The 133642-nt window shown below is 39.4% G+C and overlaps 1 protein-coding gene across 1 annotated transcript; it reads right to left on the bottom strand.

Moving 5' to 3' along the window:
* Positions 1 to 51349: 51349 nt before the first annotated feature.
* Positions 51350 to 106557, bottom strand: CLVS2 (clavesin 2). Its single transcript, XM_074896234.1, has 5 exons — positions 105493 to 106557; positions 95127 to 95301; positions 63070 to 63180; positions 59866 to 60086; positions 51350 to 55358 (listed from the first exon to the last, which is right to left on the bottom strand). Exons 1-5 carry the CDS (start codon positions 105879 to 105881, stop codon positions 55271 to 55273), a joined length of 984 nt encoding a protein of 327 aa, XP_074752335.1. The 5' UTR covers positions 105882 to 106557; the 3' UTR covers positions 51350 to 55270.
* Positions 106558 to 133642: the final 27085 nt, after the last annotated feature.

Here is a 133642-nt window from a genome sequence, read left to right as displayed (position 1 = left end):
ACATACGTCAGGAGTAGCACCATTATAGCTGATATTGTCTAGGAGCGAGAATGATCAACTTGCAGTGTCCATTCTAGCCCTATGTGTTATGTTTGAGTTAGTGTATATCCTTAACATTTTCCTTGGTGTAACAGTAAATTCTGAAATGCCAAGAAAGTATATGTTCCTCCAAAGTTAACTAGCTTCCAAAGCAGCATCTGAGGTGTTTTCATGGAAATGGTTGCATTCTGACATTCAATACTATGGCATATTTTCAAATATCTTTTAAAACTGTGGGCTACGTTAAATGTATTTCTGTCGATTTGACCTCACTTCAGTAATAAAACCTTTGTGAATCCCAGTAATGCAATGGCTCTTCCAGGAACATTGAGTAGCACCAACATTTAGAAATTAAATCCTGTTATTTAGGATTCCTGTATCTGGACTAACTTCTGCATCCGCAGCTGTCCTAATTTGTAAAGCCATAGAGGAATGAGAAAAAAAAAAAAAATCTAGCCATGTTATATATTTCTATTACTTTAGACTTTGTGATAATAAGTCTATAAAACAAACTATGAACAAGCTCTGAGGCTATATTTCTGATTTCCCAATAGGTCACAGTGAAGATGAGTTGCTATACAAAAAGAGAGCAGCTAAAGCTCAGAGTGAATACAGAACCGTATCATTCAAAGGACACTTTGAATGTGATTTGTCTCACTTACTTAATTTTATCTCTGGTTTGTCAGGTGTCCAGTCTAAGATAGTTGCTCAGTCACTGTTAAGTCTGTAGTCAATGAAGAGAGACTGGTAATTCCTGATAACAGTTCACCTATTCTGCAATTAATATCTGAGAGGTAGGATGAATCACCCACGAGAGAAACACATCTTTCTTCATTTGTTGTATTCTTAACTAGCTAAGATCAGATGTTTCTAGCTTTGATAAGGCTAAAGTTATATGAGATTCATCTGTGATACTATGATGCCTAGATGCCTCTGTTGGCTAATACTAGAGCTAGAAATGGACATGCTTTCAGTATAGGACCATAACCTTGATGTACGGAAAAAGTGAAATGCAGCATTTTCCATATTTATGTCAGGTTTTAGTTGCCAAAAGTAAAAGTATTCATATTAGATTTGGTTCATTAGCGTCATTTCTCTCTTCTCACTCCCTCTTCTCTTTTAATTCCATGTCATCTACATGTCACAGGAGTAAGTTTCCACTAGACTTTCTAATTGGATTTTTTTTCTCATCAAGAGAAGAGGTAACTTTTCTCAGAGGACACCATTATTCACACAACTATATCTAGTGAATGAAAATGGAACAAGCTTAACTTGGATTTGTAGACATTGTCTTTTTGTGGTAAACAAGGTGGGGGAGTTACAGTACAGGGGCTTACTGATGTTGAAAATAAGTACTTTCATAACAGTTACTGCAACTGTTAAATTCCTAATCCTATAAACAACAGGCTGTTTTCCATTTCCCTCTGGTTTTCTCTTCAGGAATGAAAGTCTAAAAGAAAAAACATAGCCATTAGCCAGGTGGGATTCAAACAACATGAGCATAAACCAGCTCAAACTCTGAACAATATTTTTACCGTATCCCTTGACTGCCTCTACCCCCATAGAATATGTAGAACATAAAAGTTGTTTGAATTGTTTGGGTCATCATAAAAGCTTAGGAAGATTTCTCTTTTTTGTTGATGCCATTTGTTGGTACCACTTGTCACTCAGTACACACCAAAAACTGGGCAAAGAAAGCACAGTCTCTTCAAGGTCAATGAAACAGCACACCACTTAACCAGACTAGACAATTTTTCCACTGGAACAGGAAAATGGACATATTTTTGCTTTGTTTAGACCAATGTCTCTTGCTGGCAGATGCCTAGGAAATAATACTAGAATAGGGTAGATGTATAATGATATTTTTCTTGGATATTCAATAATATGCAGAAATAAGTTTCCTGAACTAGAGTTCTCTTTCTAGTTAATAACCTTAAACAAATTCTTCTTTCATGAGTTTAACCATTTATTAAACTCTATAAAATATTAACATCCAAAATATTTTGGAGTGAATGGGCTCCACTATTAATAGTATGTTTTGTGAAGAGTCATAGCCTTTAGTCTTTTTTCAACTGCCACTTACTAGTTTCATTTGATTGGCCTCCATTTGTGCACTAGAAGAAAGTGTACAGTCATTTCCTATTTTTGTCCTTTATGATACTCCTGATTTCATGGTCTTCTTTTATATCCCCAGCCATACCTTTTTTCCAGCCTGAAGAACTCAAGTCTGTGTTGTCATTCATTAGTGAAGGAATGTCAAAAAGGGTATACCTTTATTCTTACTGTCTTATTGAGGTAAGAAGTGCTACTAAAATGCACACTTTTTGCTGATATAATTTTCTTTATCTGCAAACATTTTCCAAGAAATCCATGTTTTGCTTTCCACTAATACAAATGATCAAAACCATGGATTTCCTGTGAGGGTGCTCTTGTTCAGGTGGTGATGTCTTGAGAACTGGTGTCTGAGTTCTGAATATCTGCAGTTCTGAAGAAAAAGGAGGATCACTTTGGTAGCGGCTTTTCAAAAAACCTCTGGGACACTATACATTAGGGGTTTAGCTTGCATGGTTAATTTACTGAGGACTGTATAAATTCCAGTATAGTGAGCAATGCTAGATGTGCAATGGTGCTTGTCCATTAAAAAGCATGTATTTTGTTACTGTTGCTTACCTAAGAATAGGTTGGTTGTTGGAATAATTCAGAATGAACCATATGGTTCCCTTATAGTAGTTCTTGCCATAGAGACAGAATCTTCTTCGCAAAAATCTGGCTGTGCCTGAGAGGCTTAATTTTATTAAGGCCATTAATCTGGAATACAGCAGCCTTGCTGCCTATGTCAGGCCTGGAAATGTCAGAGAAGGCATGAATACTGCCAACATACAGATTGCCAACACACAACTAGATTACAGTGGAGCTGCACAACCCTCTACCAAAATGGAGGACCCTAGGAGCTGTTGCATCTATCTAGCAGATTAGGTAAAATCAGTCACAAGAAGTATTCATGAGTAAAATGATGGACTACAGTTGACACCTGTATTTCAACTTATCAATTTTATGTCTGTGAAAATAAACAGTAGTCAGAGTGATGAGATATGAGGCCTAAGAGCGCAGCAGAACAGAACCACCCAATGAAAACAGTTTATCTCCTGAAAAAATAACCTGTCATCAGACAACTGTTGAAAACTTAACTATTCATTTTCCACACCATGGTGCTCAGTTGTTGGTAGCTTACTAAATCTTATATTCAAACAGTTGTAGACGTCAGGGGAATAGCAATAGAATACCAAGACTCTGTTCTGAAAGCTGGTTTCAAGCCAGACCCGACTGCTACTGCCTGAGCATTATTTCCACATGACAGCACAGCCAGCTGTGAAAACAATATTTTTCCTCATTCACTTCCTGAAGAAAAGAGGTCCACGTTAGAAAATCCAGTACCACTACTGGCCATTCTTTGTCCCTTCATCAGCAGTTTCTACAGTTTCAAGCTCCTTGTGCATTAAGGCCATCTCTACTCTTTCAGTGAATGAAATAATGAATTACTGGCCCTAATGAGCAAATGGGAGAACTTTTCTACATCAACCAACTCCTGTTTTGCAGTAGCTTGGTGGCATATGCAGACACATTTGGCTTCCACCCACCACTGACAACAGAAGCTTCGTAACCTGGCTGTACATCTAAGATTGAATTTCCCAGAGGAAATAATTAATACTATTGACTTAATACTACTGTTTGAAAACCAAACATTTCAATCATAATAAAGACAATGAAATGTGACTTCAAGAATACAGCTACACCATACATGGAGACACTGCTTATTGAAAAAAATAGTTGTGTGAACAGAATAGCAACAGTAATGGCTTACATTTAATTTATCAAGAGAATTCACAGGTTGCAATATTCACCAAGGGGGAAATAGCACCAGCATATTCTTTATACTTTCCTCTATGAAACTAAGTATAATTATATTTTTGAGACAAAACTCTAAACAAAACGAAAGCACAGTGAGACTTTTCATCACCCTCACAAATATGTGTCCTGTTCCATCATTCTTCCAGAAACAAAAAATGGAAGAATGCATCTTCCAGCAGAAGATGGAAATCTTTCAGTCTATGGCTTCCTTTTTTATCTCTTGGTGATGGATATGATCTCTAAAATGGAACGGAGGGGATTTCTGGTTTTCACCTGTGCTTCAGCACATGGTATTTTCCCGGTGCTCAGCACCACATTACCTCAGTCCTTCACTGTTTTTAAGCATTCTGGAAATGCTCTACTTTCACTGTTCTCTTTTCCCTTCTCTTTCTACCCCTCAGGAGGGGAAGCATTTCTTTTTTAAAGGAGTTGATAGGATGGATGACATTTTTGTCTTCCCCTCCATCCAAAGTTAGAAACTTTCGTTGAAAATTTCAAGGAAAATCAAATAAAGTACAATTTATTTATGATAACCTCTACCAAGCATGTATATATTTGAGGTTTTTTTCCTTTGTTTCCTATGGCAACTACTCCTTCACTGTGAGCTTAAGCATCATTTTTTGCACAGGGTACCTATCTCAGAATAAGCTAAAAGACAAGTTTTAAAAAAGCACTGAATGATTATTCACAGAATCACAGAATGGTTAAGGCTGGAAGAGCCCTCTGGAGGTCATTTGGTCCAAAACACCTGCTAAATCAGGGGCACCTAGAGCTGGTTGCCCAGGACCGTGTCCCATTATTCCCCTCTCTTTTCCTGTCTTCACAACCCTTTTCTTAGTGTAGTCTTTCTTATTTGGTATAAACTCATGTTTCTCAGAAAAAGATTAAGTCTAAATCAAAACCAACCAGTTAAACTGAAACAATTAAGTCCTCACGGCATATAACTATGCTATAACTATGTTGATTATCACTAGTAAGACTTTCACATGTACTAATATCATTAACAAATCTTTTATGTATAGCCAAATTCCTAGCTTCTAGCAGTAAGTCTACATGTAATTATACCCGCTCCACTGTGGAACACACTTGTTTTAGAGTTCAGTACCTGCTATGGTTTATGGGACAGTCACTGTGTTAGACCGCCCTGTTTGGCACTGGAAAGTGTACTGCCAGATAAGAGGCTGATTTAAATTGAAAACTACATATCTGGATTGGGATTGATCTGTAATATTAGGTGGTTAATTTATACTACTAAGAGAGGTATACTATAATATTAAGATAAGGTTCTTCTGTGCATGCCGGCTCTGCATACAGGTTCACCTTTCCCTAACATTTAAAGTCAATTGCATCTTAGAGCTTGGCCGGAGCAACTTCTGAATCATCAGTGTGTATCCTCATTTCTCCCAGGTGATTTATCAGCAAAATATTTCCAGCTAGAGAGGACATTTAGACAATTATAGATGCATTCCTCATTGCCCATTCTGTGTGCTGACCTTTCCTGAGATTTTGTTGTATGTCTTCCATTATATCACAAGCAATCATGAAATAGAGCAAATGTGGCCACCTTTGGCACCGTTTATTTATCTTCATTAGGTACTTGCAACAGAAGTGACACTTCCAGTGACTACACAAATACCAAAACAATGTTACCAATATTTTTTCTTGCTGGTACTAAAACATGTCAGAAAGAAACTAAAACCAAAATCCAGCATTCTCTGTAAGACAGATAACATTGTCATGCTACCACGAACAAACATAATTTTTATGAGGAAAGCGCCTCTTTAGCAGACTCCAAGGTGAAATGATTTTGGCTTCTGATTCATCTTGATGTTCTCAGATAGCGTGAAGTGTCTTCAGATTTAGTCCCCTGGAACAACTCCTGTTTGCATTTGACCCTTCTTTGGGAAATTTTGTTTCAAAGCTCCCAAATGTTTAACAGCTCAGCTGAGTGATCATTTTTTTCTCATATGGCTCTGGCACAGGAACACTGTTTCTTTTTTTAACCAGAATACAACAGGGTCACCTTCTCTTTATAAGGAATCAGATATATTAACAAGTGGCGTGACAGCTGTATCACTTTTTCCCTTGATATATTCTAGTGCACCAGCAAGATACAACAGTAGAGTTGTTGCCTCCCACCAAATATATCCAGACTGGGAGTTTTCTACTTCATTCATTTATAAACATTTAATGTAGCCAGTTAAGATAGCAGCTGATTTTGATTTCTCTGAATCACTTTCTGACGGGTTTACCACTCTCCATGGACTAGAGAGGTAGCCTAGACAGACTACTTAGCTCACTTAACTGCCTACATTAGGTTCCTGACTTGTCCTCAGAGAATAATCAACACAAGCTCTGCAAATAAGTGGCTGAAACACACATGATTCCTTTTTAAGATGTATAACCTGTGTTTTGATTTACAAGTTAGAAGTAGATGAACAAAGGATCACAGTCAAAAAGTTCTAGGCAAACCTAAGCCAGTCCTTTCAAAAAGTAATACTAATGATTCATCAGTGTGATTATTTGCATGGGTTTTGGAACTTTCTAAGTTTCACATTGATATTTGATGTGTGATATATCCCACACAATTTATTCACTCATTCCAATACTGATCATACTCTTCCTCATTCTTAAACCTACCAGACTGCCAATTATTTCTTCCAAGTATGAAAGGTTTACCATTCTCCACCATTGCAAAGATTCCATTCAGAAAGTCATCAGACTTTCTTTTTCACTCATCCAGCAACACATTAACTGAATTAGTTCTCTCCTATAAAATTTTCAAAACATATCTTTGCCAAAATTGTCCTTTCACACTGTCTTATTATTTTAATTAGACATACCTGGACTGATATTTCCCAGAAGATTAATAACAAAATCATTTTTTAAAAATGGTCTGTGCACCTCCAAGATATGGAAAGTTAGCATCATTGCACATATAAGAAAATAAAGAAGATGTAGGTGAATATATTTGTTTGAGATCATAAAGGAGAGAAGCATTATAAATGTCATAATGAACAAATAGATAAAAGACACAAAAATAAATGTTGTTCTGCAGCAGGTGAATTAATGAATCCCCCCATGTCCCTCCTCAATAGCAGTCGTCTTCCACACTCCTGTAGTTTTCCCTATCTCAGGATGTCCTGTCAAATTCTATGACCTACACCCGTAATCTCATGAGCTCTCCCCTTGTCACACAAGCAATAGCAATATGGCACACTTTTCTTTTTTCATCAAACTAAGAGGCAGGTCAAGAGACTGCCTGTTGAAGATCTACTACTGTGGACTACCACTTTGAGGTCTTATTGCTGTTCTCATCTCCACATGCTTTTTCCACCAAGAGAAGCACCTACACGGGCACCTATCCTCTACCTAGGCACCACTTCATGTGACATTTGCTGGAAGTCTATTTAAGACCTAACTCCTCTGTCAAACTTGGCTGAAATCTACTTAACAATTCACAACTGCATAAAGAAAACAGACATGAACAGACACCGTCTGATCAGCTCATTTCTTTAAGAACCTGGTCTCAAAACAGTGCTCACAGAACTCTGTTTCATGGAAGGCTTTCTAGTAGCTATGCTCTATCTATCAAAATTGCAGACCTATGGTACAGTAATGATTCTGCACCAAACTGGAAAGTTTTACTGACATAATATATTACTGTTACTATTACCTCATTGCTTTCACATTGTCTATCTTCTGTGTATAGCTCCCTTTGAATTAGAATATTTTGTCAAAAACTAATGTAATACTAGGTAAAGTTCAGATATGACTTGGCTTGAGCTATGACATGGCACATGTTTCCCATCAGAATGGCTTAAAATTTTATATCTTTGAGGAAGTTGACCTCTACTTTCCTGTACATTATTGAAGTGTAAATGTTTTATGCTTTGACATGCTGCCATATATTTGGGACATTGGGTAAGTTTCCAATTTCCAATTGCATTAATTCATATCACCTTTACATTCTCTTGTTTTAGTAAATTAATGACAAATAAATTGCATCCCTCCTTTAATTTAGGACAAGGAAGCCAACTAAGCTATTTGACAAAAGCATCTTTCACCTCAGAAATATTCTTGAGACAATTGTTGTTGATGGGTGCTTTTTAACAATATCTCGTTTCCCTTCTTTCCTCCCACAATTCCCCTGCACCTTATTTAGCAGAAAGTGGCAAACTGACAGTTTGTAGAGACATGCAGCCATTAGCTATATTGCTATAGTTGTTGATCTGACCTAAGAAAGCAGATTGAGACAATTTTTAATTGAGGTCACCTTCATTTTCAGAATTTTCATGAATCATGCTGAAAGAGCTGAATAACAAACTCTCATCCTGTTTGGACATGAGATAGTCTTTGTGTCTGTTACAGTATATCTTCTCAAACAGAGCATGGAGCCTAGCAGATATTTTTCTTTAATGAGTTATTAGTTTTTGAAAAGTCTGACAGTCTAAGACTGGAACAGACAAAGCCAGCAATGGAGAAAGACATAATCTATCTATAGAGACACTGATGGCCCAAAATTGGTTATATGTTCTTCACTGATAAGCACAGCAGTTCCTTCTTGGTTAGAATACAAATGTGTCCCAGGCTTACTAAGAAACAACCCTGATGGTCTTTCCTAATTTACTGTAATGTTCTGAATGCTGGCAAGAACTGCTTCTATGGAGGAGATTTGTTTTCACCTTTTCTTCAATAAACATTGTTTAAGAAAATACTCCAAAATCAAATTTAAATCCAGATCAAAAAATGTTTATGGAGTCAGTCAACAAAATAAAAAAGTTAAACTGAAAACTTACAAGGAGCTGTTAAGCTATTTAAGAAAATTATTCTGAAATAACAAAATTTCACATTACACCACAGGAAGCTCTGGACCCATAAAAATATGTAACACTATCATTCTGAACTCAGTTATCATATTAAAGATCAATTAATAGACAATACACAAAAGTAATATTATTTGATTGTTAACAAAATAGATGTCCTTGTATAGGAACACATGGACACTAGATTCAAAAGTCTGTATCAAATTGATCTATTATTCTAATAAAGACAAATCCTATATGACCCTCTAATTATTCTAATTAAGAATTAAGAAAGACAAATGACCTATATGACCATCAAGATATGACCCTTGCAGGCAGGCTCAGTGGAGTTTTACTAGCATGGAAGTGGCATAACCCCACTGAAATAACTAGAGAAACACAGTTTCTATATCTCATAATTCAAGGACCACTGTTTTCAAACTAAAAACATTTTTAGTCATTTTAGGAAAACTCCACTGACTTTAGTTGAGTTACTAATTACTTTTGCCACTCCATATAAGGACGAAATCAGATCCAACATCTACAAATGCTGAAATGTATTGGCACTGTGTAATCAGCATCAGAGGCATGGTATTTGCCTGAACAAGCAATTCTTTTCTATCTATGGAATGTCAGAGAAACAATGTCAATGGAAGTGATATTATTTGCAAGGTATAATTTAGTATCTGGAGAACAGAAATCTGTCCTCTTCTTAAGAATGAAGAAATTTGTATCAGAATAATTATTTTGTTGCTATGTTTTGTCATAGGTAATTGGTGAAAATCAACAAATCTGGCTAATCAGCCATCGTCTGATGTTTAAAAGATTGTTTTTATTCCATTCTTAATGAAAACATTTGAACACATTCACCAAAGAGATTTATCCCACAATGATTTTTCTGACTGAAAATGTCAGCATTTGGGAGAGTAATAGTTCTCTTTGGTTCCTCTTCTTTCTAGCTTTTCCCTCTCCCTCCTTCTGCTTTCCATTTTTCTACAGCCTCTGGAAATAACAAGATAACCTCCCTTGGATTAAAAAAAAAAACCAAACCTTCCTCATCAAGAACTTTACCAAATTCAATAACTCTCATGAAATTTTGGAGCAAAATAATTCATTTAAAGGACAGTTATTGTAACTAACATTAAAATAATAAATAATGTCTCTGGATAGATTCTTCTAACATATTAGAAGAGCATGATTCTCCTTTTTTATATCTTTATAGTTTTGTCCCTACTAGTCAAATTCAGGTAAATATTCACAATTTCTTCTTTAATTAATTTTCCAGCTATTTCACTTGGAATGGAAATAAGTCGAATTCTTGGAAACAAACAAAGTTTTTTGCAGTCCAAAAGGGATCCAATAACATTGTACAATTGTCCCCAGGATAAATCTCAGAAAGTAGGACTAAAGCACAAAATCTGTGCACTCATAAGCCTACTTTTCTTAAATTCTTATATGGTGAAATGACTCCCAGCTGTGCCATATCACTGCTACTTTTTCAGAAGGTCCTATATATTATATAATATTTCATATGTAATAGAGAAATGTTTATGCACCATGCTGTCTTCTAAGATTTCTCAAATATTGTGCTGCCTGTAACTGTACCATATTGGTACAGATTGGTTTCTTGACTGATATCTCTGCTTATGGAACATTAGAATAAATCACACTGTGAATTTCAATTTCAAGTTCTAGATCACGTGTTTGTTTGAACATGTGGTGTATTTAAATTGGTGGTCAATTTATCCAAACAGACAAAAGACTTACTTGATTTTATCCCTGATCTCTTCAGTGTTAAGGAGATTTGAGGTTTTTTCTTATAAATTTTCCTGCACTAGTAGAAAGGACTTTGGTGGAACCTAAACAGAAACTATAATTTCCTTTCATGTGGGAAAAAGATCCCTTTTGTAACCCATTGGAAATCAGCATCCCAGGCTGGGGAATACATTTAGAGAAATGACAGTTCAGGAAAAAGTTCTTCAGCAAAATCAATTGGCAAAGAACATCATCAAGGACAAAATAACTAGGACTGTAATAATGAAACTTTCATAAGACCTAATAAAGAATAACATTATCAATTCAGGGAGGATAGGAAAGGACTAAATGGTCTTCAAGACTGGAATAACAGGGAGGGTTGAAACTGAGGACTACAGAGTAGAAGGTTGTTCACAGAGGGACTATGATCTGATAGTTAATAATTCGGAAATGCAAAAGTATGACAGTGAGGATCAGGGACTGATGATCCATATGATGCAGCTATGAGAACATACACAAAAAAATGCATCAAGGCAAAAACACAGAAGCAGCTCCCTGTAGACAAAACAACAAGTTATAAAGAAAAAGATTCAGCTTCTGGATTCATATTTTAATGCCATTGTTTCTCCTAACACAAGCATCTGCTGTTTATCTGAAATATTAAGTGACCTAACTGGAAAACATCTTTACTTCAGATTGAAAATTATCACAGTAAATAAGACTTGTCCCAGAATACGTCACCTACTCTATTAAAACCTATCTGTTGTTTGCTGAAAAGTCACACAAATTTGTTTGTGTGATTAAGATTTCAGCTCATAGGGGAAGGGCAATTTGATCATTGAGACAAATCTCTAGAAAAACATTTCTTTCACCCTGGTCACATCCTTCAAGTCAGTTTCCCCTTAGTGGATTTTCGAAACATCTTTCCTAACATGTATTATTCAGTTATTAGCTATAATGAAATCCAAATCCAATCTGAGTTCTCTAAGATATAAACCTGCCCTTTTCTGCTTTCTGAAACTAGAGAAAATATTTTTAAAATGAGTGAAAACAGCACCTTATTCAGAGCAAAAAGAGACACTACATTTGTCACAGTCTCCCTTAAAAGTGCCCATTAAAATTGCTAAGCCTGCTGAGAAAAGAGGATGAAAGTTAACTTAAATAATTAAACACACCTAGGGCATCTCACCTATGTGCTGCACTGGCTTTCAAAGTAGTTACTTGTGAAGAGCCTTTCACAAGTGAAAATTGGGGTCACTGTGTCTTCATGTCCTGCGTTGAAAAATAAAAAATTCAGCAAGTAAATGCCCTGGCTACATTGTAAAAAACATCCATTCAAACAGTGGAGAAATAGGGAGACATCAGCTGTGAACAGAGTATTTTTTCTTTTCTGACAAGAGAAGAAAAATACCAAGCAAATTTAATTCAGTGAGACACTCTCAGGATTTTACTAAGGATCTTCCTCCGGTTTATTCTCTCCTGAAATATGTTATACATATGACATTACCTGAAAAAAACTCTCCACTTGCCTCATGAAAACTCATAAAATCTCTATAAATCATTCAACATTCAGACAATTCATTGTTGCTTCCTGGCATCGAACTATCAACTCTTAACCTCCAGCTCCTTTTTTGCAACCTTATTCACAGCAAGAGCAAAAGCAGGTGAAAAGACCCATTGCCTCTAGTGTCAAGGCTCAGGATAGCAGATTATTCTGTGCCTTCTAGCTACTTAGTATTTAGGCGGGGAATGAAATATTTTTAGCTGGAGAGAAGTATAGGTGTATGTCAATAGCAGTATTCTGGAAGGAAAATGAAGGCAAGGGGTAGGCAAGAGTGCAAAAGAGCATGATATTTAATTCCTGTCAAGTGACTGGTTCATTCTCTTCATGCATCAGTGATTCCTTCTCCAGCCCATAACATGAAAGAGGATGGAGAGTGAAATGTTAGCATTGGCATCTAGGCTACATGTGATGTACAAAGCTCTTAACTAGAACCTCCAGTTCATGGTTCTGATGGGTGAAAATTATATGGCGAGCATATTACTAAGGTACTTTTGGGCAAAGTGTCTGGTAAAATCCCCATACTACAGGAAATTCTGCTTCCTCGCATTTATCTCAAACTCCACATTTTCACCCCCTAATGCATCAGGGCCAGGGCAAGAAACCACCAGAGAGGCAGAGATCTCTCTATTGTTGTCCCTACATCAAAGCACTTCCGTGCAGAGCAGCAAGACAGTAGAGGAAAGGATGTTTAGTATATGTCTTTATATGCATTTGTGGTTACATCTGATTTTGTTTCATAATTAGTCACAGGGATAAATAAATATTTTTTTTACAGTTTAAGATCAAATCTTGCTCCATGTTACTAACGAAAGGAAGAGATCACACAAGTCCTTACAATTTCCTTCAGGCTTATCTGTGATTTGGCAATAGGAAACTGTATTATCTGAAACTGTGCTATTAGTAACGTTTCAGACATTTTAATTACATTGTTACTCTCTTGTTTCTTCTGAGCTGAAATTCTGCACAAAATTTGAGGGAAAGGGGTTGTAAATCTTAAACTTGGCCTCTAATGGTGGCTTACATTCTGTATTCTCTGAAGACTCTGCAGTTAGTCCAGCACTGGATCTTCAGTGTAAAATATTTTCTAGAGTGTGACATTTTCAGGTGATATATTGTCATCAGAAAAGCTGCAGAGTGGAAAAATATTAGCATATTTCATTAAATTTGCTCAGTGTTATGCCTAAATCTGTGAGGTAACAAAGGAGGCATGAACCTCTAGATGTTTTATAATCTTTTGGATCCAAAATTATAAATTCTCATGGAAATCCCATCCCAGACAAGACAAGTGGGAATCTTTTAGCTAAGCAAAATACACCATCTTAATTCAGACCATTTTATGTGGTGAAACGAGCGTTTTCTCAGTGAAGAGGATGGGACTGTAAAAGATATAAAGAAATAGCAATGTACAAAATTTCTTTCAGTGTTAAATACTCTAACTTCTGAAGACATTGAAATCTTGAGGAGAACAACTGCTTAGCAACCATCCATAGGTAAGTGAAATTGAAAGAAGGCACTAGCAGTAACCTTAAACATCATTCGAATAAGGATCTGAAACAGCCCTTCCAGAGGTCATCTTGTGAGAGGGTAAAAAAGTCCTATCTAGTTTTAAGATGGAGATTGATATGTTTATGAAAATGATTTTATGCTGTAGTTTTCCCCATGATATCAGGACAATAATTACAACGACAATTTCTGTCCCAGTTTCATATAAATTCTGACAGTCTCAATGCTTGGACAACATATTTGGGCAAACTCTTTGTCCTGACACTTTTTCAGAGTTCCTGAGCTGTAACTATCCTCCAGGAGGATGGAGAGACGTGTAAAAGTGCACCAGGTAGAGATTCAGCATGGAAGAGAGGCTGTGCTTCATTTAACCTGTCCATCACACCACTCGTCTCTGGAAGGCAGTACCCTGCCAGGCAGGCTCCTGACTGCAGTGTCCTCTGTGAGCAATTAGGCTGTTCAGAGGCAAGAGGTGGAATGTGTTTCCTTCCAACCACAGCAATAACAGATTGGCCTGAGGAGAGACGAGATGCTTTAGCAAAGTTGGTCCCAGGCTAACAAATTAAACAAAATCCTATTTAGCTCCTACTGTGTAGATGATACAAATACAGAAACATTAGTGTGTGCACTCCAGAAAGATATGCTCTTAATGAGCAGAGACTTGAATTCTGTTTCACTTTCAATCTCCAGATGGTTGTAAAGTACAGCCCTTAGTAAAATTCATTGCAAAGTCTGAACTGAAAGTAATAGCTACTAAATGCATGACTTAAAGAAATGAGCCCAACTATCGTAAATAACTAAATGAGAGTGAAGGATGAGGAGGGAAACTAGATCCTTTCCTTTATAGTAGCTCTCTGATTTTTTTAATATCAGCAGTGAACTAATTTCATTCCTACATGCCTCTTCTGAGTCAAAAATAGCAATATTATCTTTGCCATCTGTTCCCGCTGTTTCCCATAGCCAGTGCTTTGGTCCCTTTCAAATCAAACATCAGCCAGCTAGCCCTTGGCCACAAATCCATCCTCATCCTAATAATAGATGCTGTTGCTATGGGTGGGTTGGGTGTTTTGGATGGATACAGCTGAAGGTCACGGGCTGGACCACTCTCTGGACCCAGACTGTCTATTCAGAGCAGACAAAGGAAACTATAATACACCTTGTCCACAGAAATGGGAAATGCACTCTGTCCTTGCTGAAGTTCTCCTCAAGCAAAATATGCAGAGATTAGATAAATTAAGATGGAGGCTCTAAGAAAAATAAGCACTTCCTACAGCTGCTAAAATAACATGTTTGCTATAGAATTTTTCAATTACATATTTGTATAATAGGCTAATAGAAAAAAATATCTGGACTTTTAACTTTCAAAATTCTCAAACTGTTTTGAACTTTTCTAACAAAAGCTTTACATTTTTCTGCTTTTAAATAACTTTTTTTTCCAATTAGGCTAAATATAGTCAATTTAAGCATAATCAATGTTTTTTGGATCTCAGAGAAACATTGAAAAAAATAACAGAAAATATATTTTATTTGAATCAAAGATATTCTGGACTTCCATTTTGCAAAGCCTTAGATTTTGATGCCTTATTCTAATTTAAAATAGATATTTTTTCTTCACTAAATCTATTTTCAAGTAAAATGAGACTCTTTCTTCCTTTTTTCCTCCCCAGGTTGTCCTTGCAGCTGCAATTCAGAAATAAGTTGTATGTAAGACTGTATCTCCATTCGTGTATTATTCAGGTTATGGCTACTGGGACAAACTTGTTCCAGATTCCAAGTTACTGAAAGATGTATTCTTTTATTATCCAGTCAGGGACCTTTACTGAGATGCATGCTTCAATTTCTTTTTCAGTCTTTGAGAAAGGCTTCTACATTGTGTGCAAACCTGAAAGGAAACAAACAGCATGTTATCAAAATAAATCTCACTCAGCTGAAAAAGGCTGAATAGAGGTTAATCCAATTACTTAATGGTTGCCTCCTTTTGCCTCTTCCTTCAGGCAGAGGTGTTTTTATATGTTCTGCTTCCCTCTCCTAAGATGGTTCTTTAGAGTTCTTTCCTGCACAAAAGAAAAAATACTTCATTGTGCTCTCTAAACAAAATCTTTCTCCATTATGGAGGAATAGAAATATGCTCAAAAAATTGTACACATAGTGTTGAAATTACTCATTTATAGCAAATACTTAGTTTTACTTTAGAGTGAACAGGCCATTGCTCTTAGATTTGTTTGATATATTCCTGAGGTCAGAACTCTTACTGAATTAAATATATAGTAGGAATAGCACTGAAAAATTGATCAATAACATTAATTGATTTGATCGATACATTAATACTTGACTCCAGCAAATACATGAATATATCCAGAGAAAACAGGATAAATAACAGTAGGAGTCAAATAAATATACTTAATAGAACCCTAAAGAGAACAAAATTCAATGAACTGCATGTATATGTTTTCAGCATTCCTGCTTCAGGGAAATTGAATATACTAACTCCTGTTAGCATCATCCCTCTGGGAGTTTATTGCACAACCAGTAAGCTGCACAAAATGATAACCGACCTACAAGGAGGGAGGGCAGCAAGTGAACAGTGAATGAGATGTCTGGGTCAATTAATCTTTGGCATCCACTTGTATCTTATGGAATAATTATTCTTCTGCATTTAGGACATGCCAAAATGTTCATACCTACAGTCCCCAAAACTAGACCTCCTGTGCAGATGCTCAACACTCCTCTGTCATCCTCTCAGTCACAGCCATCATAGTCCAGCCTTAGTAGTGCCCCCTGGCACTAACTGAGGTGGGCACTATTTATTTCCTAGTCAGCCTGACCCAGTATTCCTCTCTCCCTACGATAAAATTGCTAAATTCATGCTATGGACATTGTCCAGAACAACTTCTGCTTGATAGCATATTCAAACACTAAAATCAATCCTCTTTATTGCTAAATGAAAAGGGAAAACTTGTTCCACCTGTGTGTTTTTATTACCATTCACTCAGTGAGCAAAGTTATAACAATGGGACTCGGAATACAGAAAACTGGGGGAGATGGACTGGATGACTAAATTACAAAGTGGGTGAATCTCTTGCTGGACTGGCTCAAAGTTGTGGTCAATGATTCAAACTTCACTAAAGAATTTTAGTGCCTCAGGGCAGGAAAAAAACGTGCAACAGTATAGGCTAGTAACTGGCTGTCTGGGTAATTTTCCGCTTCTGCAGAAAAAACATGAGGATCATGGTAGGAAACAAGTTAAACATGAGGCAGCAGTGCATCCTTGCAGTGACGAAGGCTAACAGCATGCTGTGATGCATTAACAGGAGTACAGTAAGTGGGCTGGGGTAAATTATTATTCTGCTCTGCACGGCATGTGTGAGGAGGTATGTGATGATGCTCTGTCTCCAGTTTTGTCACCCCAGTACAAGACACATGACCTGCAGACAGCCTAGAGGAGGGTCAGTGGCATCATCAGGGGCTTGCAGTCCATGGGGAAAGGCTGAGGGAGCAGGTTTTCCTCAGTCTGGAAAAGGGAAGGCTAAGAGGGAAGACTAACAGCAATCTTCCACAACCTTGTGTGATTACCAGCGAAGACATCTTGAAGGTGCAATGGTCACAAGTTCCAACAAGAGAAAAAGATTTCACCGTGAGAGTGGTAAGCACCAGAACAGGTGCCCAGAGAAGCTGTGGAAGCTTTATCCTCAGAGATTTTCAAAATTTCATTAGCTCAGGCAGTTCCTGATCAAAATGATATAACTTTGACAACTGTTCAGCTCTGTGCACAAAGTAGGATCGGATCAGCTGCAGATCCTCCTTCCAACCAGAACTGCCCTGTAACTCCCACAGCCTAAATTCCAGCTCTGCTCCTGCTCTGTGTAGCGTTAAGTAGTGCAGGATTAGTTCCTACCATAGTAATTCAGCAATAGGGTCATACAAACCTGGGCTATATGGCTTCCTTCTTGTTGCACAGAGGTTGTGAACTGCATAAAATGACAGATGTTCCTTCAAGGATTTAGCAAGGGTGATTTACCCAAGGTCATGCAGTCTATGAGAGATCTGGAAACTGAACTAAACACAGGTTTCCAGCCAGCTCACTGATTAATCAGCTATCCATTCGCAGTATGGTAGCTGCAGCTTCTACAGAAACAGGCCTGTTGAAGTGATGCCTTCCATCTGCACACCAAATTTTTTTACATGAGCCAATAGTAATTAAAAGTGTAAATCTTCAGTAAACTGAAAACTTTACAAAAGAAACCCTGATGTTAAGCCCACTTCTTCTTTGTCTTTGAGTATATATTTTTGTTCTTGACAAAAGGTCAGAAGCATAACAATAATGCGTTCATATCCCCTTCAGCAGATATCTGTTAGATTCAGAAAAACAGTATGATCTTAGCTGTAGACAAAAGACCCTGACCAAGTAACAAAGAGCCAGAAATAGAAATGTGTTGTTTTTGAAAGAAAGGAGTCATATAATAATATTTTTTATTTCTGTCTTTGTATGCAAAAGCATCATGATTCCTAGTCTGCCCCATTAGTGCTTAATTAAAACTCCTGCAGATTCACATTGATTTGTAGACTTTTTTTAAGCCCCTTACATTGCCTCAAATATTATATTTTAAGAAAAGAGTCAATTGTATTACTATGTCAGTGATGCATCTGAAGCAACAGATAATCAAATCTTCAATATAAAAGAAATATAGAAATATAGAAATATAGAAATCCTGTCTATACCCAGTTCAGATCCAGAGTACTGCCCAATAGTCTAGGTCCATTACAAGATTTTTTCCCTTTTTTTTCTTCAAACCATCAGATATTAGCTATGGCAAGAGGCAGACTATAAGATATGATGAGCCAGTGGTTTGATCTGATATAACAATCCTATGTCACCGTGATGAAAAAAATAAAACACACATGCAAGGATCCTCTTCTGTAACAAACCGTGTTCCTCAAAATATTCACATTTGTACAGTTCCGATATGATATGTTGATATGGTGAAGAAAATCAGAAGGGCCATGTCAAAAATTATTACGTGTTCATCATTTTATAGCTGCAGAGGAAATAAGGTAGGAGAAGAGAGCAGCCTTGCCATTAACAATTCTGCATTGAGACCAGGTTAGCCATGCCTGTTATTTGACTTCTCCCTATGTCAGTTCAAATGGAAAGTTCTGCACACACAAATAGCAATATGAGCAAGCTGACCCTAAAAACCTGACTCTCTTTCAAATATATGAGTTTTATTTGACCCATTTTCTTCCAAAGGGATGAATAAAATGCCAGAAATCTTCTGCAAGCATTTTGTAAGAGAAAATTCCTAATCTGCACAGACTTCTCTGCAGTGGAGAAAATCATTGCTGGCAGGGCAAAGAACACCTCCATGACCTGAAGTAAGAAGGTTTAAAGATAACTTGTGGTCTGTGCAGGTGAATTTGAGTTTGTAGAGACACCCACAAACCTCCTAGAGCAGGAGGCTGGAAGAGGGTTATCTTTGCTGCAAGTCACTGCAGGATCCCTTTCTCATCAATGGAGAACTTGGCTGCATTATCAAAGAGAACAGGTATAATTTATAAAACAAGCATCTGAAAGAGAATAGGTGGACTGTAGTTTTCTCCATTGTCTGCTGAGCAAGTCTGTATTGACTAACTCAGGCACATGTCTTACCTCTGCCTCTGTCCATGACACCACTTCCACTATCAATAACGCTGGTGCAACCATGATTATAGTAAATACTGTAACTGAAGTTTTTCTCTATGAATAGGGGTTTTTTTCTGAGTATCATATATCCTTAAACTGCAGTTCAATGTCTGAGGAAATTGATGTTAGTGGTATATTTCCGATAGCTCACATATAGTTGCTCAAACCTAGATGAGGTAGAGTTAAGCAATTGCTACCTACCTAATGCCCTTTTTTTGCTGGTATTGCCCACTAATCGCTATCTCTGGTGCAACTGAACTTTTTTTGTTTGTTTGTTTGTTTGTTTTCAGAGGAGAAGGGCCAACTTTCTTGAAACGTAAGGCAAAGACATTGTTGGGCAAGACTTATCAGGTGGTTGCATGAGTAGTAGCCCTAAGTGAAAAGGAGAAGTCATGGAAAGGCCTAATGTTTCGAGGCAAGAAGGCATCCCAACACACAAAGGCCTCCATGACCTTTTCAGAATCAGCTTCTTTACAGTCCACTGAAAATGTTTATGTGGTGCCATCTACATAGACATCCTCATACATGTGTGTCCACCTGAGTGAAATACTTGTCATTTTATTACCAGATAAATATTTTGAGTTTTGTAATTTCTCAGATCTCAAATTAAAAAGACTGAGCGAATATTTCCTCATATCAGTGACTATCTCTTTTGATGCAGAGAAACAGATTCCGTCTGTCCTTTGATAACAAAACCTTCACTGACCATTCCAGATGGGACAGGTATTTTACTGTTCACATGGAGAGGACCATAAAGGAAGTTTCAATTACAGAACTATTGGATTTGTTGGGTCTACATGTTTCAGATCAATTTTTCCTTCCTAATATAGACCATTCTGTAAGAACCAAATGTGGTCTTGTCCACATTTATCTTTACCCAGAGGTGTATGGTCAGAAGTGAAAGAAAAGAGCACTAACATACTATAGGATCACAGACAGCTCAGGCTGGATGGGGGCTCAGGAGGTCTCTGGCCCAGCCCTGCCGCAGCAGGCTCAGTGCCGAGGTCAGGGTGGTCTGCTCAGGGCTGTGCCCCCTTGGGGCTGGAAACACCTCAGATGGAGCCAGCAGAGCCTCCATGAGCAGCCTGTGCCTCTGGACCCCAGGGAAACATGCTTTCAACTGCTGTAGAACTGAAACAATGCAAAGAAAGAGATGACCTTGTCTTTCCACATCACCAAACTTCCTAGAAGATCTGCTGAGGTACATGTACAACAGTATTTATTATTCCACCACAAAATGTGACTGTGTTGATAAAATACTTACTGTGAAGAAAAGATAAAAAATATTAAGGATAATGCTTGTTTGAATAAGCAGGCTATACAATATATATCCACATGCTTCTGTAGAAGAGAAATTTTTAGTCTAAATGTAATGTCCAAATATAAAAAATAAGGTCATCATTTCCAGGGGAAAGAGGCATTTCTTTCTTACCACTGGTTCTGAGACACATGAAGCAATGTCATACCACACTTCTACTTCCCATACAATACTCTGTGAAATCTAAAGCTTCAGTATTATATACTTCATGTCAGAACTCACGCTACTTCTCCAGTCCAAAAGGAGATGACAGAGAATGTAATGACAGTAAGTCCCAAATTCACTGTGAATGAGAATGTAAGCTTTTTTCTGGCCTGAGGACAACTGAATCCTACTGAGAATATAAAGTCAACATAAGATTAGGGGTAAGTGTACAGAAGTCAAAGACACTGGTTTAACTATAGAAAAATAGAAAGATTTTTGATGTTTGAAGAACATTGAAGAGATATTTTCAGTACATTCAGTCTTCAAATGTGATTTGCAGGTTGGCCTTTGATGATAGGTCTGTTTCATGTCCATTTCTTACTTTACACCTGCAACAAGAAAATAATAGATCATCAGCAAATGTGTAAAAATCCTCCAATTTTAAGTCTTAGAACTATGATTTCCAGACCTGGCCTTCTAACTGGATTGAGTTAGATGAACACAGCAAAGTCACAAACCCCTTCTGCTGTAAAGTCTTTGAGTTTTCTTTCCTGTCGTATTAAATTATGGCAGAGAAATTTAAAAGCTATTTGAATGAGTGTCCTTCAGCAATAATACCTTTGAGTAATGTTCTGAGTATTATTTCTGAGTCTTTAAAGTTATCATTTCATAATATTTATTTAGCTCATGCTGGAAGTGACTATTTCATGTATGTTCTTCAGGTTAATACAGTATTTTGTCTGTTTAGTTATCAAAACCAAAACTCTACACACAAAATATTTTAAGAATTACTCCACTTAATAAACTACAGTCAGGTTATTAGATTCCAAAGATGATCTTTGGTTTATAATCACTATGTCTAATGGAAAAATAATCTAAACATATTTTTTAAGAAAATCCATATCTACTGACAAAACAAAGGAATTCTAACAAGAACCATTATCAGGTTTTGTCCTTCCCTGAGAGCAGGTGGTGTAAACACATACAAGTGTATTTCCAAATCATATCCTGATATCAGAACATGCAGCTCTCCAGTGATTAAATTAAATTCTTAATCACTGGAGATAAAAGATTCAGGACATCTTTTATCAGCTCTGAAATAATTTATTTTATGTGACTTGGAACCAGCTGTAGTTTTCTCAATTCCAGAGAAAAATATATTAGTTTACCAGAACAATTCTACATCACTAAAGTTAAAATGAAAGAGTGGAGTTACATTCCTGGCAAAGACAGACACTTATTTAAATCAGCCAGTGACAGTGTTTGCAAGATACTAGATTGTAAAGTTATTTATTATAAAGCGCATTTTGTTCAGACCTGAAAATTCCAGCAGTTCAAAAACCACGAGCCAGGTTTCCAAAAACTTTATTATCTTTAAAATTGTAAGATTTATTTTATATAGTTTAATTGAGACTTCAGTGATCATGCTATCTGTCCGCTAGTCTCCACGAGTCACTTCTGGGCACTAACAAATACTAATCAAATTTTTACCGAGGTATTGGGTCTCACAAAGTTTCGGCAAGTGTAACGAAAACCTCTAATTAGGTGGAGTGCTGGTGGTGCACCTGGTGCTGGAAGGGCAGGGGCAGGTCAGTGCTTCTCTCTCTTGCCCAACAGCAGCAGCAGCCAGCGGTCACCATCTCCACCACTTTGAATCAATTGGTGCTTGCCAGAGCAGCATTATAGATAGTTAAAGCAAACGAGGTTTTGGGGGGAGTTTAGTATCTTTTGCTGTGTGAGAAAAATCCACAGGAAAACAGGTTTCCTCAGTTCTGTTGTTCACAGAACAATTTTGTTTTAAAAATCAGGTTTTACTGTTTAATACTTCTTGTGCTGTGTCCTCAGGCTACCTCATAGTCAATTAGTTCAGCCTTTCTCTGCAGGTAGGAACTTACTTTAATTTTTTTTATTGACAGCTTCCATTCTCACAGTACTGGAGGATGTAGCTTAAAAATAAAAGCCCAGAACCAAAACAAACAATCAAACAAAACAAAATAAAAACCAACCAAGCAAATGAAAAAAACAAAACAAAACAAAACAAAAAAAACCCCACCACAGTCTGAGATATGTGAAAAAAAAAACAATAAATAACAAAAATGGGGAGGGATCTTGAGTAGGCAAGATAAACTGTGACTAAAGCATTGTCAACAGATTGTTACCTGTATTATTTTTTAAAGTCCTCCAATAATAGAGATGCAAAAACTTTCCTGGGTGCCCTTGTCATGGTTTGAGCCCAGAGAGCAACTGAGCACCACACAGCTGCTCACTCACCCTTTCTTCCTCAGGAAGGGGAAGGAGAATATACAACAAGTGTCTCGGGAATCGAGATAAGGATAAGAAGGGATGATTCATTCATTATAATTATGGGCAAAAGACAGACTCGATTGGAGAAGAGAACATCTATTTAATTCAAACACCACCATTTAACAGACTAGGACAGTGAGAAATATAACCACATCTTAAAAACACCTTCCCTCCACCCCTCCCTTCTTCCTGGGCTCAATTTTACTCCAGATTTCTCTATTTTCCCCCCCTGAGAGATGCAGGGGCCAGGGAATGGGGGCGTGCAGTCCTGCTGTTCCTTCCTCCTCAGGGGGAGGACTCCTTGCACTCTTCCTCTGCTCCAGTGTGGGGTCCCTCTCACAAGAGACAGTCCCTCACAAACTTTCTCTGACATGAGTCCTTCCCAAACTGCTCCAGTGTGGGTCCCTTCCGCATGTTGTGGTCCTCCCTGCACAAAACTACAACAGCGGGGGCTTCTCACAGAGTCGCGGCCTTCCTCAGGCACAGCCACCTGCTCCAGCGTGGCATCCTCCACAAGCTGCAAGTGGGCACCTGCTCCACTGGTGACCTCCATGGGCTGCAGGGGCACAGCCTGCCCTCTCACCACAGGCTGCAGGGGACTCTGCTCTGGAGCAGCTCCCCGCTTCCTCCTCCTTTCTTCAGCTGGCCTCGGTGTTTGCAGAGGTGTCTCCCTTGCAACTCCTCCTCACAACTCCAACTCCTTCTCCCAGATTCCCCTTCTTAAATATGTTATTGCAGAGGTGCAGCCACCATCACTAATTGGCTCAGACTTGGTGCAGAGGCAGACCCGACTTCTAGCCGGGAGAGCTTCAAGAAACTTCTCACAGGGACCACAGCTGTAGCCTCCCTCCCCCCTGTTACCAAAACCCCACCATACACACAAACCTAACACACCCTGTTCCAGTGTTCCAACCTTACCAACACTTCCAGCACCAGTAGCTGGCACTGTCGTTGCTAATGCACTACTTGAGAATAGCAGGAAACCTCTTACTAACAAGGACAAGATGATCCTCGTAGGTCCTTTCCAACTGAAATTTTCTAACAGCTTGGAGAAGGAGAGGACCTGTGCTCCTTAGCCATAATGTGAAGGACAATGATGTTTTCCATTTACCCTAACTTTTGATTACACTGGGAAGAAAGGACCTCACAAAGCCATCCTGTCAATGAAAATTTTTACAGAAACAAGTCCAGCAAAATTAAGGCAGAAGAGAAACAGTCATGATTCAAGTTCTTACCATCACATCTAAAGCTACACAAATAATATAAATGTGATACACAAAAATTTTTATCACTTACTGTTAAGTAAAATATTTCCTTAAGGATGAGAACTGCTTTGTTGCACTTTAACCTTGGAAGAATCCTCACTGAAAAAGCTTTAAAATTTAAGTCCATCATATTATTTTCCACGTATTCTGGACAAACGCTAGCTGACACCTTTCTGTAGAAAACAATGTAAAGGCTCATTCAGAGACACCTTCAAGATGCCACCTACTTACAGCTTCCCAGACTACTTCTTTTCAAGCCTAGAATTAAGAAATTTTAGAGGTCTCATACTATGCCATTTCCTCTTTGACTGACAACAAGTATGACCCAGGATTTGACCATGGGCATATATATATATACATATGAGAGATTGAGACACAAGAGCAAAAATTTAATTCATACCAATAACATCTGAATAAATTCCTTGTTAAAATATTAGAAGAAAAGCAGGACCTGTATGTGTTTTCATATGATACAGAACAATTTTGTTCTGTAGATATTCCTTAAAAAATCAAGATTGGCGCAAGTGGAACTGATATGCATCTACCATGACATTATTTCACTGTGAATGATCTAAGGTCTGAATATTTGTCCCTCTGCAGCATTCTGAAAGCAAAACCATCATTTAAATCTAATTACTTTAGCCTAGGGAAGATATGCATTTATAAGGAAAAATTCTGATAGCTGTAAACGAGTCTTACAGCAACATTCACATGCCAAATAAAATTATTTTTCTCTCATAGAAATTATGCAACTCTGTTTTCAGCATCATATGCTTCATATTTTGAAAAGAGCACTTGTGTGAATGTATGCCTGATTATTTAATAGTGCAGAGATCCTTAGAGTTTTAAAAAGCAGCTAGAATAATATGGCTATGACTTTGAGTCTGAATTTGCAAAGAACAGTGATCTTTTTTATCATCAATATAAATGGCAAATGTGTTTGTTCTCCCTTCTCCTCTCACAAAGGAGGTTGTAGCCCCAGCTGTGCTGCAGGTACAGGAACCTGGCTTTTGCCATGTTTTGCTGTACAGCAGTCCCTGGGAGACCAGGAGTCTCACTAACACCTGATTGATCTGAGTGTACAACCGTCTTTGGCAAGGCAAACCTCTGCATAGCACCACTAGTTTTGAATGACTCACATCCTTCTTGAAGGCTGCTCCTCACAGGATGTTTCACGCAGCGTGGTGGTCAGCGGGCTGTGGCTCAGGGAGTACGGGTGAGATCCCAGGCTGACAGGTATCTACTGTTGCATGATTCCTGCAGACAGAGATCCTCTTCGCCACCTCTAGAGGAACCGCTTGCTGCAGACTCAGAGGCTGTTAACATAACCTTCCTTGCCACTCCCTGCCATGTCTGACAGTCTGGTCTTTGGGTGCTGCTTCCTGAGCAAGTCTCTAGGAAGCGGACACCTCTGAGCTGCCAGCACACCCTAACCCATGCCTCCTCAATGCCTCTGTTGCAGCGGGTCCCCTCCCTTTGTTGTTTTCACTCAGATTCATTTCTCTCCCCAATACCATACAGGTTTTGCTGCAAGACAAAGCAGAGGCTTATTTATAAGAGTTGAAGGTAATAAATTCAGAATTATACCTGCAGGACTGCTAGCACGGGTGACATAAAACGTAATTCTGAACAGTAGAAGCTTCCTGGAGTTTTCCGGTGTTTCACACAAGGCCCTTGTGGCATATGTTGACTTGAGAAGCTCATGTTCCTCTTTCATGAAATAGTGACAGTCAAGTAATCCCAACAAGCTCTAGAGGATTTCTCTCTTTTCTCCAGATACACCAAGCTTGGTTTCTAGCTTCAATTCAGGGTCATGCCAGTGGCTCACATTTTGTGCTACTATTATGGTTTAGATTTTCCCCACTCTGCCATCCCCATCTGCACTACCCAGATGCACTCACATTAGGGATCCAGGCAGTGCAAAAGCAGAGCCCGCTTAGCCCAGTCTTTTCTGGTGTGGGAAGGGTGGGGAAAGACTGAGGAAGATGGACTTCCCACTAATTCCCACTGTTAAATTACGCTAGTTGTGCGTATTGCTAGTTATTTTAAGGTCCATAAAATTTGCCCATGAATCTTCATTACTGTCATTATTAAATCTTCATTAATCAGAATTATTAAAAATAATTAAACCAAGTAACCTTCATTCAAAATATGTCATATCTATTTTATTAAAATTTTGGCTTTTGGTGTTCTTCCAGCTTTTTGCTTCAGACTGCACAGACAGCTTTTATGAATAAAATTTTCCAGAAAGATGGAAGACTCTGCCTGTACAGCTATCCACTTGTGTCCCCTCCCCAGGTACCTGTTCTCAGCTTTTGGGTCTCTGGAGCAGAGTCAAAAGGAGCTCCCCTCAGAAGTGCAGCATATGAGTCTGGGGATTTTGTACCAGTTACATCTAAGAAATACTCAGAGCCTGAAGTCAGGATAAGAAATGACAAAAAATAAACTGAAAGTCAGAGTAACTTTGTTCTTGAGAGACCTTGCAAATTATCCAGCCCTGACAGCCCTGACTGCCTGGATTAGCCAACTTTCAGAGAAATAAAGCCTTCATGATTGCTTCTCTCTTGGACACTGAAATTACTTCCAGCCTCTCCTCAGGGTGCCTCCAAAGGGACAAGCACATTAAGCCACTAAACCAGTTTTCCTCAAAACAGCCACTAAATAAAGAGGCCAGAGGAAAAACAGGAACTGTAGGTAGCTGTGAAACTATACACTGCAGGGTTATTAAAATTTTTTAATTCTGCTTTTGTAAAAGCCTAAGCAATTACTAGAAATTCATAAGTTTAAATACAATTGTAAAATAACATAATTATATAAAGAACAGTTGGAAGCAACCCTGAGAATATCAGTTAGTCCAAGTCTGGAAGGATCAATTATCCTTGTGTCATTCATGAAAGACATATGGCTAAACTGTTTTTAATATCTCCAGCAATTAAGATTTTACAGCCTCTGCAGACGTCTGCTCATACAGCGCAATTTTTGACTAGCACTGTCACTTTGCCTTGTAAGTCAGAAGTGTTTCCTAGTACCTAACTTGATCTTTTCTTGCTGAAAACAAAGCCTATTACTGTTTCTTTATCTGCCAAAGACTTGGAAAACAGTTTATCCTCTCATTCTTTGTAGCAGCCTTCTGTACACCTAAAGTCTCTTACCTCGGCCCAACTATTTCCTATTCTGTGTCTTACCTGGGTCCATTTTTTTCAGTATTTCCCCAAAGGCCATATTTTCTCCCAGACTCTATCTGGTTGCTTCACATGTTTCTCAATGACCACAGCAATCCAGCTTGGCAATACAGGTCTGAGAGGAACAGAAATCCTGTGGGCTGCCTTTCTGAGGATACACCCTAGACATGATGTTCACAGCTGTACAACCTTATTAACCTATGTTCAGCTTGTGGTCCACCATAAACCCCACATTCTGTCTTAAAAATCTGGTATTTCATCCTATTTCTGTTTGCCTATTCCTATATATCTGTGTTGCTGTTAAGCTTCATCTTGTTTTTTCAGACCAAATTGTCAAGATCTGTCAACAAACCTGCAGTCTTTCTTCCCTATTCTCTTTAACTATTAACCAGAGAATTTTGGCATACACTTTATACTTTCAACACCACGCAAGTGTGTTATCTTGCATATACAAGGTAATACTTTTTCTCTTCTCCCTTGTTTGTCCTTCTTGAGAATACTATATCGATTTATTTTCATCTTCTGGTCATATGAGTTATCCCATCTCTGTTATGTCAGTTACTTCACAATAGCGATGAGATTAAGTTTCCTGTGTTAATATATAGTTGCCTGTATAGTATCTATGGTATATAGATAGAAACCTTTGATGGGCTGATCAGCTATTCCCATTTTCATTCATTCTAAAAGAAACCTTAGTGACTTAGTGTTTACTAAGAATAGTCTTTATGTATCTAGGTCCCTGTTGCTTACATTTAGCTAGGATCTTGTCATCCCTAGCTGGTATCCCTCATTACTAGGTCAGCAAGAGAACATAATAGGATAACCTAGGTTGACAAGATAATTCACCATTTTTGTGAGGTGAACTCCATTTTGACAGCAGATCATTAAACGTCATTCCCTATTGAAAGGACCAAAGCTCACGTTCTTGATGAACCTTAAGGTAGTCAAAATGTGAATTTCAGTTACAAAGAAAGTAATTACACATGCAAATGTGTTGATTACTTATGGAAATTATAGGTTACATGACTACCTGTTCATTTGCATGCACAATTACCCAAACTGAATAAGAAACCATGACAAATTTAATGTGCCAATTGGGTGTGCAATCAGGCATTCAGCTAACTCACACCTAATTGGGCACACCTCATTTAGAAAATTGTTTTCCTAGTTTTCTGCTTACCTTTTTGGTGAAGGCTCTATGATAATTTTTTCACAGTTATAAAATTGAACAAAAGGAACTCATAGTTGTCCACAAAGAACATACACAGCAACACTGTCTATAAGACCTTTTTTTTTTTCCTCCCAGTTCAGCCTTGTCTAAAAACAATACAAGGTCCCACCAGGCCACAATGTTGGTGTTGTCATTAATCAGATTACCGACTCACTAGATTCCACAGCAATCTATTAAAATTTTGAGAAGAATTTGACACCAATAACACCAACATGCAGAGATTATGACTGATTTTTCTTTGAGTCTTGGGACTCATAGATCGTATTACCAACACATAGTACTTGTGCAGCATGAAGTCATGTTTTTAACTAGGATAGCATTTAATTCACTGAGGACCAGATTTTCACTGACAGACAAACACAGATGTTTGTGGATGCCTGATTTATGTGCATAAATGTCAGCTGCGTAATCACAAATCAGGTATCTGTGCATATACACACTTATATTCTAAGTGGCTGTACACACGGGCAAACAACTGATATGAGTATACAGATCCACTTCTAAGTTAGAGATGGGCTAATACTTGGAGTGCAGTACTAGCTCCCACATTCATAGAAAATAGCTGAAGAAAGATCCCATGATAAAGCATGAGAAGATTTCAGGAGAAATTCAGGGTCAATAAATGCAAAATAAAACCCATGAAGAGAAGTAATTGTTATTAATTCTATATGTACAGCAGCAGGCTTTCAATAAGATTTTATGACTCGGAAATAAGACTTTAGAGCTACTGTGAAAATTCTTTGAAAATGTTAGCCCAGTGATCAACAGCAGTCACAAAATCAATTAGAATATGTGGATCTATTAGGAAAGGGAAAGGGAGGAAAACTCATAAATTCACTGAATAAAATCCTTGTGCATTTATGTCTCAAATGCTGTGTGTAATTCTGGCCATCACATATCAGAAATCATGTAGCAAATATCTACTGGTAAAGTAGAAAGAGAAGAGGCAGTGAGAAACGTGAAAAGGTTTATCAAAAGTATGTGATGGCCTCTGAGGACAAATTACATAGAGTAGGATGCTTCTTAAAATTTAGAAAGACGTAATTGACATTTATAATGGGGTTTTTTACATTAAAATATCATGAAAAATATAAATAGAGAACGATGGTATATTATTTTTCGTAATATAAAAAATAAGGGACATACAACGAAATTATATGCAGCAGGTTTAACACAAACTAAAGGAAGCAAGGTTTTATGCAGCACACAGTTAAATTGTGGAACCTTTTGCCACAGGATGATTTAGATAGCACAAATATGAATAGGTCCAGAGTTTTTTTAATAAATTTTGGAAGATCTACTAAAATATTTTGAAATAAGACATTGGAGATGTGACTCTGCTTCAGTAAACTCCTAATCCACAGTGCCAGAAGGGCAGAGTGCATCAGGAGAGGTGACCCTCTGCCCTTCCTGTTTCTTGTAGTCTTCTCCTAAGCATGAAATGTTGTTTACTGTCAGAAACAGACACTAGTCTAGGTGAACCTTTGACCTTACCCCATATGGCTATGCTTATAATACAACTTTTGATCCTTTCCTTGGGAACTCCTACCTAGTAGCTTTTTCCAGTCTTGTGTGCTGCTCTTATTTTCATCTAAATATAATCTTTGTTCTCATTCTTATTGAGCTGCAACCTGTTTTTTTCAGACCATTTCTCCAATTTTTCAAGATCATCATATTTAAATCCATTTCCTCACATCTTCTTTAGTAACAATGGTCACCTGAAGGACTAGCTGATGACAGGAACTCTAAATCTTACATCTGCACAGTTAAATTACTCTAAAGCTTGTTAAATTAACTGATGCCATATACAAGGGAATTATGTATTTTAAAATTGTGATATATGTGTCTGGATAGATCTGGAAAGACAGAATATTATGGTTCCCAAAAACCTACATGATTTTCCTTGCATGCTGTTATTTTGTATAATATCATTATTAGTATGGAACATCCTAAGAGCTGTTTCTGATCTATTAATATTTATAAGATTGGTGCAGCTACCGTTCTCAGTTTGTAGGCACCTGTTGGAGTAAGACAAATTAAAAAACAAAAAATACTTAATGTAATATTAGTTTGCATGATCTCATATTACATTTTCAAGGTAGATTTTCCTTCTTTTACCAAATGCTAATACTTAGAGACACAAAACCACTGATGTACTGAAAGCCTGGCCTTCAGCCGAAGAACCTGGAGTTTATTTTCACTCCTGGCGGTAGATCTGGGAAGGGAAAGGGTTGCTAAGTGCAATATGATGTTTCTCCCTCTGAAGAGGAAAAGCATATTGACTAGCAGAGTGCCATGCTAAAAGGTCAGTGGAGACCTACGTTTCCCAGGCTTAGTTTAAGGCAGAGCACATGCATGTCTGTAGGCAACAGCCTGTGCAGATACCCTTTCACGTACCTAGAAATGTGTTGCACAAAGGGCGAGTTGGGAGACATCTAAACTAATCATTCAGAAACAGAGATGGAAGGAAGGAGAGGAGGAAAGAATGTGGACAATTTATCTTGTGTTGCACCTCTTTCCATTAAGAGAGTTAATTGTCTTCTCTTGAAGTGGCCATCTTTCTTTCAGAAGATAAGGAAAAGCCAGTGCTTTTTAAAATAGTAGGTCTGGAGCAGAGGGCTTGCACTGCTGCCCAAGCACCCCCACTCCTTTTGTCCAAGATCACAGTGTACTAAGACCTCTCTCACAACCTATGATAAACAATTTGAGTAGTAAGGGAGAGGAAGCTACCAGCAAGAAAGGAGCAAGAAGAGGTATCTTCATTCCCTTCCACTGAAGATGCTACACCTGATACTAAACCACTTTTCATGAACTTACCTGAAAGTATGCTGCACCTGGGTTCCAGTTCAAGCTCCTAGTTGTAAATTCCCTCAGTGAAATTAGGCCTAAAGAAATATTTAAGTACTTTTCTCTTTAGAAGATGTTTTGATTTAGATTCTGTAACTCAGCCCCCAAGATGAATATATCTATGGCTTTCTTTAATGAGATTTCTAACTTGTTTGACAAAAGTAATTAACAACTTTGCCTTTTCTAAGGTGTTTGATTTAGTATCAGATGTGAGTCTTATTATAAAATTAGTCTTTTATAAACCAGTAGAGAACACATTAAATGGATTAAGAACTCACTAATTGGCAGATGCCCAAATGCAGCTGTCAATGGAGAGTCATACTGAAGTGAGGAATATTCTAACAGGATGATCCCTTTGCAGAGATTAATTCAATAATGTTTTATCGATGTTCTCAAATAATACACAATAACACTGCTGGTAAAATGTGTGGAGGACACATAGATTGTCAGAATAGCAGATAGTCATGATGAAAACATCTAACTTGTCAATGTGGGCACACCCAAACAAATAATCTTTTAAATGCCAAATATCTCTAGACCAAAACATCTGGACCATGCCTGTGAAATTAAATACTGCATATGGAACAGGGACTCAGTGAGAACCACACAGGAAGAGCAACTGAGCATGAGCTTCTAGATGACAAGGTGAAAGGGGGCTCATGAAGTCACTGCAAATATGTAAAGAGTGGAGCAGAGGCTGGAAACAAGAGCATACTTCCGTATGTGACACTACTGAGGCCAGCACATGAATACTAGTGGAGAAATTTCCAAGAATTGTCACTATGTTCACACACAAGCAGCAACCTTGCTCACTGCCTCTTGCTCATCACATTCTATTTTGCCTTTGTGTAACATCCATTGGATGAAACATGGGAATTGTTTCAGGAGCAGGAGAGTGCTGTAACCAGCAGGCAGCACAGCATTACAATGCTTACAGCCCCTTTCCCTCTGCCCCTGTTCCTTCATGTTCAGTGTCAGTGCTGCTCAGTGCCACATCCCCAGGTCAGAGAAGGATGTATGAGTGAGTGGCCCTCTCACTCACACCCCATATCCATGCTTCCCTCCAGCCTGATCTAGTGTACAAAATGGAGATGGGAAATGAGTATCCCTTCAGGTCAAACCTGAGACTCTTCATTGTTAGGAGCATTTGTTGAAAATAGCCTGTTATATGAAAAGTGGGTAGAAAAAAACAGTTGCATTTTTAAAGGCTAAGACCTTCTTGGTTTTTTGAAAGAAAGGGTGCAGATCATTCCCTTCAGCAGATGGGCTGTGGGTTCTGAGTAGTAGGGAGGATGCACTCAGTCTTCTAACCCTTTCATGGCTCTATAGTGAGGGCAAAAATACACTGCATTTAGTCAACAGAACTTGGCTTGCTGATTACATGATGACTGGAAAAGCATTCTTTATTCTAATGAAAATACATGCAAGCATTTACCTCACCAACAGGGCTTGATATATGGCTGCAAGTTTCTGGACTTTTGGACAGACATAAATCAGCTAAACATACATTTTTTTCAGTAAAATAATCTTTTCAAACACACCGCATTACTGACATTCTTAAAATAAATATGTTTACATTGTAACACAGTAAGTTAAAAGTTTGTTATAAATCGTCAAAAAAGCTTTCTAACAATGAGAAAGTTAGACCCACAAGGTTTCTCTTTGCTTGCTACAAACAAGATAAATGACACATTACAAATTTATGTTATAGAGAAGAGTTCCCCTTCCTCAACGTGTTATTTTTCTCAGATTACATACCTGAAATAAGCATACGTAAAGTACTATTGTTGATTAAGAATATACCAAGATACTAAATATGCATCTACTGTTTAATGTCCTTGGAGTCACAGCACTGCTGAAGATTAAGCTTTCAAGCTTCTTAGAAAACACAGAAATGCCTAATAAGGTTTTTCTTGATGTTAAAACTTCCCAGTTAACTAGTTTAGACTGCTTAAACTAACATTTCAGACTCATGCATAAATACATCACAAGATAAATTAATCTTGTTACTCTACTAACAGGAATCCTTTCTCCCACTAAACTAAAATATATACTGATGCCTGAGGTCCAAACACAGTCTTGAAAACATTTAACTCCTCACCCAAAAGTATACCTGCTTTCTGCTTGCACAGATAGTGGTTAAAGGTCTTAGTAAATATCTTCATAAATATTAAAATATCAAATTTTGACAAATATTATAACATGGTCAGTACTAATATCTTCCCTTATACTCTTGGATCTTCAGGTCATCACCATATCAGAAAAAAAATCTGACTCCTGACCAGCCTGTGTGTGAGAATAGGCAGACATATGCCTTTGTGCTAAGCACATACTCTTGTTCTCCTCCTAAAGAAGGCGGGAGAAAAGAAGGACCTTCTCTGTCCAGCTGGTGGGGAGTCCTGCCTTCACATCCAAGGAGAGAGAGAAGTGCATGGAGGTTATGATCACAGCAAAAACTAAAACTATGTTAGGTTATAAAATGCCTATTCTTCTTTAAAACAAATGTTTTGTCCTCTATAGCCTGACAGTTCTTCAGGGAGCTTCATGCCATCCAAGCTGGAGACTCAAGCCTGCTCTTCTCCCGAATCCTTTTTTGAATAGACAACAGGGGGCCATGGGTTGAAGAGAATTAATTTAATGTCATGGAGGATGGGGAACATTATGAGGACCATCTCAAAGGAGGGTCTGAAGCTGCAGTCAGAAGCCACAAAAGCATATGAAGCTGCACTGTTATTATAAATTCTTCCTCCCCTTATATTCACAGTTGCATTTTTATTTATGAATAATGTGCTCAGTTCTCTATCATGAAACCAAGCTAGCTCCTAAACATACCATGTTTGTTCTCTGTAATCCCAGAGGAAAACTATGATTAATATACAATGTCTTTATGCAAAAATTTAAACTCAGTAGGAGAACAGCTAATTAATGTCTTTTAGAGATGCCAGCCATCCTAAATCATTGGCAAATACAAGTCCAAGAGATCAGATTGCCACAAAACCTATCAGTGAGGTGCAATAGATTGCTATGATTAACAGTTCCTAATGGATTCCCATGGAAAGAATGATTGATTTCCAATAAAAAAGCCTTGGATTCACAATAGGGAAGCTACCACCTGCTTCTGTTTAAGAAGAAGGTCTGAAATTCATAAACTAGTTTGTATACAGCATTTTCTTTTCCTGCTGTTAATTCTGTAAATTACCTTTTAACCACTACTGACACCATTTATTATTTGCTCATTAGACTTAGGTGGTACTACCACAGAATTTTCAAAACAAACCAAGAAAATATTGTTCAAACCTGTGTAGTAATCACTGTTATCATCCACCCCTCCATGGAAATGTGACAGGAGATAATGATACAACATGTAGGCAGAAGTATAGACAATTTCATGGCTGGAACCGGAAAAAAGGTAGAATACCGATGATCAGGAGGGTAAGAGCTATTTGATGTGTTACCAGCTCAGGCAGTTAATGAAAAGACAGAGAGGAGGTTTTTTTAAATTGCTAAGAGGAGCAAACTGTCATTCTGAAATAGACCTCAGAAAGTCTTGATTCTTAATGAAATAGATACCGTCTGGCCACACTTGATTTTCAGGCTCCCAAATCTTCTGATGCTACTCTCAGTCATTCTGAAAAATAGCCAAAATCAGATACATGAGCAATATGCAGGCTTTGGCTCTGGATATGCAGCCTGTCTCTTTTGAAGGAGAGCCATACATCTCTTGGTCCATCTCCAGATTCCTGTGTCTGACTGCACAGCTAGCAGTAGCTCTGGTTGCTTTCAACACCCCATGGCAAAGGGTGTGTATGTGCTTACAGAAGTGTTAAATGAGAGCAGTTTCCAGCATTAGAGTAAAACTCCCAACTCTCACACACCGAGATAAGTATCCTAATACTTTAAATGCTTTGCTGTGATCTCTTCTCTAACCTCCCTTTTGCTCTTTCGCCTCCTTTATAGCCTGCAGATTCAAGGGTAGTTGTCCGTTTAAATGACAAGTGAGTACAAAAATATTTTTCTGCTGACCAGTGCAAGCAGCAAATAATAACCCTTCCTGTGCAGACTGGTGGGCCAAGCATCAGAGCTGTGTCTCCATTCCCTGTCCACACATGAGTCAATGTTAAGCCAGTGGTCAAACTCACAGAATCATCGCTCAGAGCAGAGGTCTGTAATTGATATCACCCAACCAAATTACAGTAACCACCATCTCAAACATGTAAGCATTGCTCATTCTGAAGATTTTCTGCACTTTATGAAAAATAAAGAGTAATTCAGAATTTAAACATGTGGTAAATTCCAACGGCATCACTTAAAACAGCTTTGGATCTCCAGATTGCAATATCCCATTAGCAAAAGGGATGAGAATACCTCAGAGTAAAATCTCCAAGGCAAAGGCTTTGAGCCTCCATTGCTGTTTGAATAGAGGCTGATTTTTTCAAGAAAGATATTTAGCTGACCACAGAAGAACTCTTCTCCAGATTTATAGGTGATGAGTCCTTAAATCCAGCACAGGGCCCTATGATTTTTGGATTTTTTTATTTTTAAAGAATGAAGAAAAACTTCAAACTGTGATATGCACCCATCCCAAAAGCTAGTTTAATGTTCAGTGTGTGCTGAATGTGAGAAGAGGCACTTTTTGTTGAGATCTACTGTACTGTCTTTTATTGATCCATCACTATGGAGATGAGTTGTTCTGGAAGCCTGAGCTTACATTCCCTGCACTTCTGAGGACTTGAATATTCACCATAATAAATATAAACTTGGAAAGTCTTTAGGCCATAACACAGTACATTCCTTTTGCCTTGCCTCTGCAAAGAGTAGCCAGAGCACATTTCAGTACTTACAGCATGAGTCAACATGTCTTCTGTGAAGGGCAGGGGCAGATGTGTGTGCAACAGTGCCACTTTGAAGACAAAGGCCCTGATTAAATATATTTTGTTAAGCAAGCATTTTCCTTTGGACACCTACCTTTTCGTTACAAATAAAAGATGTCAAAGGGCTTCCTCCTGTTGTTTAATAATTCGTAAGGGAAACATTCTCTTTTCTACACTGCCCCTGTGCAGTGCGTATGCTGTTTCAGATTCCCATTATGCCTCCCTTGTCAGTCATACCAACAGCTTATCCTAGCTAGAATTTCTGCTTTAGGATGTGATGAGTATGGCTTAGAAGTGACTCTTCCTCTTTATTGACTAGATCATACAGATAGCATACAGAACTAGATCACAAGTAGCTGAAGTTTGATTAACTGAATCCCACACACTTTGACTCAAATTATAATCATCAGTTGTTTTTATTGTACATTCTCCTTCACATAAATATCCAGTACCTGTAATTTTGCATCAAAAGATCACAGCATCACAGATTAACAATGCAAAACATAACATCTGGAGCATAAATTATATGAAGAATCCTGTCTCAGGATGTAGTATCTTCAAAACACTGTGTGGTGCATTTAATTTGGCTAAAGAAGAAGTGGTGAGCAATTTAAGTGTCATCCTAAAGAAACAATGACCTATCATAGATGCAGACAAAGAGGAAGTAAAGAGAATGATTTTCAGCTTGGAAAAAATTATACAGATAGTTGAAAGTATGGTATAATTGTAAGTATAGATATAGACTTTGGGAAGCTTTTCACCAGTGATAAAAATATTCCGGTAACAAACAAGTTTCATATGGCAGAAGGCCAGATGATTTTATCATCTGAACAGAAATAGAAACAATACTGAAATTATATGTCATATACCTGGATACAATTCTGTTGTGAATGAGTTCAACCACCAGGAGCTATACAGCCCAGTTCCTCTGAACCTAAGTAATAACTGCCCTCCATTCCTAGTGCCGTCCTTCACCCTGCTCTGTGTTAGTCTCCTGTCTGACACCAGGCTTAGGCAGTCTCATTTCCATAACGCAGCTTTTAAGAGCCAGGAGTGATTCAAACGCATTTTTCCTCAGTCCTAGTCCTTTGAATTGTAGAACTGTGATTTTGGAGGAACTACGTGACAATGAAGCAATTAATGTATTTTTTTTTTCTCGTCATATTCTGAAGAATAGTTACACTCAAGAAGAAAATAAAGGATCTTTCTGGATAACAAAATTTTGCCTTTAACCAAACCTGGTTAAAGTCTGTATGCCAGACAGCTTTTCCAGCTGGCTTGCCCTCACACTATTATTTTAGAAAATACACTAATCTCTTTTTTAAAAAAAGCCACATTTCCTCCATTTTTATGCAATGTACTCCATGAGGGAAGAAGCAGAACCAGGATACAGCTCTCTACTTACTTCCCTTGCTTACCACTTCTCCCCTCACATTATCTTCAATGTGGACACCACTCATAGGGCAATGGTCCTGCTAATAGAAACCTCCTGATTTCAAAAAACAGGGAAAAAACATTCAGTTTCCCCAGTTTGCTATTTCAGACATAATGGAATTCACATATCCAGATTTTGATCACTGTAGTGTAGGTGTCTGAATGAGAGTTAGTCACTTGGCTCCTTTTACCGAGAGTGATGGGTTCCACAGAGCACGGATCATTCCTAGGCAAGATGACCTTAACCATGAATTTTCTTCTCCACTGATCAGAGCAGGGACCCAGGCAATTACCTCACACATAGATGTCTAAAGTTGCATGAGATGAACTCCCTGCATCTGTCTTAAATAACAGGAACACACACACACACACATAGAATATCAGCCTTTGAAGAATTACAAAAGACAACAGCTCTTTTAACAAGCAAATCTCAAATCCATCGCAGTGTTGGACACTATGCAAATCTGTAGTATGAAAGTTTTTTTTACTGAAAGTAGTAAAAGCCATGCTGGGCAAGGCTCAAGGTCCATCTAGTCCTGTTTCTGACAGTGGGCAGCAGCCAGTGCCCAGGAAGGATATGAGAATGCTGCAAGCAGGAACTGATGCTCCCCTAGTGAACTGTTGGAATACTTGGAGTTCTCTGTCTCAAGATGTCCCTGAGCCAGTGGCCATATTTTTTTTGCATTTAATGACCCTAGATAAATAATTATTTTATGAATATGGTTTTGGAAGTCATATATATTTTCAGCATCTACAGCGCCCTGTGGCAATGATGTAAAGATTTTAATTAGAGGTTGCATGAAGACTCACCTTCTCTTATGCATCCTGAATATGCAGTCTAATCATTTTGTGCGGTGACTCTACTTTTGTACAAAGAAAAAGGCGGCTATTCATGTTCTCCAGGCCACTAATAAGTTTGTAGGTTTTCATCATGCCTCAAACTCCACTGGCTATTTTCAGGGCTGAGCTGTCCTAGCACATTTACTTCCATGTGCAGATACTGTTATATCACCTTTGTTATCACTCTCTATTAATTCTTAGTGTGCATGCATTAATTCATTGCCGTCAATGTCAGGTCTGGATCTTTGCTTTTTCCTCTGTCTTATCTACTCCCCTTCTCTCTGGTGTGGGGTATTTTTGCTTCCTTGATATGCATGAGATCCTTGTCTATCATGATATCAAGAAATGTGTTTGTTTTCACACGTGGTTAACACATTGGAAAGTGCTTATTACATAGTCTGTCTGGCAATTGTAGGATTTTGAAAGGAAAGATGCAAAGCCACCAGCTTGTTTATTTAATACACACCTCAGAAGATCCATGGCTGTCCTCAGGTAAGAGTGGATGAGGCAGAAACTTTGCGACTGATGAAGAGGAAGGAAAAAAAGAATAAAACTTTGAATGGATAAGTATGTTTCTGTAGAGCTGGAGGCTTATGCCAATCAAATCATGACCTTTCTAAAAGTCACCTACAGCAAACTAGAGTAGCTGATCCAAACAAAAAAATAAAAAAGGAAATTTTATTACTCAGAGTAATTTATAGATTTTGAAATTATATTTGTCTCAAATTATAATGAAGTGTAAAAATCCAAAAAGTTTTAACAAAATAAAATATCAAAATTGAAGCAGAAATATTTTATGGCATTGTTTTAACTAACATATCATCAAAAGAACAATTGCATCAAAACAAATGGATTTAAACTGGTTTTAAAATTTACTTTGAAATGTTTCACGGTTTCAACTTTGCTATATCGAAAATCTTCAGTAGGAAAGAGTTTCTTGGACAAATTCTGACCAGTCTCACTCAGGAGAATAGGGAACGCAAAACTTCATGATGGAAAAAGTTCAAAGGCTTAAAACAGCTCCACCCGACCCTGCCTGCCTCATCACGCAGATGCAAGCAAGTAAGGAGTCCCAATAGGGTGACATTAATCATCTGTGCTCTGGAATTATGGACCTCACTAGCTATGGATGTCATGGAGGTAATAAAGCTGAGGGATAAGTTGCTTAAATTTATAGAGCAGTGCAAGCATTAACTAAACTTTTCAGAAGACTTGTCTTACATTTTAAGATGGGAGTTAATGATCTGTTTATTTTTCTAGTTCAGTAAATCAGCAAGTGACTTAGAGCGTCCTCTATTCTCTTTAATCTTATTTGAGTGAATCAGTGAAAGGAACCTATATGTATTTGCTGTCTATGACTTATTTTGACAGAAGTCAAGCAACAGAGCAGCTTCGATCTAAGAATTTCTATTCCATAAGAAATTGTGCTAGTTCGGCATTTGAGTTTATTCTGGCACAGAACTAAACATGACCTGAGAACAAAACATGAGCTGAGACTTCCTTCAAAAAACATAATGTTAACAATTCAGGCTCATAATATCACTTCAGCATTAATAATCAGAATAGATGTTTAGATTTTTTTTAAATAAAGAAATTACTTTAACCATTTTACTTATATGTTATAAACTGTCATAAAATTTACTTCTATGTTATAAACTGTCATAAAATCAGTCTTAAAATCAAGGTCATTTTGAGAAGAAAAATCAAAGACAAGTCATTTTAATCAAAATGATCTTGCAAAAAAAGACTGCAAAACGGAACCTTAAAATCGATACCAGTAATGCTACAAGCCTCTGGTAGTTTTCCTCACAAAATAAAAAGTCCCTTTGGGAAACTCAGTTCAGAAAAGTTGGCAGTTTTATTCTCTGCCTTCCCAAAATTAGTTCTCTGACGGCACCAATATTTTTCTCCCTAGGGTGCAGCAGTTTTGTTCAGTGAGGCTATGTGACAAAAATCCCACAGAAACTAGAACCCATGTAAAGTGCCATTTATAAGGAAGAGGTTTGTGTGTCTCAAATCGAAACCAAGTTGCTCTGCCATATCTGACCTCTGTGGCCCCTCATGATTTTGTGACTTCAGTCTGTAACACAAACTTACTTCTGCAATCTGAAGCCACAAATGTCACTCTGCAAACAAGCAGTGGTGAAAGGCAGCAGGCAGGTGCCTCTTCATTATGTGGCATCCAACAAATACACAACTTTCCCTGATAGGCATTTGTAATAGATAAATTCTTATCTTTAAAATAAATAAATAAATAAAGAAATAAATAAATAAAAACAAAATAACAGTCATCTTATTAGTGCATCTTTGTTTTTCACAAGAAAATAATGAGAAGGTAGAACTAATTATTTTCAGGGGAAAATACTCAAGCTAAACCATGCTATTTGCATTTTATTGTCTCTGCAGAGGTGTAAATTGCTGTCATCTTGGGCTTTATATTGCACTGATAAGGTGCTTCTAGGAAAGGGAAACTAGGCAGAAAATTGACATCATTATGCATTTCTGAGATGCTTATATTTAATCATTATAAACAGCCGATCTTTGAATAATAGTCTGGGGGGGATTAAACTGCCAAAAATAAATGTCTGCAGCTGCAGGGTTATGAAAACATCATTTGATGAATTACCTAGAAATGGAAAAAAAGGACTCATGTCCCCACCTTCCCCCAAAAAACCCTAACACAAAAACCACCTCAGTATCAATAAAAATAGAAGACAGAGAACTGGCAGTAAAGGAAGTCTAAAGCAATTCATATATAGTAGATTCATCTGCTTCCTTTCATAATGCAGGGACATTAGCAGAGAAATTTAAAGGCAATGAGCTTTAGAGAACTTAAAGACGGGAATAAGCAATGGTAGTATGTCACATTCTCACTTTCCCTGAAAACCTCCATAAAATACTCCACAAAAACAAGTGGCAGAGGATATTACTCACAGGAATTATGATTTGAGGTCAATCTCAGTTAATGCCTTAAATTTAATTAATCCACACTGCACTGTAGTTTCCTGTGCATTTTACTAAAGCCTTATAATGAGGCTCATAGTGAGAAATTAACAGTAGGCTAAATCCACTTTTACATAGCATGATCTCTTATTAATTCAGCTGATTGACATGTATTATTACCAGATACATCCATTTTCCCCCCTTTTTAAACTGGAGCTTGAAAACCATCATACCCTTAAGTGACTGCAAACCACACCTCTTGAAGAGACTATGTACCTGACAAGTATCTATGCAAGGGTTTTTTCAAACACTCTCTTAAGTTCTGCATCTTATTTCATGATCAAGTTTAGTCTACAAGTTTTTTCAATCTACACTATATGTCAAATGTTTTTAATGACACTATAATAACGTGAGAAGCTATGATGGTTTAGCATGCTTTTACAGGACTGCATCAAGATGATGGCTACAGTTTTTCTAAAGAAGAAAAGTCACATGTATGAGGAATTAAATCAAGGAAGATCAGTTTAAACTGTAGTATGCCAGTTCCATGTTTCTTTTCTGTTTTCTTTGTTTCTGCAAACAAGATGCTGTATTTCTCCTTGAGGTCTTTGCTATATGAGCATTAAAAGGATATAATAATAATAACAATAACAATAATAATAATAATAATAATAATAAGTAAAGCCTTAAGAGCAAAAAATTTCGAGCTGATAGTATGGTGCATAGCTGTACCTCATGCTTTATTCTGAGCACTTCAAGATTTTATGGTATTTTCTTGATTTTTGGTAGCTTGATCTGAACTGAATCTAAACATTGAATCTAAACATTTATACACATTTAAAAAAAGAGAAAGAATTGTAAATCTTTTGAATATGTTGTCATTTTTCACTATATTTTGAATTTAGAAACTAAAGGCTTTATATTTCATATTCAAATTTTATAAATTTTCAGTTTATGCATCGAACTAAAAGAAAATATTGTTTTTTCTCATTAAGAAATGAGAATTTCTCAATGCTGCATTTCAACAGATTGTTCATCAGCGTTATCCTTTGTGCAGTGAATCTAGGAACTGAATATGGTAAGATCAGTCTCACTTCATTGCTTCATGAGGAAGAAATTACATATCTGTTAATAAAAAAAGTATTTATTTTCAGAGGTTGAAATAAAAAATATTGCTATCAAATAATATGATTAACTGTTTCCTCTAGCATTACCACTGTTGAAAATAAAATTTAAACAATAGTATTTCTTTAATATTTTCTTCATTAATAGGTGCTGGTTTTCTGTAATTTGGGAAGAGGCAAGGTGTTAAATTTTTCACAAAAGACAAAAATTTAAAAGCTCTGAATAGAATGATAGTGTAAGAAAAAAATATTATCTCCATTTTGACCAGTGTGACATGTTTTTGCTACATATGCACTTTCTCAACTGCTAATCTCCAGAGTTTTCAGTAGTTAAGTTGACAGATGAAGTAAAGATTACTTAACAGCCTGGTAACCTATCAAGAGGGGAAGGGACACTGTCAGTCAGGGTTCAGGTACTAGAAGGGCTTTTGACCAGCCAACCATCTGTACACATCTAGGTGGCCAAGTGCTATTTTTCCCCGCTACTCAGATCATGAAAATGAAACCAGCACTGTCAAGATGCATGCAGGCAATGAGACGAAATACTTTTTACTATCACAGAGAACTTTCAGCTTTGTGAACACTTTCTATCACAGAATCACAGAATAATCTAGGTTGGAAAAGACCTTGAAGATCATCCAGTTCAACCATCAACCCAACATTAACAGTTCCCAACAACACCATATCCCTCAGCACTGTGTCAGCCCTACTCTTAAACACCTCCAGGGATGGGGACTCCATCACCTCCCTGGGCAGCCCATTCCAACACCTAACAACCCCTTCTGGAAAAAAATGCTTCCTAATATCCAGTCTAAACCTTCTCTGGAGCAACTTGAGGCCATTACCTCTTGTCCTGTCACTTATTACCTGGTTAAAGAGACTCATCCCCAGCTCTCTGCAGCCTCCTTTCAGGTAGCTGTAGAGGGCGATTGAGGTCTCCCCTCAGCCTCCTCTTCTCCAGACTAAACACCCCCAGTTCCCTCAGCCGCTCCCCGTACGACCTGTGCTCCAGACCCTGCACCAGCTCCGTTGCCCTTCTCTGGACACGCTCGAGTCATTCAATGTCCTTTTTGGAGTGAGGGGCCCAAAACTGAACACAGGAATCGAGGGGCGGCCTCACCAGTGCCGAGTACAGGGGTCAGATCCCTTCCCTGTCCCTGCTGGCCACGCTATTGCTGACACAAGCCAGGATGCCATTGGCCTTCTTGGCCCCCTGGGCACACTGCTGGCTCCTGTTCAGCCGGATGTCAATCAGCACCCACAGGTCCCTCTCTGACTGGCAGCTCTCCAGCCACTCCTCCCCAAGCCTGTAGCGCTGCTGGGGGTTGTTGTGGCCCAAGGGCAGCCCCCGGCATTTGGCCTTATTGAAACTCCTCCAGTTGGCCTCAGCCCATGGCTCCAGCCTGTCCAGGTCTCTCTGCAGAGCCTCCCTGCCCTCGAGCAGATCAACACTCCCACCCAACTGGGTGTCATCTGCAAACTGACTGAGGGTGCACTCGATCCCCTCCTCTAGATCATCAATGAAGATGTTAAACAGGAGTGGCCCCAAAACAGAGCCCTGGGGGACACCACTCGTGACCGGCCACCAACTGGATTTAACTCCGTTCACCACAACTCTTTGGGCCTGGCCATCCAGCCATTTTTTTACCCAGCAAAGCGTGTGCACATCCAAGCCATGAACAGCCAGTTTCACCAGGAGAATGCTGTGGGAAACGGTGTCAAAGGCCTTACTAAAGTCAAGGTAAACAACATCCACAGCCTTTCCCTCATCCAATAAGCAGGTCGCCCTGTCATAGAAAGGGATCAAGTTTGTCAGGCAGGACCTGCCTTTCATAACCCCATGCTGACTGGGCCTGATCATCTGGTTGTCCCACATGTGTTGTGTGATGGTACTCGGGATGAGCTGCTCCATCAGCTTCCTCGGCACTCAAGTCAAGCTGACAGGCCTGTAATTTCCCAGATCATCCTTCTGACCATTCTTATATATGGGAGTCACATTGGCCAATTTCCAACCTGTTGGGACTTCCCCAGTCAGCCAGGACTGCTGGTAAATGATGGAAAGCGGCTTGGTGAGCACCCCAGTCAGCTCCTTCAGCACTCTCGGGTGTATCCCATCTGGTCCCATAGACTTGTGCATGTCTATGTGACACAGTAGGTTACTGACTGTCTCCTCCTGGAATGTGGAGGAGGTTGTTCTCCCAGTCTCTGTCTTCTGGCTGAGTAGGCTGGATGTTTATATTATGCTCAATAGACACACACGGAGTTGTGTAAACCACCATTACTATTGAAATTAATAGTACACTTCCAACTGCACTATCCACTCCTGCATCCTACACTATTAGAGTGCTATTGTAGGCTGTATGGAAGTTGTGGTAGTATCATAGGTAATTAATTCCCCAGAGGAGTTTCCCATACTCCTGCACATGCTGCTGACCATGCCTCCCCTCTGGCGGGCATTACATTGGCACTGTCCTCTTGGCTGAAAGTTGTGTATGACCTCCTGCCCATACAGAAACATTGGTGCCTGAAAGAAGGGCTCAACCTCCTCACCATCAGAGACCAAAAAGCATTGCTCTCCTCTGCCCACATACCTGCTTTCATGGTAAAACACATCTAAATTCTCGGCGTAGCACCAGCATAGGTCCCCATTGCATCCCGGTTCCCTCAGACCAAAGGCAAGTCTGATACTCCTTTCCCCATCCTCCAGCCCACAGCCCGGTCTCCACCGGTAGGAACTGAAGGTCCTGGAATAACAAGTGAGCTGCAGGATGAACCAGCCAGCTCCCACATCAGGCCTGGGCAAATGGGGCCTGTCAACACCAATGCGAGCTTTGAGGCCTCTGTCGTTTTCCCAAAGATATCTGACATTGGTAAAAGGGCTCCAAAATGGGAGGTGGGGGGAGACAAGCAGACATGTACACACACACACACACACACACACACTGGGATCACATTGTTTTCAGGGGAAAGCAGCCTTGCAAAGTACAAATGGATAGTGGTTGTAATCCAAAGCACTGTGACGACGTATTTAGGGGGCTTCAATTCCACTCAGTAAGAGGGATGTGAGTGAGGGATTTCAAGGGAGACAGAGAGCTGTGTTGACATCTATCTTGTTACAGTGGTTATGATGAAATGCATGTTTGTGCAGCAATGGCTTGCATACTGTATACAACGATGCAGTGCCTGGGAGCTGAAGGACTGCATTCCCACATAGATGGGAAACCATTGATATCTTTTCAACATGGTAATTGGGAAATCTATACTTCTTCTTGGAAAGTTATACCTTGCAGAATTGACATAAGAAATGCATCTGAATATACCACTGAGATTATGCATGAAACAGAAAGCTACTGCAGCTTTTTTTTTCTTTTAATCTGTGTAAGTCAAAGTTAAGATATAAAAAATATACAGAAAATGTTTAGTAAGTGTCCTTGTGCCTAAAGTAAGGAATACTACAGAAAGGACATTGGAGAAGCACATAAACACATGGCTACCATTTACTGGGTCTGTCCCTCCCAAGAAAAATGAAATCTAGAATGAAATATGGTCATTCTGAAAGCACCACTGCAACATCACATAGCACGTTCTGTCTTACCCTGGTTTTACTCTCTCCTGAAAACAGCAACATTTCCCTGAAGAAAGGGACATCTCTGTGGAGCTAGTATCACTTCTCCCTGATGTGGCATCAAAACAAATGCCAATGAACGTGAGATGATGCTAGGGAACATAGTACAGAAGAAGTTAAGGGACAGGAAAGTAGAAAATATCTTTGAGGGGAAAATGAACTTTTGTGTTGCATCTCTGCATGATCTTCATCTGGGAGGACATTCACGACCTGCAGACTTCCAAGAAGTGACAGCTCACAAGAGTATTGTAAACACAGAATATGTTAGCTCTCCAAAACTTACTGTAGAGATGTTCAGAAAGAGATGTTCAGGGTTACCAAAAAAACCTTACATGCTGATATACCACGCAGTTATTTCTCATTTTTCTTTCAAAACCTTGATAAAAATCAAATACAGTTCATCTAATTAAAATGTCCTCCATATAAATTTTAGCACAAGCAAGCCAGACAAACACTCCCATGTACAAACACAAAAATATATATGTATTTTAATTTTCATTTGGTCATATTTTATTTAACAGAATGTCATTCTTCCTCAGTAGCCAACAATGATTTAAAGTAGTAGTACTCTCCAAAGCAGCCCATTGATCACAGAGAACTGATGATATTTAAATATACAATATAAAGAGTGACATGTTTCACAAAGTTGCTTAATCTTCAGATTTTAGCTTGGAACACAATAGACCATCTTACTAGGTCCAAGAATAAAATTCAAACTGACACCAAGTTGTGAAAAGAGAATAGTTATTGAAATTATACATAGAGAGAAGATGACTGATAGACTTGTCCTGGCTTTACAAATCTCAGACCCCCTGAGTCCTAACAGTACTAAACTGAGAAACAAACAAACAAATTTTCTCCTGAGGATACAAGCACTGTTTGCAAATTACTCCTGTAATTTAATTTTTGAATTTTTGATATGGTGCTATAGTATTTTCTGCAAGGCTCCAAAGTAGATTGTTGCATGCAAAAAAAATCTATCCAGTGGTTACTGCTACGCAAGTACTACGGATCACGAGAGCCTTAAGGCACAGATAACCAATCTAGCAATTTTAGATGTCGCCACGAATAGCTGTTAATCATTATTCTCATAACAGAGTTGTATCAATAGATTGTGTGAGTGCTTTTACATTTGCATGAGTGCGGGATCAACAGAGTTAGCGTGAGTTACGCACAACTTTTATTGGGACAGGAGTACTTCCGTAATCTGTTGCTTAAATGTTGGGGCAGTAGTCCCTACCTAAAGAGTGATAATTAACAGTTAGGGGAAGGCAACATCTTAAATCACAAGAGCTGTCTCAGATGACTATTTACCTACACCTGTGTGGACTCCTAGCCAGAGGCTTTTTTGAATTCCTCTATAGTGACATCAGCTGTTGCTCTCATTATCCATTTCACCCTGTTACCAGAGATTTGTATAAGGGAAATATTTAAAGTAGTGGTCCTCAAGCTCTAGTCTGCAGATTATCACGGTGTTGGGTTTTTTTAGTTTTCTCCAGTTATTCATAGAATAAAGTACATACAGAAGACAGGATGTTGTTGAATACAAAGGGGTAGGAGAAGAAAGGATGAAGACCTCAAAAGTTTTGTAGCACACATTTCACACAACATAAGCTAAAAAAGCTAGAGAACAAAATGGTTTGAAAGAGACATTATTGTCAAGTTGAACACTAATTAACTGCAAAACAAAATTTTTTAAGTGTCAGGTATTCTATATGTGCCCCTCTGAATATATTCATAGTTTTAAAATTCCATTTTGTACTATTTAATTCCTTCTGCCACTGATGCGTGAAAGATGCACATGAACCTCAGAGAATATTTATATTCTCTGTATTTAAGGGAAAAAGATTATACACTACGTCCCATCAAGGATACAACGCAACCAAACCCTGAAACTCTTTAAGTTATCATAATATTAGGCATTACTTGTAACAATCACCAATTTAATATTTTTAAACACGAAATGTAATGCTTAAAGTTGTCAGTTTCCTTTAAATTGTCTCCACTCTGAGTAACTAATGGCTACAATTAACATCACCAGCAGAACTGTTTAAAGACAAAGGACACAGATCATCAGCTACAGCTCGAAGGCTGCATAATTAGCATAAGACATGGTGGTGCACAGGGGAGATTCCCACACCACTTACACTCACAGCCTTCTACACAGAGTAGGCACCGACACTGATGTCAGGGCAAAACAGGCTGTGCAAGCACTGAATTCTCCCACAAAATTATCTCTGCAACAGGAATGTGCAGAATACATCTCTCCCTTCTCTTCCTATGGACAGGTTGGTGAACATTAGTGTTCCAGCTCCTGCATGCTACAGGATACCCACATCCCAAGAGCCACTGTGGAAACAGCAGCAGCAAAGGCAGTTCAGACCTGGCATATACATCGGGTTTAAATATATCAAAATCAAGTTTGCATTAGAGAGAAAGATGTTCTCTCTCCTTTCTGATGGCATTTTTGTGGTGGGGTTTGTAAGTCCTCTTTTATATCACAGAGCAAGTGAAAGCCTCCCTCACCATTACATTAAAATGACTGATCAGTCACTCCATCTCCCCGCTGTGGTTTTCTCCATAAGCCTCCCTCTTCTCCTTAGGAGCATGTGGCTCCTTTCCTTCTCTCCCTGCATGGCTTCTTCAGCCAGGCAGGACACAAAATCTCACATATTCCTTTGGGTACCAGGTCTGAGCCAGCTCAGAGCCCATCTCCAGGTGAGGGTCTTGTGGCATGCACTGATCCATTAAACCATGTTCACAAGCTCAGCTACTGAACCTACACCTTCACATGGTAACTCAAGAAAAGATTTAGGAAACTCCATCATGGCCATACAAGGTAGACCATGTAAAAAATGGGAACTCTGTTCATAATGTAGATGGGGGACACAAGACAGACTACCGATTTACTTCTTGGAAGTGTTCATTTAAGTTCACTCACATCATTTTTGCCATTCATATGGCTTTCCACTGCAGGCTTACTTCTGGCTTTTATTTTAATTATTGTGTTTTATCATCTTCTATTGTCTTTTCCCTTGCTTTTTTCTCCCCTTAAATTTTTATTAACCCAGGGACCTGATTTGAGATGCCTGCCTTTAAGCACTGCTGTGTGTTGCGGATGATGCAACAGCCTCTTTAAGGAGTCACAGCAGCATTTCCATATCAAATACAAATCCTAATTAACCCCACCATTTGTCTGCCACAAATTGACAGATATGCCAATTCTCTCAAAGTGAGTTCTCCACTAACAGCAAAAGAAAGCTTCATCACACCTTTACTAAAGAGGACTTGCTGTAAGTGACTGATTCAGAAACAACAGAGCTGACTGACCATGGTCCCCATAGACAAAATACTCTGGCCATGTTTTAACAAAATTGCATGCACTAAGAAAGAAAGCATCAGCATCTTCCCTTGGAGGTCTCTCTGTTATGCCTGTGTGCAGGGCTTCCCCTCCATTTGGATTCCAAGGCAATACCAACAACTCAGATTTTGAACTCACTGCAGAAAGTTTTCCTTCTTCTCTCTTTTAAACTCATATCATGAGAATCTGTCAGGCCTGTTAGCAATAAAAGAAGTTTACACACACAAGACACTGGAGAATGCGTGACAAAGCAGTGGGAGCTTGTGATCTATATTTCAACTTCACCACTGCCCAGCATACCACAAGTTGTTATTTTTTAACCAAAAGATTACTTTGCAAATCGTGGAATCCAACAGGGGTCAATGCCATTTTGTGGCAACAGACCCATATGAAGGGAACAAATTAAGATCCCAAAAGCTGATAGGAAAAAATTCCCACACAGCTGAAAGCTGAAATGCAGTATGAAGAGTACGTCCAAGTCAATGTGCTAAACACAGACCCTTGACACAGAATCATTCAACGTTACAAGGCAATACAGGATGGGGGTCCTATCTCCCCCACTTGCACTTTCATTTGAGGTCACTTAAGCACACCTCTACATAAAAGGCCAATGCTCCTTGTGTAGTTAATGGGAAATAAGTATCTTTCAAGGCCTTCACAAGGAAATCCTCCCTGATCAAGTTCATAATTCTTCACTGGGCAGCCAAGAGTCCCTTTTGGGAGTCTTCAGAGTAAACTACTTTTTTTCCATCAATGATACAGGGAAGAAAGGCATTTCATTTGGGGTACATACTCCCTTTTTACCATTTCCTCAGCAGAAATGATAAAATTTACATTCAGATTTAATGCCACAAGAAAGCAGATCACCCCTGGTTTGTAAAGGTCTCATGGTAGGATGTTTAGGTAGGTTTCTAAAGAAACTAGGCATGACTGAATCAACAACCAGACACTCTTCCCTCACAAAACAAGGACACATTATTTTCTCTCCTGCAGTTCAAACCAGACTGAGTGATCAAAGTGTCATTTTTGCCATACATAAACACAATGTGAATGTCTTCCATTGAGATTTTAATGTCTCTAGCTGGCTGTGTTGCTGGTTTGCTACCTGAGAAATGGGTTAACTATTATTTTCTTGACTTTATAGTGTGCTTTGAACTTTAGGGCCAGAAGTACTATTCTCAGCACCACAGATACATGCCTGTAAGATACTTGCAAAATGCCTTTCTTTAGAAGGACATGATACAGCTAGCACGTGATTTTTCAGTACAATCCTTTGAGACCTTTGCTTTTGCCTTTCACATTGATATTCATCTTCCAAACTTGTTCCAGTACCCAAAGCTGTCAATAGCTCAGCAGGACATTTCCCACAGGTAAATAAAAATTATCAAAACCAAACTCAGCAACACCCTCTCAAATCCTATTTTAAAATTCTAAACAAAATTCTGAAGCCTGATTTTGATTTTTTCTCTCTTCCATACTCTTTCAAACATGACTTTTTAAAAAATCTTGACAAATACGTACACTGATAATAACAGTTACAATAGAGTAACAGGGACATGACCAAAGATTATTGCAAAGTGTTTCTCAGTTAATTCTAAATCATAGTTCTTATGATGCTTGGCAAACTTTTTAATTTCCCAAACAGAACAGATAAATAAGAAAAGGCATGAACAAAATACTGTCAGGTTATAAATTTGTCAGGTAATGTGCTCAGGCATTGCTGTGACTGTGATTAAATAATACAAAGAGCATTCCATGCAAGGTACTGAGCTACAACAATTCTTTGAGAGACTTTAAAGTGAATCTGCTCCTCCACATATTGATGACCTCTTGAGGTCCCTTCTACTCCTATTTTCTTTAATTTCATGTTTAGTTTATGTATGTCTATACAAATATCTTTTGTGACTAGGCATAGCATGTTTGTAGAGTGCAAAACATCTTTTTAAATATGCTATACAGTAAATTTACATTTCTGTAAAGACATCTTAAAGCTATTTTACAACTAATAACTCTTGGGAGCCTGTGGATTTGTTGGAGCTTAGTGGGACTGATTACCTGTCTTTATAAAGCCAAGAGACCATTGACTCTGATTACAGGAGGAAGGCTTTGGGCACGGAAGTTTCCATAACTTTTCCATATATTTTTAAACATTATTTTAATGGGAGAGATATCATGTAAGGGGACATTTTTAGAGCTTGCCAAAGGCCTGAAAATATCAATTTTTACACTTTTTTTCTGCCCCTTTTTTTGCTCTCAATTGTTTGTACAGGTGTATCCAGTTTTTCCACTAAGTTCCTCGTATTGCAGGATATTTTTTTCATATGCATATCAGCATGCATAATTACAACAAGGTTTATTCTATCCAATACACAATAAAGGTAAGAAATTAAGAGGAATTCCTCCCAAGCATCTGAATTCTATTTTTAGCACTTCAAGTCTGCTATAAAAATTAGACATCAGTTCCTATGATAATAAAGATTGGAAAAAGCTTTCAGTCCAAATTTAATCTATTAAAAATTGACCTACCGATAAAGATTTTCTACAAGAAGCAAGGGAAAGGTGGAAAGCCTTTATGTACCCTGATGCGTAAGAGAGAAATGTCTTCATAGAATACTGAGAACATGTGAAGGATAATTATTTTTCTTACCCATTTTCATATTCTTATCCAATGTCACAATAGCAGTTACTACTGCCAGAAATTGCTTCAGCAAAATAAAAGCTGCAGCCAAGAAGACCTGTAGCCCAACTCTTTAACAGTGAGGATCATACTGAAAAAGTAGTTTTGTTCTTGGTGAAAGATGAGATCCCAGTTACACCAAATTGTAATATATCCTACTTGCATTTTCTGGAAACAGTATATTAATACTCATTAACTTGAAGCTGAAATCAGGAAACAGAAAACATTACATAAATTACAGCTAAGTGCATAAATAAAGCATTTGCAAACAAAACAAATTTATAAGCTTCAAAACAAATGTTAACCATCATACAGTTCAGTAGATACACTTTCCTACAAAGATGCTCTGTGGGGATGTTAAGAGGCATTTGCATTTTCTGACCAGACAGCTGGTGTACTCTAAAACCAGCGTGCTGGGTTACACCAAGGTTTGGCCCATATATCCAAAAGCATCCATGAAGATTTTCATCACTGCTGTGTCACAGTTTGCATACATACAGAATACTGATTAAATCCTGAAGCCCTTACAAGGAGAATACTTCTACTGATGTTAAGACTTTTATCTGATAAGGATTTAAAAATCAGATCAATGGCAATATACTATTCTACTAACCGTAAGTGTGGGCATATATAACATACATTCAAATATGGCACTTATGCAAACCCTACAGACATATCTCACTATCCAGCATGATGTTACAAGGTATGTGAAAAACAGGACTGAATAAAATAGTATATAAGAATTCATCAATCTTCCAAGTCTCTCAAACCATAGAAGTAATATTACAACAGTTTCCACTACTGAAAACTTGTAGGACAGACTAAAAAGACATTCAGGCTCTCTTTACATTTCATAACACATATCATGAAAATAGAATTAGGAGAGCAGAAAGGCGATGACTTGTTCAGACAAGTTCATCCAATACATTGGCATGTTGGGGCATACACTATTTATAAGCATTGCTAATGAACTGTGAAGTAGGAAAGCTTTATCTGTGTGCTGCCTGGGCTAATCAAGGGTGATGCTGGAAGGGACAGGGTTGTCTCAGCCCTGAGAAAAGCCAAAGCTGCCACCACAGGAGTTACAACTAAACTCTGAGATGACACACTTCCAAGATTTCGCTCTCCATTCTCTCTTAACTTATCCCAGTCAACTAACAGCTGCAATCATCCTGGGTGAGGAGAGGTGACCTGCAACTGGTGACTTTGAAACTTCAGTGATCACAGAGGTGATGGAAGAAATTCTTTAAACTCTGGCACCTGGGAAGTGGGGTTGCTGTGAATTATCTTCTCCACTATGGTCAGTGTATTCTTAACTAATCCCTGCATTGCCTGGACATGCTCTTACAAGATACCTCTTAACTATTCAGATGTCTTGGTGGGCACCCTGTGTCTTCTCACTCTGCAAAGTCCTAATAAGAAATTACATTCTTGCCTCAGCATACAGGCTGCACACACATCAGCCAGCACACAAAGATCACACGGCCCCTGTGTTTCAGCTGATAAACCCAAACCCCAGTGAAACCTGTTGCCCTTTTGAGGTAAAATGTATTTCTCTATTATGGCACATGTTCAATATATACAGTTACACTACAACCAAAACAAAAGTGTCCTAAACACATAGGCAGAGATGTTTGACTACAACTTATTCATATTAATCCTTGCTTGGAGTGGGATGCTGTTGTTCTGTGGAAAGCTTTACTATATCAATAATGACATTGTCTCAATATACAATCTATAATATATCTAAGTACATTGAATAGGTATGATTTCTTGTATAAACCTTCAGTTAAATATACTTGTCTAACAATGTCACCTTGTATGCTTGTCAGAGATTGGTAAAAATATATATATATGTATCCAGTCTCCGAGTGCACAGGGTTCAGTGATTAACTTTTAACCTCTGCTGCCACGCTTTACTTTCAAATACCAGTTATTACACTGTATTTAGAGGACTATTTTCTCACTCCAAGGGAGAACAGAGTTCTGTAAAAATTGTTGATGCGCACCCAAAATGCAAGAGAAGTAACTCGAATGCGTACCACGTTACAACACCCAGATTAGTGTAACAAGTCAGATTACTTGCAAACTGTAAATGAAAAGTTAAGGAAGAAACCTCACAGATCCATACAGCCAAACAACAAAGCTGTCAAAGAGTTGGTTCCAGCTCATCTGTTACCTTTTTCACAATGCTACATGGTTTATGTTAAACCAAAATCCTAAGCCACAACTTTATTTGGGAAATCAGTTCCTACAGTTAGGAAATATTCAACTGATTACAGCATCTCCAAGTTCCCATATTCCCTCTTTATCTTTGCACACTACATGAGCATTGCAGAGAGAAAACAAAACAGCAGTCAATATGCTAGCTGCAATATGGCTTCCTATGAGAAGGACGACATTTAATTGGCTTTGATATTTTTCTTTGTCCGGTATGTATTTCTCTGTATGTGTGAGCATGTGTGAGCTCACACACTTTTTCTTCTCTTTTTTATGGTGCACTTCACTGACATATTTAATAGTCACTCATTGCCATAGCATTTGTTTACCATAACTTACAAAGTCAAATTGGAGGATTATATTGTATTTACAAACAAGTTGGCACTTACAGAATAAATTATTGATTCCTCTTTATTTTTTATTTCATTTTATTTTCCTTTTTTCTCATCTTCTTTTTCACCCAAGGGCATCTAGAATTCAGGCAGAATAGTAAAACCTGCTGCCTGCTGCCATTATGCTACATTAACATGAGTAAATAAGATTCCAGCTGGTACACTCTTTCCCAAGGTTTGCTTGTTGCTGAGAGGCAGTGCCTTCCACCTCAGTTCATGTCCAGTGCTCGGGAACTGTTAGTCAAGTGAAAGCAAAGGCTGCATGTTTTCTTCCTCATTCTTATCCATGCGTTTCAGCACCCCAGGATCCACAACCGACTGAGACCTGCAGAGGGATAATATGTTTATTTGACAGTTCTAGATCAAGACAAATGAGGGTAAACCTCAGCTTTCTTTTGTTTATTTTAATCTCTGCCAGGGCTTAAAAATAATGGTACAGCATTACCCAAGCATCTGATCATTTCAAATAGTCAGAAAATACCCTCATGGAGTGATTACATGGCTTTAAAGAGCTCAGTGCCTGTTTGTGGATATAGGAGCAAAAGGTGGAATAAAGTGGATCCTCTTTTCTTCAGTGAAACAGGGCACATCCTCAGTATGCAACAGAGAGCAAACTGAGCTGTCTTTTGTACTGCCTTAAGCACTGACCCTCTCTACCAGAAAGTTATATGGCATGGGGCGGGTAAAGAAGGTACAACTCAGCCACCCAGCTGGCTAATGGCACACTGCAATTAGTGGCATGTGTTAGCTGGAAGCACAAGTTGCTCCTTTTCTGAATAGCAACAGTGTGAGATACTAAGCCACATCCCTAGGGAATCCAGCCATGGTCAGCAGAAATTCTGGAGCAGTGGACACATCTGTCAAACTCACTTAGCAGCTCAGCTAAACAGAGCAGAGATTGATGGGAAGGGCAAATTCAATGATGCAATGAAAAATTTCTCCCGATTCTCTTATTCAGCACAGAAGTATAAAACTGGTACTGGTACTCTGCAATAGCCAGGTGTGAGGGAAAAAGAGGAACCCCCAATCTCCACCAAAACCAAAATGCTTCATTAAAAACAAAGTCTGAAGTGTGTCTCAGCTTGTCAAAATGCAGACACTTCTGGGCTACAGTAAAAGCAACCCTTGTTCCCTTTAGTGGGATGAATTTTATGCCAGAAATGCCTGTTTCTCGTCATTTCTGTAAAGATTTGAAATGGCTGGAGCATGTGTACATCTCTACAGTGGAAGCACAATGTGACTGCAGTATGGCTACAGATTTGCCCATGTGAAGGGCTACAGGAAAAAGAAAAAAACTGTACCAATTCTGACCTCTGCTAAGATAAACATACGGTAAATCCCTCACTTATAAACTGGCATCATCCACTGAACAATGAATGAGTCTGATAGCAGGATACAATTCAGTTTTTCTCAAAAAATCTAAAGAAAACCTTCAAAACCACAAAAAATATCTGAATTAGAGCCTAGGCAAAAACTTTAAACACAAGGATATTTTCTAATAATACTTGCCACATTCTCTTACTAATGCTAAAATCAAGCAAATTAGCTTTAAAAATCTGATAGTCTCTCTTGTGATAAACATAATTAAAAATTTTTAATTAAAACTGTACAATAACCCTCATCTAGATCACTGATCAGTTCCTCAGGCAGAAAACTAAACCACTGAATTAAAAATGCTTTAAAACCTTCACAAGGTACTGTGCCAATGCAAAGCTGATTGAAAATTTGCTTTACTCCTGGAAAATCCAATTCATCAAGATAAAAAATGCTGTGGAAGCATACTAATTTCAAAGAATTCCCAACTGACTGTAAGTACTAATAGAAGACTGAGCCTCTTCTTCATCTGCCAATGTCTGAACCGCCAAGGTTTTCAGGTCTCATCTGGGGAGCTGAAGGGGAGCCAGAAAGGCTGCAAACCCGGTCTCAAATTCCCAGTGAGGCAGTTTTGGGCATAAATTCCCAGGACCTCCAAACTCCCCAATGCCAAGGCATACATGAAAATGGAACTGCACAAATCCTGATCTATGGCTTGTAAGCTCAGGAGCCTAAATGCTTTGAAGAAGGAGACATAGTTTTCATTCAGTTTTAAATCAACATTTACTGTCACATTTCATTCTGTTCAGCAGCAGTTCATGAAGGAAGGTATGTAAAATGAAAAACATTTGTGTAAGTCTATAGCACCTTCTATCTACATCTCCCAAATATCTTTACAGACATTACTGAATAAATTCCCAGAAAACACAGTAGGACAGAGTTGTACTACAAAGTCCCACTGCAGAGGTGAGGAATCAAAGCCACACACAGATTATTCTGCAGAGGTGATCGACACAGAAATCTGGGTTAAGTGAGAAGAGGATGCAGGTCTCCAGCTGAGTGCCTCAACTATGACAGCCATGGGTGGACACAGCCACAGGCTCAACAGAACTGCTGAGATTGCTGCAGTGGTGCCACATGACATGAACATGTTCTCTCCAGAGGTCTGTGCTACAGGTGGTATTAATTCCTCCTTATCTCCACCACCCTCCCCACCATCAGCCTTCCTTTCTGTAGGGGTCATCCAATTCACCAGAATTTCAAGGAGATCTGGAGGAATGTCAGTGGTTCATATGGGGGCAAAAATGATTAACAAAGAAATGAATTCTCAGCAGTATTTTAATTTAGGAACAATATTCTTTCAGAACAATAAACTGATTTTAAAATGGCAAGCCAGATTAAACAAGATAATTGTTGGAGATCTGCTAGATGCTTCTGAAATTTGTTCTAATTTAAGTATTTTTCATTGACTTACTGTCATGGCTTCTTATATGTTAAAAACCTTCTGCACTAACATACCACACTGAGTGTGGTTTTAAACTGAAAGAAACAATCCATCAGGTGCCGAATTCAAGTTAAATTTCATCTGCTTTACCTCAACTTTTCTATTTCTGTTTTAACACAATCTGTGCACTAAATACATCAAAGTCCTGGGACTTTCTGTTCATCTTACTACCACTCCCTTCTACTTGGTACTAGCACAGTAAATCTACTTAGTACTTTTTATATACAACAGCAGGGAAGGAGGATTCCAGCAGGTGCTGCAGACACACTAACTGAAAAAGAATGCAGAGAAGGTGAGGAAATTTCAGCTCAATATTATGTAGATATAAATTTCAACAGGCTTATTTTCTGCAGTATGTCTCCTACTGTGTCAGTTAACCCAGACTGAAAGAATGTCAATTTAAAGCTTACACTGGAGTGCAACTCTGCATGAAGGATTTTTCAAGCACAAGTTAAATGAGAAGAAAAATTCTTTGAGAAAGAATGAAGAACCTGGACAACCCACTGCTCTTCCATTTAATAATGTGCTTGCCCAGGATAGTCTGTCTTGTCACAGGACTTCTCATGGGTTTTTTGTTGCATCGTTGGATGAAGCTATTTACTCTTGTGACTTCGTTATGCAACAGTAAGACTTGTGCATTTCAGCTCCTAAATTCCACCCTTCTCTCCAAGACAGCTTCTCTATCATCTCATAATTCTTGTATTATGTGCAAATCACATATAAATGTATTGCTCACTTCTACCCTTCCCCTGACTCTTTGCTGGCCCATTTTCTCCACTGCTTGTGTTAATTTCATCTTTGTCATATGACTTCAGGACCTTTTTCAATTTATGCTTATCCTAGTTCATTTCCATCCAGACTCTTGCTATTACCCACTTTCAGTGCACGATAGGTTTTCTTCAAAACAAAATCCTTAAACTTCACTGCTTTTTTTCTTTTTCACTCCTACAGCAATCTCCTGTTGTCTCCTCTCTATTTGCCCCCAAATATCACCGTTTCAAATCACACTGTCCTCCCAAATCTATGCAACATTTTCCAGCCAACATTACCTTTCTGGCTGAGGAGTCTGAAAATATTTTATCCTGTTTGATCTGCTTCCAGAGTCTCTCTCCCTTTTGCATCAAATACCATCTCCTGAAATTGAATTCTCAGCTTACCATATTCTGACTTAATTTTAATAGCTTTATATATTGGTTTCTGCCATGTTTGTTCTCTTCTGATTCATTGCTATGCCTACCCCTTTATGAGCTGTAATCTGGCTTTTGCTACCCTGCTCAACCTTTTCTACCAACCTGTTGTAATCTTCCCCCTTTCTCCTCTACTGCCCTGGCAAGGCTGGACCAGGTTTACCCCTCCCAAGTGAATTACCTCACTGCTTCCATAGTTACTGGACAGTTAACTAACCTCTTCCTGTACTTTATTTTGAATGGTAAAATGCAGCATGCAATTATACTGTATCTTCTCAAAAAGAAGAATATCAGAACACCAGGATGTTTAACAGACTCAAGTATAATGACTGGCACCAATTTTTGTGCTGGTTCTCCTCATTACATTTTCTCATGTTGTGTGCAGTCACTGTGACTGACAGTTCAGATGCTGTAAATGTCCTGGCACCTATAGGCACTGGGACATGAGGTGGAGGAAGGTTCGAGTTATCATCACCACCCAGCTGGATAATTGGCCCCAATTTACCCTCTGCACCGAGGTTCATTTCAGCTAGCACTGTCTCTCTAAATGCATTCTGGAGGCTGAGGTGGGATACGAGCTTATACCAAACACAGCACTGTATACACTACCTATATAGAGCCATGGAAATAATTAGCTGTACTGAGCTCACAGATCACATGGGCAATAATCAACACTATGGTCTATAATCAACAGAGATCTTCTTAAGAAATTAAAAAAAAAGGTCCTTGTATATAATAAACTGAGGGAACTACCTGCATCTTTATATAACAGAAGGCAAACGTTAACCATATAGCAATACTATAAGACCACAGTACCTTTAACCCACCTTTTCATGGATTTGGGAGAGAGGTCCTTTTCTATATCCTTTGCAGGAGCGTTGTAGGAGTCCGCATTGCATTCACTGTCGTCATCGTATTCATGGTCAAGCAGTGTTCTTGCCCACGTCCCCATGTCATAGGGGGGCAACATTCCTCCAAACTCTGAAGGCAGGATCTCAGGGTGTATTAGCTGATGCAGGCTGTTGAGGTTATTACCGTGCAGGAATATCTGTATGTACGCATGCAGGTAAAACCAAAGTGGTATCACAAAAATCATCAAAGCCCAAATTATATCACCTTTATTAGAGGATATTGTACAGTTTCAGTGTTCTGGCTGAGTTGGGCTAACAGACATGACCACTAAGGCACACCTCACCTCTGTCTTAAGCATGGTCATACTATGTTCATAAACCTACAACTTGATTAAAACATAAATGACTTAAAATAGTTGTAGGACAACAAGGGGCCTAAGGAGGGTAAGAACTGATGGCTGGTACCTAGATGGACAGAAGATTAGGTAGACTGACTATCTCTTGTTATTTGCTCTCCCTAACCCTGTGAATTAAATTAAGTGAATAAATTAAGAACATAAATAATAAGTAAAATTAATATTCACCATATATATTAAGGAATATATATTGACTTTTAGCATCCAGCCATGAGTTCTGTAAATAAGATAAATAGTGCAGCGTAATGAAAACTGCACTGGAAAGATTTTCTTCCTTAATATGGTGGTACTACTAGCTACCATCCATACTTAATAATATATGAAGTAATTAGTAACAATAAAATAACTTCTGTGACAACTATGAGGAAATAATTGATGGTCTATTTGATATTTTCCACCAATGTTTTGGTAGACTGATTTTTGTACATGCTTTACATTTTTTTATATATATATATGTATATTAATATGACATCTATGTATATGAATACTTGTATTTATGTTTAACCTTACTGTTTCTCCTCAGATATCTGGAATGTGACTGATGAGTGCTAGAAACAGAGCACCTCTGGATTTGGACAGCCTCCTCCCACAGATACTAGGGACCTGCAGACTTCCCACTGGGAGGAAATGGCTGCTCTTGGGTATGGCTACACAGACAGCTCACAGCAGCTATTTCTAGACTAGCAAGTAAGACAGGCCAGGATTCACCCTTTGTGACTAGGAGCAAGTGCCATGGCACAGTTCACATCCATATGGTTAAACTCCTTTCATCTCTAGAACAAGCTCACCTCATCCATACTGTTCACTGGTCCATGCCATCCCCAAATTGTTTCTGGGCAATGTCTAAGAACACACCAGCTGGCACCAGCCAGTACCCTGCCAGAAAGTGTCTGTACAATTAAAGAGTAGGAATGGCAGTGCCCAACCCTTTTTAACTGACTAGCACAGAAGCAGCCAAGAAAGCAAGGTGGGATATTGCCTCCTAACAGCTGTACGCTGCCTCTCGTTCCCCATGGGGCAGGCGGGGGTGTGCACCAGACAGATGTCAAGTGCTATCAATTCAAATTCCACTTCACCTTGCAGAGACTCCTCTGGACAGCTATACCCCTAGCATGATTTCTCCAGAGTTAAATTCAAAAGGCAGAAAGAAAAAAAGGCTAAATGTATGCTTGTCTTGTATTGCTTATTTCAGCCCATCTTCCAGTAAGCTGTGGAAACAGGAAGCCTAATATGACCATGCAAACCCAGTAATGTTCTTCCATCTCAGAAAGGAATTTATCCTTGTGTGAAAGAACAAATATTAATGGCAAAAGGAATTAGTTTTATGGTGCCTTTCCAACTGAGTGTTTCACTCCTTAGAAATTGTTTTTATACATCCCTAGCACTACATTTATCTGAATATAGCTATCAGTTGCAAATCTACCAGACATTAAAAAAAATACAAAATAATTCAGGACAAACACAACAGATAAATAATGAGCCTGGTCATTCTACCTCTTAGGGTTTTTTTTAAGATGATTTTAAATTTGATGTACTGGGCATTACTTCTACATACTCCACACTACATTTTGGACTCTAAATCAATATTTATCCACCTGATTGCTTCTTCTAGGTATTCAATATTGACAAAAACAGTTGTAAAAAGTCAGCATTTCTGAAAATATATGCCACTCATTCAGGTGTTTAAATAAAAATTTAGACACAAACTGATAAGCACCCATGTTCAACTGCCTTGTCACTTATTTTTAATATTGTAACTCACCCATGAGCTGTACTTTACTCCCTGGTTATGCACATGCAGCACTTTAAAAGACCTGAAACATATCTGGCACTATAATGTTCTTTGTTGAAGCTGTAGTCAACAGAGTGCAACTCAATTCTGCAAAACGGGTTTTCATTTGCATATTCATAACAGATATTACACAAAAAGCTTTGTGATCTATAGTTCAAAATTTGTGAATACCAGAAGACTCTCAAACATAATCTGTCAGTAAAAACCAGCTAAACACCAAGGATCATTGTGGCCTTGCAGACTGTGTTTGAGGAGAGAAAATACAGTTGCTTAGAGAGCTGATCCTATTTTAAAAAAAAAAAAAAAAAAAATCACATTCTTTGTAGTGGCTTTGTATGTGATGCTGATTGTGTTTTCCTGGATGACAAATTTCCTGTTACAGAAATAATATCATTCTATGTGCTATCACCATCAAGCTCTAATTTAATTGCACTGATGCAAATGCTGCAAATTCAGCAGTATCTCAGAGACTGCTCATGCTTATGCACAGATGCATGCACACAAATTTCCTTTCACTGGCTTTCATTCAAATCAGTATTTGCAAACTGCTATTCACCAGCTGTGTATTGTAGTTCATGCTAATGTCAAGGAGATCACACTAGGAAAGGACTTTGTACTCTCTACCTGTGTTCTTAAAAGAAAGACACAAATAATTTTAACAGAAATTGAATAGAATTGAATTGAATAGAATCTTAATAGAAACAGTAATGTCGGCAATATTTTTTATACAATCCCCAGGAGAAAGCATATGCTTACATTTTAAAATACATTTAAATAAACTGCTTGACTGTCTCCTTAAAGGATAACACTGTCTAAGTTTCTAAAACAGTTAAAGATACTCTTTATAATGCTATGTATTTAAATATTTTCCACCAATAGCAAGCTGATATATTGTGTATATCTACTTTATTAGAGCATTATACATCTGCTGACTACAACTGCCAGGTAATGGACAATTAAACAGAGGAATACCCTTTTCCGTGTCTTCTCCTTTAGAAAGGGCCGTATAACTGTGTAGAGGGCATGGATATACCACGGCTGATTGACGAAATGTATTCCTCCAAACCGAGCTGGAAAACTGTCCTGTATGTCACAAAACAAATACACACAATGTGAGTTGACCCTCAATGTGAAGTTGCAACACTCATCAAATTATTATTTTTTTCTGAATGCTTTCATTTTAATAATAAACCTTAAACAAGAAGAAGCATTCTTCAAAACTGTGTCCTCTCAGTTGAGTTCCAACCTTCAAGACCAACCAGCAACACACCTTGGACAGAGCAGTGAGGAAGCATGCTGTGACAGCTACAATATTCAAATAAAGTCATGGCATTTCTAACCTCCAGCAATGCTTTAAACATTTATGACTTGCCCATAATCCATCTATGCAACATATTTTTCTCCTTTCCACTTCTACATATTTTATTCATTTTTAATGGCAACCATCTCAACTCTTCCAGTGTCACTGAAGAGCACTAGAAATGTCCTGCTTGTTTCCACCTTAAAAAGAAAGTGTAAATCTAAACTATGTCCCCAATATTATTCATATTTCATAAAAATGAGAATGCATTAAACATTATGCATAAACTGTTATGCAATATCCATGACAGTAATTCTTGTCACACAGCCAGGGGCCTTCTGGGAGCTTAAATGTAAGGACAGCATATCTGTATTGAAGCAATGACTTCTCTATTTTCTTGCTGAAAAATGCAAAGAGCAGACAACTCACTAGGAAAGATTCTGATCTGCATTTTCAATTTCTAAGTCAAGAGAATATGCCAGAGGGTTTGGCAGTTTGAAGAGGGCAGCCACTCTGTCCTGGAATACTATTGCCAAATTCATCATGTGTCTTCATTTTATCTTTGCCTGGTTGATCATACGTTCAAACAACGTAATAAACTGCTGCTGTCTTCTAGCTTGCTTAGAGTTGTAGTACCGAGCAAGGAACTAAGAGGTGTAAACAGGGACGTAAACTGACGGATGTCCCCTTTTGTTTTCACAGGTTATATCAGAACCTTCTCACTGTTTATTTAGGTATACAGACTTATTAAATGAATGGCTTTCATTTGAACTTTATTCAACAGGTGGTCCGCTCTAGGCAGCCATGGTAGTCACTTAGATCAAAAGCAGGATCCTCACAGCAGCAGCAACTCCCGTTTGACAATACAGGTACAAACAAGGACATGCTTCCCAGCTACACCTCCTCCTCCACCTTCTTTCTGTGTGGATGCAGTAAAGGCAGCTTCAAGTCTGTGTCAGTGGGATCAGAGGTAGGAGGCAATCAAATGGTTAGACAGAGCACTGTGCAAACAGACATATTTTGTCTCCTCAGGAGACAAAACAGCAGGCCATATAGAAGCATGCAACAGTCTATATATAATCCACAAAACACCATTTGAACCATACTGATTTAAGGTCATACAACACACAAAAAAAAAGCTCAAGAAAACCTCATAAGCTGTATCAATCAATCAAGAACTGTCAGATAAGGAAGGCAGGAACTGTAGGAAGGAAATCTTCCATTAAATGTTTCCAGATAGGAATATACTTTGAAAGAGTGCATGTGCCAAGAGTTCTGCAAATGTATGCAGACCTCTGGGAAATGAACCCTGAAGAGGTCACTTGCTCCTCTCAAAAGTACCATTCAAATACTGGCAGGCACTCCTAACCCAGAGGGTCTTTACATCAGGGTGCTGCCTGCCTCCAAACTGCAACAACCTGGTGCATTACCAGATAAAATATTGTCCATCAAGGAGGCAATGCTTTACAATAATCTACAGGGAGGATGACAGCTACAATACACACCATGAACATCTGGCTGGCCACAGCACAACCGTCAATGCAATTAACAGTCTATTTTACAGATTTTATCCAGAAACATTTGATTAACAACAGCCTTGAAATAAAACAATCCTACTGAAAGACTGTGATACAGAAGCCTCATCTTGCTAAATGCCTAGTTCCTGTCAGCGCTGACTAAATGTCAAACAGGACAGTTGATAATTTGACATGTAATTCAACCTGTTCAATATCGTAAATCCCCAAACACCATTTCAAGAACACAACATCTGATGTACAAAAGGTAGTAAATTATGTCCCTATCACAGCAATCCAACGAATCCATTAGGAAGGATAAATCACTGGATGACACTTTAACCTTTAGTTGCAGGAGATACCATTCATCTACAGAAGGCTGCGTTTATTTGGTTTATCATGGCTGCTGCTCCAGTAAAATCCAGTACAGCATGCTGTGTACCATGCTCAAAAGAGCATACACTAGAGCTGCAGAAGATGTCTTTTGCTAGTTTCAGGTAGATGTCTTTGAACATATCTTCAGAGTTAAGTCTGGAATGGTAACTGTGCAAAGCCTTGTGGGGCTCAAACACTTTTTATAATGTAGGCACTATTGAAGACAGCAAAGCAAACCAGCCATTTCTGGCTGCATGCCTTCTTGCATGATTTTATAAGCTTTTAAATTAATAAAAGTGCCCTCAAACTTACACACACGAAGTTATGAAATGTTTGGGTCTTATTGCTCAAAAAAACCTCATGCAGAAACTGAAGACAATTTGTGAATGAGATCTCAACAGGCAAGCAGGCATGCATACACATAGATTGAGAGCAGAGAATCAAAGGTATTTGTATTCTACCATGGGCTCAGAATGGATGACTTGTCAATACTCATTATCTTTATAAAGATATTAAATTTCTAGAAGATAAAAGGAGTATCTTTAGAAAGTGCCACTTTGACACTTCCACTTTCTTTTCCTGCATCTTGGAAACCATTTACATGGAGGATCATGAATGTATATGGAATGATCCTCAAATAGAAGATGCCACTTAAAATTAAAAGCCAGTAGTTTGTCTCAGTGTTTTTCAGCAATTCTAAAGGCATTTTCCAGAACTGACTAAAGCCACGTATTTATCAATTCTATGACTGAACTGAGGTGCCCGAATTCAGGAGCACTTCCAAAGGTATAATTAGGAACCCCCAAAATTTGTCCCAGAAAGAGAAAGGGTGATTTGGTCAGAATGATCCTGCATTGTACACAGTGATGGGACTACAATAGAATTCAAAAGCTTCTGAATACAGATTTAAAACCCAATCTCAACATCAGCTGGTGAGAAAATAAAAAAGTGGAATAAGCAACTACAGCTGCTGGAGAAACAGGTGTCAGAAGGTTGTCTGGCTCTTCTCAGACATATCTGACTTCCACATGGGGATCTGCCAGGCAGATGGCCATCCTACACAAGCAGCAGGTAGGAATGTCTTCCAAATCACTGATTCTTGTGGGTTTTTTGCATAGATTAAGTCACAAGCGTGGTGGCAGTCACAACTGCTTCTGCAGACATACTGCAATTCAACAGAAAAGCCTGTAACCATGAATCACATGAATTCTAAGTAAAAGGAATACCATGCCGAAAAACAGTAAGTAATGGAGATCAGCCATGAAGTGAGCTGTGCATTTGACTGGAAAAGTAATGAATCTGATGGGGTATTACCAAGCCACTAAAAAGAACTAATTATTTATAAACAATATGTGGATTCTTTTAAGTGTTCACAATAACCTCTGTTTATACAGCAGAACACAACCTGTGCGTGCCTCTGACATGTCAGTGCCACAGACACAGACAAGCAGGTAGTTACTCTTAGGGACCACAGCTCTTGTGATACAAGGCTTACAAGTGACAATTAATAGTGGAACGCCAAGGAAGAGGCAGACCCCTACACTACTGTTTGCAGGACTGGGTGACTACCAGTGCATGGCAATAACTGACCTCTCCTCTAACACCTATAAACCAGCACTGGAGAATGATCCCAAGCAAACCGATTCACCAGGTTTCCATCTCTGATGACATGGTTCTGCTCACTCACAGCACGGTAGCTTTACCTCTCTGCCACACCTAATTTATATGACTTGTCTCCACAACTTTCCTTGACAAGGACCCAGCTGCTGTTGTGGGCTACCACCCTTGGCACATGCTAAGAAGCCAAGTTTCTACTTGCTGGGCACCACATCCCACCAGGCTGGGCTCAGTCATCACCTGAGCCAACTCTCAGGGTTTCACAGAGGGTCCCGCTCTCCACTATAGCCAGCAGAAACTCTTACAGGGCATGTAATAACAGCAAAAGCAGTATATGACATTTTCAGCAGTATCTGAAAGTGCCAAATCCCTACTGAAAATCATGTAAGTCTTCTTAGTGGTGCCAGAATTGTTATCATAGAGATAATAAAAATGACCCACCTTTTTCATTATTAACAAATGTGAAAAAATAAAGAACTTAAAGCCCACAGCATTCTCCATTCCTTGGGTACTGTGTCTACATTTAAACATCTGAAGTCTACTTTTAAAGAATTAGCCCCTCAGCTGAAATCAGTATGGAAGTCAGATTTGTTTGCACAGCTCTTAGAAGTTGCTGGGACTGCTGTGCATTGGCAGTCCAGCCACATCGGGGCCTCAAAGTGTGCTGCACATCACCTGCACATAGTTCATCTGGAAACACCTTGTCACATGCTAACACTGCAAGAATGCTTGGGCATGTATGCTCTGGGAACATGTTTGAGGGTTTGCTGTCCTTATGGGCAGCAAAACTGTTTTTGCAGACAGTCTAGAGGCATCCTTCAAAGGACTGTCTATACAGATATAATGATCACACTCACTCGCTCTACTTAAGGCTGCACTTAAGTGCTGTGATGAATTCAGGCTGTAGCATCTGCAGGCAATAAGAGGCTACAGAGACAAAACTATGAAAACTGTATCTTCATAACAAAAATTACAAGTTCAAAGATAGCATGTTAAATTATGAATATCTTAAATGTCACCTAAGAGTTATTCCTGAAGATAATAAATTCAGGTCTCTTCCAGCTATTCCAAAAAGTCAAGTACTTCAGGGAGAAAAAATAAAAAATCATTATGATGAACCAAAATAGTATCTTCATAATGGAAAGCTCCACTAGAAAGACACTGAAACATTCTGCCTGATGCAAAGATGCAGCACAACTAAACTTAATTTTTAGCATATTAAACAGGAAACTATGGAAAAATCACAGAAAGAAAAGGCTCTGATTAGAAGGAATATTTCACTTCCATAGCACTCCAAGAGTCACTGCCATCCACACCAAGAAAGGAAACCCAAGTCTTGCTCCCAGACTGCAACTGTCATGGAAAGTATGAAAGAACATGGCACTCCTAATACCAAACTTCCTGCAGGCATCCATCCATGACAAGGGTAATTGCAACATCTCAGAGTAAAGTAACTTGTGTGTCAAGACTCATAACCTGTGCTCGAGGCATGACCCAATCCAGTGGTATGGTAGGATGATAAAGAGACTGAAAAGTCAGTCTGTGGAGTCTAAAATTTGTATTGTTTTGGAAGGCAGATGATCTCTATAAGCACGCTAGGGAGAATAAACAACAGGTGACAACCTCAAAACAAAGAACAATGCTGACACCCAAAGAAATGAGAAAAAGCTCACCATGAACACAGCTAGACTGGTAAGTAGCAGACAGCTTTGAATCATCAAACATCCAGCAGGTCTGGGGGGTGGAATAAGTAACCTAATTCATTTTGAGACAAAGATTATTAAATTATGAGGAAGATAAACTTCAGGTCACCTGTAATAACAGACAACTTCACCTCTGTCCCTAAAGCTCTTTAAGGTTCAGATCCAAAAAAATTTTCAGGTGTCAATGATGGTGAAATTTTGCTTGATCCCTGAAATAGCTGCATCAGTGATTACCATCTGTAAGACTAGGACATTGTTCTCACCTGGCTTGAGCTTTTCATTTTTATTAAACAATGTTGAATCATTTCTAAGACAAACAAAAAGTGCCCAAATAAATTTTTGTTACTCTGTTCAACCAAAAAAGCACTACCTAAAGGCAAATTAACATCATTCAGTGACATTCCTACAAAATAAGATTTAATTATCTAGAACTGGATGTTGTCATTTCGCTAAGAAGCTTCCAGTGAAGCAATTTGACTTTTGGCAGTCCTCCTTTTCATTTCTATTAGTCATTTTATCTTACAGCTCATATAGAAATATGTTAAATTGAATGAGATGAGAAGAGAGATGGTATCCATCCAGTGAGAATATTGCTCTTTTTATTGAAGTATCTGTTTTAATTTCAAATAATCTTCCATCTTTCATTTCAATATGCTACTCATAAAAAATATATATTGGTTAAATTAATTAGGTGGATAGGGATTTAAAAGCCATCTGACCACATGTGTCTGCTTGTTTATATATAAATATAATAAAATTTAAAATCTACATAGATTTTGAGCTTCCACTATTTGGATAAAGGGCTCAGATCACTCTCATTTTTTTAATTAGATGAGCTTGACAAAGCAAACACTTTGTATAAAACCTCTCATTTTAATTTGAAATTACTTTCTTTTTGCAAATTAACTTCAAAAGGTTTTGGCCTATTTTTTTTTAAAGTTTTAATTAGGAATTGTGTGAAATTCTTTTAGCAGTTTTTGCTTGTTTTGACAGGGGCTTGGGGTTTGGGGTATTTCTTTTTTCCTTGGCTCATTTGTTTGGTTTGAACCTGGAAAAACGAAGGCTTTCATTTTAAAACGGAAATGAAGAATGCTGTTTTCCAAGGACAATTCTGTCTTCAACTACCAACATTGTCTCTTTTTTAATTCTAACTAACTCTTCATCTGGAATGTGGGATATTAAAAAGGGGGGAAAAAGCCCAAAACTTTTTCACAGTGTGATGCTGTTTTCCAAACTGACAAAGCCAGAAAAACAGTAGGAAAGATGGTAGAAGTAGGTTCTTCTATACTGTTTTCTTTTGCTGTGATGAAAAACATTCTTCAGAATAGGCAATTATCAGACAGTGATTTCTTCTATGGAAATTCCCATAGGGGGGAAAAAAAAAAAAAAAAATCCATTTTCCAGGCAGCCTGTGAATGTCTTATTAGATTAAGATTACAGACAAATGGAAAAACACTATACTGCAAACTGCCGTGCAGAAATATAGTAACAATACTTTCATAATGCCAGTGGAATAAAAATAACGCAGGAAATTATTGTTCATAAAAATGCCATACTCAAATTCCTAAAGGCAGAAGCCTTTGGCCAGGGACTGCATAGGAGATGAAATGCCACACCAGCACCTCATCTTGTACCACCCTCATCCTGAAGTCACCCTCTTCTAGTCAGTGAGGCTATCCTGATGTCCAAACAGCTCCTGGTCTCTGGAGAGACCACTGACCACAGATTACTGTCATGCTGCATGTCCCACAGCCCTGAGGCCATTTCAAGAGGAGCATCAATATTTATCAGATAGCGCCCCCCCCCGGCCTGACCACTTCTAAATGTGAGTAGGCTACACAGCACCTTATCTACAATTGCCTTAGGGGAGCTACACCTATTCTGGTATATTCAACCAAAATGTGACCTCATGCTATCCCACCTTTCCTTCATAGGAAAGGAAACCTTAGGATAATGTTAAAACAAGGATTGAAAGAAACAATGACAAGGCAGAAACCATAGAAATAAGATAAAAGTGAGGAGGAGAGGAAAGCAGAAGAGATTAAATTAAAATTAATTCAGGGAAGGATATAGAGAAATAACTATGATGCACAAGAGAAAAACCTATTAATCATGTTCTTTTTCTAGCCCCTCTTCGAACTTGCACAGAAAGGCAGGGAAAGAGAAATGTAAAGTATTCCTAAATGGAAGACCCATGTTTAACAGTCACATCTCAAGACTGATTTTGCAGATGTATACTCAAATAATTAGGTAAGTAAATATCAAATTTATGCCTTCCATATAATTTCTGCGTATCTTCCCAAGTGACAATTTCCCAGAAGAACCAGAGCCAACCTATGGATTTTTAATTCTGGATTAGCTTCAGTCAAAATTTGCAAGAAGCTACATCTGACTGTCCTTAGGGGTATATCAATATAGCTGACCAGGCAATGGGGCACACAGGTCTTCAGAGTCATAGGGTGAACAGAGATACTCTTCAGAGGCAAAAATGCAAGTTTCGTTGTTGTGGCAGCTTTCAAAAAATATTGCATAGCTTTGCAGTGCCAACAAGTTACTTAGTTAAAAGATAACAATTGTCTGACCAGAATATTCACTTTTTTCCCCTGGAAATGAAGAACTTCTAAACTGTTGCCCGCAATTTTATGATCCAAAGCTTCTCCAAAAATGCAACTCTCAGTTTCAGATGGATGCATTAAAATTGGATTAACACTTTATCTGTTTCAATTTACAATAATACAATAGAGTGAAAACTGTAGAGATTGAAGAGTTATTTCATGAGCCATATGTTTGCTCATACTATGAGGGATCAATCTCCATCACTGCAGTAGGCACTAAGAGCAGTAATCGTTTTAGCCATCCAATTTTAATCTGTCACTTGATGCAAATAAGAGTCCGGAGAATTGAAGTGAACTGTAAAATTGGAAGGATAGTGATTTAAGAAAATCAGCTGAGGACAGCCACTGACATCTAGAATGCAGCATAATGAAGCTTTAAATTACTGAGGAAATTGAATAACCTACTTGAGATCCATTAATAAGTATTATATTTTATTAAAAGTAGAGGTATCATGAACTATGCAGCATACAAATTTTCAAGAGGTCAGTTCCCAGCAGCACAAAACTATTTCCAGTTTCAAAAAGCATTCAGATGTCTTTGTCATAGTGCAGAATAGAGATTTATTTCAGCCTTTCAGCTTCAAGAAAGCCTCAGTCTGAACTGCTCAGCTACACTTTATCTTTACAAAGGTGCTTGAAAAGATAGTTTCCTATGAGGTAACTCCACCTCAGCTTCCCTCTTCCTCTGCACTCCTGAACGACTGCTGGTGGTACACACACGAAATGCTCCTGGGAGCCCAGGGAATTTTAATATTGTTTGAGGGAGAACTGTCATTTCAGTTATTACTCTGGAGGATCATAAATCACTGTTGTTGAATTCTAACTTCAGACATCAAACTCCTGTCTTTTTAAAGCCATATAAGCATAGCTGTGTCACCTGATACAGAGGAAACCCTACCAGTAAAAAACAGAGATTCAAAGCAACTGTACAAATAATTATTTGTTTTATCATCCTTATCTAGGAAAAAGCAAATATGTTTATTGTGCTATCAGGATGTGCCAGTAATGAAGAAGTGTGATGGTAAAAGTCTATCCTAAAAATCACACTTTCAGAACTCTTGAAAATTCATATCCAAGGAGTTGGAAGATCAAAATCAGAAATGCGGATCTCTTCTTGCTAACATGGAAGTGGAACTTATGTGAATCTCTTCCCAGCAAGAGAAAATAACAGTAGCCCTAGTCCACATTACATGGATACCCACAGAGAAAAATAAACTGAACTCTGAAACCATCTAGAGTGCCAGGTCCAGTGCTGGGGTGCCCAGTACAAAGCAGACAGGAACATACTGGAGTGAATCTAGCAAAGGGCCAGGAAGATCACTAATGGATTGGAGCATCTCTCATACAAGCGGAGGCTGAGAGAGCTGGGCATGTTCACCATGGAAGAGAGAAAACTCAGGGGGATCTTAACACTGTATATAAACATGTGAAAAGAGGCTACAAGAAGCCAGAGCCAGGCTCTTTTCAGTGGTGCCCAGTGAGTGGACCAGAGACAATGGGTGCAAACTGAAACACAGGAGGGTCCTTCTGAACATAAGGAACCATGTAAGAGTGCACAGTTCTGAACAAGTCAGCCATTGATGAAAAACATAAAATCACTGAGGTTACATGAGGTCTTTTTAGCTGTTATTTTCCAAAAACACTTCCCAAAGCTGTACTATTTTTGAAGTTCATCATCAGCCAAAGCAACCAATGTGATGACAGACTTCTCAGACCAAATAAAAAACTGATTTGCAGGTAGATTTTAGTATTTACCCTACGTAATGTACTCAAGCTGCTTGGCTTGATTGAGTTCACTCATCTTTTCATCATAAGTGACTGACAAAAACGTGCATGGCTTACTCCACCTAAATGAAGGCTTACCTTACTTGAAAACCATGAAGGTTCATGCATCACACTCTCTGAACCAGGATTTAAGAAATGTAGCCACTGCCAAGCTGTCTCCATAGCACTGAACAGGCTCGGTTTCTAAAGGCTGGGAATGAGCTGCTCCCCCAGTTCTGGCTCAACACCCACCTGTGAGCTCAGCTTTTCAGAAATGTCACAGAGGGCAATGCAGGCAGCTCACAGATCAGGGAAGGCCTGCAACATTTAGAGTCACTCCATTCATGAACAAAACCTCTAGGAAAGAAGTTCAATCTCCATTTGAGACTGACTTGTTACTGCTACGCTCTTAGCTCTTACTAACCTAATGACAGGTTGCATCTGAAAGTATGTCTTTTTCCAAGTATAACACTGTTTAACAAAAGATATTGTGGTTCCATATGTAACATCTTTAAATGATTTTAACTATACTTTGTAAAATGTTTACTGCTCTACTGTTAAAACGTTATTCAAATTGTAGCATCTTAAGTCCAATGCAGCGTATTGGACATATTTTTTACAGACAGTTTAAGGATGTTCACAAAAAGATCCTACTTCCCTCTCCTTCCTTTCTACTTTTCTGACTTGGCCACCTTCTGATTTGCAGCCCTCTTCTACAGCATGGCTTAAATTTTCTTTCTTACATTACTGTCACTCCAATGTTAGTGGTTGATGCTAACAGGAGAATTAAATCCTCAGTACAGGGACGATGACATATGGTATGCCTGAATGGACTTAATGGAAGGGAGAGACACCCTGTTGGCTGTCGCTTGCTTCCCATCCATTAGCACAATGCACTGCACCGTGCCATGCCACCCAGCACCTAGATGCTATTAGTCACACAACCATGCAACCATCATCCACTTGTCATTCACGCTACAGCTGCAAACCCCCCTGCTGCGATTGCCATGTGTACCTCAAAAGGAGCCTGAAAATACAGAACTCCTCACTTCACTGAGAATATTATTAAACATTAAACCTTAAACAAGCTTCTACCCCCGCTTAACTGAACAGTCAAGAGTCATTCCTCAGCAACTAAGAAAAGCAGCGTATGACAAGCTGAAGCATAATCACAGCCAATGTTAATGTAAGTAGGCATAGCCTTTTCCAATCTGTCCATTTGCAAAGGGATGCAGTAGTTGGGAGTATCTCGAGGGCATTTTACAAACTCTTGCACCTCTACAAGAAATAGTTTAAGTAAGCAAAATCTTCTGTTAAGTACTAACAGGTGCGGGGTCACAGCAAGAGACAAATACTGACGCAAGGTGTACAACATTCGCTAGACAAAGTATTTTCAACTGTCAATGAACAGAACCGCATCAAAATCTAAAACAAATGTGTCAGAGTGTGTGTTTGTGAGCATAAAAACCATTATGCCTCAAACATCAAATTAATCTCTTAAATAATTTATTACCATGGATAATTTGTCTGTTTCCAGTAGCCTGTTCACTTTCATTTAAAACAGATTTAAGAGTTCAGACTATCAGCACAGAACAAAAAAAGGAAGGCGTTTCCTATCTAGGAACCAGAATCAGTTCTTTGTGTCTTACTGGTAGATCAATTATGTATTAGATCTGCTGCTACTTCACTTTTAATCCACATTAGTTCACAGACCTTGAGCAAATTTGATGTTACCATATTAAAAAGGGAAAGCACTAGAATAAGCTATACAGAGGAAAAAAACAAAACAAAACAAAACAAAAACAAACAAACAAACAACACAGATCAAGCAAGGGGCCAAATAATCAGCCAAATGATGGCAGTGGAGAGACAGGCTGCTTACTGCCAGCACACAGGGAAATAAGAAATGCACAATAATTCATTTAAATTATCTTAAATGTAATAAATCCCACCTGGAATAACCATAAGATCATTTTTAATATGTTGCATTGTTACCCTTCTTTTTGGCAATTCAGGCAAAGAAATCTGCTGATGTGTATATATGCATACATTGTAGTACTATAGAATTATAATACCTGTTCTCATCCTGAATGAACAACATTTTGAGCCACATTCTAGATATCAGATACCAGCTGTACGCTTAGCCATTTAAAAACCCTGGCAGTTTATTTACTGAAATAGATAATTTAAAGCAGTACTCCAGTCAGCTTTACTCATTTTGAAGCCTGGCTGATAAATCTTCACACATAGCCAAAGCACTAAAAAGTCTTCCATTTTCTGAATCCAAATTCCTGCATCATCATATCCACTACAGCCTTCCAGCACTAAAATTAAAAGCAGCATGAATATTTAAGTGTTTTGCGATAAGAATGCAGTAGCTAAATCTGCCAGTATACAAAAGGCAAAGGCAACCTTAGAATTTGAGTTCACTGAAATACAGGATGGAGGGGAGAAAGGAAAATGTAAAAAAAAAAAAAAGGGGGGGGGGAATTATCTCAAAATGCTTGCTAGCTATTAGTACTGCCCTAAGAGCTATAGTCTGAGTGCTCTAAGCTTCCATTTCCTTACAAAAACAACGTTATTTGGTTGAAATATTTTTCCTACAGTGCACAGTAGTCTCTCCAGAAGACAGGAACAGATACAGCCTAGAGGTAAATGGGGACGTGAGGTGTCTGAATGCTCCACTCGATACTGGCAGCCTTCCCAAACTGAAACATTTCAGCCTTGACCCATTTGATACTTGTCTACGGAAAGAAAAAATTTCTAGATAGGAGACACTTTACATAAACAGTTTAATTCCATCGTGATGAAAAGTTGCAACTCTTCTTAGAAAGGCTGCAGTGTCAAAGGTTATAATGTTTCTGTTTAAAGTTTTAAAAGAATTACAGTGCCCTTGTTTTTGTGCATATGAATACAGCACCTTGGAGCTATAACAGATTCCACTCTGTTATTTGCCATGATCATACAAAATGCAAGCTTATGCCAGGATCAGAAACTGAACTTCATGCAGACCTGATGTGGAGAGTTACGTGATGAAATAAGTCACAGACAAGCACTATCTGTGTGTTCCAAGACACCCTCAGTATTCAAACAGATTGTTTTGTTATGTTGAGCTGTGATGCTGCTGGAAACTTCACTGCAGTTCTGCGACAGGCCTCACCTGTGAAGCAAGGCCCTGCAGGTTAATCTCTAGGTGGAAGCCACAGTGCTGAACAACGCTTGTTGGCACTTCAGTAACTGGTTCCTCTCCTTTGGACTCAACTCAGCCCGAAAGCTCCAGCACAATTGAACAGGATTGGTGTGCTCGCTGGAGTTGCCAGCTTTCAGCAGAGAAAAAGCAACTGAGGTCTTGACCGCTTCTGGTTGTATAAAGTCCCATGGTGCCATTATAGAAGTAGAAGCATTAACCCCAGTGTTTTGGTCAAATAACAACTCAAGTAATCTCATTCTGCCTATCTAAATTCTCTCTATATTTTCAGCTGACTCCAGCATTTCTACTGCAGCATTCAGCTGCCTCAAAGTGTCACCAAGCATTGAAAAACACAAGACATGACAATTTATTCGATGCAAGATGTGATCATGTCATCACTACAAACATTTAACACTCAGACAATCCACAAAAGTTAATAGCAAGTGGGTCTGCGGAGCTAAACTCCGTGACATTCCAGTCCTGCTCTCCCAGCCTGCCAGGGTGATTGCAAAGATCTCCAAAGTAATGTTCTTCACATACAGCTCACACACTTGAACTCACTGTGGACTTGTACTAGTTTGACTACATCAGGTGTATTCCACAATCTCTAACTACAGAGATAGGCCTTGTCCTACTAAAATAGAAATACCATAGAAATACCAAGATACACAAAATAATGTTTTATAAAACCCAAGCAGCATCTATACTGCACATTTAACAGCACCCAGAAGCATTAATGGGGGAAATACTCAATTATCTATACTGTGAAACCGTTAGAGCAAGTCAAAGCCACCTAGTTCTCACCAAAACAATTTGGAAGGTAAACAGAAATCAGGCATCATTCCCAAAATGCTCTTTGGATGTAGCTATCTGGTTAGATTAAAAAAACATTAATAGCCAGGACATACACACTCCAGCAGTAGGGAGCAGCCCTGGGCATGTCTAGTTTATTAATACAGACATAGTTACACCCTCTTAGAGACATTCTCCACCGGCAGCTGATCATTATAAAACAGCAAGAAGCCCATGAAAAAGGGCTGAAGTAATTTTAAATTATTATGCCTCATACAAAGCAGACATATTCACTTTCAAAAGTAAACTATAGATCTTTTAAATTCTATTGATTACACAGATTAAATCTTTTAAATACCATTAATTAAACAGAGTGGCTACTCAAGCACTATGAGGTCTATTGTATAAATTCATATCAAGGAGGCCTGGGAGCTGTTTCCATCCATTGTAGTGACCTCTACTGCATAGCTTTTTTTTTTTTTTATACAAAAATTAGTATCACACATGCTTCTGTTCATATAGTCTGTTTTTCATGTTCTGTACAGTCTGAAATGCAGACTCAAAATGGCTGCAAGATATAAACAATTCTCTGAGCAAAATATTTCTAATTATTACTTTCTTACCCATCAGATCTTCAGCATCCCAGGTCCTTTCCTACAGCACTGAGCAATGTGCTGTCATTCATATTTAAGGTAAGTGTTAAATAAGTTCTGTCCATATTCCCATTAGCTCAGCAGGTAACACAAAAGTTTCAGCCTTAAAAGACTGGGGCCAATAACAAAATTGGTACCTTGGGAAACTGAGGGAGCAGAAAGAGCCCAGCTCTGAGCATCAGCCACAAGTGAGGGACATCAGTGCTTACTGACCAGCAGATCTGGTGAGAGCACGCAGGGCTTCTGGAGAACCTCAGCTACAGCAGCATAACTAACTGCTCCTGAGGAGCTAGACTCTGCATCAGATGAAAATCAGGCCCAATCTGATTACACAATTAATAAATCCAAAGTAAATAATAATCCATATGTAGGGTTGTAAATGTTGACACCAATAGTTATTTCTGATGGTCTTAAAGAGTAACTCATCTGGGCTGTAAGATTCTCCTTTTTCAAAATAACATACTTGTCTCAAAACAGTTCTCACTATTGAGTAGCTACTGAATACGTTTTCTTCATAAGAGGCTTCATAGGCGCAATAATAAAAACAATTTGTTCCCTATCATCAGCAGGGTGAACAGCACAGCCCCAATGGGAACAAGAGCTAGGTTAACAGAGAAGCTGAATTCATAACAAATAAATAATGTGATCAAGATCTTCTTATGGTTTTGTATTTCACAGAAAAAAAACCCATCAATTTACAAGTATTTTATTTTTTTGAATAAAGCTCTCCCTCATTGTGCTTTTTGACACAAAAGTAAATACAGATGTAGATGTGTTCACAAAAAATTAAATTATCTTTTCTAAAGTGCTATTGTTAAACAACTGGTGACAGATTAATACAACCCAGCATCAATACAAAAAGCTTGCACTGTGCTTTTCACTAGAGCATGAAGTTTACAAAATAAAAGCACTGTGGCATGATTAGCAGGCTCTGTATAGTTTTATACAGTCCACATAAAATATAATTCTTCCCTGATCCATATCTATCATTCTGAGGTTTTTCAGTACTACATGAAGCAGTAAAAATTACAGATGGTATTTACTATCAAAGCATGCGCACAAGTAAGTGCATCATCTACCACTGCTGCAGATGAAAAGTATTCCCAGTGAAGATCATGCTGCATTGCCCTGCACATGGCTCCCAGCCAGGTAAAGAAGATATTTTTTCTTCAGATGGGGGATCTGAAATAATGCCTCAAGCAAGAATCAAACCAGAAGCCAAAATTTTGAAATTCAAGCAAGTAACTCTCTGTCCAACCTGGCAGGCCTAGGTTTGTTTAAATCTGCATCAAATTGACGCCAGCTCTGGTGATCTCCATGGACAGGAGACCACCACCAGTTCTCCGAAGCTGCAGGGCTTCAGGAGCGCAGGAGACTGCACCAGAGCTCGCAGGAGCCTGCAGACAGGCATGGGGGAAGAGAAAGTGTAAAGACACAGAAGGACACCAGCATTATGGGTGGGAAAGTTCGGACCTCCTGCACTAGAGCACCTTGTTCAATTCAAGAGGATGGAAAAAGGTGGCAGAGGTTTGGATCAGTTTTGTCAAAGTGCACCTGCGTGCTCACTGCAGGTAACCTCTTGAACCTCTTCTGCAAGGATGGAGAGCAGCATTCATTACCTTAAATGTGTTAACTAGAACTGTGATTGTTAAAACTAATTAATGGAGTTTAAAAGCTGGGTTTGACTCACTGTTATGTAATACTAAGGGAAACGAGATCTATTTTAGGACTCTGAAATTGAGGGCAAAGCAAATGGTACCCACAAACATGAACCTCTATCCCCGAGTTCCCACTCCATAGCCTGGACCTCATCTTCTCCCAACACGCTCACCTGTTACCTGGGAAACAACCCAGAGATTTGACTTTTCAGCACCAACTCCTCTAATTGTACTCCTGATGCCATTTTCTTGCAGTGACAGCTCCTATTTTCACCCCTCCTCCTTTTCTTTAGCATATAAACATATTACAGTACCTTTCACTGTAAAATAACTCACTGTTCATCCCACCTCTGTTTTACTGTTAATGTTCAGAAATGGTATGCCCTCAGTTGCTGCATTACTCATTTTTTCTGCCTTTGCCCCAGCCTCCCCGGTTACATGCAAACTGTCCTCCTGAGGTTTCAATGCTGCAGGTCGCCTTTCACCATCCCAGTGACTTCAGCCCTTATTCCCTGCTCTCTTCCCACTTAACATCATCCCTGGAGAACTCCCTTTACGTACATGTATTTAGCTGTTATCTCTGTGCTGAAACTCACATCCCTCCATTCGTTCTGTCTTCCGCAGCCAAGCCTCACTCGTCATACTACTTGGCTGAAAGCTCACTAACAGCTCAAATTCTCTTTTTATTTTCTCTAGTGTTGCAGTAATCTCCACAAAGCACTCAGCTAGTAAACTCACATCCTTGGGATTATCTGTAACGTCCTATTCTCCTCTAACACCATGGCTTCCACTGCAAGACCAACACTTACCATCTCTTCCCACACACAATGTTGTGGGGAAGCTGACCTCTTTATCTTTACTAGTTTACTATCATGCTTTTTGTTGCCTAAATATTATTCAGTTGAAGGGTTGGGCTTTTTTGATCAATTTGGGTTTGATGAGTCCAGAGCTGTAAACTTCACTCCATATTGAAAGGTTCAAACCCAAGAGAGAAAGGACAGGAACACATCTTCCACCAGTAGAAGCAGAGAAGGAAACCAGGTTGACAGTATTTGGGTGACCAGAATTGTGATCTATGTGAATACTGGCTGAATCTGACTGAACCCCCTTTTTAGTTTTTATTCTGTGTTCAAAAGAGAATCAAGCTTCCGAACAAGGAGGGGTGAGAAGTAAGCAACACCTAGCCCAGTGTGATGCACTAATAGCAAAAACAATCATTTTGAAACCGTCTGCTTTGCAGCAAAATATGTCTCCTGCAATACATGAAACAAAGCAGATTATGCCCAGGGTTCCTGCAGAATCTGGAACAAAACAAGTTATCCTAAACCAACCTCCCCATCAGCCCATGACTGATGCAAGCTCAGGAATGCCAAATAAAAAGCCGAATGGCATGCCAGGACCCCACTCGCTCCATCCGGCCTTACCTCAGGAAGAGGGACAGATGGTGCCAGTGACTCAGAAGAACGCCAAAAGGCTCCCATCTCACAGCAATAACCTATGTCCCAGCCCTGTGATAGTCTGTCATCCATGCAAATAGCATTTTTCAAGGACGTAAGTGTGAACTTGGTGCTGATAGGAAAGCACAACAGAGCGCTCTCAGGGACAATTTCTCTTTTTGTGACCTGGCGAAAGATAATTCTGTTCTGCAGTTTCATCAGTGTGCTCTTACATGTGAGAAGGCAGGGCCTTGGGAAATAATGCTTGGCAACATAAATTACAGCTTAGTGTACTACTTCTGACTAAATTAAAATTGTCAGAAACCTTTCCAGGAAGGAAAAGCCTCAGGGAAAGCATAAAAGCTTTGTGAGCAAGACTTCATGACTCTAAAGAAAATCAATCCCAACTTTAAAATCTGAAAAAAAAAAAAAAAAATCCTCCAGATTCTACTTTTCTATTTTCTTTCAATTAATGTATTTGCAAAATAAAACAAATCAGTTGTAGCTCTATTCCCAACTGCCTCTTCAAAATCTTTTCCATTTCCAAAGTTTCAAATTATGGCTTTCCTATTTCTAGTGTAGGAAAAATAATATGAAATTGCAATTGTGCTTCTTTTCCCAAAAATTAGCCACAACACAGAGTGAACAAACACAGGGAAGCGCTGCCTCAACATCTGGTCCAAGTCTGAGGCCAGGACTGATTTAGGACTAGGAAACTAGGAAACTAGCTTTGCATTGGCAGACCAAGATCTGGGCAGAAATGATCTGCTGAGAAGACCTGTGCCAATAACAGCTACAGTGATGGTATTCTTAGAGCCACAATGTTGTAATGGCATAAGCACATTAAGTTTCATGGGGAAGAAGAATCTTCTTTCTTTTGACCCAAACTGCTATTCTGGGGGTTGCTCCACAATGAAAGTTTTAAATGGCACCTTTATGTCCCTTAATAGTGACACAGATACTTCCACTCTTCCAACCTCAGCTCAGTGCACTCAGAGGCTTTTCAGTTACAACCAGATTTCCATTTGCCCTCCCAACTTGGGAATTGTTTCTCAAAAGACCTTCCTAATCCACCCTGCTTCACTTGGGCCCCAAAGTACTCTGCCCTCAGTCCTTCTCTCTTTTCCCCTGAGGGTGAGTTCAAACATCAACTCTGTGCTGGTAGCTCACATGAAGACTTCTCTTCCCCTGCCCCCTCCTGTACAATAACTTAAAATTGCAGTCTGGTGCTCTGAAAAAAGCTAAAGCCCAATGTAGCTAGAAGAGCTTCTAAACTTGCCACCTTACCACCATTCTCAAACAGTGTGCATAACAGAGCTGAGCCATTCAATCATACTCAGGCCCTAGTGTCATATTTGATTTTGACCTCTCTCAAGCCACACACATTTCACATCTGTTTACATCCCGCAAATTCTTCTTTCATGGTGTTGATTAGACAATATACATGGCTGAGAGAGTGTGCTCACCAATGAAGCGAATTATCTTTTTTTCCAAAAACAGAGGCATGCCTTTCTGGGGTTTTTTTCAGAGAAGACATCAGTGCTGGAAATGCATGTTTTTTTCATTTCAGTCCTCATGTCTGCTTTCCTAGCCTGTGATTTAATGAAAGATTAAAGACTAGCTTATGAAAGTTCACCACGGCAACTGCTGATGTCATTGGGAACTGGATTCCCAGTTGGGGCTTAAAGAAAGATGAAGATCATATTGATAATCGACAATATTTCTGACATTATTCATCTAGCTAATTAAACCACAACTCCACACCACTACATATGCTCAAAACTGAATGAACAGAAAATGTAGCACCATTAATATGCTTAGCTATTGGTGTTATATAAATTTAGCCCACAGAAATTAACTGTTCATGGAAGGTACAGATTATTTACTCCTTTCCCACTCAGCAGTAGAAAAACAGAATTATTCATGCAGCTACTTCATGATGCCACGCCTCTGATTATCCTACTGAAAAAAAATATGTGCATTCTTCCTCAGAAAATGAACCTAAGCACTGTATCCCAAATGCTGTAAAATGAAGCAAGATTTTTATCCATTTAATTGCAAGCACATTTAAGCATTGAAGGAAAGGAGACATAGGTTACTAGCTTGGACAGTTTTGCATGTAAGGCACAAGTAGCGATTCTCCTCCTCTCTGTGTTTGCCATCTTTTTCAGAAGAGGTAAAACTTTTGTGTATGTACAAACTCAAGAACAAAAAGCACATCTGAAGTCACCAAAGTGTACACGCATTCCCATTTTGGCTTTTTCTGAGGCAAGTTACTGCTAAAATGACTTTATGGTAGTTTGTTGCTTGCAGTCAGCAAAAGGCATGACTAAAAGGCACTCAGCACCATGGCATGGAGATATGCTCAGTAAAGGAGAATACCTGCCACAAAATGAAAATTCTCAGGGAAGGAGCATGGGCTGTTCAGGACTTAGCGGATACCATGAGCAAAAAATGCAGTTAGAGGAGGAAGCAGAGATGCCTTACACAGCTCTCAGAAACACTAAGTACAAATAGCTATGCTTTGTTTATCTACTGTGATTACAAGTACTTTGATGACAGGAATGAGAATGGATGTAGACGGACCATCTTCTCCCTGCATTTAAGTGAAAGCCCTGAGACCTGAGAATGTGCCCGAGACTTGGACACACAGCTGCACAGTTCTGCTACAGCGTGGCTGCCATCCTCAGGGAAGGACATCAGAGCTCATTACAAAACAGCATAAGGTTGTCAAAGGGGAGCTCTTAAACAAAGAGATTTAGTCATATATTAAAGTAAATTCATCAAGAAGATTTAATGGGACAGAATATCAACAGGATGAAGAAGAAAATATACTGTAAGGCTCACCTTGCAAGTAAGATGCTGCTCAGTTTGATTTCATTCCTACAACTTAAAGCCAGAACACACATGGTCCAACCTGTTCCCATAGATCGTCAAATGGATTCATTCTTAATTGGCTTTCTATGCAGCTCTCTTTAAAGGCTTGAGTGCTACTTTCATTTGATACTGCATTGATTTTCTCTGAAGTTTCCTCCTATCATGGCTACCCTGATCAATTAGTGTGCTATAAATAGAGCAGTCAGATTCCTTTCACTGGTCTCATTAAATTGCACCCCCGCTGAATTTCTGTGGTGAACAGAATTGGATCATACTGATAGCAATAGTATGAATACGCTCTCAGGTTTTCCAAAGAAAATCAATTGCTCGATATTCCTAACGAAAAGCTTTGAAAAGCATAACCCAATGGAGCTCAGCTAATGTCCAAAACATATGTCAAACCTTGCTTGCAATTCTGCATCTCTAAAACCCTGAAAGATAAAGTATGGGAAAATAAGTGTTTAAGGGGCTCAACTAGTTCCTCACTGATACATAATCGCTCATCAGTCATAACTATTTAACTGCAACCCCTCACAATGGAAATATGTTGCTGGATGTATGCAGCTAACCCATATAAATCTTCTGTAAAGTGGATTAAGGATTTGAGAAGAAACACAGTCCCAAGGTACATTTAGTGTCTGTCAGAGTCACCACATAATGGTGGTATGCTTACCAACTAAAACTAGAGGGGACTGATAATATCTGGTGGTTTGATATAGGCTAATTATTGCAGGTGTATGTCAGCTATGACTTAAAAAATGTTAATCTTTATTTGGTAATGGTATGGCAGTATAGCTTTTAAAAAATTGTTCTAGAGATGACATTTTACTCAATAAAATTGGAAACAGCCATAAAATAGGAAATGTAATTGTCTACTTTGTAAACATTTCAAAATCTAATCTGAAGGGCAGCTTTTAGGTCTCCACTCTGCCTTACACCCTTCCCTATCCTTTCATAACTATCCTGTCTTCTAACATCCTTTCTGTCCTATTTTCTCCTCCGTTAAGCAGTACCCTTCAAAATCTTTTCCATCTTCCTCCCAAAATGAAGCTACGTATTCACCATAGACTGTCGTACAGGTTGAAAATCCCTGGATGGTTTTAACTACTGCACTTGAATTATATCCCCTGTTTCTATATGCACTCACTGGTGTCTTGAATATATTCCATGGGGTTTTCGTGTGAGGATCTGAAGGATCTGAAGAGCTCAGAGGACTGGCTGTACCTTGCAAAGACTTTGCAAGAAGAACACTGGAGGACTACCAATACCTGATGATTTATCCTGGATCCTTCATACTTAGCATGGTGGCTTTCGGCCAGAAGATGCAGTGCTCTAAATGATACTTTCAGTCTAACAGATTAGCACTGGGTGAAGGTACTTCCCACCAAAATCAGAAGATCTTGTGGATAATAAAGCACATTCAGAGCAATACCAGGTAAGAATTAATAACAACTGTGGTTTAAACGTAGCTTTAGGGAGGTCCTCTCCTGAATCACAACAGAACTACCTGCTCCTTTTGGAAAATATTTTCAGTGGGGGAAATGCAAAGGGTTTAAATCCAGTTCTTCTCAGACAGAAAGTCCTCCCAAACATGATTCTAACAGATATAACAGATTCTTAAGAACCAACTTAAAAGAGAAAGGAATTAACAAATACATGTGAAAATACAATCTTTAATCACTGATTAAAGATTACATTTTCCACTGTCATTGTGTGGTACTAGAGTCAGTCCCATAAAATAAGGGGTCTGAATACAGATACTATAGTCAGATCCCAAGCCTATACTGTGAGGGACAACATAAAATCTAACTCATGAGATCCAGAAAGCACCTTGACATAGCCAGAACTGTTCTGGGTGAGATGCTGACATGACACTTTCTCAGTATCAGGCACTGGAGTTATACTCAGTTTTTTGGATTGAATATACACCCAAATTTCCACCAACAGGATGATATGTGCAGCCACCTCAGATTTCAGTCCACATCCATGTTTGGATATTCATTACATATAGACAAAACATTAGTGTTTGATCCTTTTTATTACAGAAGACACTGGAAAACATTACAAGAACTATTTTCCCATTCTATATAATAAAAAATCAGTAACATTTTTTAAGACCTTATTCTGATCATTGCAAAATATGCAGGAAATTATTGGATAAATTAATTTTGCCTGGAGTATTGGGGTGGGGTTTTTTGAAAAAAAACATATCCAAGTTGTATTATGATGTTTTAGAAAGAGTTTGTATTTAATTTTTTCTTAAGAAAAATAATTTATGTGTTAGAAATCTAACCTTTCAGTTCCTGAACTACTTTCAACCATCAGAGTAGTACTTATTTAAACATAGCTATGCCTATTAAAACATATGAGAATTGAATTGTCTTAATTTTCTTATGATTATGAAACATGAGATGAGAGAAACCATCACCAGCTATATAATTTCACATTTTCATGGCTCTTCTCCCTAGAAAGGGATTTTCAACATTACAAAACATCACAGCAGTGTTTTTCCCGCACGGCAATCACTTATAACCAAAGTCAAAATTTTGCATATAGCCAAAGTCAAATTAGATTCATAAAAATAACTGTCACAGGAGTTGAACACTTGCTAAGGAATATAAATACATTTTTTTTTAAATTACACTGTATTGTTTTGGGGACAGTCACTGAAGGCTTAGCTCATATCACAGGTACTATCTGCAAAAGCAGTATGTACCAAAGACAGTAACACAAAGCCAACTGTGCACTGCCTAGTAAGATCAAAGAGGATTTACGAACATCACAAAAACCAAAGATTAGACTGATTTCAGAAAACAATTCCAAAAATTATCCAGCATATCCTTATGAGGTAAACCTGAAAGATGTGTATATAAAATGAATCGATAACAAGTGATTTGGGCGGTATAAAAAAAAGTAAATTTAAGCTCCAAATAAAGAGGATCCCACAATTTTCACATCTCACTATCTCCAGCGGCAAAAAAAAGACAGGAAGAACACCTCCAGGTACTTATTCCAGATCACTGCTGTTGCAGACAGATACTCCATCAAACGATTCTTTTATTTCGCTTACTGAGAGTCACACACCAATTTCTGCATTGGGCCCAACAGCACGTGGTGAAATAGCAAAGGGTTTTATAGGAGGTGACATTTTAAAATAGAAAAATTAGGATTAATGTCGAGAGGAAATCTGAAGAGCAAGAAGGTTTCCAAAGAATGTGCCAGACCTGCCTTCAAGCCTTTAAATTAAACTGTGTGAAGTACTAGAAAATATAATGCATGAGATAATCTTGCCTTAGCAGGAAGGTGAACTATGATCTTAAAACATGTCTTCTGTCTCTGACGTTACAATTTAGAACAAATTAGTTTTATTTCTCAGTGACCTTACAAGGAAGAATACTATTTATTCCCTTCGTGACCTTAAGATACTGAAGCAAAAAGAAATATTTATATCTTGACTGAGAAAAATCACTTCCAAAAATATTATATATTTTGAAGCTGAGGAATGGTCATAACTATATAGTTGTTGAACTGTGGCCTGCCAGAGACAACTGGAAGTCAATCACAGTGACAAGAATTAATTCCCTACGCCAAGTCTGTGCTAAAAGCCCTTCTTTTCTCATACTGGTGCCACTCGCCTTAGCATAATATTAGTTTTTCAGCTTAATCAGGGCAATTTAGTCACTACCTTTAATACAGATAGATTCAGTTTCCTGATAAAAAGAAATAAAACAGAAAAGTGGATAGCATTTAGCAAAAGCTCATGAAAGAGGCAATCTGCACAAAGAAGCAGCATCTCCTATTTTCTTTCTCTTGAGATGCAATAATTGTAATTGGATGTTTTTCTGTTGATGGAAAAGTGTCAACTATGAGCATTTCCACTGGAATCTATTCTAAAAATGGCTACTTTGTTGAAGTAGAAGAAAACTTAAGGTACAAAAAAAATCTTTTCCCAGATCATGCCATGTCATTCCACTACATCCCCAGAAGCTCCCAGCATCTCCTGCCCAGCCTTACGAGCACTGAGATGATACACTAAGCAAACCAGTTCCAGTCTGAGAAACTACAAGGACCATTTCCTTAATAGTCTGATGGCTTGATATGTGAATAGGTCAAGACTCACTCTCTAGTGCTGCTTTCTAGAGTGATACAAAGAGCAATGGGAACACTGGTTAAGAGGAGGTCTGAAGGTGGGAGATCTGAAGCTGATTAGATGACAGATATGAAAAGCATTTGGACAGCGAGACCACAAAAGGCTGAAATCTGCTAATGAGTCTAAGATGAACTTACCCAGTCACCCACAGTGACTGATTTTGGAGCATGACATCAGGACATTGAGACAAAAAAACCCCACATCAGTGAAGACTAGTACAAAGTAAGGCCATGTCAACAGGAGTGGGATGAGGAACTGTGGAAGCAGTAGGACTGGGGCAAAGGCTGCTCAGAGGCAAAAGGGCAGGAAGAATGGGCAGAAAAGTCTGTACCAATTAGATCAAAGCGCCTGTATGAAAGCCAAGATCCCCACAACTAATTTCGCCTTGCTTAAAGTATCTGCAAAACACTGGCAAAGTGCCCACTCTCTTTCTAGTGCAGGTTCACATGAAGGATGTCAACCTACTGCAGGCAGTTACTCCACTAGCTCCAGTAGCAGTGTTTGGGTAGCAGATATTTAACTCCATTAAGCATCCTTGCAGTTTTCAGTAAGATGCTACAGGGCAGAGCTTCTGGGGGTCAAAGGGGAGTTCAGTTTACTGCTTCTTACCATTTGTTTCAAAGAGATGGCAGCCCATGTGGCATTACGTGCATTCAAAGAGCATCTAATGAGGAGCTCTAAATTTAGGCTATGCTAGAATTCAGGCTCCTGGCTTGGGGCTTCAGGATCAAGACTTTAGAAATCTTGAATTTTCCTGATCAAAAATAAATGGCAGCTGAACATTAAACATATAAAAGATGACTGAAAAATCAGACCACAGCCTGTCACAGTGGGCACCACAAATTAGCAGCCACTTTTAGCAGTAATCTTTCAGTGGAATAGCTCTCAGCTGGGGAGAAAAAAAAAAAATAAGAAGAGGTAACAGTATCTCCTCATCTTAAAAGTGTGTTTGTGAGAATAAATAAATTACCATTTGAAAGGCATTCAATGATTTTTTTTATTGATGAGCATCATAAAAGAATCTGGCAAGAAAATTAATTATTCTGTCTTCAGATAGCAGACTAACAGCTGGGACCACACTGAATAATGTCTATGTCTATAAAGACATGCCTCTAAGCAAGTGAACTTGATCTCCTGCCATCAAGTCCTTTCTCACCTGGCAGGTTAAGCCCATCCAGACAGCAGATGAGGAGCTAGAACTAACAATCACTTCCAGTCCATGCTGCTTCCACAGTAAATTGCTGGAAAGCCTTTTTGATGGCCTTTTTACAAGTAGGGAAGATATGCAAACTCTTGTAAAGTAACAAGCTCTTAGGAAAAATAACCCATTCTGCTGCTGCTACAGAACATGAGCTGAACTGGTACAAAACTGTACTGTTTACAAGCACATTCTTCCAGTATCTGTGCTGGTCCTGGGCTCATGGGACTCTAGCATTTACAAACAGTTTAATTCTTTGATAAAAAACTGAATGAAAGCAGCTACATGATTTACTAGCCCTCCTGAAAGCAGAAGATACTCCTGTTAAAAGCTAGAGCCTGCTACTTTTTAACATCCTCCCAAGCACTATGTGAAGTTTCAGGACCCTATTCTGAAAAACTGGTGGAAAACTCAAACACTGAATGAGTGGTTTTTATGGCCTTAGTTTGGATGCAAGAACATTTAAATCTCTTCTTTTTGTGGTTTACTGCTCATTGATACTCATTGCTAGTACCAAGTTAACTGTTTCTTAAACTCGTTATTAACAATCTTACACACTGCACAGGGGATGTGACCATGTAATTACATGAAGTCAAAATACTGTTTTCAGAGGCATCCTTAGCATTGCAAGTTCCTTACTTATGAATTCTTGACACTGCAACGTGCTGGTTGAATAGATATAGTCTAGAACTAGGTGGCGAAATTTAAGAGGTGTCTGTGGATATCTAAATAGAAAGGTGAACCAACCATGATGTTCAGATAAGATTGCCTGTAAGATACTGATGAAGTTCATGCTTAAAGAAAATGGGAGTAGTAAATCCTGTCCCTTTCATCACCAGACTGTACATGCTCTGGTTACTTCCACCTTACATGGTCATAGCAAATCTGATTGGGGAGACTGTCCTTACAGCTCACAAGAACAGCTGTTTGAAAGATGTTTTGGATAGCAATAGTAGCTACAAGCATGCTGTTTTCATGTTCTTTCTGGTTTGTTTTCATGTTCACAGTAACAAGTTTGTTTTAGCTTATGAAGCCTTCCTTTGTTACAAAAAAATAAAAAGTCAGAGTTGAAAGACCTGCCTTGTCCCCTACAACACTACCACTCTCTCTTCCTGTAAACATCCCCAACGCAAATGCATCTTCTGTCTTGTGCAACAATGCTGTCTGTCCACATATGTTCAGCTCCCAGTTTAAATGTGTGCCATCAATTTTTCCCCAGCTTTTTACTGAGAGGAAAAACATTAATATTCAGCCACCAATAACTACCCAGTTTTACTAAGCATTTGGAGGTACAGCCTGCCTGAGTGACAACATGCAAAACAAATCTGTCATTTATGCAACTACTATCACGAGCTAAACAGAAATCACATATTTAAAAGGATTTAGTGTTCCAGGTTTTAGAATCCTAAATATCAGCTAATCAGTGAAAGTGTCTTATGCATACCCACAATTTTCCACTTTGCAAAGCTCACTTATAATTACCCCCAAAGCTGTCTGTTGGAGTTAATAATAAACCTCAACTTTCAATATAATTTTCAGATTGGATTTTTGGTCTTTGACACTGTTTTTACATGCTTTGTGAAAACAATGCTCTCGATACTTAATAAAAAGCCCATATGGGTAACTATAAAAGGACTACCACAAAGAAAAGAATCATACCCAGAACTTACTTCCTCCTTCTGCCCAAGTGTTCCCAGCTCAGTATTCGGGCAGAACGGGCCAAGGAGCAGATGGGAGTACCAGGAGCAGTAAAATGAAATAAAGGTTATAAAAAAAGGGGGAAAGACAGGGTGGAATATACACTTGACTTAATTATGTCCCACCAGAAGTCCATTTAACCCCATATCCTGTCCTTAATAGAGGCCAAAAATGAGAGCCTAGAGCAGTGATAATGTAGACAGCATATATGATATTTCCACTCAGCATTCACCTCATCTCCAACTATGTGCAGCCCAAGGAATTCTGAACTTATGTGGTTTTTACATATTTAGTAATCCTTGGTTCATTTATCTTCCACAGTCTTATCCATTTTCCCTGAACACAACTAAACTTTTAGCACCCAAAATTCCCCACAGCAAGGAGTTCCACAGATTACCCAGATATTGTACAAAGAATCACCATGTCATATAAAGAGCCAATCTCTTACTAGTATCATCTGATGATGCTCATTTCTTAAAATGAAGGTAACAAAGAATATCTGCAGCTTGTCAACTCTCTCCAGCCACCCATGACCTTGTCTGCATCCTGGTCTGGCCTCATAATGGACCCTGCTTTAAGTAGGAGGTTGCACTTGCTGGTCTCCTGAGGTCTCTTCCAAGCAGAATTATCCTGTGATCCTATTGTTTTATAGGTATCTGTAGTTTCCCTCCAGTTTTTCCATCCAGAAGAATCTCAGCCAACTTAGTTGTTCCTTGTACAGAAGCCAGCCCATAACTTTTGAGGGTTTTTGCCTTTCTCCAGTCCTACAGAGCCTTTCTGAGACAGAAAATCAGAACTGTCCACAACATTCAAGAGGGAAGTGATGGCACAGATTTTTGCAGTGGCTTCACCATTCCTGCTCTCCATCCTTTTCCTTACAATTCCCAACATCTGATCTGCTTTTTCAACCAACATTATGTATTGAGATGATACTTTCATAGAGCTGTTTACTAGACCATAACATAAAGGTGTCATTCTTGTGTGGTAAGAGCTTATTGTTCATCACTGTCTATGGAAAGTTAGAAATGGCTTGCTTCTGAGCTCTCAAGAGTTCCACTTTCTATGGGAAATGTAGCTGAAGCAAGTAGATTGTAACTCCTTTCTGGTAAAAGAGGCAAAATTTTGTAGTTTTTGAAAGGGACTTATTCAAGTCACACAGTGCAGTAACACCCCTTGCTTTCAGGAACCCACCCTGCTGAGTAACATGAGCTCCTTCACAAAGCCCAGAATCAGTGCTATCAGTGCTTGGCTACAGAAACCAATGGATGGGGAGAAGTGGGCACCTAAAAACTGGTATTCACACCCATGCACTGAATACATTGGGGAGAGCCAACACAAGGTGCTTAAGTCAGAGCACGGGGTTTGGTCTTATCTCTCAAAGAATGCTTTCCTTCTGCTCAGGCTCTGAGGTTCTCCTAGGCACCTAATCCAGACAGACCTTTCTCAGAAAATAGAGTATTACATGTTGTATTTGCTTATGTTCCTATTCTTCACTACAGAAAGTGTACGGGGCTTGAAGTGCAAATCCTTCTCACAGACAAGGTGTAACACAAATGCTGTAGCCACCAACATCTGCATGGAAGAGTATTGCTCCTTTTTTCCAAAAGCACAAGGCCAGTGTATAAACTAGGACTGGAGCATCAGGAGTCCCAGATGAGTGCCCCAACCTCCACGGGATGTTTCTGCTTCTTGGCTAGCAAAACCATTTGATCTAAAAATCAGCACTGACCTACACTGCACCAACTGGTTGGTTCAGCACTGTTGGGATGGATACACTGGAAATTCACATTAGTTTATAGATAATCACTGTCCCTTAACATTAAAAATTCCATGGTCAAAAGGCTCTTTTCCTGAAAACAACTACCTATGAGGTTTTTCTAATGTATACCAGTCAGTAGGGGTATGATTCTTTTCATACTCCCATTTAAAATATATATGCAAACAAAGTGTATAGCAGAACTTGTCTTTAGTAGAAAACTGTATATATTTACTTATCTTACTTTCAAAAGCAGTTTCCTAAAAAAATAAGCAGCTGTGAAGAACCCAGAAATGCCATAGCTTGTAATCAACTCTCTTTGGTACGTACCATACTGAATATTCTGCTCACCATGGAAGCTAAGCAAATATAATGCAAATTTAGTAGATTTAATTCAGGAGGCAAAGGGATTTGGTTAACATCAAATTCAGTGGTCACTAATCCCACTTTCCCTGTCCCTTTCCACCCAAGTAACACAAATATTTAAATTACCCAAATGGTAAAGTTCAGCATCTTGAGCCCTGTTAAATCTTATAAGCCAAAGTAAATTCCATTTCTCTGATTAAACAGAGAGTATTTACAAAGATCATAAATAAACATTGTGTGTGAGTTGTTCTTCTTCATACCACCTGACTAAGCATTTTTTACTTTGCAGCATTCATAACGATGTTTCCGCTACTCATTTTTGTCCTAAATAAAAGGCAATCCCTGTTGAGGGTAAAGGAATGTCACATTTCAGGAGTGAAATCTCACAAGAAGGTGCAAATAAACCTGAGCCTTGCCCAGGGTCTCTCTGTACCACCTTTGCAACATGCTTTCCTCTTATTTCCTTCCTGATCCCAACTGGTTTTGAAGTTAGGTTCTCCCTCCAAGATGCTCAGTATAGTTGTCATTAGTCCTTTCCATTGATTCTAATATATCTTTACACAGAAAAGTGTCTGAGAAAAATTTAAAAAAAAAAAAAAAAAATTAAATATAAACAACTCCCCAAGTAGTACAACTACTGGGAAAATATCATTAGAGAGTCAATCAATTTTGCTAGTAAAAGAATTTTAGCCCTTTAGTTCCCTCAGTGGTCCTCCACAGAAAATTAAACACTGTATTATGAGAGCCCAACTACCAGCTTTATTCAAGGCTACCGCCTTGTAAAAGTTCATACTTACAGGTAACAATATCTATCATAGATTAGGACAGATTCCTCAAGCACTGGGAGAGTTTTATCTCACATTTGACATTTCATTGCCTTCTCATTCCCTGTTCTGTTCTACATCTCTGGAGTCAACAGGACTGAAGGCATTGGGCACAAAATTATGCCCTTGGTGCTGGCCACCATCAGACTCAGGATATTGGAACATATGAAGCTGGGGGCATGGATAAGTTGACTTCACCTCAACTCAGTAATGAACTATCCATTGGCAGAACAGTCTCAGAGCCCACCTGAAGTCTCGTATGTCATCCATCATATTTTCAGATGCAATTATCCACTGCAGCTCTCCTCAAAATAATCAACTCTGATTAAAGTCTAAGAAGAAACATCACCATTTAAAAGGACTACTCCAGTATTTATTCATGTTCTGAACAAGAAAACAGTAGCAAACTTTGAAAAACAGCAAAAAAATAAAACAACTTTGTAAGCAATATAAGGAAATGCAGCACTGTTAAGAGTACACATCTCACTTCTGCCTTCTGATACAGTTCTCAAGACCATGGAATCACACCACTGCATAAAGAACACAACAAAATGAAAATTGAGATCTTTGTCTCATGACTGTCACCAGCCTTCTGTGTGCAACAGCAGGCTGAATACTGGATAAGCCATTTCAAGATTTAGATAAAACTCCATACTACTGCTATACAAGTTCCTTCAAAAATAGCAGTATCAAAGTGAAGAAAGTTCAAAGATAAGGCTGTTATTTTGTTTTATGAGTAATAAAAATGTATAAATGATACAGACATCACAGAAAAGGAATATATGTCCTTGTAGAACCAAGGCACACTGCCACAGGAGTGAATTACTGATATTTTTAACATAGCAACTCAAGCTTTCGCAGCAAACAACTACTTTACAGGTTCTAGTTTTTCATTTTAATAAGCATTAAAGATCATAGGAGGCAGCCAAGAGTTATGTAGTATCCTTTCCACCAATGTGCCTGTGCCATGTGCATTTACAATGAGCAAAAAGAAATTTAAATCACTGTATACTCAGTCCCAGAAACCGCTGCACAAATTAATCCTGACCCAGCAAAAGAGCCAAGCACACACTGAATTGAGCAAATACTCGCAGCTAACTGTCTAATCACAGTACCCCACACTTTTCAGAACAAACTATGTAGAACCTCTCTCCAGTGGAATCAACCATAAAAGCCAACACATATTTCATTAGCCCTGTGCAAAATGACAAGATGAACTGATAACTTCTAACTTGCTGCAGCAGTTACAGACAGAATTTACAGGAAGCCAGCCACTTCAGAATAAAGACAGAGAAGTTACCTCTTATTTATGGCAAAAAAAAATAAGCCTACACACCAGGAGTTACTACAGTTAGCTGACTGAGCATACATATTAGTTTGTGCCACTGTAGCTTGCCTGTTCACCCATACCTTAAGGTGTTAGCAGCTTTGCTCTTCAGAAGTTCTTGGATTTTTGTTTTGTTTGTTTAGCCACCTAGATTTGTAACACGTTGCAGAATGAAGAAGAATTAGGAAAAGAAAGAAAAGAAGATAAGAATGTTACCTGAAGGCCCTCTATGGCTAATCTAAGCATGCTTGGTGTGAGCTTGGAGGCCTGCTTGAAGGTGAAGTTGCTCCAGTCTATAATCAAAACAAATCCATTCACTTGAAGCTCAGGGTCTTCTATCATGGCTTCTAAAGAAAGAAGTATGGCACGCAAAATATCCACCAGTGTGTACCTGTGAACATTAAGGGGAAATTCAGTTAGGCAAGAAACAACAGCCATGGACATGGAGAAGTTCTGAGCATTCTTCCTTTTTACTGCTTGTCAAATGTTTAAATCAAAGGAGTACAAAAGTATCCTCAGATGTTATGGGTATGTAAAGCTGGGAAAATCTCAAAAGTTCAGTTAGTTGAACGCATCCTCTGGAGCAGGATTATGTACATCTAGACCATCAGTCAGTCAGAACAAACTAAAAGAATATAATGCACCAAAAGCAAATAACTTACCTGTAGTCTCCTACTCTGCTTTAAGATCTATGCATTTTATTAAATGTCTGTACAAACTTATCTATGAAAGCTGTTCTTTTCTAAAATCATAATGATACCAAAACCTGAGTCGAACACCAGAAACCTAGACCCAAAATTTCCTCCTATATTTTTCCAAGGGATTGATATAACAGCTTCTACAAAATTATCAGCTAAAAAAGGGATTTCCACATGCTCCCCTTGTCCCTCCCTCTGGGTAATGCTTTCGCTTAAATCTACAAAGGGTATTACAGAAGGCTGATAACTCAAGGATCTTGAAAGCAGAAAGTAATACACACTAGGGCTTTGAGGCATTTCTGGTTAAGAGCAACAGCAATCTTTTAAGAGTTATTTAACTGCCTTCTGAGTACTGAGTACTTTGTATACCCAAATTGTAGTTCCAGGAGTAAGTTTGGAACATGATTTTCATCAGTCCTAGAATTTTCTATGTTAAATTTGGGTGGTAGAGATGCCACCTACAATATGTAATTGTTTTACTTATAAGCACATAATCTTTTCTTAGATCAATGATCTTGTAAAAGAAGACATAATTCCATATTGCTAAGCCCTGTTGAGTACAATCTTTCTTTTTCGAAGCTAAAGTACCTAATACAGCATACAGCAGCTGAATAGCTTAAATACAGCAATGTCATCTTTAGACTGCTATATAATAGAGTTATTAATCAACTTGCAGTTTAGCTTATTGGGTTTTTAAAAAAGGCAAAACATCTGAATTGTCTGGGGTTTTTTAAGAATTATGAAAGTAGTAGTTTAAGGGTTTTTTTTTTCCAGGTTAAATATGTTTTACATCTAAAAATCTTCTTTAAAAGTAAGATAAATAGTTACCGAAACAGATGTAAATTTGCTTGTCTGCACCACAGTATCAGATGCAGTATTAGAAAACTAAACCAGAAAAATATCAGATAAGCAAATATTTCAGGAACAAGAGAAAGAGTTAAATCTTCAGTGTTTGTGTAGATATTTTTTTAATAAGGCCCTTTAAAAGTCTCCTATGATGGCATCAAACATAGTTCTCAAAATTATGAGTCCCCAGAGAAATCTTCACCATACTGTATATGTAGCAAAGAACATATGTGCTTATTTAGAAATTAAACTATAGTAAATTCTACTTGCTTTAATACAGTGAATACACTGTTCTGTTGTGTACATATAACTATGTTTTGAAAATATCTGTAAAAGGAAATAACACAAATGAAATTAATCTGATCTTGCTGACTCCTCGCATCTTTCCATCTTTTTTTTAGCCAACTAAAACTCAGCAAACTCCCCAACTATGTATTCCTATGAAAGGGACTAGAAAAGGATTCTCTTAATGTCAGCTGAACACCAGTGAACAAAAGGAAGTGTGTTTTCCCCAGAAAACGTTAGGAGAAGCATTGTTTTACACAATTCTTCTCTTCATTTTAGATATCCTTATTTTGTTTTGAATTTGGTTTGGTTGACTGGGATAAAAGTTTTTATATTTACTCCTCTCCTTCCCACTTTTCCGAGATTCAACTTTTTTCTAAGGCTTTACTTTTCTGAGATCTAAGGTTTACAGGAAGTTGGGCATGCTCCCTTTTTCTTGTTCAAGTTTTTTCAACTGGGCAAGGAAACCGCACAAGAAAAATTCTCTGTCAATTCCCTGTGGAAATCCTCAAAATGTTAAAATTCTCCATTTCCTTTTGGCAGGAAAAAAAAAAAAAAAGAAAAAAGGCCATTTTCTTAAATGGAATTTTGTCCATGGGAAAAAAGGACATGTCTTAAAACCTATTTTGAAGGAAAACGATCAAAACCCAGATCCTTAAAATTGTTAGCACAATTTGATCATTAAAGAAATTAGGCCAGAACTCTATTTTTGCAGTAGGCACAGTGAAACAAACCTGAAGCAAACCTGAGGCAAACCTGAAGCAAACCTGCCCAGGGGGCACAGGGGCTGGCATGGCAGAGCCAACACCATGGGCACAGCCTGGCTGATGCTACCCCTCTCCCCAGGCAGAGCAGCTCCCCCAGGCCCAACTGCTGGACACCTGGGGAAAATATGCCACCATCACAGCTGAGGCCTCTGGATAAGCAAACACCCCCAGTGCCACAGTGTGAAGAGCAACCTGAGGAAAAATGAAATCATTGATCAGCTCTTTCCCAGACAAGTTCACAAATGTATAATGGGGCATGTAGGGACTGTTTGGCAGCGTGAAGACTGCAGACGTTTTTACTGGCACTACAAAGGTCTTAGTTTGCCTAGCATATCTGCAGACTAGTCTACCTATTCAACACAACACTGGTGCACGGGCAGTGGAGGGCACCTAACCAACATGGGAACTAAAAATCCCCTCTACAACATGCATTTTTGCACAATCGCCAGCATCAGGATTAAAACACATGCTTAGCCTGAGGGAAGGAGGCTTACAGAGTCGTGTTCGAGGTCAGCGCTAGGCTCAGAGTATGGCCAACTGCCTTCAAACCCCCAGTTACCTCCACAAGTGGTGGAGGTCTCAGAAATACCATTTTTTTTACCGCTTCATTAAATTAGATAGAGATACACCCTGTGAGAGGCCTTCCCAGGGGAAACTTTGCACTGGGAAAGAAATTATATCAGATGAGTCACTGGGAGAGCAGATAATGCCTCAGTCTGAGGAATATCATCTATCAGAGCTCATACAAGAAAGAGATGTTAGAAATACTCAAATCCTAATTAGCCTCAACCCCACTTAACATTTATGCTGCCCCATTCTGAGCATCTCATTCTCCATAAGAGAGCTCCATGAAGCAGAATGCTGCTGCAAGCACCCTACATCCATTCCAAGAAGATGGGTTTAAAGTTCCTGCTGTAGATCTCTAACGTCCTCCCTAGGTACTTCAAGAAGACATCACGTGCCTTGGTTTAACAGCTCCCTAGTGACACAAGTCTGCTAGAAGTCTGGTGCATTAGACATAAGGATTCTTTGTTTATGAGGCCAATCAGGTCTCTAAGACTGGCCATAAAACGCTTTTATATATACCTATGTGATAAATATATAGATGTATACATGTAAACACAAATACAACTGGTTATGTCCTCAATTCATTCAAGTCAACGGGAAAACTGCCACGCATCAATGAGACCAGGATTTCAGCCACCACAGAGAGTAACCAATAGTCACAGGGCTGAGCCTCCACAAATCTATGGCATATTCACCATCACTATAACCTAAGTAGGTTTGCTTAGTGTAAGAAATACAGTCCACAGTAACTATGATGATATTACATGTTTATTCACTGAAAAAGACAAAAGGTTGTTCTCTCAGTGAAAACAAGTTCTGAAGAACACAGGTCTAGATAAAAACAAACAAGAACACTTTCTGCCAGAGGAAGGTATCTCAAGTACTCTTTTAAGTCTAAAAAGCCACACCAGGAGTATACAGGGAAATGTCACTAACAGCCAAGCTTCACACCTCAAATACTCTTCAGGGCAAATAGTTGAAGACAGGAGCTACCCTTCATTCTGTAAAAGACCTCTTCTCTTGTTTTTGATAGCTTACTTAAGTACAGTACAGAAAACCAGACAAGAAAGACAAATCCATTAGTGGATATTTAAAGCAGCTTTTACTCTGGACACATGCTGAGGCAAGCCAGAAATGTAAAAACGGTGTGTCAGATGAAATCTTAGGTGATACAAATGGCAGGCTGAATACTGAAAGTATCAGCTAAACAGCCCAAGCAAATGAAACATGATTAAAGAAACTATACTGAAGCTTTCACACAGCACAGAGTTATTTGCATAAAGACTCATCTTTAGTCTGCTCCAGCCCCACGTTGTCCAACATTTCTCCTTACTGCTACTACTGTTCATGTCAGAACCAGGATGCACAGGCTCTGCCATAAAATGCACTCTATCCTTGGCTGGACTTCGGGGAAATTAAAAGCCTATTTTAAAAAGAAGGTAGGAAAAATTACTCTGGTTTGTGTTGCTGAACAACACAACAGTGTTTTATTCCACACTGAAATTACTTTCCATAAAGATATAGAAATATAACCAATTGAAAGTGAGAAAACCAGGATAAGCTAGTGAGTGTGAAATTAATTTGGTCCAAGATGGCTTTGATTGCCTTTCTACTTCAAAATGGGAGAAAAATCAACATATTAGCCTCTAAATTTAAAGAGACCATGGTGTTCAGTTTGAGGGGAAGATGGTATTGTTCCACTCTTACCAATCTGCTTTAAGTAACAGCATGTATTTAAGGGGACCGCAAGCCATTCATTTTGCCCTGGCCCCGCTTTTACAAAGCCAGTGCTGTCAGGTACATAGGGTGTTCTGGGCCTGATTTGCTGCAGTGCATGTTCTGTAGTAGTGTGGGGTTAGGTTGTGCAGAAATAAAACCTTATTTATGGCTAAGTTCAGTTGCATTCACTTACTTAGACTTTTGGGATATATTGTAGCTAGCAAGGTATTACTAATTGCTAGGATAATCAAGAACTCATGGTTAATTTAAATGTATTTGATGCCCTCTATTTATAGAGCCATGCTTAATTCAATGGAGAGCTTTGACAACTTTTTCAGGCCAGTTGTTAATGTGAATAACAAATGCTGGAAATAGGTTATCACACATATAACGTACTCTTAATGTTCCTGTACTGTGTGATTCCCAGCTTAAGTTCAAATGAGGTAGGGACTGGTATGCAGACACATCTGCTACCTCTTGAAATTTTTAATTCAAGTTGACTTTAAAGCAATGAGCCTGGGAAGGCTTGACAAGTTAATAGCCACAGCGACAGTGATTCTTTCAAAGGCTTCAGGATGGCTACCATTTCTACCACAACAGCGACAGAGCTTTCTAGGGTAATGCCTTGCTGAGATCTTGATTTGTCAAGAACAGATGAGCTCAAACAATCAACTGAGCATCCCTCTCTTGTAATTTATCAGCGGCATCAATTTCCCCTTTACAGAAAAGTTTTTTGAGAATTTTTTATGGGACAGGAACAGATTCAAAGTATTTCCAAGGATTTCTGGGAAAAACAGTCTGGCAAACACTGCTATCAACTCTTGGTAGTACTTTGCTATGATCTTTCATCTTTATCTCTTGGATATGTGGTCTATGCATCCCCTTCACTCCCGGAGGCCACCGTGATTTCCACCAAGCCAACATAAAGAGACAGGGAGAATGCAGGGTACAGATGTCTCATGTCAAATCCAGCTGTGTCAGATGCTTTATGTTCTTGATGATGGGTGGCATCCACCATATCATATGTTTAACCAGATTCTGGTTCCAGTCGATTCACTTGTGCACTGAATAACATAATCTGATTTGGCAGAGTTGCCCTGCTATCTCTATTGCTATTTGTCATCTCCCCCCCCCATATCAAGAAATTTCAAGTTATTTTCAGAATTAAAACTGAACGGCATGAGTCTGCCTCTCAGATGCAAACTGTTAACTAGAAGAGATGGTAGAAGAGAACGGTAAGTTTTCTTTGCTTGAATTTAAGCCAAATGTGTCCTGAAGGTCCCAAACATGTAAGGAACTCACAATCTGTATTTTGAGCTCATCAGCATTTGGACAAGTATAGGTTTCTGTCAAACGAGCTTTTGTGGCACTGTGGTTTAAAAGAGAAAGCTGGTCAAGACTCTGAGCTTTCTAACCTACTACCCATTTCTAAACTACTACTACTACCCATTTCTAACCTACTACTCTGGCTTAATGTTTTTAGAATTTCAGTGAAACAGAAGCCTTCACAATACACGAAGGAGTACCTAGAAATGATGCCTCAGATCTCCTTGGTTTGTCAGTTTGAGTACAGATTTGAATGCTGAAAAGATGGAAGATTGAAAGTCCTCTTACAGCTATTCTGCTTAAACAGTGGCAAGCGTGCCCTGGGAGCCCTTATTCTAAGAACAAAAAGCACCACCAGTGTTACAAAAATGCATAGAAAAATAGAAACTGCTTCAAATATTTTAACAGATTAGCTTTTAGATTCAGATTTAATATCATTCATTACTCCTTATGTTAGTCCAGTGTCTAACAGTCACAGCCACGAATGAAGCTTCAGCTGATCTAAATTTTACATTAGCATTGACCAAAAAGATCCCTAGCCAAAACACTCAGTCTAAATACAAGGGATAATAGGAATACCTGAGGAAAAGCTAGGAAATACAATAGCATCAATGAGCAGAATGAAAGTCTAAAAAAATGACAGTGGTTTTACTCGTTAATAATTATTATTTGAAAGATATTAATTCCAAACAAAATTGACTCTATTAACCAGGTATTTTGTTATTATTAATATGCTATCATTGTTAACATTGCTATTTATTTTGTCACACTGTTTTCATCAGAGATTGAAAAATACCCAGCCAACTAGCCTGGCGTTACTAGCGAGCTGAGGAGCAGACCAGCCTCCTATTAGCTACGGATTTCAAATCTTCATTTAATGGGACAAAAATAAAAGTTTCTAGCACTTCTGCACATAAAAGCATCGTTCTGAAAGCCAACTTGTGGACTCCGTCTTTGCCCTGCTGTAAATCATCTGATGCAACAGCGGAGCTAACGGTAATGAGAGCAGTGGATTTCCATCTTCACTGAGGATTGTGTGAGCTGACTGGGTCACTGTGACACAGACAGGAACTAGGTATCACTGCACTCTTCTATTGCACTTTCTAGGAAAAATCCTGAGATAATTAATAACGGGAAAGATTTCAAATAAATCCCATCAAAATGGACTGGTTTTCCTTGGGAATTTGTGTACAGGGGCCACAAAGCATACAGCAGAACATGCATGGCAACGGTCCCCTTGTCGCTGAGAGTTGAAGTTAATTGTACCATTAACTGAAAAAAACCTTCACCAGCTGGACACATTAAGAAAAAGGGAGTCTTCAAATGCACGTACACACCTACAAGCCAAATGTAGTTATGAATCAACAATCTGGAAGCTAATAGGGAAGGCTGATCCCTGCCCAAGTGCTATCCAGCCTCCTGGCAGGAATGCCACCTGCCTTCACTTTCCCCATAGTAGACAGGATGGAGAGTTAGGCAGGGTCCCATTGAAAAGCTGCTGGGCTACTTAATGTACTATACTTCACCTTTTCTTTTTTTGTTTATTTGTTTGAAATACATGTCTGATTTAGCTGTTCAGATGGTAGGACATCTGGTACACTTTTCAGGCCCTGCTTTAGTTTAATGATTTAACATCTAGTATACAGGCTTGTTTTACCATAGGAATTTTCTACTTCCCACGCTTTTCTTTCTAATTGGAACTATGTAAATCATCGGCTGCTGGTGCTATATAAATCATCTATAGTATGTCTGCTATTCATTTAAATAACAAATTGGAACTTCTTATTTCTAATTGTTACATGCTGGCCATAGTAAGTTGTACACGCATGATAAATTTGCAGGCTTGCTGTGCTCTATTACCTTAGTTTATGAAGCATATGAAGAGGTCCTAACAAGACAGACTATGAAAAGTAATCCTCCCAGTGTGCTGTAAGAAGAGCACTGGTTTACATACTGTAAGATCTCAAGTCAGTTAAGGCATAAGCTTGAGACATACTGTGCAGCAGCTCTAGTATATGTTCCATACACAGTGCTCCCAAGGCTCAGTTGCTGAACATCAGATAATGGAAGACACTAAACTAATTAGAAAAGAGAGTGACCTAGCTCCATTCCCAGATCTGTCACTGACTTGTCATGTGCCTTGGAGCAAGCCACTCCCCACAGCTGGGCTTCAGCTCTCTCCCCTTTGTCTGAGTGGTTTATCTGAAAACAAATCACTTGCTCTGGAGGAGAGGCGTACCACTGGCGGGCAGTGCTGAAAAGTAATAAGGATGCAATTCCAAACATGGCCGTACCCCTGTGTACCCCAATCACTTCCCTATTATATCATAAACAATAATTTTACCAATAGGACTTTATGAAAAAGATCATAATAAATTTACTGTTGTGTCAGCTTATCTCATATAGTTTAAATATCAGCAGATCTAAAAATAAGAGGAAAATAAACCTGTTCTTTTCACATGGCAATTGTTTTTTAAATGCTGCTTTATCTCTGAATTCAAACTCTTGCTGTTCTTTTGACTAGGAACTGGGGGGTGGGAGTGGGGGTGGTGTTAATGAGAAGTAACAGTATAGAGTAGGCCACACTACCGTTTAAAAGTGAACTTCTTCATGGTAGATGTATGACTTAGTGAAAGGCCTAAACATCCATTTCCTTGCTAATTCTTCACTTCGGAATTTTTAGAGTTTGTGGAGCTGTTTTTAAAATAAAAAGTTGACCTGGTCCTTATGTGGGAAATAAGGAAGGTCATTATGTGGGAAATGAAGCCCATTTGGAGAGTCCTTAGCCTCATCACAACTGCTTCTTCCCTCATCTGCTGTGGCTCCATCTGCCAGAAAACCAAAGCAGGAAAAGAACACTGGCTCCAGTTCTGCATATGTTCATCCACACTTTCTAGTTGTTAGCCTGGTCATAGGCAGTTTTGATTTATGCCAGACAGTTTTCTCCCAGTCTCTGGGCATGATTCACGGGTTAGCAAGGGCCCGGAAACTCTCCCTGTAGGCAGTGTGAATGTGGCGAACCTGACTGGAGAGGAGGAAAGGCATGGTGGGCCAGCAGCCCTCCAGGCAGAGACACCGATCCCTAGCTCTAACACCGACTGCTGCAGGGAGCTGTGGGATCACTCCCTGAAACGGCTGTTGACACAGCCTTCAAGAGGACAGCAACACAAACGCTGAAAGGGCAGGTTTAAGACTGCCAGTCCCTCCAAATTTTGTCCTTTCTATCCACACTGCTAGCTGGTTGTGCCCTCATGTTTCAAAATAGCTGAGCTTGGGATATCTGCATGGAGCACTCAGCACTGCCTGTGCCAGCCTGGTTGACCGCACAAAAGACCGTTTGGATTCGTGTGAAAGCAACTAGCAAGATTTTAAGTTTTCTCACTAAGTGCTTCAGATCCTAAACCTGCTCTCACGGTGGGAGCCTGGGGAAACGATGCAGTGCTCACAGGAGTAGGCTTTAGAGTTCACTCTTAATGGATTCATTCATTTACACGCACTGAAAATCAAGCCATTTTTGTGGATGTAATTTTAGACTGCAGGAGAAACTGGGCATGACACCCAACGAGGTACTTAGAATAACCAAACAGTGTCACACAGTATCAAGCTGATTGCTAAAAGAAAGGGCCTTGATGGGAGCCAGCTCTTGGGTCAACCTGCTAAGTCATCTTCAGGCTAGAGTGGTCCCAAAAAGGATCAAAAATTGTTCTAGGGACTGCACTAGCCTCCTTCAATTTTCTACCAAAGCTTTGTGCGCTTAGATCTTATTATGCAGGGAATTCACACTTAGAGCAATGTGAGTGGGAAAAAGAAGTGATTACTGTAACTTCCATCCTGGCATTTCCAGGTGGCTCAGGAAGAGCTTTCTTCAGCTGAGGGAAAGGATTCGAGCCTCAGCTTCCTGCACAGGCAAACTTCTCAGATCAAAAGCCACGAGTGCTACTTCTGCTTTGCACACAACATCTCCTACTTTCTCCTAATGCACCCGAGTAACTCTGTGCATGCTGCAGCAGAAAGACCAGCACAGAGATCGCAACCAGGCTTTGTCATGGGGGTAAGCACATCATCTACTATGCCAGCTCACTTCAGCTAAGGGGAGGCATATATCAGACAGTTGAGACAAGCGCCCGAGCAGTTCCTACGTCCATCCCGAAATTCAGAGCCTAAAGGATGAGAAGGTTGAAAAGGCCCCAAGCCACAAAATACATTTCTTCTTTCTCTTCTCCCTCTGCCTTCCAGGCTGCTGCCCAGCCCCCTGTGGGCAGAGCCGGGTGTGTCCCTCCTGCCCACCCGCCCTCTCTCTGCTCTGGCACAGCTTTTCCCACGCACTGCCCGGGGAAAGATGGGGTTAAGGCTGGCAGGTGGCTCTGCACTTACCTGCTCTGGTCCCAGTTGGCAGCAAAAAGGACGAGGATCTTCCTGCCGTAGTGGTCCAGGTTGGCGAGCCCGCCGGGGAAGCCATCCTTCAGCGCCTGCTTGATGCCCGGGTCTGTGGCCTTGAAGCTCTTGAACATGTCCAGGTTCTGCTGGCGATATTCAAAGTACTGGGCCAGGAGGCGAAACGCCTCGAAATGCTGAAACTTCCTGGCCCGCAGGAACCGCAGGATGAAGGCATCGTCGGTGCGGAGGAAGCCGATGTCCGGCCGGGTGATGACCATGTCCCGCACCTCCTGGATGTCCTGGTGCAAGGTGTCGGGGTTCTCGTTCAGCTCCAGCCGGGCTTTCTCCAGAGTCTCCGGGGAGAGACCTGCCTGCAAATGAGTCATGGCGCTGCCCTCCTCCTCCTCCTCCCCGCCCCTGCTGCCTGCGCTCCTCAGCCTCCCGGGCGCTTGCCCCCCGGAGGCGGGGTGCCCCGGCACGATCGGCCGCCGCTCCCCCGCCCCGACGAGCCTCGCCCCGCCGCTCCCCGGCCCCGCCGCCGCTGCCAGTCCGGCCGCCGAGAAGCGAGCGGCTCCCAGGCAGCCAGCTCCCGGGGCGGGGAGGGGGGGCAGGGGGGGCTGGCACCGAGACTGCCCCCGGGCTGCTGGCGGAGGCGCGTTATCTCTCTGACATAGCGCCCTCCCCGCCGCGGGGTCCGACGCGCCGCATCATCCCCGCAGCCGGTCCACGGAGGCGCCCAAACCCGCCGGGGACGGGGCTGCGGGCTGCCGCTCGCCGCCCGCCCCCGCCGGTGCCGGTGCCGATGCGGATCTCGGGCCGGGCTGCAGCGAGGGGTCCGGCCGCTAAGCAGGGCGAGCGGCGCCCGGGGACGCTCCCCCGGCCCGGGGGTGGCAGGGGGGCTGCCCTCCCCGGGGCAGCACCATCTACCTAAGATCAGCGCTCGCCCCGCTTCAGAAGCGTCTCCCTGGATTTGAGGGAGGGGTTAAAAAAAACAACAAAAAAAACCCACCACCACCAAACTATTAAAAAAAAAAAAAAAAAAAAAACACAAAACTGCGAGGAGGAGAGAAGCCGATCCGCAGGTACTTGGCCGGTACCGAAGAGCCTCCCGCCCGGCGGCGCGGAGCCTGCACAGCCAAGCGGCGCCCCGGCCTTGAGGCTGCGCGTCGCCCCCCGCGCCCTCCCCCGCTCCACGCCCCGGCTCCCAGATGGCACCAGCCGGCGCGGGGCTGCCGCCGGCGCGGCCCCGCCTCGCGCGCGCGCACCCGCCCAGGCGCGCGGCGCGGCACCTGCCCGCCGCCCCGGGGCACCGGCCGCCGGGAACGCCGCGCGGGAGCCGCCCTCCCCCGGGCGGGGCGGGGGCGCGGGGAGGCGGGCGCGGAGGCGGCGCCCCCGCGGCCGTGCTCCGCTCTCCCCCGCGCAGCGCTGCGCAGCGCCGGGCCCGGGGGATGGGGGGGGGCGGGGGCGCCGCGGCCGCACCGCGGCCCTGCGCGGGGGGGGGGGGCGCGTTGCGCACAGCCGCGGCGCGGCCGCTTGCGCCGGTGCTGCGCTGAACAAGATGGTGGTTGCCCGGCGGAGGGGGGCGGCGGCCGCGGGAGGCGGGGGCTACGGGCGCCCGCGGGGTGTGGGGCCGGCTGTAAGCCCCCGCGGAGCATCCCGCGGGAGTCACGGCGAGGGCCCGCGTAAATCCCATGGGTCGTGCGAGTGGGGAGACGTTCTTCGTCGAGCGATGGCTTCACTTGCCATCCTCTCTTCTGGCCGAATGTCTTAACGTGAAACATTGCGAGCTTAAAACCTGGGAGTAAAATAAAGAAAACCCCCTTTTTTCTTTTTTTTTTTTCTTTTTTTTTTTTTTTTTTTTTTACCTCATATTGGAGGCAGCATGTCTTAAATTGCATTATTTTGTTAAGGGCGAAAATACGTTGCTTCTGTGTATTGAATATTTCAGTGAGGAAAGATGCCTTTTTCCGTGCCGGAAAGTTTGATGCTGCAGTGTGCTTCCAGGAAAAGTTCCCACTGAAGAACACTTAACCTATGTCAGAGGGACTGGACCTTTCCGATGCAAATACGCCTGAAAATCAAGCTTACACAAAAGATAGGGCAAACAGGGAAAAAGCCTATAAAATGTAACTCCTCCTCCTTCCTATAGAATACTTCGCTGGGCTCCTTCCCCAGGATGAAATAGCCAGAGCACACGGGCGGAACTGCTGAAAAGGCACTGAGGTCACTGATCCGTATAGAGAGTACGTGTGGAATACACCAGTGGGAAGTACCGTAGGTGCTCTCGGGCAAATAAAGAATACTCATAAAAAGGTTTAAGTGGTACCCTGCATTTTCTGCAGGCTGCGGTCAGGTGAAACAGGTGACCTCGGCAGCAGGAGGGAGCACTCAGCCATGAACATGTTCCGAGTGCAGGTCCATGCAGCGAGCACTAGTTAGGGGCAAAATTGTTGTTCTTTTGGGGGGACTAAAGGGAGTTTTCGGTTTACAGGGTTTTGCGGTTCTTCACCAGATCCCTTCTTTGCGCCAAGTAAGGGTCAAGTTTTACCTATTTCTTCATAGCTGCCTGATCTTAAAATACCTGCAGTAGGGATGGCTGGAAGGGCAGACTAACACCAGTCCTTACTGAGCAGGTACCAGACTTCCAGTGGCCTAGCTTAAGGCAGAAGCTGTTGGAAGGACCAGTCTCATAGTGCCCAGTCATCATGGGCCAGCTTTATTCCATGTGAATTTCACTATGTGCTTTGAGATGCCTCACAAGAGAGAAAGGTATGCAGGCTCCCTAAGGACTGAGTCACTCCCTAGAAATGCTTATTTCTCTTTGTCTGATAAAATGCCTTTAAATTAGCCCCCTTACATAGATGTGATTCATCTAGGTTGATAACTTTTTCTTAGAACAGTTATTGCTCCAGAAATAGTTTGTCCTTTTTTTGTGTTATTTTCTATTATTCTTAAATCGTATTTTCCTTCGCTCTTGCTATCTTCCTCTATATTACTTCTATATTCCTCAGCAAAGACCCTTTGAGAATAGCTGTTTCCATCACCCCTAAGCAACCAACAACCAGACTTTTCCTGCCGTCATTTTCCATTTCTGATGCTACTGCTCTGCCTTTTCCACTGCAACTAAGCTAATAAAAGAGTAGGTCATGTGACAAGTGCCTTAAATTCACTCAGTGCAAGGCGAGCTGCAGGCATTCAGTGTCTTGCAAAATCAAGACCGTAATATATCCTGTCTATGACCTCCAATAGCACATCCCTTAATTTGCTTTATTTTTCTTTTGCAAATGGAAACATACATATATATCACATTTTCTCTTGTATCCCAGCACATAGACACTGTGAATAGAGAAAAGAAGTGAGCTGGCCAAAATTAAAATATTAACAATTTTGAAACTACAGAAAAGGTTAATTCTAAAGATTCTTAATAAAAAAAAAAAAAAAAAAAACAAAAAAAAAAAACCTGGAATTTTATCTGAAAACTTTAAGTATTGTTCCTTTTTTTTTTTTTTTTTCCTCCATTTTGGCCATATTTAAACTATTCCTCTTCCCACCCTTTTTAAAATAAAAAAGCACAGAAAACCACAGGGAAAAATGTGGAGGAAGAGGATTAAAAAAGCTCTGGAAGCCAATCATATTAATTCATTTCATCAAAATCGACCCTATTTCTGTACGCTTCCTTTTCAGAGCAAGGTTCAGTCTCCATAAAAATGAATTCAATAATTTAACAAGTTCTAACCAGTACTTTGCTACATTAAAATGAAATTCACCGAACATTAACAGCATTTCAAGAAAATAATTTTTCAATTAATTTTTGAAACATACATCAAAATGCCCTCATCATGAAGGAGATAGTTTACACAACTCTTTCCTGAACTGAGTAGATTTAGAAGGTGGGCACTACAAAAAGCACACATAGCAAGTCAGCCTGAAGGTAGAGTAGGTCAAAGAACATGATTTTGGTCATGTTCTACCCGAGCCACAGATGGGGCTTATTATGACAATAAAATTTTTCCAGTAATTTGAGATCTTACGTGTAAACACACGAAAGATTTGTTTTAAATATAAATAACATGGTAGGAGAAAAAAAAAAAATGTTTGTCATCTATAAGCAGATTTATCAAACCATTTAAAGAGTATAATGAAGAAATATGTGTTTTCCAATATGTCATCCTACCTAAGTCATGAGGGGAAAAATGGAGCCACTAATGCAGTTAGATGCAACATACTGATGGCACAGTGTAATTTATTTATTGTGCACATGCACTTTTCCCTCTATAAAACAGTAGGGGTGTCTGACTAAATCCATTATGTAAATCTCAGCATCTTTTCACTTGCACTTGCAAACTATATTTTTTTCATGCTTTTATAGACATTTTTGCCTAAACTTCATACAATTAAAATCCAAGCACCCTGCAATTCTATAAGCACTACAATTAGGCACCTGATTTGAAATAAAAGTAAAACACAAATAAGACACAAAGATGTTTGTTTGTGTAGGTGTTTGCTATCAGAGATGCTAAGTCACATTCAGAATGAAACTGTTTAAAACCAGCAATAGGTCAGGGCATTCTGGAACAAAAATGGAACACAGGGATAAAACTAAACAAAATAAATACTCGATGGTGAGTAAGGAAATAACTGCATTAAGATCAATGTTATTATTTGACTTTCTCTAGAGTGGTTTAAGACTCCAGACAGCTCTTGTTGCTGTCTTTGACTTACAGTTACCTTGTCCTCAGCATCCTGCTCTGGGTATTCCTTCAGGACAGCTGTGCACATAGGATCAAATTTCCAAGACAGATTGTCTTATTTAGCTGTGTTGTAGCTAAAGAGATGAAAAATATGTTTGAAAGTACACATAACTAGGAATATATGCTCACATCCATTCCTCTTCAGCAGTGTTTATGTAGGTGCATATAGTTATGCATGTCCTTGAAGATTTTGAAAACAGCTAACTATAACTTTGTCAAAAGGACCTAAATGACACCTAAATCAAAAGCAAATAAATTCAAAGTCTAGGCCCCATTTTCAGAATCAATTTAGAAACCATCCAAACACTTTAAGAGCATCAGAACAACTGCAGGTGTTCAGAATAAGCATCTTTATAGGTACATAGTATGCCTCTAGAGTGACTTAATGTGGAAGCCAAAGGAACAGTATCAGTTAGTGTTAGGCTCCCGGAGTCCTGAAATATTTTCTTCAACTCTGAGTTAATCTTTGAAGTCATTCATTGACCACAGAGCTGTGACTTAACAAGCTCCCATATGACAGCTGAGACTTAGCAACTGATGCCATGCACGATCTTTCCTGCAAGTGGTTGGTAAAACTTCTCAGTTTAAATCTCAGTAGAAGCCACATGGAGGTTGAGGATTCACCTCAGATGTCCTGTAACTAGGTGAGTTATGGGAATGCAGTCATGTGTCTGAGTGTAATGGTGATCTTTACTTAAGCATACTTGTAGAAAATGTCAGAATTCTTGAACTAGAAAGTCCCACTATATCTGAAACACGGGAACTGCTAGAACGGAGCTCTCTTGGAAATCTGTCTGCAACTTCAGACTGACTAGCTGAAAAATTGGCTTCTGAGAGCAAACTAGTCATCTCTTTTATTCATCATCATAGGTCTCTAACAACATTAGGATAAATAGCCTTACAGTAGACAAGGGATAGCATCAGACCCTAATCAGAGAAATTTTTCAGTATGACAAGCCTACTCACAGAATCATAAAAAATAAAGCTGAAAGGGATTTTAGGAGATCACCTAGTTTATCTATCCCCCATCCTGATGGATGTTTGTCTGACTGGTATTTTGAAACCTCCAGCTGCAGATACTCCACAGCTTCTCTAGACAGTCTGTCCCAGAGCTTCAGTATCCATGCAGTATACTTCTCTGAATGTCTGGCTGTTGTGGTTTAACCCCAGTCAGCAGCTAAGCACCACACAGCCATTCACTCATTCCCCTGCCACAGTGGGATGAGGGAGAGAATCGGAAAGGTAAAAGTGAGAAAACTCATGGGTTGAGATAAAGACCATTTAATAGGTAAAGCAAAAGCAAATCAAAACAAGGAATTCATTCACCACTTCCCATCAGCAGGCAGGAGCTCAGCCATCTCCAGGAAGGCAGGGCTCCATCGCACACAACAGTTACTTGGCAAGACAAACACCACCACTCCAAATGTTCCCCCCCTTGCTTCTTCTTTCCAAAGCTTTACATGCTGAGCATGACATCCTATCATATGGATTATCACAGAATCACAGAATTCTCAAGGTTGGAAAGGACCTTGAAGATCATCTAGTCCAACCATTCACCTAACACTGACAGTTCCCAACTACACCATATCCCTCAGCGCTATGTCGACCCGACTCTTAAACACCTCCAGGGATGGGGACTCCACCACCTCCCTGGGCAGCCCATTCCAACACCCAACAACCCCTTCTGGTAAGAAATACTTCCTAATATCCAGTCTAAACCTTCCCTGGTGCAACTTGAGGCCATTACCTCTTGTCCTGTCACTTATTACTTGGTTCAAGAGACTCATCCCCAGCTCTCTGCAACCTCCTTTCAGGTAGCTGTAGAGGGCGATGAGGTCTCCCCTCAGCCTCCTCTTCTCCAGACTAAACACCCCCAGTTCCCTCAGCCGCTCCCCGTACGACCTGTGCTCCAGACCCTGCACCAGCTCCGTTGCCCTTCTCTGGACACGCTCGAGTCATTCAATGTCCTTTTTGGAGTGAGGGGCCCAAAACTGAACACAGGAATCGAGGGGCGGCCTCACCAGTGCCGAGTACAGGGGTCAGATCCCTTCCCTGTCCCTGCTGGCCACGCTATTGCTGACACAAGCCAGGATGCCATTGGCCTTCTTGGCCCCCTGGGCACACTGCTGGCTCCTGTTCAGCCGGCTGTCAATCAGCACCCCCAGGTCCCTCTCTGACTGGCAGCTCTCCAGCCACTCCTCCCCAAGCCTGTAGCGCTGCTGGGGGTTGTTGTGGCCCAAGGGCAGCCCCCGGCATTTGGCCTTATTGAAACTCCTCCAGCTGGCCTCAGCCCATGGCTCCAGCCTGTCCAGGTCTCTCTGCAGAGCCTCCCTACCCTCGAATAGATCAATCCCTCTGGTCAGTTGGGATCAGCTGTCCCGGCTGTGTCCTCTCCCAGCCTCTTGTGCACCCCCAGCCTCCTCACTGGCGGGGTGGCGTGAGAAGCAGAAAAGGCCTTGACTCTATGTAAGCACTGCTCAACAATAACTAAAACGTCCCTGAATTATCTATACTGTTTCCAGCACAAATCCAAACCATAGCCCCAAACTAGCTACTATGAAGAAAATTAATTCAACCCCAGCCAAAACCAGCACACTGACCTATCTATCACTCACTGCAATTTAGCCCATTAGTTTTTATCTTAACAACTGTAACCTGATAGAATAAATTATTTCTTTATTTGGAAACTGATATAAAGTTTCAGGTAAAATCTCTCTTCTCCTTTTTCTGACTGTACAATGTCTGTTCTTTCAACCTCTGGCATTTAAAACATTTCAGATGTACAGTATGAAGGTGAGCAGGGCATTAGCATCACGGGGACAGTATTTTGATGCGTTTTCATCTTCTATCTACATGAGGTTTTTATATGCCATTTTTACTGTTGGAACAGACAGTCTTCCAGAGGTGAAATTCTAAGTTGAAATAATTAACCTATGATTTAGAAAAGCCAGCATCTCACAAACATATGATACACAAAAGTAAAAGTTTCACTCAGCATTAGTGCCTACACAAAATATTTCAACAGCTTTGTTAATTTAAAAAAAAAAAAAAAAAAAGAAAAGAGAAAAAAACCCACACCCAAACCCAAACTTAGGTAACTTCGGGATTCTGTCAAACAAGTTCAAAAATTAATTTAGTATAAGTAAAACATATCTGGAAATGAAATGAATTTCATTGTTATATTAATACTGCATTAACTGGGAGGAAAGCAGTCAGACATATTTCACCACTATAAAAATTTGCATATCAGAGATATGTAGGAAATAAAAGATAATGAATTCATAACTGAGCCAATAGTTTCCGTAAGCTTAGTCAAATGATGAGTTAGGACATTAACCATTCCAAAATTTCAGTGCAGAATTAATACAGAATGCTGAAGAATGCTAAGTTTGGAATAAATGCTCATTTTATTAAAAATGGATGAATGCAGTCATGGAACAAAATTATTCATTAAATCATTTTTAATGCAAGTATGAGAAAGACATGGAAGTCTGAAAAGCTCCCAATGATGATGTGTGCCTTGGGTTTCTTGAAGTCAATATCCAGACTTGCATATCTAAGTAGAAGGTGATCAGTTTTGTCCTTGAACACATGCAGCAGATGAATGAAAGCCACGACTGGATAAAATGTAGAATGACACAGCTCAGTTGTTTTATGGTACTGCCATTACCTATTCCAGAATAACTGCTAACTTCACAGCATTGAAAACCAGTAATGTTTGGTTTGGCTGAACAAAGTAAAGGTGCTTGTGACTTCAGTAAGTCTCATTCAGTTTATGGATCAGGAAGCTGAGCACCATCCATGTTAATATAAGCTGTTTTCTCCAAAACCTGATGGGAGAGATGCTGTAGAATGGGTTCACCGCTATGGAGGTACTTCCAAAGCTCCTTTCCCAAATCTGAGGACATGTGTTTTCATCTTTTTAAGAGATATTTTTGGAAACCTCAGTATCTCCAGCTTTAAAATCTCTTGGTGGATTTGCTTTTAGAATAAGTTGCAGCTTTCATCTGACTAGAAAGACTGCAGTGCTTTGTTTCATAAAGAATGGTCTTCTGTTGCTGAAAATCCAGCCTTTGCAAAGTTTTCTGTTGCTTATTACTCTCCATGACTTATTTTTCTGTCTGTCTGTGTGTCTTTCTAACTATTTATCATGTTTAGAGCTCATTTCATACCAAGCAAGTAAACATTTCCTATTTGAACTATTATATCCTGTCTTCAAGCTCTCATTTCCTGATATTTCTTTATAATATTTTTTAACTCCTACGTTGTCCACATGGTCAGGTTATCTTCACTGGAATTCTGTTTTACTCGTGTGACATGGATGCCTGATGGTGCACACAGGATCATGTGTTTTATCTCCTTTGTGGCACTTTATACCACATCATATTTCTTGATAAGACACATACGATTTTTTTTCTCTTTAACACAGCATCTTCTTTAGAACACTTTTCCCATGATATGTGATTTCATAAACAGTTTCATAGGTAGTTTTTAGTACAGTATTATTCTCAGTGTTCTCTGGGCAAGTTTAATTCAAATCATGCCCACTGCAATAATGATATATGTGACTCTGCCAGTTGCAAGCTGGATGCAATGTCTGATATTAATCCTACAATATCACCACACCATTTCTGGCAGTGTTTGATCCCCACATCTAGAAACAAATATTTCATCTCTGACTTGGTTACAGCCACTGGTCAGATTACTTGGTACAACCTACAGGTGAACTCTTCATGAACATTCGTGTCACCTTCCACACATGGCAGCCATAAAACCACCCACTCTCTGTAGAAGTCAATTATTTTCATCTACCATAACTATATAGTACTTTCCTGAAATTTTCTCAGAAATATTCACTCTGATCTGAAAAGTCATCATTTATTTCATTTTGAATGACTGAGTGGATGAATTTGGCTTGATTCTGTCAGTCACTTTGAAATATCAGAAATCGCCTGGAAGCAAAGCAATTGAATAAAGCTGAAGTCAGCCTGTTCTCCTGAGGCAGTATTTTCAGCTTGTTCAGCAGAATGTACTCCATCACAGCACAGATACTTACGTGGCAAGATAATGTAACTAATGTGGGCTATGTTTGGTGATATTATTTCATTAGGATTTTCCAGTTTTCTCCTTTCCTTAAAAACTTGGCACATCATCCATATATTTTCCGATTTTGGAGAATATCATGAAGAAGCTTGCGGCCTCTTCAGTTTGTCTCTAGCCTTTTTTTTTTTTTTTTTTTTTTCAGTTAAAGAATTCAGGCTGTTTGAGAGCTTCATCTATTTACTAAGTCAAAAACAGATTGCACCCAAAAGCTATCGAGTAGCAAAATTGCCTTATGCTGTAACTTGTTTCAAAATAAATGGAGCCATTGAAAGCCATTAAACCAGAATGGGCAGAAAGGTGGCCTTATTTTCTAAACTTACGCACATGGAGAGCTTGTTGTTATGGCGTTTTACAGACAGTAATGGTAGCAGGCAACAGAAATTCAGTTTTCTTTGAAAGCAGCGATGGAAATACCTCAACACAAACAAATGTAGACACATTTGGTTTTGGAAATGAAGTTAATTCTGCCACTGCTGCAGGTGATTTGGTTTTAGCACCTTAAAAATGCTAAATTTAAACTTCACTCAGTAACTTAGGATTCAATTCCATTGCCAGAGCACAGGCATTTAGAGTCTTTTGAGATGCCTTCAGTAATCGCACCTAGTCTTCAGCTGCTGCTCTGGAAGGCATGGGTGGTCCATAGCTCTTGTGTTCTGCCTGCCAGCCCTATACAGGTGACTTTGGTATCTCGGGGAATCTCACATGGTGATGGACACCTGCCTTCTGAAAAACAAATTTTTAAAAAAGCCCTATTAAATGGCAACAGCATAGGGTTACACATTTGCTTTCAGTCCAGCTTAAGCATTTAGCTGTGTTTTGGCTGTTGCATTGTTTATGGAGCTATGATGTGGTAGGAGGCAAAAAGGACACCTACACTTGATCTGTAAAGGCAAGCAACTGCTTTTAGTTTTGCCTAAGTCTTAGGTCCTTTTATCACCAAGAAATTAAAAGAAGGAAAAGTGCAAAATAAGATGGTTGTTCAACACTTTTCATAAACTTTCCTGAGATCTTTCCAGGCACTGTTTGATTCACACTAGATTCTAAACAACCACTGAAGAATCATAGGTTGCATGTTTAACCCTATTCCTTCACAATGACATTGCACAGAAGACAGGATCAAAGGAGAAGAGCTGAGGCACGCACTGAGGCACACAGAAATGTTTGCAGCAACAAAGGGAACCCTGCTTGTGGAACCTAGCCAACTCAAGGACAAACAGCAACATCTACTATAGTTGTTCTTGGTGACTGAGAGCCCACTGGGCAGAAGAGATGTGTTTTCAAATGGTTAAGAATATCAGAGGACTGAGCATATTCTGGGCTGAAGAAATTGTGAGTTCATTTCCCTGTCACCAAGGTGGAAGTTTAGGAAAAAAATTTAATCAAGAGGTGTGGCCAGGGCTTAGCAGGGTTTGCTCTCATCAAGGTTTTTTTGCACTAGCGATAGTGGAGGGAAGGTAGGTACCTTGCTATCTTCTCTTTCAGTCTCACCAAGTTTACCAACAGAGCCTACAAAGGAATCCTCACCCAATAGGTCCTGTAAATAAAACTAAAATATGATCTGTGTGTGACCAGTCTCTTGTATAGCCAAAAAATGCCCCAAAACCCATTTCCACCTCTGTAAGTTCTTTTGAACATAGGCATTCTATTCTGACCTTTAGCTCTCATCTTGTTTCAGTGAATTATCTTACTGAGGTGATAGCACCAAACCTGAAATGAATTTGCTTGTTTTCACACATCAGCTCAAGAAAGATGTCATGAAGTCATGAAGTCTTGATCCACAAAGTCAGGGGGGGGTTTCATACTGCCCTTGAGAAGTAAGGGAACTCACTCAGTTCTTACACTTCTGTAAGTAAAAATACTTCTTGCAACACAGGAGGTCAGCTTAGACTAACACAGCAGTCTCCCTGGCCTTAAAAATATATGGATCTATAAAGCATAATGTTCATGAAAAGGTTAACTGCCTTACTATTAATAGTGAAATAAAAAGAATTCATGACATACCACAGTGCTGACTAAGAAACCTACTGCTAAAGAATAGGTAAAATTCAGATACAGGCAGAACCTGAATCATCAGATGAAATAAATGTGTTCCCAAAGTCTGAAAAATTTGTCAGAAGTTCATAGAAAATGCAGCTGAATGTATAGAAAATGCTGCCCACCAAGCAGCAGGTGTACTTCCACAGATTCTCTGCCTTTCAAGAGAAATACTCTTAAAACCGAGCATTGTATCTTGTAAAAAGGCGCTCTGCTTATTGGACAAAAGGCATCTGATGTTCCAGAATCATAGAAGCATTAAATAAATCTTTGAAATCTCAAGTCAGAAAACCATTAGGTTCTAAACCATCAGGACAATGTGAAATGAGTCCAGGATATGTCCGTGTTTGTTGTAAGAGAACTTTAAAAAATGAGTTCTGAAAGCACATTTGGCATTAGCAGATCCTCTGACTTTCATCATTCAGCTTCATAGTCTGTGTCATAGAGGTAAATTTTAGTTCAGCAGAAAAGGATTCAGCTTAACTGACACAAATGTTAATGAGAATCTTCTGGCTAAACCTCTTCCCACAAATCTGAAAGTTTACATTTAAAGGTCAGAGGGTTCCCGTGGCATTTGAAGACAATGAAATATATTCTCAGGGCACTATTTATTCTGCCACAGAAAATCCAGTTGTTGAGACTCAGAAGTCCTCCCAGTTACATTTATTATGATTTATAAAGAAGGGAAAACTACACTGACTGTTAAAATAGCAAGAATCCAGCCAGATTCTCCTGCACTTTACCCTAGAAATAACCACAGAAGCAAACTGAGACTGTATCAAAAATGAGTGATTCAGAAGTATTTCTAAGCTTCCAAGTTTGGGTGAGAGACGTGTGGTTTTGAACAAGTTTCCACCTGCCAAGTTTGTTTCTACCATGAAGCAATCACAAACCCAACACAAAAATCCAGGAAACCCATGCACACTCATGCTATTACATACATATAAGCAAAAAATTAAAAAGAATATGTGGACACCATCTAAGTCAGTTTAAGAATTTTGGGTCTGGTTTTCCGAAAAACATTGTTTTATCCTCCAAAACAGTCTGAGATACACTGTTGTGGAGAAAAGGGTGACACACAGGTCTCCATACTCTCAGAAGCTGAATGACTCCTGTAACTTGAAACTCTATGGCCATTTATCTGGTTCTGAAGGATTTTTGAAAATTGGCTTCAGAAGAGTTGTGAAAGACATGTAATAGTTTACTCTTCAGAGAAACAATTATTTTATGACAGGTAGCTCCTATCTGGTGTCGTTCATTTCACAGCAACCCTCCCAAAATGAGCTGACTGGTCCTAAAGGGTTGGAACAAGAAGTGCAATAGCATATTTCTATGACTTTTTCACAATATTATCCTACAGTCTGTCCAGGCACAGATTTCATGCTGTTTTCTTCAGCTAGCTGCAGGAGCAAATTGGTTCTGTCTTTCACAACTGTTATGAAAAAGAGTTATAAAAATATAATTCTCTTAAAGACATCCTACCAACATTTCTATTGTCTGGCCAGATGCCATATTAAAAATGGAAACATTTCCTGAAGAAGCAAGAAAGAAAAGTAGATAATTGGATTTTCTTCTGCTTGTCAGGAACATACCACTCAACACCAGGCACTGAAGGGAAGAGATACCACTGCTTAGTAAGTCATGGTAATTCGACAGCTGACCTAAAAGGCCATTTGATTGTGAACAATAGGTATCTGTTAAGGATTTATTACTGCTCCTGATTATATTACCAAAGTCTTGCTTAGAAAAAGTCACAAACACTTAACAGGGGCAAGCACCTCCTTCTGTTATCTGGGTTTACATTCATGTAACTCCACTAACCTTGAAAGAATTATTCCTCATTTATAGTATTAAGAGATACGAATCAAGCCAAAGATTTATTCTATAAGACAGATATTTGTCCCATCTATTTCATGGGGATATTTCAAACTGAATGTAAGAAAACCCGGTATGTTCTGTTGGGCATAAATACAGATTAAAGACAATCCAGCACATGTCCTGCTGAAAACTGACACAAGGGAAGATGGGAGGCATTAACTGAAGGTCTAAGATAATAAATAGTGGACAGTGCTGAAAATTATCCTGTCATTAGCCAGACAAAGCACAAGTCGAAGCAATCTTGTTCTATCCACTAGCATTCTTGTTCTAAAGGAACAGAACCTTTTGTTGAATTTTGGATATCTAAGCAAATTTCCAGGTCAAAAAGCAGTGTCCATTCTCCAATAAACATGTACTAAGAATGAAGATGAAGAAGTTGGAAAAAAAAAACCAAAAAACTTTTTTCTGTTATTTGCATGCTTCTCATTTAAAAATAGGCACATTTTCTATTTCTTTGTAATAATTTCTTTTATGCTTTTGATCAAAAAGGGTTGATTTTGAAATGTACTGCTTCCTTATTTCCTATGTCCTCTTATTCTTTCCCATATTTTTATCCCATATTCCTTTCTTTTCTGTGTCCATGTCTCTCACCCCATTCATCCCTCCTCCTTTTTTTCACCAGTTAGACTGGAAGCTGGCACAGGAAAAGAAAGAAGGAAGGTGAAGGAAAATTAAAAGAATGAGAAAAGAAAAATGGAGAAGAAAGAAAAAGCTAATGCATAAGAATATTATACTGTAAGTTAAGTTAGGGGAAGAAAAGATCTTTTTAAATAAAATACCTAGTTTTCTGAAAAGATTGGTCAGCTTTGTTTTCTGAGGTCATTTAACTCTGGTTGCTAAGCTCTGTATGTCACTATAATAAGTATCATAACTATCAACTGCAAAGGCCAGTAAATGCTGGATTAGGAAAACAGGGAAGACCTGGCATTAGCTGACAGCTGGCTAGGCTACAGGCCCCATTCCCTTCTTGTCAGCATATCCCACACCAAGCCCACTACATCATGCAAGAGAACTGCCAGATTATGACGAATGTCATGACTGTGATAACTGTACTGAAGTCAGCAGCCACAAGGAATTCTCCCGTCTCCCAGAGTCCCTGAGCATCAGCTTGAGTGGGTTGCGCCATTTGCATTCAAACTGCACAAAAGCCGAGTGCTTCAAACTTCTCCTTTCCAGAGTGACCAGTTACTTCGTGAAAGCCACTGCCAAGACTTTTGCAGGGAATCTGACTCACTGCACTCTTTCCTCCACTGTGCAGTTCCCTTCAAAGGCATAAACTATTAAATATTATATAATGTTAAATATTAAAATATTGACTAACATTAGGCACATCACATTATTCCCACTGAAAATGTGTGCCTTCTATTGGTTACTTAGAAAAGCTCCCATTTAAGAATGCTGTCGCCACTCCAGCCAGCTGCTTCTGATTTCCAGGGCATGTTAGATCTTCTTACCTGGTAGGGAATATGTTTTCCCCAGTTTTACTCTCAATTTATATCTTCAGTACTGCAAGTTATTTATATGACAAGTTTGTTCAAGTGAATTTTATTTGTTGTTGAAGTGTTGAAAATAAACTTACAGATGTTTGGAAAATTAAACTTGACCTTTCAAACCTGTGGAATGCTGTACTTTGTACTACAACTCCTTCCCATGCAAGTTCCAGCTACAGATGATCGTAAGCAGAAATAACATCAACTAATTTAACACAATGCTCACATTAAAAAAATGAGTATTTGTCGTCAGTTTCTTTATTAGCATCTATTATTTCACTTGTTTTGTCTTTATGACACATAGACAACTGACATACCGACATCAGCAGCTGTGGCAAATGGCAATGGAGGCAAGTAACCACGATAGGAACATTAAACTGAGTGGATACAGATTCAGAATGTCAGGTCTCCATTTCTGAAGTGGAGAGTCTCCATTTTAAAACAAGAAACACTCAGAATGGCAAAAATTCAAAGGGATTTTTTAACTAAATGCTGTAGTTTGATTTAGTTTTTATCAAAGTCAGTGGTTTATCTTTGCATAGTTACCCTTTTTTTTCACAGTGTGCTTATCTATAGCTCCTTTTAACATTACTGCTTGGACTTAATTTGCAATATAACTGAATGATCAGCATTAATGATAGCAGGGAACATTTTCTTCAGAAGAACTACAGAAAGCAGTGTTGAATCAGTAACAGTAGAAATGACATCAGCAGTAACTGCAAAAATCTTCTTTTATTGTTGTATAACAGCATGTATATGAGTTATCATGCTTCTAACCAGTTTAACCGAACTTGTGTTTCTAACACAAAACTTCAGAATGTCACTTCTTGCCTCATTTTCACATGCTAGCAGAACAAGGGGTTTTTATATTGATCCTTTACAATATGTTGGTTTTATACAGAACTTTCATGATGGAAACCAGGGTCAACTTTCAGCCCACTGAAGTCACTATAAAGAGTCTAATTGATTTCAGGGGACACTGCATCGTATCCTAAACACTGATATCTCTCCAGAGTAGCTATGAAAACACTTGGAAACAATCAAAACCTATAAAGACTTAAGGATCTAGCAGGCCACTTTCCTACAATTTCTGTTTTCAGTTTGTATAGTAGTGGGAGGTCATGGGATAGACTTGACACTTGGCATTTTCTTTTCCTTCTCCATGTCTTTGCAGAATTATGCCTGACACCCTCAGGCTGTCACTGAGGTGTGTGCAGAGGGCAGAGCAGAAGAAATGCACAAGGGAAAAATGAAAGGTAATTCCAGCAGACGACAGACTCCTGTTAATGTGTCAAAAGAATTTGTGCTTTAGGTATTTTTGCCACCATTCTTGTCAGCTTCAGGTTGGCATCTTGGGAGTTTACAGAAGTCCTTGTCAGAATAATACAAGCAGAAGTATAGAAAGAGAAATGAAGGAGACAACGCAAAAAGAGAGAATGAAGTTTAATTACAAAACTGCGCTTTTCCATTTAGATGTTTTCTCTGCTATCTGGTCTCAAGCTGACACTTGACTCTTGTAGGTGTCCTTTAGCACAGCTAGATTACAGAAGTAGATGGAAAACTGAGGGAGGAGAATTTCAAAGGCACAAGAAAGAGTTAGGCTCTTCCTCTGTGCAGAGAAATTACCTTTCCTTGGAAAATCTTCCTCAAAAAGATACAGGCTAGTTAGGACTTTTTTTTTTTACTCAGTTTGCTGAGTAAGTCTGGGAGAGATCCTTCTCCCACCACCAAGAATGTGGTTTTGTTCATATGTTTAAAACTACAAATTACAGGTGTATGTTGATCAGAGATGATAGTCATGTGAAGGAACACAAAGGATCTGAGTACCCATGAGGAGGAAGGCATGAAAGGGCCCTAAAAAAGACCTGAAGATATTTTTAGAACAGGAAAGAAAATGTAGGTTGAGAGCCCAAGAAATGCTTCCTGACACACAGTAAAATGTTAAGTTCCCTGAAAATCTACAATCTCGGACAAGATGAAAAAAAACAGAAAAGGCAGATTTTTCAATTATACCAGTTTCTAAGATTCATTTTAAAGGTGAGCTGTTTCCCTTTTTTTATGGTGCTTATCTATAAGTATTTGTCAGTCATTAATGCCTACACTCTCACATGTGAAATCATTGTCCTCTTCTCTGTACTTGCATATACTAATTAGAATAATGGGCTATGTGGAAAAATATTACTGCAGAACTGATACTTACAGGTTTAACTTATGTTTTCATGAATCAGATCACTTGGAAAAAAGTAGACTTGATAACCAGATAGCTCTCTTCAGACTATCAGCAATTATTCCATTAATCATCAATAGTCCCTGGATTATTTTATGAAGATCACTAAGGTCTATGCTTTATTTGCCTTTTGTTTCTGTAGTTTTGGAGTTGAAAAGTACCTATTTCCCTCTTGGCAGTGATAGGATAGGATAGGATAGGATAGGATAGGATAGGATAGGATAGGATAGGATAGGATGAGTAGAAAGTTCACTAATGAGAGCAATTAACCCTCGCAACTAGTGATTTTAAAGAATAGGTTTCCATATCTATTGAGAAATATTGTTTATAGAAAGCTTAAACCTTAGTCACTGTTGCAAGTTTTACAAACACTAATTGACATTAACCACATCAAATTGAGATTTCAGCTTGTTTGTTAAATAGGAAGAAGAAAATTAAAGTTATATGTAGAAAATTTTGTTTGAGTTTCCACTTCCTCAAGTAGAAGATAAGGTGTTTATAAATTAGACTTTTAGATTATCTATTTGGCTCATGTTGTCCTATAAGATTCATGAAATATTTATCTCTTTTTATATTAGTGCAGGTAACTGCTTTACAAGTCCCAGTAGGCAAATCGTGTAGGTTATCCCAAGCTCCAGAACATTTGGCAGGGAGCAACTGTAACATCCTCCATTTATATAGAATCCTTGGGATTTTCTCAGCATGCACTATTTTAAAGGCAGTACACATTGAAAAGGCAAGGAGCTGACACAGTCCATAGTCAAGATTCTTAACTGAGTACTCAAGGTAAATGGTAGACAATAAACTCTCATGTAGCCAGAGGAGGATGAATGCACAGTATAAAAGTGATTGTAGCAATGCTTCCCCACATTCTTCCAAAATTTTTGTCTCAAACTAATCAGTGGAGCTTTAAATTTGGTTTAGTCTTTTGCAGGCCATATCAAGAACACACATTCTATGACTTTGATCAATCTAGGACATGTTTATCTATTTGTGGTTGTAACACCTGAGGATATGTACCATAATATACAACATTTTATATGCTCAAAGTGACTCAAGGATACCATACTAGACCGTATTGCAGTGCAAGAACACTGAGAAAATAAGTCCTATGCAATGAGATAGTTGTTTTGGGTTTTTTTATCAGGGCACTTTATCATCTCATCTGGAATCAAATCCTTCTGGTGGTAGAGGCTTGAGGTCACCTCTCGCTTACTTCTTGTCAAAATTGGTCAGTTTGCCAACATAAGAATATTTACATCTCTGAAATACCACTGTAGGGCAGAAGAGGGAAATTTATTGAACTTGTAGTTACTAGAAATGAAACAGTAAACAATGTTTCTGGCTATATTCCCATTCCAAATGCCTGTGACTTGTTAGAAGGGGAGGGGTACACAGGTCATTAGCTGTATTTTCCTCTAGAAAGGGCAAGAAAGGTTACAGCATATCACACTGAAAGTAACTTTACATTAAAACATTTGCCATTTCTAGGAAAGAATAATTCCCGATTGTGTGAGTTTTACTGTATCTGCCAGAACAGAGGTCTGGCAGACATCAGAGGACTGCTACCATAATGTCTTATGATTTGTAAAAAGTAATGGGGCGGTTCATCTATGCAGTATGGAAATAAACGGTAATATAGTCAGGAAGGATAAAGTAGAATAGGCAAATGTGTAAAACAGCTGACAAAGATGGTGTTAAAAGCTCTTCAAGAGGGGTTAAGAGCTTGTCTTTCTGCAGGCAATAGCATAATACAGTGGTATAGCCAACAGTGGTACTCAATGAGACAAAGCATAATTCATCAAAATCTCTTCATTAACATGAATAAACACTTATATGACTAGTGGCAACTAATCCAGAAATGTTTATATAATGGTCCAGGAAGGAAAAATCACCACATGGCATTGAACAGGTAGTTTGAGTTTATTCATTCTGCTCAGATCTCCAAGAAACTAGATGCCTCATCATCCTGTCATTTAAGTAGATGCAGCTAGCTGGGACTATGACCTTGACTTTTTTCTCAAACTAAGCTTATTTGATACAACTTTTTTGGCCATTTCCTTTATCAGGATGATAGACACGTATCTAACTAGTAGTATATCTTATTAACCCACTTCTGAAATTTGTGGGGAAGATGCTAACGTTATTTTTCCTGTTCCCAAGTGGCCAAACTGTAATTTTAGCATTTTTCATTTTTTCCAGCAGTCTAGTCTACGTGGGTGAACACAAAGTTGGACGTAATCTGTAACCCATGCCAGCCTACAAACTGAAGAGGTGGGTTAGAAGGAGAAAATACGCACATTATTGCAAAAGTTATTAATGTGCAAAAACCCCCCATCTCTACCACAGCTCAACAGTGCTAGAAACACAGCTATCTTGTTCCTCAGGTTAAAGGATGAGCAAAAGTTCCCAGGTCTGTCTGTGACTTGCCATGTAAACATGCCCCAAGGATTATGGGGGAGATTATGGGAGAATCTGCCATAACTTTTCTGTGAAATCAGCAGAACTGGGTGCCTCTCTGTAGCGCCTGTACACTAACATGCACAACATGGGAAGAACTAGAAGTCCATGTACAGTCACATGGCTACAATCTTATCAGGATCACAGAGACACGGTGGGATAGCTCAAATGACTGGAATTCTGCCATGGATCAATACTGGCTCCTTATAAAGGACAAGCTGGGTAGGCAAGGAGGAGGAGTTGCCCTTCACATGAGAGAGCAGTAGGAATGCATGGAGGTCTGCCTAGGGATAGATGATGAGCCAGCTGACAGTTTATGGGCCAAGATTAGTGGACATGGGTGAGGCTGTGCTGGGGAAGATGCAGATCTCTATCAGTAAGCTTGATTGAGAAAAAATAGATTAATCCTTCTTCAGAAAACTGGAAGAAGCCTCACATTTTCAGGCCCTGGTTCTCATGAGGGGATTTTAACCACCCTGTTGTCTGCTGAAAGGACAACACAGAAGGGCACAAGCAATCCAGGAGGCTTCTGGAGTGCATTGACAACAACTTCTTAACACAGGTGATTGAGATAACAAGGGGAGACCACTCTGCTAGACCTCATATCTACAAAAAGGAAGAACCGAACAGGGATGTAAAGGTCAGGGGCAGCCTTACCTGCAATGTGGTCTAGCTAGCCCTGCTCTGAGCTGAGGGGCTGGGGTAGAGAGTATTCAGAGGTCCCTTCCAACCTCAATTATTCTGTGATTCTATGATCTTTGTCTTAGGATAATATTACTTCCCACAAGTTATCTTTACTAAAAAGAAATACAGTGATCACTGTTCCAGATAATAGAGTTCAGGATCTTGAGAGAAGGGAAAAAAAAAAAAAAAAGGAAAAATCAGGATCACAACCCTGGAGTTCAGGAGAGCAGACTGCCCTATTCAGGTACCTGCTTGGAAGAATCCCATGGCATATGACCCTGTAGAGAAGAAGAGCCAGGAGAGCGGGTTGATTTTCAAGGTTGCTTCCAACAAGTGCAATACTGATCCATCCTGACAAGCAGAAAAATCAGGCAAACACAGCAGGAGGTATGCATCAATGAGCAAGATGCTTCTGACAAAACGCAGACATCAAAGAGAAGCACAGAAGAGGAGGAAGCAGTATCAGGTGAGCCACAGAAATATGGAACTGACCTGGAAATATGGAGACTGTCTGTGCAGGCAGGGATGGGGGTAGGAAAGCCAAAGCCCACATAGAATTGAATATGCTGAAGGATGTGAAGGGCAACAAGAAGGGCTTCTACAAGTATACCAGCAGCAAAAGTAAGAGTAGCAAATATATGGGCCCACTGCTAAATGGAGCAGGAAACTGGGTGATAAAGAACATGGGAAAGATGGAGGTTCCCAAGGCCCTCTTTGCCTTGATCTTTACAAGTTAGACAAGCCTTCAGGAATTCCAGGTTCATGAGACCAGTTGGAAAGTCTGGAGTAAGGCTGAATTGCTCTTGATGGAAGAGGATCAGGTTAGGGAGCATTTAAACAAACTGGACATGCACAAGTCCATGGGACTGGCGCCCCCACAAGCACTGAGGGAGCTGGCAGATGACACCAAAAGGCCACTGTGAAAGTTATAGCAATTGGAAGAGTATTCCTAAAGAACTGGAAGAAAGCAAATGTCACTTCTATCTTCAAGTAAAGCAAGAAGGAGGATTATAGGAACTAAAGGCTTGTCAAGCTTGCCTCAACTCCTGGGAAGGTGGTGGAACAACTAATCCTGAAATCATTTCCAAATACATTAAGGACAAGAAAGTGAATGGGCATTGTCAGCATGGACTTATGAAGGGGAAATCATACTTGATCAACCTGATTGCCCTCTACATGAGATGACTGGCTTAGTAGTCAGAGAGCAGTAGATGTTTTTTATCTCAACTTTGGTAAAGCTTTCAACATCATCTCCCATAACAACCTCATAGATTAACTGATGAACTACAGGCTAGATAAATTAACAGTGAACTGAAGAGTAGCTGAACTTCCAGACTCAGAGAATTGTGATCAGTGACACAAAGTTGGTAGCAGAGCAGTGGTATACCCCAGGGTTGATACCAGGTCCTATGCTGTTTAACATTTTCTCTAATGACCTGGATGATGCTACAGAGTGCACTCCCTGACAGGGGGTAACATGAGGAAATGAGCACAAATTAAAATAGAGGAAATTCTGTTTAAACATGAGAATTTTTTTTTTACAGTGAGGGTGATCAAACACAGGAACAGGTTGTCTGGAGAGGTAGTGGAGTCTCCAACCTTGGAGGTAATCCAAACCTAGCTAGCTGGACATGGCCCTTAGCAATGTGGTCTAGCTGGCCCTGCTCTGAGCTGAGGGGCTGGGGTAGAGAGTATCCAGAGATCCCTTCCAAACTCAATTATTCTGTGATTCTATGATCTTTGCCTTAGGATAATATTACTTCCCACAAGTTAACTTTCCTAAAAAGAAATACAATGTTCACTGTTCCAGTCTTGTCTTGAAAAGTGGAGGGATAATTCTCATGGGTTATTTCAACTGAGTAAACTTTAGTTTAATTTTTCAAAGAAAATGTATCTCATAACTCTGTCAGAAGAGATGTAGTCAAATATATTATTTTAACACCTCCAATACAGAACCTCCACAAAACCAAATATGATCAGGGAAGAAAATCAGACAGTAATCAGCAATTCCACAGGATTCAAGGAAATAAAGACATCCTCTAACCCAGTCCAAAATCTCATTATGTCAGGAAATCTCAAAGGATACTCAGATGTCATTAAGAGTGAGACAACTTGCTGAAATCTACGGATCATGTTCTCTCAGACACAGTTTTTATTCTTGTTCATGTGATTCTAGGAGGGAAGTGTAATTTCTACCTATGATTATTCTCACATTGCCCAGAGACACTATTTTAGTGAGCACAATATTAGAGACATTCTTTACATACTACTGAGAGAGCAAATTTTCATTAGTTCAATCTTATTTCCCTCTAGGTTGTCCTTGGTCTGCATCCATCTCTCCACCCACTGAGATTTAATATTCCAGTTTTTGCAACAATGTCTAGAATTACATGACAATGACCCAATGCTCTTACAGTAACCAGGTTCATTCTTTTCTATCTTCTCCTGCTCCTCTGAATTGATATTGGCCTCTAGAGGAAATGAAACTTGAACATTAACTTTCCTGAAGGCAAGTGCTTTTTTATACATTTTTAAACTGATCCCAAAGGTTGTTTTATTATTTACACATTCCAAGAAGGTAATCACTATCCCTCTCTGACAGTCATAGCTAATGTTTCAAATAAAAAAATCAAATATTTGCAGAGACACCAGTGCTGCCCCTCCTCTCCCCAGTCTTCCTGCTGTCAAGATGCAAGCAGGTAGTCCAGGCACTTCAAATGCAATGGAACTTGGGGTTTGGGATCAGTTGGATGTTTATAAAAAGGCACATCTGAGAGAGCTCACAAGACTCGAGACAATAGTTTGCAATAATCATGTCCCTCAACCTGGAAGATCAAAAGTCCAGGACTCCATAGTTTTCTATAGAGCATAGATGCTCTCCATCCAGATGTAATTTCTACATCTTCCCTGTCCAAACCTTGTCACGGTCCACTCAGTGAAGTCGTGATGATTCGTTTGCTACGATCTCGAAAGTGCAAAATTAAGGTGACCAACACCAAAGGGGATAGCAGTAATAAAACAGTGAATCTTTATTGTGTTGCCCATGAAGTGGCACACTATAGAGACGGGTGAAAGAAAGAAGAAAAGTAAAGTTTTAGAGAGAGGGGAGAGAGAGAGGTTATAGCTACCACCGCTGATCTCATGACGTCCTAACGGTCCCAGGTCCAGCTGATGCTGCGTAGTCGATCATTGTGGTCCTTGGTGGGGAAGCTTCCAATTTTCATTGTCCAGAAGTCATCCTTTTATGCTCAGTAACACACCTTGCTCCACCTCTGGCTCAGGGGTCTCCGCCCTTCTCGAGCGAGGCCATCGCACATGCTCAGGGAGGGACATCCGAGGCGTGGTCAGTCTTGGAGGCGGGCAGCCTTCCACCAGGAGGTGTGTTTTGGTATTATAATGAAGCAAAGTTCGTCTAAGATTCATGATTTCTTCATCGATGTTATGGCCACAGTTGCGATCCATCTTTTTTGACAGTGACTATGCGATTATCTCTAACAGCTCTGGCTGGGCCCAGGTGCCAAACAATAGCACAGCACTCTTGGTACTGCAGGGCTCAGGCACTGCAGAACAGCCCAGCGCTGCCTGCACCACGCGGGTCAGTGCTCAGGAGAACAGCACAGCACTCGCTGTGCCACACAGTTCTGCGTTCAGGAGCCTTGGCACCACATTCCACTCCAGGGATTGGCAAGGCCAAGCAGGCCGTTGTCAGGTACCTCCCTGTCCATGTCCTTGATGACAATGTTGAGACAATGCTGATCTTCTGACCGACTCTTACAACCTGTAACATGCCTATGGCGCTCTTGAAGTCTTCAGAGATACCCTGTGAAGTATCAGTCACTGCATTAAGATCTTGAGCTATAAAATACTTCATAAATTTTATGATGTGATATGATATGGTTGAGCACCAACTCTAGGCCATTTTCAACAGTGCTGTCAGGGCATCCAGAGGCACAGGTGGCCCAGGCCCCTACACCTTAGTACACATCAACCAGTTCTCCTGCCTGTGGACTCTCAGGACAGAAACTTCCCCTGTGGCCTCTGAAAGCAGGAAACCCCTGCCAAACTGCCAGTACTAGCTTGTTGGATCCAACCATAGCTTGTTCATTCCCTGAATATCTTCTCCATGGGAGACTGCTTGCTTACACCTTGACTCTTTAGAAGGCATAAAACCCACAAAAGTTTGATCAGGCCTTTCACATTCTCCACTGGCCTTTGGTTTTTATTGTTTCTTTGTTCATTTGCCTTACCAGTTTCTGGTGATCATTCTCAACCTTGACCCCATCCTTCAACCAGCTTTATAGTACACTTTCTTTTCTCCCACTACCTAGTCCAGGTATGCATCACTTGCCTCTTTACCTGACTCCATCTGCCAGCACATGACAAGGGAAAGTAAATTTGATTTCACAATGTTGTGTCCCACACCAGACTGCCTGCAACAAGACACCTTTCTACATACAGACTGCTTCTGCTGACTGTCTGGAATTGTGTCCTGTTGTGGTTAATGGTAAAACCCACTCTGAGTACAACACAGTCAGCCTAAGGGAAGATCACACCTATTTATAAAAGAAACAGATGGGCTTTGTTGAGAAAAGACCAAAAAACCCTGGGAATACTATTGCTGTAATGCTTTATACCCTTTATATTGCTTGTAAAATGCCTGAAGACTTCTAGAGTCTTTGCAATTATTGGAGAAGGCAACAGGAAATAAAAATGTGTTGCTTAGGAAGAGCAATGTTTTCTTTACCTTTATAAATAAACCTCCTGTATCTTTTGACACCTGCAAGCATAATTTGCTTGGTTCCAAACCACAGTATTTCATGCTTCCTGTTAAGCTTTGATCTGTGTGAAAACACACTACGTAAGAAAGCTAAGAAGACAGTACAGTTAACAATCAATATTCGTATTTTATTCTCTATCACTTTAATTTCAAGAATTGACAAAGTGTAAGAATAGTTTTTAAATATCGCGTCAGCAATAATATAACCAAAATGCATGGTACAAGAAGTTATTATGCATGCATACCTAGGAAACACAACAAAATATGTTATGCTGTTTAGACAGATAGCATGGGGTTCAATTTACTTAACTCTATCCAATCAGAAATTAAACATCTTTAATAGAATAGCAGTCTAATCACTGAAAAGAAAAAAAAAAAGAGAGGCACCTCTGGGGCAATTCACCTACTCTGTCCTCAGATGGATGTCTAAGGTATGTAGAATAGATCACCTTTTGGAGAATGTTCTCTCTCTCTCTGCCTTTCCTGCTGATAAGAAAGAGCCCAGGTCAGTTTAGGTCAGATACTGACCTTTTAGATTAGCGAGAATTAGGTGAAATTAAACGCCCCTCCACAAGGTCTCACATTTCCCAACGTTTTTTCCTGTGTGATAAGTCGTTGTGCATTTAAGTACAAAATGAAGGCTGAATGGAAACATCATTTTATGTGGGATTCCTTGGGTTTCCATGAAAGTCAGTGGAAAGAGGCCAGTGACTCCAAAATCATACTGACTATAGTCCTATTCATTGCCCAGCTCTCCCTAGAGCAACAGCCTCAGGCTCTGAACCTTACCACTGTATATACATCCCAGTTCACTTCATGCCCTTTGTCTTCCACAACTATCAAAATAGCTGTCAGAATCTTTCACTCGCACACTGCCTCAATAGTGGCCAGAGACAAATATTTTAAAATCCAAATCTTTATTGACCCTTTTAGTTGTTGTGAACAGTAATGACTCTTGTTCCTCACAAGTGCTTCTTTGAGCATTTCAGAAAAAATACGTATACGTAAATCTGGACAAGTAAATTCCCTTTACTTGAGAAAAACTGATTCTCTTATTTCTTCAGAAAAAGGGAGCTGATTGAGATCCTTCTATGGCAGCAAAACTACTTGTTCAGTTCACTGACACTGAAGACAAAATAGCACACATTAAGACAAAGTGGATCTGCCCAGCCTTGCTTGGGGTAAAGCTCAACCCTGAAAAGAGTGCTCAGTTTTTACGTGCTTAAGCATAAGAAGGTCCTGGAAAAAATAAGCATCTTTTATTAGAGACACATGCTTTTTGTCACGGCTGGTGCTTATTAGTCCTCTAAGTTATTAAAAATGAGACCCTCTGAGCTCAAGGGTGATTTGGCTTGGCCAGCCTGCAGGTCAGTATGCCAGCAACATGTTCTGTTTTGAATTGCCCAGATCTCACTGAAAACTTAACACGTCCAACAGCTTGGCTTTCAAAGCAGTGCTCTGAGGTACTTCCCCTTGGCTCTTTCAGTCTGATCCAATACATTCACCAATGTTTGCTCTTACTGCAATTTTGTGTTTCATTCATAAAGAAGGAGAGTCACTTTGCTTTCACACTGATTTTTGTCATCATCAGTCAGGCTGAAGTTCTGAGCTTCTCAAAGATGTTCAACATTTCAATACAAAGGTCAATGGAAAAAGCAGGGTCCTCAGAATGTCAGCGGCTTAACCATTTTTGTAGGCTTTCATAGTAACCACTTGCAAAGAAGTGCCTGAAAAAGAACAGTGAAGATGCTTTGGAGACAGATATGGGAAAAATAATTTTTAAAAATCCCAGTACATTCTAAATACCCAAAAATTGTATCATTCCAAGAAAAAGGGCAGCACAAGATGCATGTAGGTAAATTTAAAAAATAAGTTATGGTGTCTATAACTGTGGGGTTAGCAGAAACAGTTTTTGACGCTGTCAATCCAAATGAGAGATGACAAATAGGTTACACTTTTAAGGGACTGACTGTAAAGCTGAGTAGTGTAAATCTGATGCACAAGAAAAAATGTAATACAGCACACAATTGGGTCTAGAACAAAAATTAAATACACAAAATATTGTGGGTTATGGTGAAGAATTGATTCCTTCTACCTGATTGATTGGATGATATTCCATCATACTAAAAAAAAAAACAAAAAAAAAAAACAAAAAAAACTTTAAAAAAACCAAAATAATAGAAAAGTTAAAAAGTTAAGCCACTCATGGATAAGACATGTATCCCAGTATCCCACACCTGTATCCCAGTATCACTTGTTTTCATAATTTCTTGTAGCTTCAATAACATGAAAGACAATAATTAGAAGGCAGCTTCACTGTTCTTTCTGAAGCATTGCATAAAAAAAAAAAAAGTGATTTTAAAATGGAAGTTACAAATTGATATTTAGCTTTTTTTCTTTTATCACAAAGTCAATGAATCCTGAAAATGAGGAATGCCTAAAATAATATACTACAAAAGGAAAGCACTTGCATGTAGTATTTGAACTATCTTTTTCACAAAGCTGTATAGGAACCAGGAGAGCTTGGAATTGTTTCCATAGAGCAAAATAGCTCATTAATCTTTTCTTTAACATAGACAAAGTTTCATGTTCATCACTGTCTTAATTCAGCATTCCAAATCAAAATCATAATACTAAAGACATCCATGTCTGTAGAGACAAATTTCCTCTAAAACAGAGAATAAATCTGGAAATGATGGAACTGATGCTACAGTTGTCTTTTTCCCCACTAGGCCAGATAGTG

The sequence above is a fragment of the Athene noctua genome, chromosome 1 (genome assembly GCF_965140245.1).
Source record: "Athene noctua chromosome 1, bAthNoc1.hap1.1, whole genome shotgun sequence".
Lineage (NCBI taxonomy): Eukaryota > Metazoa > Chordata > Aves > Strigiformes > Strigidae > Athene > Athene noctua.
Note: the sequence above shows the minus strand (reverse complement) of the source record. Positions and strands in the feature narration are given on the sequence as shown.

What these genes read in the sequence shown, in the direction of transcription:
- CLVS2 (XM_074896234.1), bottom strand. Translation starts at nt 105,881, where the DNA reads ATGACTCATTTGCAGGCAGGTCTCTCCCCGGAGACTCTGGAGAAAGCC. An exon ending in GCCAACTGGGACCAGAGCAG is followed by an intron (nt 95,302 to 105,492) that starts GTAAGTGCAGAG and finishes TAATGTTCACAG; the next exon opens with GTACACACTGGTGGATATTT. An exon ending in AGGAGAAGACACGGAAAAGG is followed by an intron (nt 60,087 to 63,069) that starts GTATTCCTCTGT and finishes GCGTACATACAG; the next exon opens with ATATTCCTGCACGGTAATAA.